Genomic DNA, 144,179 nt, shown 5'->3' with positions numbered 1-144,179 from the left:
ATCCTCACACACCACACACACACACTCACCACTGACCCTCACACTCACCACTGCCCTTACACACCACACACACGCTCACCACTGACCGTCACACACCACACACACACTCACCACTGACCTTCACACACACACACACACACACACACACACACACACACACACACACACACACACACACACACACACACACACACACACCACTGACCCTCACACACCACACACACTCACCACTGACTGTCACACACCACACACACACACACACACACACACACACACACACACACACACACACACACACACACAACACTGACCCTCACACACCACACACACTCACACACACACACACACTTACCACTGACCGTCACACACCACACACACACACTCACCACTGACCCTCACACACCACACACACACTCACCACTGACACTCACACACCACACAAACACACACATGCCACTGACCCTTACACACCACACACACACTCACCACTGACCCTCACACACAACACACACACTCACCACTGACCCTCACACATCACACACAACACTCACCACTGACCGTCACACACCACACAAACACACACACGCCACTGATCCTCACACACCACACACACACACACACTCACCACTTACCCTCACACACCGCACAAACACACGCCACTGACCCTCACACACTCACTCACCACTGACCTTCACACACCACGCACACACTCACCACTGACCCTCACACACCACACACACACTCACCACTGACCCTCACACAACACACACACACTAACCACTGACCCTCACACACCACACACACTCACCAGTGACCCTCACACACCACACACACTCACCACTGACTGTCACACACCACACACACACTCACCACTGACCGTCACACACCACACACACACTCACCACTGACCTTCACACACACACACACTCACCACTGACCCTCACACAACACACACACACTCACCACTGACCTTCACACACACACACACACACACACACACACACACACACACACACACACACACACACACACACACCACTGACCCTCACACACCACACACACACTCACCACTGACCCTCACACACCACACAAACACACACCACTGACCCTCACACACACACTCACCACTGACCCTCACACACTACACACGCACACTCACCACTGACCGTCACACACACACACACACTCACCACTGACCCACACACACACACTCAACACTGACCCTCACACACCACACACACTCACACACACACACACTTACCACTGACCGTCACACACCACACACACACACTCACCACTGACCCTCACACACCACACACACACTCACCACTGACACTCACACACCACACAAACACACACATGCCACTGACTCTTACACACCACACACACACTCACCACTGACCCTAACACACACACTCACCACTGACCCTCACACATCACACACAACACTCACCACTGACCGTCACACACCACACAAACACACACACACCACTGACCCTCACACACCACACACACACACTCACCACTGACCCTCACACACCACACACACACTCACCACTGACCCTCACACACACACACTCACCATTGACCCTCACACACCACACACACACACACCACTGACCCTCACACATCACACACACACATACTCACCACTGACCCTCACACAGCGCACACACACACTCACCACACACACACTCACCACTGGCCCTCACACACCCACTCACCACTGACCCTCACACACCACACACACACACACACTCACCACTGACCCTTACACACCCACTCACCACTGACCCCCCCCCACCCACACACACACACACACACACACACACACGCCACTGATCCTCACACACCACACACACACACACACTCACCCACCACTTACCCTCACACACCGCACAAACACACGCCACTGACCCTCACACACTCACTCACCACTGACCTTCAAACACCACGCACACACTCACCACTGACCCTCACACACCACACACACTCACCACTGACCCTCATACACCATACACACACTCACCACTGACCCTCACACACCACACACACACTCACCACTGACCCTCACACACCACACACACACACACACCACTGACCCTCACACACACCACACACACCACACACACACACACACACACACCACTGACTGTCACACACCACACACACACCCACACACACACACCACTGACCCTCACACACCACACACACACACTCACCACTGACCCTCACACTCACCACTGCCTTCACACACCACACACACGCTCACCACTGACCGTCACACACCACACACACACTCACCACTGACCTTCACACACACACACACACACACACACACACACACACACACACACACACACACACACACACACACACACACACACACACACACACACACACACACTCACCACTGACCCTCACACACCACACACACTCACCACTGACTGTCACACACCACACACACACACTCACCACTGACCCTCACACACCACACACACCACACACACACCACTGACTGTCACACACCACACACACACACTCACCACTGACCCTCACACACCACACACTCACCACTGACCCTCACACACCACACACCCACCACTGACCCTCATACACACACTCACCACTGCCCTCACACACCACACACTCACCACTGACCCTCACACACCACGCACACACTCACCACTGACCCTCACACACCACACACACACTCACCACTGACCCTCACACAACACACACACACTCACCACTGACTGTCACACACCACACACACACTCACCACTAACCGTCACACACCACACACACACTCACCACTGACCTTTACACACACACACACACTCACCACTGACCCTCACACACCACACACACACACACACACACCACTGACCCTCACACACTACACACGCACACTCACCACTGACCGTCACACACACCACACACACACACACACACACACACACACACCACTGACCCTCACACACACACACACACACACACACACACACACTCACCACTGACCCACACACACACACACTCAACACTGACCCTCACACACCACACACACTCACACACACACACTCACCACTGATCGTTACACACCACACACACACACTCACCACTGACCCTCACACACCACACAAACACACACCACTGACCCTCACACACACACTCACCACTGACCCCCACACACTACACACGCACACTCACCACTGACCGTCACACACACCACACACACACACACACACACCACTGACCCTCACACACACACACACACACACACACACACTCACCACTGACCCTCACACACCACACACACTCACCACTGACTGACACACACCACACACACACACTCACAACTGACCCTCACACACCACACACACACCACTGACTGTCACACACCACACACACACACTCACCACTGACCCTCACACACCACACACTCACCACTGACCCTCACACACCACACACCCACCACTGACCCTCATACACACACTCACCACTGCCCTCACACACTCACCACTGACCCTCACACACCACACACTCACCACTGACCCTCACACACCACGCACACACTCACCACTGACCCTCACACACCACACACACACTCACCACTGACCCTCACACAACACACACACACTAACCACTGACCCTCACACACCACACACACTCACCAGTGACCCTCACACACCACACACACTCACCACTGACTGTCACACACCACACACACACTCACCACTGACCGTCACACACCACACACACACTCACCACTGACCTTCACACACACACACACACTCACCACTGACCCTCACACACCACACACACACACACTCACCACTGACCTTCACACACCACACAAACACACACCACTGACCCTCACACACACACTCACCACTGACCCTCACACACTACACACGCACACTCACCACTGACCGTCACACACACACACACACACACACACACACACACACACACACACACACACACACACACACTCACCACTGACCCACACACACACACTCAACACTGACCCTCACACACCACACACACTCACACACACACACACTTACCACTGACCGTCACACACCACACACACACACTCACCACTGACCCTCACACACCACACAAACACACACCACTGACCCTCACACACCACACACACACTCACCACTGACACTCACACACCACACAAACACACACATGCCACTGACCCTTACACACCACACACACACTCACCACTGACCCTCACACACAACACACACACTCACCACTGACCCTCACACATCACACACAACACTCACCACTGACCGTCACACACCACACAAACACACACACACCACTGACCCTCACACACCACACACACACACTCACCACTGACCCTCACACACCACACACACACTCACCACTGACCCTCACACACACACTCATCACTGACCTTCACTCACCACTGACCCTCACACAACACACACTTACCACTGACCCTCACACACACACACTCCCCACTGACCCTCACACACCACACACACACTCTCCCCACTGACTGTCACACACCACACACACACACTCACCACGGACCTTCACACACCACACACACACACACACTCACCACTGACCCTCACACACCACACACACACACACCACTGACCCTCACACATCACACACACACATACTCACCACTGACCCTCACACAGCGCACACACACACTCACCACTGGCCCTCACACACCCACTCACCACTGACCCTCACACACCACACACACACACTCACCACTGACCCTCACACACCACACAAACACTCACACACACACTCACCACTGACCCTCACACACTACACACGCACACTCACCACTGACCGTCACACACACCACACACACACACACACACACTCACCACTGACCCACACACACACACACTCAACACTGACCCTCACACACCACACACACTCACACACACACACACACACTCACCACTGACCGTCACACACACCACACACACACACACTCACCACTGACCCACACACACACACTCAACACTGACCCTCACACACCACACACACTCACACACACACACACACACTTACCACTGACCGTCACACACCACACACACACACTCACCACTGACCCTCACACACCACACACACACTCACCACTGACACTCACACACCACACAAACACACACATGCCACTGACCCTTACACACCACACACACACTCACCACTGACCCTCACACACAACACACACACTCACCACTGACCCTCACACATCACACACAACACTCACCACTGACCGTCACACACCACACAAACACACACACGCCACTGATCCTCACACACCACACACACACACACACTCACCACTTACCCTCACACACCGCACAAACACACGCCACTGACCCTCACACACTCACTCACCACTGACCTTCACACACCACGCACACACTCACCACTGACCCTCACACACCACACACACACTCACCACTGACCCTCACACAACACACACACACGAACCACTGACCCTCACACACCACACACACTCACCAGTGACCCTCACACACCACACACACTCACCACTGACTGTCACACACCACACACACACTCACCACTGACCGTCACACACCACACACACACTCACCACTGACCTTCACACACACACACACACACACTCACCACTGACCCTCACACACCACACACACACTCACCACTGACCTTCACACACACACACACACACACACACACACACACACACACACACACACACACACACACACACACACACACACCACTGACCCTCACACACCACACACACACACTCACCACTGACCCTCACACACCACACAAACACACACCACTGACCCTCACACACACACTCACCACTGACCCTCACACACTACACACGCACACTCACCACTGACCGTCACACACACCACACACACACTCACCACTGACCCACACACACACACTCAACACTGACCCTCACACACCACACACACTCACACACACACACACACACACACTTACCACTGACCGTCACACACCACACACACACACTCACCACTGACCCTCACACACCACACACACACTCACCACTGACACTCACACACCACACAAACACACACATGCCACTGACCCTTACACACCACACACACACTCACCACTGACCCTCACACACAACACACACACTCACCACTGACCCTCACACATCACACACAACACTCACCACTGACCGTCACACACCACACAAACACACACACACCACTGACCCTCACACACCACACACACACACTCACCACTGACCCTCACACACCACACACACACTCACCACTGACCCTCACACACACACACTCATCACTGACCTTCACTCACCACTGACCCTCACACAACACACACTTACCACTGACCCTCACACACACACACTCCCCACTGACCCTCACACACCACACACACACTCTCCCCACTGACTGTCACACACCACACACACACACTCACCACGGACCTTCACACACACACTCACCACTGACCCTCACACACCACACACACACACACCACTGACCCTCACACATCACACACACACATACTCACCACTGACCCTCACACAGCGCACACACACACTCACCACACACACACTCACCACTGGCCCTCACACACCCACTCACCACTGACCCTCACACACCACACACACACACACTCACACTCACCACTGACCCTTACACACCCACTCACCACTGACCCCCCCCCCCTCCCCCCCCCACACACACACACGCCACTGATCCTCACACACCACACACACACACTCACCACTTACCCTCACACACCGCACAAACACACGCCACTGACCCTCACACACTCACTCACCACTGACCTTCAAACACCACGCACACACTCACCACTGACCCTCACACACCACACACACTCACCACTGACCCTCATACACCATACACACACTCACCACTGACCCTCACACACCACACACACACTCACCACTGACCCTCACACACCACACACACACCACTGACCCTCACACACACCACACACACACACACACACACCACTGACTGTCACACCACACACACACACACACACACACACACACACACACACACACACACACACACACACACACACACACACACCACTGATCCTCACACACCACACACACACACTCACCACTGACCCTCACACTCACCACTGCCCTCACACACCACACACACGCTCACCACTGACCGTCACACACAACACACACACTCACCACTGACCTTCACACACACACACACACACACACACACACACACACACACACACACACCACTGACCCTCACACACCACACACACTCACCACTGACTGTCACACACCACACACACACACACACACACACACACACACACACACACACACACACAACACTGACCCTCACACACCACACACACTCACACACACACACACACTTACCACTGACCGTCACACACCACACACACACACTCACCACTGACCCTCACACACCACACACGCACTCACCACTGACACTCACACACCACACAAACACACACATGCCACTGACCCTTACACACCACACACACACTCACCACTGACCCTCACACACAACACACACACTCACCACTGACCCTCACACATCACACACAACACTCACCACTGACCGTCACACACCACACAAACACACACACGCCACTGATCCTCACACACCACACACACACACACACTCACCACTTACCCTCACACACCGCACAAACACACGCCACTGACCCTCACACACTCACTCACCACTGACCTTCACACACCACGCACACACTCACCACTGACCCTCACACACCACACACACACTCACCACTGACCCTCACACAACACACACACACTAACCACTGACCCTCACACACCACACACACTCACCAGTGACCCTCACACACCACACACACTCACCACTGACTGTCACACACCACACACACACTCACCACTGACCGTCACACACCACACACACACTCACCACTGACCTTCACACACACACACACTCACCACTGACCCTCACACACCACACACACACTCACCACTGACCTTCACACACACACACACACACACACACACACACACACACACACACACACACACACACACACACACACACACACACACCACTGACCCTCACACACCACACACACACACTCACCACTGACCCTCACACACCACACAAACACACACCACTGACCCTCACACACACACTCACCACTGACCCTCACACACTACACACGCACACTCACCACTGACCGTCACACACACACCACACACACACACACACACACTCACCACTGACCCACACACACACACTCAACACTGACCCTCACACACCACACACACTCACACACACACACACTTACCACTGACCGTCACACACCACACACACACACTCACCACTGACCCTCACACACCACACACACACTCACCACTGACACTCACACACCACACAAACACACACATGCCACTGACTCTTACACACCACACACACACTCACCACTGACCCTAACACACACACTCACCACTGACCCTCACACATCACACACAACACTCACCACTGACCGTCACACACCACACAAACACACACACACCACTGACCCTCACACACCACACACACACACTCACCACTGACCCTCACACACCACACACACACTCACCACTGACCCTCACACACACACACTCATCACTGACCTTCACTCACCACTGACCCTCACACAACACACACTTACCACTGACCCTCACACACACACACTCCCCACTGACCCTCACACACCACACACACACTCTCCCCACTGACTGTCACACACCACACACACACACTCACCACGGACCTTCACACACACACTCACCACTGACCCTCACACACCACACACACACACACCACTGACCCTCACACATCACACACACACATACTCACCACTGACCCTCACACAGCGCACACACACACTCACCACACACACACTCACCACTGGCCCTCACACACCCACTCACCACTGACCCTCACACACCACACACACACACACTCACACTCACCACTGACCCTTACACACCCACTCACCACTGACCCCCCCCACACACACACACACACACACACGCCACTGATCCTCACACACCACACACACACACTCACCACTTACCCTCACACACCGCACAAACACACGCCACTGACCCTCACACACTCACTCACCACTGACCTTCAAACACCACGCACACACTCACCACTGACCCTCACACACCACACACACTCACCACTGACCCTCATACACCATACACACACTCACCACTGACCCTCACACACCACACACACACTCACCACTGACCCTCACACACCACACACACACCACTGACCCTCACACACACCACACACACACACACACACACACACCACTGACTGTCACACCACACACACACACACACACACACACACACACACACACACACACACACTGATCCTCACACACCACACACACACACTCACCACTGACCCTCACACTCACCACTGCCCTTACACACCACACACACGCTCACCACTGACCGTCACACACCACACACACACTCACCACTGACCTTCACACACACACACACACACACACACACACACACACACACACACACACACACACACACACACACACACACACACACCACTGACCCTCACACACCACACACACTCACCACTGACTGTCACACACCACACACACACACACACACACACACACACACACACACACACACACACACACACACAACACTGACCCTCACACACCACACACACTCACACACACACACACACACTTACCACTGACCGTCACACACCACACACACACACTCACCACTGACCCTCACACACCACACACACACTCACCACTGACACTCACACACCACACAAACACACACATGCCACTGACCCTTACACACCACACACACACTCACCACTGACCCTCACACACAACACACACACTCACCACTGACCCTCACACATCACACACAACACTCACCACTGACCGTCACACACCACACAAACACACACACGCCACTGATCCTCACACACCACACACACACACACACTCACCACTTACCCTCACACACCGCACAAACACACGCCACTGACCCTCACACACTCACTCACCACTGACCTTCACACACCACGCACACACTCACCACTGACCCTCACACACCACACACACACTCACCACTGACCCTCACACAACACACACACACTAACCACTGACCCTCACACACCACACACACTCACCAGTGACCCTCACACACCACACACACTCACCACTGACTGTCACACACCACACACACACTCACCACTGACCGTCACACACCACACACACACTCACCACTGACCTTCACACACACACACACTCACCACTGACCCTCACACAACACACACACACTCACCACTGACCTTCACACACACACACACACACACACACACACACACACACACACACACACACACACACACACACACCACTGACCCTCACACACCACACACACACACTCACCACTGACCCTCACACACCACACAAACACACACCACTGACCCTCACACACACACACTCACCACTGACCCTCACACACTACACACGCACACTCACCACTGACCGTCACACACACACACACACACACACTCACCACTGACCCACACACACACACTCAACACTGACCCTCACACACCACACACACTCACACACACACACACTTACCACTGACCGTCACACACCACACACACACACTCACCACTGACCCTCACACACCACACACACACTCACCACTGACACTCACACACCACACAAACACACACATGCCACTGACTCTTACACACCACACACACACTCACCACTGACCCTAACACACACACTCACCACTGACCCTCACACATCACACACAACACTCACCACTGACCGTCACACACCACACAAACACACACACACCACTGACCCTCACACACCACACACACACACTCACCACTGACCCTCACACACCACACACACACTCACCACTGACCCTCACACACACACACTCATCACTGACCTTCACTCACCACTGACCCTCACACAACACACACTTACCACTGACCCTCACACACACACACTCCCCACTGACCCTCACACACCACACACACACTCTCCCCACTGACTGTCACACACCACACACACACACTCACCACGGACCTTCACACACACACTCACCACTGACCCTCACACACCACACACACACACACCACTGACCCTCACACATCACACACACACATACTCACCACTGACCCTCACACAGCGCACACACACACTCACCACACACACTCACCACTGGCCCTCACACACCCACTCACCACTGACCCTCACACACCACACACACACACACTCACACTCACCACTGACCCTTACACACCCACTCACCACTGACCGCCCCCCCCCCCCCCCCCCCCACACACACACACACACACACACGCCACTGATCCTCACACACCACACACACACACTCACCACTTACCCTCACACACCGCACAAACACACGCCACTGACCCTCACACACTCACTCACCACTGACCTTCAAACACCACGCACACACTCACCACTGACCCTCACACACCACACACACTCACCACTGACCCTCATACACCATACACACACTCACCACTGACCCTCATACACCATACACACACTCACCACTGACCCTCACACACCACACACACACTCACCACTGACCCTCACACACCACACACACACCACTGACCCTCACACACACCACACACACACACACACCACTGACTGTCACACCACACACACACACACACACACACACACACACACACACCACTGACCCTCACACACCACACACACACACTCACCACTGACCCTCACACTCACCACTGCCCTCACACACCACACACACGCTCACCACTGACCGTCACACACCACACACACACTCACCACTGACCTTCACACACACACACACACACACACACACACACACACACACACACACACACACACACACACACACCACTGACCCTCACACACCACACACACTCACCACTGACTGTCACACACCACACACACACACTCACCACTGACCCTCACACACCACACACACACCACTAACTGTCACACACCACACACACACACTCACCACTGACCCTCACACACCACGCACTCACCACTGACCCTCACACACCACACACCCACCACTGACCCTCATACACACACTCACCACTGCCCTCACACACCACACACTCACCACTGACCCTCACACACCACGCACACACTCACCACTGACCCTCACACACCACACACACACTCACCACTGACCCTCACACAACACACACACACTAACCACTGACCCTCACACACCACACACACTCACCAGTGACCCTCACACACCACACACACTCACCACTGACTGTCACACACCACACACACACTCACCACTGACCGTCACACACCACACACACACTCACAACTGACCTTCACACACACACACACACTCACCACTGACCCTCACACACACACACACACACACACACACACACCACTGACCCTCACACACCACACACACACACTCACCACTGACCCTCACACACCACACAAACACACACCACTGACCCTCACACACACACTCACCACTGACCCTCACACACTACACACGCACACTCACCACTGACCGTCACACACACACACACACACACACACACACACACACACACACACACACACACACACACACACACACACCACTGACCCACACACACCACACACACTCACCACTGACTGTCACACACCACACACACACACTCACCACTGACCCTCACACACCACACACACCACACACACACCACTAACTGTCACACACCACACACACACACTCACCACTGACCCTCACACACCACACACTCACCACTGACCCTCACACACCACACACCCACCACTGACCCTCATACACACACTCACCACTGCCCTCACACACCACACACTCACCACTGACCCTCACACACCACGCACACACTCACCACTGACCCTCACACACCACACACACACTCACCACTGACCCTCACACAACACACACACACTAACCACTGACCCTCACACACCACACACACTCACCAGTGACCCTCACACACCACACACACTCACCACTGACTGTCACACACCACACACACACTCACCACTGACCGTCACACACCACACACACACTCACAACTGACCTTCACACACACACACACACACTCACCACTGACCCTCACACACACACACACACACACACACACACACACCACTGACCCTCACACACCACACACACACACTCACCACTGACCCTCACACACCACACAAACACACACCACTGACCCTCACACACACACTCACCACTGACCCTCACACACTACACACGCACACTCACCACTGACCGTCACACACACCACACACACACACACACCACTGACCCTCACACACACACACTCACCACTGACCCACACACACACACTCAACACTGACCCTCACACACCACACACACTCACACACACACACTCACCACTGACCGTCACACACCACACACACACACTCACCACTGACCCTCACACACCACACAAACACACACCACTGACCCTCACACACACACTCACCACTGACCCCCACACACTACACACGCACACTCACCACTGACCATCACACACACCACACACACACCACACACACACACACACACACACACACCACTGACCCTCACACACACACACACACACACACACACACACACACACACACACACACACACACACACACACTCACCACTGACTGTCACACACCACACACACACACACACTCACCACTGACCCTCACACACCACACACACCACACTGACTGTCACACACCACACACACACACTCACCACTGACCCTCACACACCACACACTCACCACTGACCCTCACACACCACACACCCACCACTGACCCTCATACACACACTCACCACTGCCCTCACACACCACACACTCACCACTGACCCTCACACACCACGCACACACTCACCACTGACCCTCACACACCACACACACACTCACCACTGACCCTCACACAACACACACACACTAACCACTGACCCTCACACACCACACACACTCACCAGTGACCCTCACACACCACACACACTCACCACTGACTGTCACACACCACACACACACTCACCACTGACCGTCACACACCACACACACACTCACCACTGACCTTCACACACACACACACTCACCACTGACCCTCACACACCACACACACACACACTCACCACTGACCTTCACACACACACACACACACACACAAACACACACACACACCACTGACCCTCACACACCACACACACACACTCACCACTGACCCTCACACACCACACAAACACACACCACTGACCCTCACACACACACTCACCACTGACCCTCACACACTACACACGCACACTCACCACTGACCACTGACCCTCACACACCACACAAACACACACCACTGACCCTCACACACACACTCACCACTGACCCTCACACACTACACACGCACACTCACCACTGACCGTCACACACACCACACACACACACACACACACACACACACACACCACTGACCCTCACACACACACACACTCACCACTGACCCTCACACACCACGCACACACTCACCACTGACCCTCACACACCACACACACACTCACCACTGACCCTCACACAACACACACACACTCACCACTGACTGTCACACACCACACACACACTCACCACTAACCGTCACACACCACACACACACTCACCACTGACCTTTACACACACACACACACTCACCACTGACCCTCACACACCACACACACACACACACACACCACTGACCCTCACACACTACACACGCACACTCACCACTGACCGTCACACACACCACACACACACACACACACACACACACACACACACCACTGACCCTCACACACACACACACACACACACACACACTCACCACTGACCCACACACACACACACACACTCAACACTGACCCTCACACACCACACACACTCACACACACACACTCACCACTGATCGTTACACACCACACACACACACTCACCACTGACCCTCACACACCACACAAACACACACCACTGACCCTCACACACACACTCACCACTGACCCCCACACACTACACACGCACACTCACCACTGACCGTCACACACACCACACACACACACACACACACCACTGACCCTCACACACACACACACACACACACACACACTCACCACTGACCCTCACACACCACACACACTCACCACTGACTGACACACACCACACACACACACTCACAACTGACCCTCACACACCACACACACACCACTGACTGTCACACACCACACACACACACTCACCACTGACCCTCACACACCACACACTCACCACTGACCCTCACACACCACACACCCACCACTGACCCTCATACACACACTCACCACTGCCCTCACACACTCACCACTGACCCTCACACACCACACACTCACCACTGACCCTCACACACCACGCACACACTCACCACTGACCCTCACACACCACACACACACTCACCACTGACCCTCACACAACACACACACACTAACCACTGACCCTCACACACCACACACACTCACCAGTGACCCTCACACACCACACACACTCACCACTGACTGTCACACACCACACACACACTCACCACTGACCGTCACACACCACACACACACTCACCACTGACCTTCACACACACACACACACTCACCACTGACCCTCACACACCACACACACACACACTCACCACTGACCTTCACACACCACACAAACACACACCACTGACCCTCACACACACACTCACCACTGACCCTCACACACTACACACGCACACTCACCACTGACCGTCACACACACACACACACACACACACACACACACACACACACACACACACACACACACACACTCACCACTGACCCACACACACACACTCAACACTGACCCTCACACACCACACACACTCACACACACACACACTTACCACTGACCGTCACACACCACACACACACACTCACCACTGACCCTCACACACCACACAAACACACACCACTGACCCTCACACACCACACACACACTCACCACTGACACTCACACACCACACAAACACACACATGCCACTGACCCTTACACACCACACACACACTCACCACTGACCCTCACACACAACACACACACTCACCACTGACCCTCACACATCACACACAACACTCACCACTGACCGTCACACACCACACAAACACACACACACCACTGACCCTCACACACCACACACACACACTCACCACTGACCCTCACACACCACACACACACTCACCACTGACCCTCACACACACACTCATCACTGACCTTCACTCACCACTGACCCTCACACAACACACACTTACCACTGACCCTCACACACACACACTCCCCACTGACCCTCACACACCACACACACACTCTCCCCACTGACTGTCACACACCACACACACACACTCACCACGGACCTTCACACACCACACACACACACACACTCACCACTGACCCTCACACACCACACACACACACACCACTGACCCTCACACATCACACACACACATACTCACCACTGACCCTCACACAGCGCACACACACACTCACCACTGGCCCTCACACACCCACTCACCACTGACCCTCACACACCACACACACACACTCACCACTGACCCTCACACACCACACAAACACTCACACACACACTCACCACTGACCCTCACACACTACACACGCACACTCACCACTGACCGTCACACACACCACACACACACACACACACACTCACCACTGACCCACACACACACACACTCAACACTGACCCTCACACACCACACACACTCACACACACACACACACACTCACCACTGACCGTCACACACACCACACACACACACACTCACCACTGACCCACACACGCACACTCAACACTGACCCTCACACACCACACACACTCACACACACACACACACACTTACCACTGACCGTCACACACCACACACACACACTCACCACTGACCCTCACACACCACACACACACTCACCACTGACACTCACACACCACACAAACACACACATGCCACTGACCCTTACACACCACACACACACTCACCACTGACCCTCACACACAACACACACACTCACCACTGACCCTCACACATCACACACAACACTCACCACTGACCGTCACACACCACACAAACACACACACGCCACTGATCCTCACACACCACACACACACACACACTCACCACTTACCCTCACACACCGCACAAACACACGCCACTGACCCTCACACACTCACTCACCACTGACCTTCACACACCACGCACACACTCACCACTGACCCTCACACACCACACACACACTCACCACTGACCCTCACACAACACACACACACGAACCACTGACCCTCACACACCACACACACTCACCAGTGACCCTCACACACCACACACACTCACCACTGACTGTCACACACCACACACACACTCACCACTGACCGTCACACACCACACACACACTCACCACTGACCTTCACACACACACACACACACACTCACCACTGACCCTCACACACCACACACACACTCACCACTGACCTTCACACACACACACACACACACACACACACACACACACACACACACACACACACACCACTGACCCTCACACACCACACACACACACTCACCACTGACCCTCACACACCACACAAACACACACCACTGACCCTCACACACACACTCACCACTGACCCTCACACACTACACACGCACACTCACCACTGACCGTCACACACACCACACACACACTCACCACTGACCCACACACACACACTCAACACTGACCCTCACACACCACACACACTCACACACACACACACACACACTTACCACTGACCGTCACACACCACACACACACACTCACCACTGACTCTCACACACCACACACACACTCACCACTGACACTCACACACCACACAAACACACACATGCCACTGACCCTTACACACCACACACACACTCACCACTGACCCTCACACACAACACACACACTCACCACTGACCCTCACACATCACACACAACACTCACCACTGACCGTCACACACCACACAAACACACACACACCACTGACCCTCACACACCACACACACACACTCACCACTGACCCTCACACACCACACACACACTCACCACTGACCCTCACACACACACACTCATCACTGACCTTCACTCACCACTGACCCTCACACAACACACACTTACCACTGACCCTCACACACACACACTCCCCACTGACCCTCACACACCACACACACACTCTCCCCACTGACTGTCACACACCACACACACACACTCACCACGGACCTTCACACACACACTCACCACTGACCCTCACACACCACACACACACACACCACTGACCCTCACACATCACACACACACATACTCACCACTGACCCTCACACAGCGCACACACACACTCACCACACACACACTCACCACTGGCCCTCACACACCCACTCACCACTGACCCTCACACACCACACACCACACACACTCACACTCACCACTGACCCTTACACACCCACTCACCACTGACCCCCCCCCCCCTTCCCCCCCCACACACACACACGCCACTGATCCTCACACACCACACACACACACTCACCACTTACCCTCACACACCGCACAAACACACGCCACTGACCCTCACACACTCACTCACCACTGACCTTCAAACACCACGCACACACTCACCACTGACCCTCACACACCACACACACTCACCACTGACCCTCATACACCATACACACACTCACCACTGACCCTCACACACCACACACACACTCACCACTGACCCTCACACACCACACACACACCACTGACCCTCACACACACCACACACACACACACACACACCACTGACTGTCACACCACACACACACACACACACACACACACACACACACACACACACACACACACACACACACACACACACACACACCACTGATCCTCACACACCACACACACACACTCACCACTGACCCTCACACTCACCACTGCCCTCACACACCACACACACGCTCACCACTGACCGTCACACACAACACACACACTCACCACTGACCTTCACACACACACACACACACACACACACACACACACACACACACACACACCACTGACCCTCACACACCACACACACTCACCACTGACTGTCACACACCACACACACACACACACACACACACACACACACACACACACAACACTGACCCTCACACACCACACACACTCACACACACACACACACTTACCACTGACCGTCACACACCACACACACACACTCACCACTGACCCTCACACACCACACACGCACTCACCACTGACACTCACACACCACACAAACACACACATGCCACTGACCCTTACACACCACACACACACTCACCACTGACCCTCACACACAACACACACACTCACCACTGACCCTCACACATCACACACAACACTCACCACTGACCGTCACACACCACACAAACACACACACGCCACTGATCCTCACACACCACACACACACACACACTCACCACTTACCCTCACACACCGCACAAACACACGCCACTGACCCTCACACACTCACTCACCACTGACCTTCACACACCACGCACACACTCACCACTGACCCTCACACACCACACACACACTCACCACTGACCCTCACACAACACACACACACTAACCACTGACCCTCACACACCACACACACTCACCAGTGACCCTCACACACCACACACACTCACCACTGACTGTCACACACCACACACACACTCACCACTGACCGTCACACACCACACACACACTCACCACTGACCTTCACACACACACACACTCACCACTGACCCTCACACACCACACACACACTCACCACTGACCTTCACACACACACACACACACACACACACACACACACACACACACACACACACACACCACTGACCCTCACACACCACACACACACACTCACCACTGACCCTCACACACCACACAAACACACACCACTGACCCTCACACACACACTCACCACTGACCCTCACACACTACACACGCACACTCACCACTGACCGTCACACACACACCACACACACACACACACACACACACTCACCACTGACCCACACACACACACTCAACACTGACCCTCACACACCACACACACTCACACACACACACACTTACCACTGACCGTCACACACCACACACACACACTCACCACTGACCCTCACACACCACACACACACTCACCACTGACACTCACACACCACACAAACACACACATGCCACTGACTCTTACACACCACACACACACTCACCACTGACCCTAACACACACACTCACCACTGACCCTCACACATCACACACAACACTCACCACTGACCGTCACACACCACACAAACACACACACACCACTGACCCTCACACACCACACACACACACTCACCACTGACCCTCACACACCACACACACACTCACCACTGACCCTCACACACACACACTCATCACTGACCTTCACTCACCACTGACCCTCACACAACACACACTTACCACTGACCCTCACACACACACACTCCCCACTGACCCTCACACACCACACACACACTCTCCCCACTGACTGTCACACACCACACACACACACTCACCACGGACCTTCACACACACACTCACCACTGACCCTCACACACCACACACACACACACCACTGACCCTCACACATCACACACACACATACTCACCACTGACCCTCACACAGCGCACACACACACTCACCACACACACACTCACCACTGGCCCTCACACACCCACTCACCACTGACCCTCACACACCACACACACACACACTCACACTCACCACTGACCCTTACACACCCACTCACCACTGACCCCCCCCCCCCACACACACACACACACACACGCCACTGATCCTCACACACCACACACACACACTCACCACTTACCCTCACACACCGCACAAACACACGCCACTGACCCTCACACACTCACTCACCACTGACCTTCAAACACCACGCACACACTCACCACTGACCCTCACACACCACACACACTCACCACTGACCCTCATACACCATACACACACTCACCACTGACCCTCACACACCACACACACACTCACCACTGACCCTCACACACCACACACACACCACTGACCCTCACACACACCACACACACACACACACACACACCACTGACTGTCACACCACACACACACACACACACACACACACACACACACACCACTGATCCTCACACACCACACACACACACTCACCACTGACCCTCACACTCACCACTGCCCTTACACACCACACACACGCTCACCACTGACCGTCACACACCACACACACACTCACCACTGACCTTCACACACACACACACACACACACACACACACACACACACACACACACACACACACACACACACCACTGACCCTCACACACCACACACACTCACCACTGACTGTCACACACCACACACACACACACACACACACACACACACACACACAACACTGACCCTCACACACCACACACACTCACACACACACACACACACTTACCACTGACCGTCACACACCACACACACACACTCACCACTGACCCTCACACACCACACACACACTCACCACTGACACTCACACACCACACAAACACACACATGCCACTGACCCTTACACACCACACACACACTCACCACTGACCCTCACACACAACACACACACTCACCACTGACCCTCACACATCACACACAACACTCACCACTGACCGTCACACACCACACAAACACACACACGCCACTGATCCTCACACACCACACACACACACACACTCACCACTTACCCTCACACACCGCACAAACACACGCCACTGACCCTCACACACTCACTCACCACTGACCTTCACACACCACGCACACACTCACCACTGACCCTCACACACCACACACACACTCACCACTGACCCTCACACAACACACACACACTAACCACTGACCCTCACACACCACACACACTCACCAGTGACCCTCACACACCACACACACTCACCACTGACTGTCACACACCACACACACACTCACCACTGACCGTCACACACCACACACACACTCACCACTGACCTTCACACACACACACACTCACCACTGACCCTCACACAACACACACACACTCACCACTGACCTTCACACACACACACACACACACACACACACACACACACACACACACACCACTGACCCTCACACACCACACACACACACTCACCACTGACCCTCACACACCACACAAACACACACCACTGACCCTCACACACACACACTCACCACTGACCCTCACACACTACACACGCACACTCACCACTGACCGTCACACACACACACACACACACACTCACCACTGACCCACACACACACACTCAACACTGACCCTCACACACCACACACACTCACACACACACACACTTACCACTGACCGTCACACACCACACACACACACTCACCACTGACCCTCACACACCACACACACACTCACCACTGACACTCACACACCACACAAACACACACATGCCACTGACTCTTACACACCACACACACACTCACCACTGACCCTAACACACACACTCACCACTGACCCTCACACATCACACACAACACTCACCACTGACCGTCACACACCACACAAACACACACACACCACTGACCCTCACACACCACACACACACACTCACCACTGACCCTCACACACCACACACACACTCACCACTGACCCTCACACACACACACTCATCACTGACCTTCACTCACCACTGACCCTCACACAACACACACTTACCACTGACCCTCACACACACACACTCCCCACTGACCCTCACACACCACACACACACTCTCCCCACTGACTGTCACACACCACACACACACACTCACCACGGACCTTCACACACACACTCACCACTGACCCTCACACACCACACACACACACACCACTGACCCTCACACATCACACACACACATACTCACCACTGACCCTCACACAGCGCACACACACACTCACCACACACACTCACCACTGGCCCTCACACACCCACTCACCACTGACCCTCACACACCACACACACACACACTCACACTCACCACTGACCCTTACACACCCACTCACCACTGACCGCCCCCCCCCCCCCCCCCCCACACACACACACACACACACACGCCACTGATCCTCACACACCACACACACACACTCACCACTTACCCTCACACACCGCACAAACACACGCCACTGACCCTCACACACTCACTCACCACTGACCTTCAAACACCACGCACACACTCACCACTGACCCTCACACACCACACACACTCACCACTGACCCTCATACACCATACACACACTCACCACTGACCCTCATACACCATACACACACTCACCACTGACCCTCACACACCACACACACACTCACCACTGACCCTCACACACCACACACACACCACTGACCCTCACACACACCACACACACACACACACACACCACTGACTGTCACACCACACACACACACACACACACACACACACACACACCACTGACCCTCACACACCACACACACACACTCACCACTGACCCTCACACTCACCACTGCCCTCACACACCACACACACGCTCACCACTGACCGTCACACACCACACACACACTCACCACTGACCTTCACACACACACACACACACACACACACACACACACACACACACACACACACACACACACACACACACACACACACACACACACACACACACACACACACACACCACTGACCCTCACACACCACACACACTCACCACTGACTGTCACACACCACACACACACACTCACCACTGACCCTCACACACCACGCACTCACCACTGACCCTCACACACCACACACCCACCACTGACCCTCATACACACACTCACCACTGCCCTCACACACCACACACTCACCACTGACCCTCACACACCACGCACACACTCACCACTGACCCTCACACACCACACACACACTCACCACTGACCCTCACACAACACACACACACTAACCACTGACCCTCACACACCACACACACTCACCAGTGACCCTCACACACCACACACACTCACCACTGACTGTCACACACCACACACACACTCACCACTGACCGTCACACACCACACACACACTCACAACTGACCTTCACACACACACACACACTCACCACTGACCCTCACACACACACACACACACACACACACACACCACTGACCCTCACACACCACACACACACACTCACCACTGACCCTCACACACCACACAAACACACACCACTGACCCTCACACACACACTCACCACTGACCCTCACACACTACACACGCACACTCACCACTGACCGTCACACACACACACACACACACACACACACACACACACACACACACACACACACACACACACACCACTGACCCTCACACACCACACACACTCACCACTGACTGTCACACACCACACACACACACTCACCACTGACCCTCACACACCACACACACCACACACACACCACTAACTGTCACACACCACACACACACACTCACCACTGACCCTCACACACCACACACTCACCACTGACCCTCACACACCACACACCCACCACTGACCCTCATACACACACTCACCACTGCCCTCACACACCACACACTCACCACTGACCCTCACACACCACGCACACACTCACCACTGACCCTCACACACCACACACACACTCACCACTGACCCTCACACAACACACACACACTAACCACTGACCCTCACACACCACACACACTCACCAGTGACCCTCACACACCACACACACTCACCACTGACTGTCACACACCACACACACACTCACCACTGACCGTCACACACCACACACACACTCACAACTGACCTTCACACACACACACACACACTCACCACTGACCCTCACACACACACACACACACACACACACACACACCACTGACCCTCACACACCACACACACACACTCACCACTGACCCTCACACACCACACAAACACACACCACTGACCCTCACACACACACTCACCACTGACCCTCACACACTACACACGCACACTCACCACTGACCGTCACACACACCACACACACACACACACCACTGACCCTCACACACACACACTCACCACTGACCCACACACACACACTCAACACTGACCCTCACACACCACACACACTCACACACACACACTCACCACTGACCGTCACACACCACACACACACACTCACCACTGACCCTCACACACCACACAAACACACACCACTGACCCTCACACACACACTCACCACTGACCCCCACACACTACACACGCACACTCACCACTGACCATCACACACACCACACACACACCACACACACACACACACACACACACACCACTGACCCTCACACACACACACACACACACACACACACACACACACACACACACACACACTCACCACTGACTGTCACACACCACACACACACACACACTCACCACTGACCCTCACACACCACACACACCACACTGACTGTCACACACCACACACACACACTCACCACTGACCCTCACACACCACACACTCACCACTGACCCTCACACACCACACACCCACCACTGACCCTCATACACACACTCACCACTGCCCTCACACACCACACACTCACCACTGACCCTCACACACCACGCACACACTCACCACTGACCCTCACACACCACACACACACTCACCACTGACCCTCACACAACACACACACACTAACCACTGACCCTCACACACCACACACACTCACCAGTGACCCTCACACACCACACACACTCACCACTGACTGTCACACACCACACACACACTCACCACTGACCGTCACACACCACACACACACTCACCACTGACCTTCACACACACACACACTCACCACTGACCCTCACACACCACACACACACACACTCACCACTGACCTTCACACACACACACACACACACACAAACACACACACACACCACTGACCCTCACACACCACACACACACACTCACCACTGACCCTCACACACCACACAAACACACACCACTGACCCTCACACACACACTCACCACTGACCCTCACACACTACACACGCACACTCACCACTGACCACTGACCCTCACACACCACACAAACACACACCACTGACCCTCACACACACACTCACCACTGACCCTCACACACTACACACGCACACTCACCACTGACCGTCACACACACCACACACACACACACACACACACACACACACCACTGACCCTCACACACACACACACTCACCACTGACCCACACACACACACTCAACACTGACCCTCACACACCACACACACTCACACACACACACACACTTACCACTGACCGTCACACACCACACACACACACTCACCACTGACCCTCACACACCACACAAACACACACCACTGACCCTCACACACACACTCACCACTGACCCCCACACACTACACACGCACACTCACCACTGACCGTCACACACACCACACACACACACTCACATACACACACACACACACACACACACACACACACACACACACACACACCACTGACCCTCACACACACACACACACACACACACACACTCACCACTGACCCACACACACACACACACACTCAACACTGACCCTCACACACCACACACACACACTCACCACTGACCGTCACACACCACACACACACACACACACACCACTGACCCTCACACACCACACATACACACACTCACCACTGACCCTCACACACACACTCACCACTGACCCTCACACACCACACACACACACTCACCACTGACCCTCACACACCACACAAACACACACCACTGACCCTCACACACCCACTCACCACTGACCATCACACACCACACACACACTCACCACTCACCCTTACACACCACACACTCACCACTGACCCTCACACACACCACGCACACACACTCACCACTGACCCTCACACATCCACTCACCACTGACCCTCACACACACCACACAAACACACACCACTGACCCTCACACACCCACTCACCACTGACCCTCACACGCCACACACACACTTATCACTGACCCTCACACACCACACACACACACACACACACACACCACTGACCCTCACACACCACACACACTCACACCACTGACCCTCACATACCACACACACACACACACACACACACACTCACCACTGACCCACACACACACACACTCAACACTGACCCTCACACACCACACACACTCACACACACACACACTTACCACTGACCGTCACACACCACACACACACACACTCACCACTGACCCTCACACACCACACAAACACACACCACTGACCCTCACACACACACTCACCACTGACCCCCACACACTACACACGCACACTCACCACTGACCGTCACACACACCACACACACACACACACACATACACACACACACACACACCACTGACCCTCACACACACACACACACACACATACACACACACACACACACCACTGACCCTCACACACACACACACACACACACTCACCACTGACCCACACACACACACACTCAACACTGACCCTCACACACCACACACACACACTCACCACTGACCGTCACACACCACACACACACACACACACCACTGACCCTCACACACCACACACACACACACTCACCACTGACCCTCACACACACACTCACCACTGACCCTCACACACCACACACACACACTCACCACTGACCCTCACACACCACACACCACTGACCCTCACACACCCACTCACCACTGACCGTCACACACCACACACACACTCACCACTCACCCTTACACACCACACACACACACACACACACACCACTGACCCTCACACACCACACACTCACCACTGACCCTCACACACACCACGCACACACACTCACCACTGACCCTCACACATCCACTCACCACTGACCCTCACACACACCACACAAACACACACCACTGACCCTCACACACCCACTCACCACTGACCCTCACACGCCACACACACACTTATCACTGACCCTCACACACCACACACACACACACACACACACACACACACACACACACACACACACACACACACACACACACACTCACACCACTGACCCTCACACACCACACACACAAACACACACACCACTGACCCTCACACACCACACACACACTCACCACTGACCCTCACACACCACTCACACACACACCACTGACCCTCACACACCACACACACACTCACCACTGACCCCCCCACACACACACACCACACACACACACACCACTGACCCTCACACACCCACTCACCACTGACCCTCACACACCACACACACACTCACCACTGACCCTCACACACCACACGCACACACACACACCACTGACCCTCACACACCACACACACAAACACACACACTCACACCACTGACCCTCACACACCACACACACACACCACTGACCCTCACACACCACACACACACTCACCACTGACCCTCACACACCACTCACACACACACACACACCACTGACCCTCACACACCACACACACACTCACCACTGACCCTCACACACCACACACACACACCACACACACACACACACACACCACTGACCCTCACACACCACACTCTCACCACTGACCCTCACACACACTACACACACACAATCACCACTGACCCTCACACACCACACACACTCACTCACCACTGACCCTCACACACAAACTCATCACTGACCCTCGCACACTATCCTTTCTGTAGTCCAGCATAGTACTGTGGGGTTCTCATGTTGCTGATATTGCAGCCGTCATTAAAGCATCACTAAAGCACAAAATAAACATTTCCAGATAAGAGCCAGACAGGTAAAGTACGCCGACACACCACATCCTGACATTCCACCTCCACTGTTTATAGATAATATATATATATTGATCCTGTGTCCTCACTGAGATGTGGTGGCGAGGGGGAGAGGGGGGGGGGAGAGAGAAAGAGAGGCTAAAGAAAGTCATGGTGACCAAGAACCACCTGGAAGGTGTAAAAGGGCAAAAAGCCTTTTTTCAAAAAGCAATGCTAGATGTAATTTTCCCTTCTTAAAACAGAAGGTATTTGAGATAATTCAGTTTTGATTTAGCATCTGTGGTTGTTTCCCATGATGCATCACTCCTGAATATGTAAATCACCTCTTTACGCTCCTGAAAGCAAGGCTGTGCATCCAGAACCACTGCTGGTGTATAGTTGCTTATTTAAACCTGAATTATCACAAATACCTTCTGTTTAAAGGGAAGGTTCAAGCAATATAAAAAAATGAGTTTCACTTACCTGGGGCTTCTACCAGCCCCATGCAGCCATCCTGTGCCCTCGTAGTCACTCACTGCTGCTCCAGTCCCCCGCTGGCAGCTTGCCGTCCTCGGAGGTCGGCGGGTCGCATTGCGTACATTTTTACGCATTCCCGCCAGTGCAGGAACATTAACAAATACATTTTTACGCGTTACTGGTTCAATGCGTAAATTTTTACGCATTGAAGCAGTAATGCGTAAAAATGTATTTGTTAATGTTCCTGCACTAGCAAGAATGCGTAAAAATGTACGCAATGCGGCCCGCCGACCTCCGAGGTCGGCAAGCTGCCAGCGGGGGACTGGAGCAGCAGTGAGTGACTACGAGGTCACAGGATGGCTGCATGGGGCTGGTAGAAGCCTCAGGTAAGTGAAACTCATTTTTTTATTTTGCTTGGACATTCCCTTTAAAGAAGGCAAAATTACATCTAGAAAGAGAGGATATTACCGTGCATCACACTAGAAGAGGGGAAAAAATGCTTTTGGTCAGTTCGTCTGATTATGGCTAATGGTACCAATAATACTTAGCAAAGGGTACAATGGTCACTAGAAGTTAGAATTCAATCAGCCCAGCACAGCCTAGTCACCGAATAACATCACAGAGGCAAAAATAATGTCTTTTTGAACATTTATTGTAGAAAATGTCATGCGTAATCTTTCTGTATGCGTCCTTGCAGAAGAGGAGTGACCTGGGGAAGCGTGGGAGGGGCAGGATGAGTGTTTCACACCAAAAGAGACAGCAGGCAGAACTCTGAATTTTTTTTTTATTTTCTTTTTAGGGAAATCTTGTCTGGGCAAGAAGATAAGGAAACCTGAATGCAGCCATACACTATGCAATAGATATCCGGTACGGCAAACAATCAATACCTCCATTATCATAAGTAATGACTGAATCAAACCACTACTGCTACTAGCTTTGTGCCAACTGATACAATACTCAGCCAGGCAGATGTTAAAAACTCCTCCCCAACCACACCTTCCAGCATGCAATGCATAAAAAAACCTTCCAAATAATGTTTTATTAATAATTCTATCAGGATCATTCCACTTACACCCATGGGCGGAGCTACATCGGGGCACGCTGGGGCGCTGGCTCCCACTGGGAATCACTGTGCCCCCCCCCCCCCCCCATAAACATTAATAGAGTCTGATGAAGGCTTGCAAGCTGAAAGCTTACTGTTTTTCTTTTAAATTAGCCAATAAGCTAGAGCTTGTATTTTACAGACAGGAAGTTTTGCAAAAGGATAATACTAATATAGTACAATACAAGCTCTAGTCTCCAGCAATGCTTAGCTACTAAGATAAGGAATTACACACACACACAGTGTTTCTCTCCCTCCTGCCTCTTCCCTCTCCCCTTGATTGTAGAGCCATCAGACACAGGCTGGGGGCTGGAATGATTTGTCTGTGATCTGTCCACACAGGAGCAGCTTGATAGCAAGTAAGGATTAACGCATGCCAGAAAACTAGCCAAGTACATGTGTAGGTAACTTTTCTTCAATAATAGCACCATCATTTGGACAATTTGCTCTGCTCAAAAATCTGTTCTGTTGTGATGCTTTAATTTTATCACTTGAATTAGGCTAAAAAAAAATTTCTAAATCTCGCCAAACAAACATAGATTTTGATCACCCAAATAAGCCCCACCAGCCAGCCATCTTTGTGCCCCCGGAAAATTTTAAGCTGGAGCCGCCACTGCTTACACCTTGGTTTTCAATGGTGTTTGTTAGATTTGATCCATATTGTACTGAAAAATATGTGTTATCAATTAAAAATATTGCACAGAGTATGGTCTGTAACCATGGTTGTAAGATATAGCCAACGATGGATGTAACTCTGGCCAGATTGGGTGACAGTCATCCTGTCTGCATCATTCATTGAGATTGTGGAAAGCACAAGATGAGCAACGACCATTTCCTCTCCAAAATTCCTGTGGTCAGTTTGTGATATGACTATTCCACTGGGCTGTAGAGGTCCCAAGCATACAGGCCATGCTGCTGTCACTGGACTGGGGTCACCAGTGAAGGGAGCAGTCCTCAGTGGCAGTCCCATCTGTGCAAATAAAATATTGGCCTTAAGGGCAATGGCCCTCTTGCCCTCCTCATCCATGCTTTTCCTGTTGAGTTCAGAGGGTAAAGGAGCAAAGAGTTCCCACATCTCAAAACCACCAAGTAATATGGCGTCCTCTTTCCTGCACAGTCACATAACAGCCAGACAGCATTATATACAGAGCAGTCAGTGTCCACTGAGAAGGAAGAATGGAAATAAATTCTCATAACTGTGATTACTGATCGCCATCCCCGGCATTGGCTGTCAGTAGCGTCAGCTTGTCACATGAGAAATTTTCAGAATTTGGATAAGGCTGTGGAATATGTCTGGCTCTCTCTAAATAGATGATAAAAATTAATAATAATGACGGGGTAGCTGGCTGTTCTCACAGTGGCAGGAGAAGAAGCAGGGGAGACGGATAATGGTTAGCAGGCCTGGAGTGGAGGAGGGGGGGGGGATTCAGGAAATCTGCACTCGCTCACTGTCAGGGGAGGATGTGCCCGCTCTCTTCTAAAGTGGGAAACAGAAGACGATTCACTGGAGTTGGGGGTCTCTGGCTGAGCAGATCACAGCTCTGAATTATGGCCGTACAGTAGAATCCCTTTATAGTAAACCCCAAGGGATTGGGAAAAGTAGTTTACTGTAGCAGAAGTTTACTAATTCAGAAATTGTCATACTCAAGCACTTAAAGTATACTGTAGTACTGTATCTTAAAGAGGAACTGTAACGACAAAACGGCCCCTGGGGGGTACTCACCTCGGGTGGGGGAAGCCTCCGGATCCTAATGAGGCTTCCCACGCCATCCTCCAATCCGTCAGGGGTCTCGCTGCAGCCCTCCGTGCAGCGGTGACGTAATATTTACCTTCCTGGCTCCTGCGCAGGCGCTCTGACGGCTGTCGGCGCCGAAGTAGGCGGAAATACCCGATCGCCGTCGGGTCTGCTCTACTGCGCAGGCGCAAGTTTCCGGCGCCTGCGCAGTAGAGCGGACCCGACGGAGATCGGGTATTTCCGTCTATTTCCGTGCCGAAAGTCGCCACAGCGCCCCCGCTGGAGCCAGCAAAGGTAAATATTGAACTGACAGTCGGCACAGTCGCCAGCTGTTCGGAGGGCTGCGGCGAGACCCCCGTGGGACAGAGGACGGCGTGGGAAGCCTCATTAGGATCCGGAGGCTTCCCCCACCCGAGGTGAGTACCCCCAGGGGATCTTTTTAATGTTACAGAGTCTCTTTAAAGCAGATAGTTATATGGAGTGATTTTTTTTTCTTTTCAACGCTTCACCAAGCAATTAAAAATAGCATCTACAGTGGCTTGCAAAAGTATTTAGCGCCCTTGAAGTTTTCCACATTTTGTCACATTACTGCCACAAACATGAATCAATTTTATTGGAATTCCACGTGAAAGACCAATACAAAGTGGTGTACACGTGAGAAGTGGAACAAAAATCATACATGATTCCAAACATTTTTTACAAATAAATAACTGCAAAGTGGGGTGTGCGTAATTATTCAGCCCCCTTTGGTTTGAGTGCAGTCAGTTGCCCATAGACATTGTCTGATGAGTGCTAATGACTTAATAGAGTGCACCTGTGTTTAATCTAATGTCAGTACAGCTGCTCTGTGACAGCTGTCTAAGAGAATATTGGGAGCAAAACACCATGAAGTCCAAAGAACACAATAGACAGGTCAGGGATAAAGTTATTGAGAAATTTAAAGCAGGCTTAGGCTACAAAAAGATTTCCAAAGCCTTGAACATCCCACGTAGCACTGTTCAAGCGATCATTCAGAAATGGAAGGAGTATGGCACAACTGTAAACCTACCAAGACAAGGCCGTCCACCTAAACTCACAGGCCAAACAAGGAGAGCGCTGATCAGAAATGCAGCCAAGAGGCCCATGGTGACTCTGGACGAGCAGCAGAGATCTACAGCTCAGGTGGGGGAATCTGTTCATAGGACAACTGTGACGGACATTACGGAAAGTTGTGCGCAAAATCGCCATCGACTTTCGCATGGTCGTGCACATTTCCTGTCAGTCTTGGGTAAATGCACAATAGGTGTCAATTTCCCTCTCTCTTACTGAGTACAGTAACCTCTCCCACATCCTGTTGAGGTCAGGAAAGAATTCACAAGTGGCCAGACCACCTGTAGAGCAGCATTTGGTCACATAGCTCATGTTCCACCAAACCTCCTCAAACTGGTTGAGATTCAAATTTCCCTCCAAAAACTCATAGCTTCACACAATGGGAACATTTACTTTATTAATAATTCAAAATAGGTTTGGCACAGCAAGACCAAAATTACATTTTCTGATACCTAGGAAACAGTTCTATCGTTCACCTAAAGTGCACGTTTCTAGCTATCAGGGATCCATATAGAAACCACTTTATCCGGCCTGCGTAGAGCAAATTCGACAGACTAGGCGTGTATAGACTCATTTAATACAGAGTCGCATGCTGCTTATGAATATGGTCGCGCATTTGCGATGCACCCATCTGGAGCGGAATTACACAAATTATTAATAAGTGGTACATTCCTTGCTCCAAGTCTGTGGGTGGTAACCTCCCTGCCAGGAGGTAACCCTGCCTCAAACACACCTACTTTCCAGGTAGTGACCGCCCCAAAACTCTGGTCAGTAAAAAGCGTTTGCAAGGAACTCCACCCAGTTCTTCAATTTACATCGACTAGGGAAGTCCAGACATGTGCTCACGGAAGAACCGGGCGCATGTTGTGTACAAAGGACTTTTAAGCTGAATGCCTACGTTTAAACTGGACTATTTTCTTCATGCTTTAAATGGACTGCTCATCTAACTAAGTAAGAACTTTCTGTTTTATTCCTTTTATTTTTAAGCTCTGTGGTTTTATATGTTAATAGGTGTATATAACTGTATGTAATGCATTTGTGTTATTAAACGTTTAAAAATCGTTTAGCGGTTATGACCTGTTGCTGAACATACACAATCGTACCTATTCTCCTGAACTCGCTACCCTGTGTTTAATAGAAGTACACATTTATAACCCGTATGCGAGAACCCGGCCCAGACATAACGATCTGGCCCAGATTCTTGCATACTGCTAGGGGTTACTAAAGTGTTCTCGAAGTCCTAGTAAAATTACAGTAGCGGGCTGTGTAACTCGCTTGGTGGCAGATCTTTGAATTGTATATGTGTGTGGAGTGATTCGGTTGGTATCAGAACGCTCCCTTCGCGAGTCAGTTCATCAAATTGCGAATGCGGGTTACCCTTCGTGATGAACAAATTACCGTGTAAGAGGATTTCTGACGCTGATCGATTTACCCCACCCGCAGACCGGCTCGCGGTCTGTGACAACAACTATTAGTCGTGCACTGCACAAAGTTGGCCTTTATGGAAGAGTGGCAAGAAGAAAGCCATTGTTAACAGAAAAGCATAAGAAGTCCCGCTTGCAGTTTGCCACAAGCCATGTGGGGGACACAGCAAACATGTGGAAGAAGGTGCTCTGGTCAGATGAGACCAAAATTGAACTTTTTGGCCAAAATGCAAAACGCTATGTGTGGCAGAAAACTAACACTGCACATGACTCTGAACACACCATCCCCACTGTCAAATATGGTGGTGGCAGCATCATGCTCTGGGGGTGCATCTCTTCAGCAGGAACAGGGAAGCTGGCCAGAGTTGATGGGAAGATGGATGGAGCCAAATACAGGGCAAACTTGGAAGAAAACCTCTTGGAGACTGCAAAAGACTTGAGACTGGGGCGGAGGTTCACCTTCCAGCAGGACAATGACCCTAAACATAAAGCCAGGGCAACAATGAAATGGTTTAAAACAAAACATATCTATGTGTTAGAATGGCCCAGTCAAAGTCCAGATCTAAATCCAATCGAGAATCTGTGACAAGATCTGAAAACTGCTGTTTACAAACGCTGTCCATCTAATCTGACTGAGCTGGAACTGTTTTGCAAAGAATGGGCAAGGATTTCAGTCTCTAGATGTGCAAAGCTGGTAGAGACATACCCTAAAAGACTGGCAGCTGTAATTGCAGCAAAAGGTGGTTCTACAAAGTATTGACTCAGGGGGCTGAATAATTATGCACACCCCACTTTGCAATTATTTATTTGTAAAAAAATGTTGGGAATCATGTAGGATTTTCATTCCACTTCTCACGTGTACACTACTTTGTATTGGTATTTTACATGGAATTCCAATAAAATAAATTCATGTTTGTGGCAGTAATGTAAAAAAATATGGAAAACTTCAAGGGGGCCGAATACTTTTGCAAGCCACTGTATTACAGTACAATCCCTTTCTAGTAAACTCCAAGGGACCAGGAAGATTAGCTTACTGTATCAGAAGTTTACTGTGTCAGAATTGGTCATACATTGTGTATTTATACAGATGCATTCGCTGGGACCTGAGGACTGAGTTTACTATTTCCAAATGTTTACTATATCAGAGTTTACTTCAACAAGATTCTATGTGTAATATAGCATATAAAACACTAAATTCATCTATAAAAGAAGCAACATCATCGAAAAGGCAAATTCATGATTTCTTCTAGCAATCTTGGACTTGCTAGCAAAAGAAAAGTTGCTATACAGAAGTCATTGTAAACGTCCGACGAACAACACATTTCGCCTCAACGACAACAATGGCCTCAATTCACTAAGCAGTTTAGACTAGTCTACTGATGGTTTGGTCAGTTGCATCAAAGGGGAATTCACTATCACCAAATGTTTAGACCTGTTTTTAGACCTGGTCTAAACCATTTGGTAATTAAGTGGGTAAAGCTGGGGAATTGATCAAAAGATGCAATTCACAAACAAGTAGCTGTAGACTAGTCTAAACTGCTTAGTAAATTGAGGCCAATGAGTGACCGATATCAGAAATGTTGCCCAATCTAACCAGCAGATCAACTCATGTGACTTTTGGGCAGATATTGTGCAGTTGGCCAGATGTGTACAATGTCATTCATGCTCCCATGTCGTGCAGATTATGGCCTCTATTGTTTCGGAATATCAGTGTGTGGACAAGGTCGTTTGAAAGACTTGTTTCTCTTTGTCCAGGATTAAAGTCATTTGTACGACGTTGCTAGTTTGATCACACCTGAATATGCAAATAATCTCTTCATGCCATAGAAAGTCAGGCACACATTCTGAACCGCTGTTGTCTCGCAAGCCTATAGCATATATAATTTACAAAGCCACCTAAATCCAAAATGCAGACAGCCTGTTTCAAACTTTCTGGCCCTCATCAGTGCATGGTATGGCTGATATTACTCTATGAGACAGGGCTTGGACCAGTACTACAGAATACGCAGAGAGATCATGGTGATCCAGGAACACTAGGAAAGTATAAGGGGTTAAAAGAGACTGAAAAAAACAAAGCAAGCCCTATCCCAGAACGCCCTATCAAACCCTGCCATGCATGGAGGATCAGAGAGTCGGAAACAGGCTGTATGTATGGTGGATTGATGAGGCTTTGTAAAATGTATAAGCTAAAGGCTCCCTATACACCAGCAGTTCTGTGTCTGGCTCCCAGGGTCATTTGGGAGTGATGCATCTTGGGAAATCACAGTTGCTCACTTAAAACTGAATTCTCGCAAATACCTTCTGTTTTCAGAAGGCAAAATTATATTCAGAGTTGCTTTTCAGTCTTTTTAAGCCCCTTATACAGGATCTTCTCAAAAAATTAGCATATTGTGATAAAGTTCATTATTTTCTGTAATGTACTGATAAACATTAGACTTTCATATATTTTAGATTCATTACACTACAACTGAAGTAGTTCAAGCCTTTTATTGTTTTAATATTGATGATTTTGGCATACAGCTCATGAAAACTCAAAATTCCTATCTCAAAAAATTAGCATATTTCATCCGACCAATAAAAGAAAAGTGTTTTTAAAACAAAAAAAGTCAACCTTCAAATAATTATGTTCAGTTATGCACTCAATACTTGGTTAGGAATCCTTTTGCAGAAATGACTGCTTCAATGCGGCGTGGCATGGAGGCAATCAGCCTGTGGCACTGCTCAGGTGTTATGGAGGCCCAGGATGCTTCGATAGCGGCCTTAAGCTCATCCAGAGTGTTGGGTCTTGCGTCTCTCAACTTTCTCTTCACAATACCCCACAGATTCTCTATGGGGTTCAGGTCAGGAGAGTTGGCAGGCCAATTGAGCACAGTAATACCATTGTCAGTAAACCATTTACCAGTGGTTTTGGCACTGTGAGCAGGTGCCAGGTCGTGCTGAAAAATGAAATCTTCATCTCCATAAAGCTTTTCAGCAGATGGAAGCATGAACCCACTTTTGAACCAGAAACAGCGATAGAGTCGCCTGACCTGGGCTACAGAGAAGCAACTGGACTGTTGCTCAGTGGTCCAGTACTTTTTTCAGATGAAAGCAACTTTTACATGTCATTTGGAAATCAAGGTGCCAGAGTCTGGAGGGAGACTGGGAAAAGGGAAATGCCAAAATGCCTGAAGTCCAGTGTCAAGTACCCACAGTCAGTGATGGTCTGGGGTGCCATGTCAGCTGCTGGTGTTGGTCCACTGTGTTTTATCAAGTGCAGGGTCAATGCAGCTAGCTATCAGGAGATTTTGGAGCACTTCATGCTTCCATCTGCTGAAAAGCTTTATGGAGATGAAGATTTCATTTTTCAGCACGACCTGGCACCTGCTCACAGTGCCAAAACCACTGGTAAATGGTTTACTGACCATGGTATTACTGTGCTCAATTGGCCTGCCAACTCTCCTGACCTGAACCCCATAGAGAATCTGTGGGGTATTGTGAAGAGAAAGTTGAGAGACGCAAGACCCAACACTCTGGATGAGCTTAAGGCCGATATCGAAGCATCCTGGGCCTCCATAACACCTGAGCAGTGCCACAGGCTGATTGCCTCCATGCCACGCCACATTGAAGCAGTCATTTCTGCAAAAGGATTCCCGACCAAGTATTGAGTGCATAACTGAACATAATTATTTGAAGGTTGACTTTTTTTGTTTTAAAAACACTTTTCTTTTATTGGTCAGATGAAATATGCTAATTTTTTAAGATAGGAATTTTGGGTTTTCATGAGCTGTATGCCAAAATCATCAATATTAAAACAATAAAAGGCTTGGACTACTTCAGTTGTAGTGTAATGAATCTAAAATATATGAAAGTCTAATGTTTATCAGTACACTACAGAAAATAATGAACTTTATCACAATATGCTAATTTTTTGAGAAGATCCTGTACTTTCCTGGTGGTTCCGGGGTATCTGGGTATTCTATAAATCAATGATTGTGGCTGAAATGAAGAAAAAGGTCATCAATGATTTCTAGGGAAATACTTTATGAAATAAATGTCCATAATGATGCTGAGTGGGTTGCACTTTATACATTCACAATCGATCTGTTACATTACTTCCTGCAGTACAGAGGAAAGCAGACCACTTGCTTCACATATTTTCAGTCATTGGACAGAAAGCATGTGGTGCTTGGAAGAAAGCATTACACAAAAAAAACAAAAACAAAAAAAACAAGCTAAACGCTAAGAAAATGTAAAAAAAAAAAATTAAACTCAATTCAAAGCAATCATAAGTGGGCCAATCAGCATGAAGAGATGAATTGGAAGTCTGGGCACTCAAGGCACCATTATAAAAACCATTGCAATTGTTTGGCGGAAAACAGAGGTCAACTATCTGCCAGTCACACTGAGAGTGGCAATCTTGGGCTCTAAATCTTTTTCCCCCAAGCTGTGCTCGCCCTTAACTAGCGCCTCCACACTCAGCACGCCCTCCGGGCAGGGCCTCACGGACACCGCGCTCTACAGCTTAATGCTATATAGACCCCTGTACTATGCCCTATACTGTGCACGTGTGCTTCTATATTGTCTGTGTTTTTTGTATTTCTGCACTATGACTGTTTTTTGTATTTCTGCACTATGACCGTTTCCCTCGCTTTATGTTTTCTTTTGCTATGTCCAATGCCAATGTGAACCAAAAATAATTCTGAGTGCGGCATCCGTCACACTTAGCGAAATAAATCTGATTCTGATTCTGATTCTCTACAGATAGAAAGTGGTAAAATTGGTCTGGATTGACGGAAAGGGACAATCTTGGGAACTTGGGAAGCCATGTGGAAAAGAGTAATTGTGGGGCCAGTCTTGGGGTGCGTACCGGGTGACGTACAGTCTTGGGGTGCACACAGGGAGAGGTGCAGGCTTGGGGTGCTCACAGGGAGAGGTGCAGGCTTGGGGTGCACACAGGGAGACGTACAGTCTTGGGGTGCACACAGGGAGAGGTGCAGGCTTGGGGTGCACACAGGGAGAGGTGCAGGCTTGGGGTGCACACAGGGAGAGGTGCAGGCTTGGGGTGCACACTGGGAGAGGTGCAGGCTTGGGGTGCACACTGGGAGAGGTGCAGGCTTGGGGTGCTCACAGGGAGAGGTGCAGGCTTGGGGTGCGCAGTGGGAGACGTACAGTCTTGGGGTGCACACAGGAAGAGGTGCAGGCTTGGGGTGCACACAGGGAGAGGGGCAGGCTTGGGGTGCACACTGGGAGAGGTGCAGGCTTGGGGTGCTCACAGGGAGAGGTGCAGGCTTGGGGTGCACACTGGGAGAGGTGCAGGCTTGGGGTGCACACAGGGAGAGGTGCATGCTTGGGGTGCACACAGGGAGAGGTGCAGGCTTGGGGTGCACACAGGGTGATGTACAGTCTTGGGGTTGCTCACAGGGAGAGGTGCAAGCTTGGGGTGCTCACAGGGAGAGGTGCAGGCTTGGGGTGCACACAGGGAGAGGTGCAGGCTTGGGGTTCACGCAGGGAGAGGTGCAGGCTTGGTGTGCGCACTGGGAGGCGTACAGTCTTGGGGTGCACACATGGAGAGGTGCAGGCTTGGGGTGCACACAGGGAGAGGTGCAGGCTTGGGGTGCACACAGGGAGAGGTGCAAGCTTGGGGTGCACACAGGGAGAGGTGCAGGCTTGGGGTGCACACAGGGAGAGGTGCAGGCTTGGGGTGCACACTGGGAGAGGTGCAGGCTTGGGGTGCACACAGGGAGAGGTGCAGGCTTGGGGTGCTCACAGGGAGAGGTGCAGGCTTGGGGTGCACACTGGGAGAGGTGCAGGCTTGGGGTGCACACTGGGAGAGGTGCAGGCTTGGGGTGCACACAGGGAGAGGTGCAGGCTTGGGGTGCACACAGGGTGATGTACAGTCTTGGGGTTGCTCACAGGGAGAGGTGCAAGCTTGGGGTGCTCACAGGGAGAGGTGCAGGCTTGCGGTGCACACAGGGAGAGGTGCAGGCTTGGGGTGCTCACAGGGAGAGGTGCAGGCTTGGGGTGCACACTGGGAGAGGTGCAGGCTTGGGGTGCACACAGGGAGAGGTGCAGGCTTGGGGTGCACACAGGGAGAGGTGCAGGCTTGGGGTGCACACAGGGTGATGTACAGTCTTGGGGTTGCTCACAGGGAGAGGTGCAAGCTTGGGGTGCTCACAGGGAGAGGTGCAGGCTTGGGGTGCACACAGGGAGAGGTGCAGGCTTGGGGTGCACGCAGGGAGAGGTGCAGGCTTGGGGTGCGCACTGGGAGGCGTACAGTCTTGGGGTGCACACAGGGAGAGGTGCAGGCTTGGGGTGCACACAGGGTGATGTACAGTCTTGGGGTGCACACAGGGAGAGGTGCAGGCTTGGGGTTCTCACTGGAAGCTATACAATCTTGGGGTGCACACAGGGAGCGGTGCAGGCTTGGGGTGCACACAGGGAGAGGTGCAGGCTTGGGGTGCATACAGTGAGAGGTGCAGGCTTGGGGTGCACACAGGGAGAGGTGCAGGCTTGGGGTGCACACAGGGAGAGGTGCAGGATTGGGGTGCATACAGTGAGAGGTGCAGGCATGGGGTGCACACAGGGAGAGGTGCAGGCTTGGGGTGCACACAGGGAGAGGTGCAGGCTTGGGGTGCATACAGTGAGAGGTGCAGGCTTGGGGTGCACACAGGGAGAGGTGCAGGCTTGGGGTGCACACTGGGAGATGTATAGTCTTGGGGTGCACACAGGGAGATGTATAGTCTTGGGGTTCACACAGGGAGAGGTGCAGGTTTGAGGTGCACACAGGGAGAGGTGCAGGCTTGGGGTGCACACAGGGAGAGGTGCAGGCTCGGGGTGCACACTGGGAGATGTATAGTCTTGGGGTACACACAGGGAGAGGTGCAGGTATGGGGTGCACACAGGGAGAGGTGCAGGCTTGAGGTGCACACAGGGAGAGGTGCAGGCTTGGGGTGCACACTGGGAGATGTATAGTCTTGGGGTGCACACAGGGAGATGTATAGTCTTGGGGTTCACACAGGGAGAGGTGCAGGTTTGGGGTGCACACAGGGAGAGGTGCAGGCTTGGGGTGCACACAGGGAGATGTATAGTCTTGGGGTACACACGGAGAGGTGCAGGTATGGGGTGCACACAGGGAGAGGTGCAGGCTTGGGGTGCACACAGGGAGAGGTGCAGGCTTGGGGTGCACACACGGAGAGGTGCAGGCTTGGGGTGCACACAGGGAGAGGTGCAGGCTTGGGGTGCACACAGGGAGAGATTCAGGCTTGGGGTGCACACAGGGAGAGGTGCAGGCTTGGGGTGCACACAGGGAGAGGTGCAGGCTTGGGGTGCACACAGGGAGAGGTGCAGGCTTGGGGTGCACACAGGGAGAGGTGCAGGCTTGGGGTGCACACTGGGAAAGGTGCAGGCTTGGGGTGCACACATGGAGAGGTGCAGGCTTGGGGTGCACACAGGGAGAGGTGCAGGCTTGGGGTGCACACAGGGAGAGGTGCAGGCTTGGGGTGCACACAGGGAGAGGTGCAGGCTTGGGGTGCACACAGGGAGAGGTGCAGGCTTGGGGTGCACACAGGGAGAGATTCAGGCTTGGGGTGCACACAGGGAGAGGTGCAGGCTTTGGGGTGCACACAGGGAGAGATTCAGGCTTGGGGTGAACACAGGGAGAGGTGCAGGCTTGGGGTGCACACAGGGAGAGGTGCAGGCTTGGGGTGCACACAGGGAGATATTCAGGCTTGGGGTGCACACAGGGAGAGGTGCAGGCTATGGTGTGCACACAGGGAGAGGTGCAGTTTTGGTGTGCACACAGGGAGAGGTGCAGGCTATGGGGTGAACACTGGTAGAGATGCAGGCTTGGGGTGCACACAGGGAGAGGTGCAGGCTTTGGGGTGCACACAGGGAGAGGTGCAGGCTTGGGGTGCACACTGGGAGATGTATAGTCTTGGGGTGCACACAGGGAGAGGTGCAGGCTTTGGGGTGCACACAGGGAGAGGTGCAGGCTTGGGGTGCACACTGGGAGATGAATAGTCTTGGGGTACACACAGGGAGAGGTGCAGGCTTGGGGTGCACACAGGAAGAGGTGCAGGCTTGGGGTGCACACAGGGAGAGTTGCAAGTTTGGTGTGCACACAGGGAGAGGTGCAGGCTTGGGGTGCACACAGGGAGAGGTGCAGGCTTGGGGTGCACACAGGAAGAGGTGCAGGCTTGGGGTGCACACAGGGAGAGGTGCACGCTTGGGGTGCACACAGGGTGAGGTGCAGGTTTGTTGTGCACACTGGGAAATATACAGTCTTGGGGTGCACAATGGAAAAGGTGCACAATTTGGAGGTAGCCTTGCTCCTCTCCAGACACATATGGGATTAATAGAGAATTTCCATTCCTTCAATGTGTTTATAGCATGGAGAGCAGTGCTGTATTGCCAGCCATGTGGGAATAATCAGGAAGTGAGTGTTTAGAAGAACAGACAGATTGCAGAACTTATAAGGGACCATTCAGCCAGAAAAAATCCTTGACACCTGGCTTTTATTTCCCGGGCGGAGGGGGAGGGGACAGACGCCAGGTGAGGGAGTCTTGGAAAAGGTTCAGAACAACAGAGCGGATCATGTTTACCCTGTCCCTGCTGGCTGGGGTCACATTCAGCGTCCCCATTCTATAGTGTGCAGCCTGTCTTGTGTCCTCAGCGGATCTGAGATTCCGCCTTTCATCTCTTATCCCAGAGGAGAGGCCAGAATCACAGCACACAAGTTTGGTATCAAATGCAGCTTTCTGATCCACAAAATGCCCTCCTAGAGGACAACTAGCTGTCACATACCAGCTGAGAGGCAGAGCATGCTGCTTATAATTTATCTACATTGGCAAACAATACACAGCAGTCCTGAAGAAAATACAGTATAAGCAGCCCTTTTACCAGGCTGATCAACTCCTCTCATCACAGTGCCTCTACAACTCCCTTCTGTAAAGCCCTCCACTGGCTCCCCATCTGCTCCAGAATCAACTTCAAAATTCAGTGCTTTGCCTACAAAACAGTGCACAGGACCTGCCCGATCTACATCTCCGATCTTGTCCACAAGCAAATACCAGCCCACCCCCTCTGATCCTCCAGCAAACTGTGCCTGTTTGCACCGCGCATATCTCACTCCCATGCATGACTGCAGGACTTCACTAGGGCTGCCCCCACTCTCTGGAACTTTCTCCCACCAGCCATCAAACTCACCCCCACCTTTAACACCTTCAAACGAGCCCTCGCCTAACCCCCTGCGTCAGTACCATAATACATACTGCTGGGCACCCTCTCAACAGAACCACCTATTGCCTCTACAACCACTCTTTAGATTATAAGCCTCTGGCAGGGCCCTCCTCCCTAGTGTTTCCAACTTGATTATGCAGTCTTAGGCCCCGTTCACACTTGCGTTTTTGAAAAAAACGGACCAGATACCCGGATCGGATCCGATCCGTTTGCATACGTATCATCAGATATGAATACGGCTGCGATCCGGATCCGTTTTTTTTTAAGAGATAACACACTATAAATTCCTTGGGTCTGGGAGGTCAGCAGAAGCTGCACCTGTAGAATCAGGTCCTCCGCTGTGTAGGGCCTCACCTCCACGTCCCACATACTGCCAAACAGCTCCAACACAAAGTCACTGCTGCTCCACTCCAGAAATGCTGGGCCCATGTGTCCCCATCCAAAATGGCCTCTAGAAAACGCATAGGAAGTGGGGTAGAACGTCCGGTTTTTATAGCCAGTGTGTTCTGTGCTTTCAGTTTCCCATTGGTTTCTATTGCCGGATGGTGCAGTCAGGGTCCGGTCCGGGTGCGTCGGCCGGATGATCCGGATCCAAAAAATAGAGCATGTTGGAAAAGTTTCCGGAGTCCGGATCCAATCCGGCTCCGTTCCGTACCGAACGGACGCGTGTGAACGGCTGCATAGACTTTGCATTGCTATGCGGAACGTCCGTTCCGTTTGTACAGTATATGGTCCGGATCCGACCCGGCGAATCCGGACAGCGAACGCTAATGTGAACCGGGCCGTACTGTCTGACACCCCTCTTGCGGACTAGAACAGCCTCTATTTTGATCAAAGACACTGAACTACTGTTATCAAACATGTTTGCATGATCTTCTTTTGTTGTGAGTTCCATGTATGTCCTACCTTGTATGTTAACCCATTTATCTATTGTGCAACACTGTGTTGCTCTGCGCTTTATAAATAATAAATGTTGGCGCTTTATAAATACAATAAATATTAATGATTTGCAGCAGTTAAAGGACAACTGAAGTGATATTTATTCCCTCTTAAAGTGTAACTGTCGGGCATAAAATAAAAAATCAATTCTTTATTTTTATCTGGTAAACAAGTAATAAGGATGCTAATCAGGCAATCCAACAGTTAAAAAAAAAAATCACTATTAAGGTGCCCATACACTCGTCAGATTGGCAGCAGATAGATAAGAAATGCATCTGATGATCTATCTGATGTGTTTTTAGAACATTTTTTACCAGGATAGAATTCCAATAGATTTCAGTTTGAAATCTATTGAAATTCGATCTGATGGCATTTTTTTGCCATCAGATTTCCATTAAGGCCAATGCAAACTGATAAGCAATCTCATCAGATCGACCTAAATTTTCCACCCTGCCAGTTCGATGGAAATCCATCGAAATCGATCGAAATCGGCCATCGATCGGTCGATTGGCCAACCGATTTGCAATCGATTGATCGATCGGTCGGCCAGAAAATCGGCTGAGTGTATGGGCCCCTTTACTTTTCCTGTTGATAAATGATCATTCCCCAATTTACTTGACTCTTATTTGGTACACACAAAATATGGTACACAAAGAGGGAAGTTGCAGGGCATGCTGGGTTGTCCTTTTTTGCTTCTCTTTTTCCTCTAAGACTTAACTAATGCAGCCTAATTGGCTGAAAGAGAACCCGGGGTGGGTTTTAAGAATGCTATTAGGACACAGAGGCTGGTTCTGCATACTATCACCAGCCTCTGTGTCTGTACAGTGTCCCCCCAGTACCCCTCCCCCCCCGGCGCTCTGCTGTCCCCCATAAATAAAACCGCTGTGCTAGCGACATGCACCTTGTCGCTAGCAGGCCGTTTATCTTTGTGCTGACCATCACAGCCCTCCCCCGCCTCCTCTAAATTGCGGCTCCCCTTCTCTGGAATACCCTTCCACAAAACATCAGTCACTCTCCAACCTCTGAAATCTTTAACCACACCCCTCAAACTAACCTTTTCCGACAAGCATACGCTCTAACTTAAGACATTCCCCCTTTGACCTCTGGCCAAGTAGTACTCCTTACTAGATAACCTACAAATACACCGCCACTCATATTGTATACTACCCCACCTGTTGTGTCCCCCCCCCCCCCTCCCCATTAGACTGTAAGCTTTCAAGGGCAGGGCTCAATTATCCTTTTGTCTTAGAATTTGTTATTCATGTTGCAGTGTTATAGATTGTACTCATCATGTTACATTTGTCACTGTAATGACCAATTCTGTATTTTGTACCGCTGTCTTTATTTGGTGTATACCATTATTTGTGTTATTATGTACCCCATGTTTGTTACTTACTTTGTACAGCACCATGGAATATGTTGGCGCTTCATAAATCGGTAAGAATAATTATATGTGACAGATCTGAATAAAGCAAATTTAGAGCTATAAATACATGGATGGCGTCGGCTGCTTCTTTCTGTTGCGTTTGGATTGGTGATCCACATCGTCATTCAACTGACGGGGTGCATCTCAACAAGCTCTACAATACTAATAGTAACAACCCTGCAATACAAACAACTGACCTGAAGGAAACTTGTTCTTCCCCCGCAACAAAACTGAAATTCTGCTTTGAATTTCCCAGAAGAGGTTGCAGAGCATAGGAATCTATACTGTACATGCGTACAGCTTTTCCATCCTCCGTGCACAGAGTTCACTAGTCTCAGGCACTGGTGAGCTTTCTATGTGACGTCAGTTGGTCAGACAGACATCTGGGCTGAAATTATCGCAGGTGACGGACTGAGCGTCTGTCAGCGGCAGCCCTGTGATGTCACAGCTGCCCTTTGAAGTCCTTGTAGAGAAATATACTGACACAAGTTACTCAGGTAATCTGCTGAGTGGAGGATGATGCAGCCCCTTGCTACAAATAACCCACACAGCTACAGACAATGCCCTGCCTGAACTACAGCTTTTCCTGTGACACAATCCCACCGAGGCCTGTCAACACTTCACATGCTTTACAATACATGACTTCAGGGGTGGTTTCTCTTTAGAATGTGCAGCAGTTTTGAACTTCTACAATTTAACCTCTAATCTATTTATGTAGGAAAGATTTAGGAAAGTCTAAGAAACTCTACAGAAAGCAGCAGAGGCCTATGTTTCACTGAGGGCCGGTTTACTGTATGCCAGTGAAAGGCAGCACCGGGAGCAGAGAGGGATTCAGGTCAAATGGGACCCTAGGCAAGATAGCAGATTTAGACCCCCTTGCTGGCCACCTGGCTTATTCAGCAGGTTAAGATAGGGACTAGGGATCAGAAAAGTGCCAGCCAGGGCCCTGGACATCCACCAGACCCTAGGCACCAGCGTAAGTTGCCAAGTGGATGATCCGGCTCTGACAGAGCATTTCCATACAACATCGGCAAGCTGTACCATTCCTGCAGTACATAGCAGTGTCTGATATATCTACTACACTGAGGAGAAAGTTGTACAGATCAGATTTGTGTTTTTGGAAACGCAACAGGCAAACCCAGACATGGTGAAGAGGGATGTGTGTGAATGGATCCCTGATTTCCCAGAATAGGGACCATTCTGCATGTGCGTTTGTCCTCTCTGGGAAGCAGTCTGGCAACAGACTGGAATTAGGTAATTAGGCAGTGCAGGTAAAGGTAGGTAGTGTCAAGCTGCTGTAGTGGATTTTTGACACGATGGGTCATTTTAAGCTCTAATTCTCTAGCACAAGATATATAACAAAAACCCTGCACTAGAGAAAGGCTGGATATAATTCATATAGGGATGTATGAAGAAGCAGTAGCCACAGCAACTGCAATGGGGAACTAGGAGCAGATGGGGTTTACTCTGTACCTCTAGCCATTTTATGTTGAAATAAGATGAATAATTACAGTGGCGTAGCTAAGGAGCTGTGGGCCCAATGCAAGCTTTACAATGGGCCCCCCCCCAAGCACTCTATACATAACAATTAATGCGGAGCACCAAAACCTGCCAATGGCAACTACAGTGTCAGAGGTGCAAGAAGGGGACGGTGAACAGCTTGTTAATGATTACCACTATTCAAAGCATCTATAGAAGGGATTATTATGAGCACAGGACCAATAGAGAGCTAATACTACAGTACTACAAGGGCCCTGATGCGATTGCTACCTCTGCACCCTCATTGCTACGCCCCTGAATAATTACACATCTGTGTCCATGTACTGTATGCATTATGCTGCATGTAACTGTACATTACCAGGTGTACTCATATACATTGGGAAGGCTCAGCTTTATCTAGGTTTGGTGGTCCTCTGTTGCTGGGAGGTCTCATGGTTTTTGATTATACCTCAGTAAATAAATGGATAGAACCATGACAAAGTAGTTATGTAATTATTATATTAATGTCAGAAAGGTTTAGCCTACCAAAATATATTGCAGTCCAGTTTTCAGCCAGAGCCCAGCATCCACTGTAACAACCAGGGGAGGACCATCGATAGCACCACCATATACTACTGTTAAACTCAAAGCAATCCAACTGCTATAGGATGCCATATGGCTTTGCAAACAAGAGTAATGTCCTCACAATAGGTGTGTAGTGCATTAGAGATCACTCTTGTTTACAAAGCTAGGATGGAAAGCAACTAACAACGCTCTCTGCTCATATTTTGCATGGGTTTTGTCTCTAGCCCATCCCAAAACCTAATTTAAACACACACCAGATCTAGTGTGCTGGCTACTTCAGCATTGCTCTGCATTGCTCGTTGCTCCCCAACACCATTATCCATAGATAGTGTGGTGTGTGGCCTCCTCCCCCTGTGTACACAGTGTTCTCCCAATAATTTTTTTCCAGCCGGGTGGTACAAAAAAGTAGCCGGGTGGGGCGCAAGGGGCGGGAGAATACAGGGCCTGGTGCTTTTCTGCTTATCTGTTTACCGCATAGGAGGATTATGAGGAGGTGAGCCAATGACAGCCGGGTGCTCACCAAAATTAGCCAGGTGGAGGACCCAGCTAAAAGATCCTGGGGAGAACACTGGTACATATTTCTTCCAAATAGTTCTGCTACGTAATCCATGAGCAAAGTATTTGACTTTTGCCCCGAGGGGGCTTAGAGGTTTGGAATCGATAGAGAGAGGGAGCACTGTGATTTTTTGAGAGAGCTCTATGTTTGCCTCCACCCCCTTCTCCAGTAACCTGAACAGGATAAAGAGGAGGAGCTAAGCAGCTATAGAAATCCCACCCACAGAGCCTGCTGTTAACTTTGTCCTCTGGGCTCTTTCAGATCACGTCATCAAAAAAAGCTTGGTATTGTGTGTGACACTCGCCGGGCATTCCAAATGTGCTAGGCTAATTAAAGTGAATGGAGTGGAGCCCACAGAGCGACTGCGATTTGCCAAAATAGCAATTGCAAGTCCTGCGTGATTGGAGCGATCTAATAGAGGAAATTGATGGTTCAAAATAACTTTCCTCTAAATCACTTCAGAATCGCTCACTTTTAAGTTGCAAAATCACTCTCAGCATTTTTGTGGATGACTTTTCAAATGCAATTGGGCATCCAGCCTTACAGATCGTCAGACGGCTTACTGATACTAACGCTAGCAGGATATAATGGCCGCTGCTGGCAATTCATTACTCTATTCAAGTAAATGGGGCTGGGGATTAGCGGTTTCCGTGAATTATGGTACTAGCGATCAGGACACTGAACATCAAGGAAACTCTTATAACTGCCCTTTTATAAAAATAGCATAATTATAGTGTATTATATGGCGTATTATCAAAACACAAGAACTGGAAAGAGGCAGCTGGTATACAGGGCTGTGGAGTCGGTTCAAAAATCATCCGATTCCGACTCCTCAGTTTAAGAAACTCCAGGTACCCAAAATTGCTCCAACTCCTAGACTCCGACTCCTTAGGGCCCATTCACACTAGAAAATCGCAAACGCTAGCATTTTGCGCAGGTGATTTTTCCGTGATTTAAAACGGAATAAAATCAGTGGACAAATACATATTTTTGGAATGATTGCAATTAGCGGTTCTATATATGCTAATCGTGATCGCTCCAGAATTGCCGGAAAAATGCTGCAGGTAACGCGCTTGCGATTAGCAATAATCGCGAAACGCCCACAGTCATCGCAAATCGAGGGCAGTCAGAACACCAGCCATAGGCTAGAATAGCACTAGCGTTTTAAAAAAATTATAGCGCTTTAGCAATTGGCGGGAATCGCGCGTTCCCCAAGTGTGAATGGGCCCTTAGTCTAATACTTACCAGGGCTGTTGAGTTACTACAAAAATCTTCCGACTCCTCAGCTTATGAAACCACTGATTCCGACTCCAGGTACCCAAACTTTCTAAGACTCCACAGCCCTGTTATATGCCACTTTTTAAAGCAAATCTGTAGCCACATTAAATAAGAAGTTAGATACTTACCTATAGAGAGGGAAGGCTCTGGATTCTATAGAGCCTTCCCTGTCCTCTCTGTCTAATCGTTCCAGCTCTGTCCCCCGCTCAAATGTGCCGCCTTCAGGAGGCCTTGGAAGCACTCATGTGCCACAGTGCTTCCAAAGACAGCCACTTCTTGGCTCTGGCGCATACGAACCATAGAGCCGCCTGTCTTTAGAAACACTATAGCTTCCGAGGGCTCCCAAAGGCATAATCAACCTGTTGGTCGAATACCTGGAATGGGAGTGACAGCGCTGAAACGAAGGGACCGAGAAAGGAGAGGGAATGCTTTATAGGATACAGAGCCTTCCCTCTCCATAGGCGAGTATCTGATTTCATTTTAAATGCTTCAGTTTTACTTTAATAACTAGGCCCCTAGGCTTTCATATGGTGTTTAGAGCAGTTCCCAGGGTTAAGCCTTGAGTTAGTGATTGCTTTCAGATGCTGCAGTAAAGAAAGTTAATTTATCAGGATTACTGACAGATGTCAGGTAAAATGTGACAGGCGGCTGCATGTTTTACAGTCAGAGATATGGAGCTGCGTGTCTTCTGTTATAGGTGATAGATATCCCTGTGTTTTCCTATCAGTGATAAATTGCTGCATCATGTAGACAGTGACGAATGGTTTTATTACATAAAAGGCTCATCATTTTCCTTCCTCAAAGCCATCTCCCTGATGCAACCCATTAGCCACTTAACAAAAAGACCCCTGTGAGCAGACATTTCCCTGAAACATGAAAGTGAAGCCCCCATCAGGCGCACTCTCTGACCTCTAGGGGTTTGAATTAGGACCAGATTTGGCCTTGGGGCAAAAACATATGTGCTGATAAGATACATTACAGGCTGGCTCTGCAGAGCGCTAACAGCGAGTGATACACTGACATCTTGTGGTACATTATGGGTACTACCGATCCAAGCACAACTCAAAGACAATGGACTGAATGTATGCTCTTCAGTCCAGTAGACCATTATTATAATCTAAAAATCGCTTGAATTAAATCATACGATTGTAATTCATAAACCACTGTGTCCATATGAGGCCCAGTGCTGTCTGCCCCAACTCCTGTATAAATGCTCGCTGAATGGAACAAACCAAAATCATCCCCTTTGGATGCACCTTTGAGTGTGTTATGTTTTATATGTGTGGAATCTCCTCTGTGTGCGTTTAAATGACTAGGCTGTGAACAGAGTTAACCATTTGAGGACCAGAGGTTTATAACCCCCAGTGACCATTTTTTACAATTTGGCACTTTACAACTTTAACGGTTTGTTGCTCGGTCATACAGCTTGGCACCCAAATGAATTTTACCTCCTTTCCTTCTCACAAATAAAACTTTATTTTGGCGCCATTTGATTGCTGCTGCTAATTGTAATTTTTTTTTTATTTAAAAGAGAGCAATTTTTTTGCATTTTATTTATCCCCCTTCCCCCCCCCCCCCCCCCCTAAATTGGCCCTACACTACAATACATATACTACACATTACATACATAGGCATATGACTATGGCAGGGATTAGATCATGAGTCCCTCCGAGGGACAGCCAAGTGACAAGGCTATACTCTGAACAGTGGCATAGCTAAGGAGCTGTGGGCCCCGATGCAAGTTTTACAATGGGGCCCCCAAGCACTCTATACATAACAATTGATACGGCGCACCAAAACCTGCCAATGGCAACTACAGTGTCAGAGGTGCAAGAAGGGGATGGGGACAGTGTGTTAATGATTACCACTATTCAAAGTATCTATAGAAGTGATTATTATGAGCACAGGACCAATAGAAAGCTAATACTGTAGTTGAGGGAGGGCCCTTTGGGGCCCCTCTGGTCCAAGGGCCCCGATGCGGTCGCTACCTCTGCACCCCCTATTGCTACGCCCCTGACTCTGAACAGTGCTGCGTAAGATGTCAGCTCTATATAAATACATTTATTATTATAAATACTAAAACCAACCTGCATGCACTGATCAGCCGCTGGCAGGCTGATTGCTGCGACCGGAGTTCGCAATCACGCTTCTCACGAGCTGAGGAACAAAAGAGCCACTCTGCCGTCGCCAATCTGCGTTAGGCGGTCAGCAAGTTGTTGAATGAAGATGGCAGCAATAAATAGTATATGTGGAATCTTGAGCACTGGAGAGTAAAGGTGCGTACACACATGCGCCTATAGTCGTTTGTAACGATCGTTCCCCGATCTTTACCAACGACGATCGTTACAAAAAACGAACCACCGACTATTAAGGCAAACGACGAACGAGCCAAATCGCTACAAAAGAAAGTTCTGTCTCGGCGGATTTTAACCAACGACGATCGTTTGCAAAAGTAGTACATCGTTGGAAACGATCTTTCGTACTAGGCTTGACATGCGCATTTCACTATTTCTCCATGGAACTTCTCATTTTTATGCGCAGGCGCAATAGTTGCTTTCTGTGATGTAACGTTCGTTCTAACGATGTGATCGTTACACACATTTTAAAACTACCTTTACTTAGGTCGTTCTTTCATCAATTAAAAGTTTGTTCGTCGTTCTTAACGAACGATCGTTGTCGCATGTGTGTACGTAGCATTAGACTCGGTTCCCACTTGCTCCGGATCTTGTGCGGCCAGCAGGAGCAGACAGTGTACAAAACACATCCTTAACTTAGAAGAGGGAAGCCTCTGGATCCTGTAGAGCACCAGCCTCCAACTCTCTGTTGCCGCTTGCAGACACTCTGAAGAAATCTGTAAAGAGCTTACTAAGGATTAAAGATCTGCGCCGCATTCCTCTTCAGGCACAAGCGCAACTGTACTGAGTGAACGAGTGGCTTCGTGCTTCTGGGCAGGCGTGGCCGTGCTGGCACGTGTGCTGCATAACTGCACTAGTACCTGAAGAGGAGGGGCGGCCCGGAATCTTCCAGAGGGTCCTGGTGAGCGGCAGCAGAGAGGAGGACATGGGAAGCCACTACAGCATCCAGAGGCTGCCCTCTTCTTCGGTAAGTATCTGTTTTTCTTATGGTTCAAGATCTCAGTAGCAGAGCTTTTTGTTTATACACTGGTCAGTTTTTCTCTTCAAAAAGTATTATTGAGTTTTCAACAGATAATAGAATAACGAATTACAAAACAAAGAGAACAAAGCAGTACAAGGTTTTCTCACATTCAGTATTCAAGGACACTGGCAGCTCATGACATCATATACCAGTACCCTACATGAGGAAATGCCCATGTTAAACGATAAACTTCAGAGGAGGATCAAGTTCCACCAACCAGGACAGGTGGACTTTCAAAATAGGGCAAGACATACCAAGTATATCAAGTACTTGCAATGAAAACAAAAACACAAAAACAAACACCTAAACAGTAATCAAAGAATAATCAAAACATCTAAGCATATACACTGGTAAATTTTTAATAACACTCTTGACCTTAAAGAGAACCTGAACTGAGTAAAAATATTTAAAATAAACACATGAGGTAACTTCAAATTAACATTACAGTTACCTTGCCATCAGTTCCTCTCAGAAGCTCACCATTTTCTTCTGCCAATAATCCCTTCCAGTTCTGACAACATTTTGTCAGATCTGAAATATATCAGTTGCTGTCAGTAAAATATCAGTTGCTGTCAGTTATAGCTGAGAGGAAAACTGATGTACCAGGTAATGTCCATGTTTCCCTATGGCTCAAGTGGGCGATGTTACAGTTTAACTGTGTGCTGACCAGAAAGCTGTTATGGGTAGAGGCCATTTTCAAAATGGAGGACAGAAAATTCCCCTGATCACAGTGAACAAACAGGACGCTGGACAGGAGAAAGACACTGAGGAGTAGACTACATTGGAGGCAAGTATGACTTGTGTATGCTTATTTTGACTTTTAATTTTCAGTTCAGGTTTTCTTTAAGTCCTGAACGTTATTATGGTTTATTAGGGTGTTTTGTTCTGATGTGAAATATGTTGAGATATAGATATATATATATATATATATATATATATATATATATACAGTGGGTTGCAAAAGTATTCGGCCCTCTTGAAGTTTTCCACATTTTGTCACATTACTGCCACAAACATGCATCAATTTTATTGGAATTCCACATGGAAGACCAATACAAAGTGGTGTACATGTGAGAAGTGGATCGAAAATCATACATCATTCCAAACATTTTTTACAAATCAATAACTGCAAAGTGGGGTGTGCGTAATTATTCGGCCCCCTGAGTCAATACTTTGTAGAACCACCTTTTGCTGCAATTACAGCTGCCAGTCTTTTAGGGTATGTCTCTACCAGCTTTGCACATCTAGAGACTGAAATCCTTGCCCATTCTTCTTTGCAAAACAGCTCCAGCTCAATCAGATTAGATGGACAGGGTTTGTGAACAGCAGTTTTCAGATCTTGCCACAGATTCTCGATTGGATTTAGATCTGGATTTTGACTGGGCCATTCTAACACTAAGGCCTCGTTTCCACTATCGCGAATCCGCATGCGTCTTGCGTATGCGGATTCGAATAGACAATATAAGTGAATGGGCCTGTTTCCACTTATGCGTCTGCGGGAGCGTTTTATTGTGCGGAAAAAAATCTGCATGGAACACCCTGCAGAATTGGCCTGCGTGTGGAATGCAGGCGAATTGCACACAGTGTATTTAATAGGGAAATCGCATGCGTTTTCCCCATGTGTTTTTTGCCGCGAATTCGCATAGGTACCAATGTAAATTCACACAGGCAGTGACATGGTTAAAATCGCATATACCCTCACCTATGCGAATTCGCATGCGAATTTGCGGCAAAAAACGCTTGCGGAATCGCATCTGCATGCGATTTCATCAGCGGTGGAATCCAGGCGATTCCGCACCGCAATAGTGGAAACGAGCCCATAGATATGTTTTGTTTTTTAAACCATTCCATTGTTGCCCTGGCTTTATGTTTAGGGTCGTTGTCCTGCTGGAAGGTGAACCTCCGCCCCAGTCTCAAGTCTTTTGCAGACTCCAAGAGGTTTTCTTCCAAGTTTGCCCTGTATTTGGCTCCATCCATCTTCCCATCAACTCTGACCAGCTTCCCTGTCCCTGCTGAAGAGATGCACCCCCCGAGCATGATGCTGCCACCACATTTGACAGTGGGGATGGTGTGTTCAGAATGATGTGCAGTGTTAGTTTTCTGCCACACATAGCGTTTTGCATTTTGGCCAAAAAGTTCCATTTTGGTATCATCTGACCAGAGCACCTTCTTCTACATGGTTGCTGTGTCCCCCACATGGCTTGTGGCAAACTGCAAACGGGACTTCTTATGCTTTCTGTTAACAATGCCTTTCTTCTTGCCACTCTTCCATAAAGGCCAACTTTGTACAGTGCATGACTAATAGTTGTCCTATGGACAGAGTCTCCCACCTGAGCTGTAGATCTCTGCAGCTCGTCCAGAGTCACCATGGGCCTCTTGACTGCATTTCTGATCAGCGCTCTCCTTGTTCGGCCTGTGAGTTTAGGTGGATTGCCTTGTCTTGGTAGGTTTACAGTTGTACCATACTCCTTCCATTTCTGAATGATCGCTTGAACAGTGCTCCTTGGGATGTTCAAGGCTTTGGAAATCTTTTTGTAGCCTAAAGCTGAGTACACACGTACGATAACGATCGTTCAAAAACGAACGATAACGACAATCGGAACGATAATCGTGCGTTCAAAAAGTGTGAACGATCGTTTTTGTGAACGATAACGATCGTTATCGTTCAATCGGACCGATCCAACCCGGCGGATTTTTTCGAAAGATAATCGTTCAATCGTTGCAGTGTGTACAAAGATCGTCCGATAACGCATGTTCTTATTGCCTGTCATAACGTCACTTCCGTTTGCGCACGCATTTTTTTATCGTTCGTCGTTCAGTACTTTATACTTATATCGTTCACGTGTGTACACAATCGTTCATTACGAACGATCTTTTCAGTCTAATTTGAATATCGTGTAAACGTCACGAATCGTTCGTAACGAACGATCTTTATCGGACGTGTATACGAACCTTTAGCCTGCTTTAAATTTCTCAATAACTTGGTCCCTGACCTGTCTTGGACCTGTCTTGTGTGTTCTTTGGACTTCACGGTGTTGTTGCTCCCAATATTCTCTTAGACAACCTCCAAGGCCCTCACAGAGCAGCTGTATTTGTACTGACATTAGATTACACACAGGTGCACTCTATTTAGTCATTAGCACTCATCAGGCAATGTCTATAGGCAACTGACTGCACTCAGATCAAAGGGGGCCGAATAATTATGCACACACCACTTTGCAGTTATTTATTTGTAAAAAATGTTTGGAATCATGTATGATTTTTGTTCCACTTCTCACGTGTACACCACTTTGTGTTGTATTGTAAACTGAACAGAGGCGCCAAAAGGATAAAAACAGTATTTAAAATACTTAAAATTTGCTTAGGAGGCAGTGGTGGACTTACCTTTTTCAAGCAGACACAAAAAACTGTGTAGTTCGACAACAATAAATTTATTAGTACACTCCAAGGTTTTTATACAACGCGTTTCGCAGGTCTATACCCGCTTCATCAGGCAATGGAGATAGGAGTACACTATTAAGAACAAAAAGGCACGTATTGGTATGTGATCAGACAAACATCATAAATATTCAAACAATTTTTACGTTGTGGTGTGTTTTTTTAGGTGTGAAAAATTGAGACGGGTGTTGTTATTACAAGAATTGGGGGGAGGGATAGCAGGGCAAGATTCAATTTAACTGACAGAAAGAATGAGTGCAAAGTGATTTAGTAAACATGATAGGGAGGAGGGGAGGGGTAACAGGGGGGAGGTGGTGCTGGCTGATGTGGGCTGAAGCTGCTTAGTGTTATGGTGAGAATTGTATATACTTATAGTGAAAACAATATATAATGTGCAAGTATATGTTGTATGGAGATATAAGTAGTTAGGTAAAGTGAGCAGATTCAGCTGAATCTGCTCACTTTACCTAACTACTTATATCTCCATACAACATATAGAGCCCCTGTCCCTGTTTTCCTGTTGTGTGCTGCAGCCCCTCTGTATTTGTATATTTCTTATGGAGTCTGGGGACCTCCAGTGCTGCGTGCATGCTTTGCATAGAATTGCATAAAATTTGGTTTGTGCTGCTCACCCCGTATTTATTTATAATTTTCCCCTGTGTGCCTGCATAACCACGCCCACCTCTAGCACAGTTAAAGAGAATCTGTGCTCTAAAATTTTTACAGCAAAAAGCATACCATTCTATTCAATATGTTCTCCTGGGCCCCTCTGTGCTGTTTCTGCCACTCTCTGCTGCAAACCTGGCTTGTAATTGCCAGTTTTAGGCAGTGTTTACAAACAAACTAACCAGCTTGTGATAGGCTCACATAAGCAGAGTGTGTGAGTCATACAGAGCCTGCAGGGGGCCTGGAGGGGGTGTGTATAGCTTCTACCAATCACAAGCAGCCCTGCACATTCCACACATTCCAGCCTTAAAGAGAATCTGTATTGTTAAAATCGCACAAAAGTAAACATACCAGTGTGTTAGGGGACATCTCCTATTACCCTCTGTCACAATTTCACCGCTCCCCGCCGCATTAAAAGTAGTCAAAAACAGTTTTTAAAAGTTTGTTTATAAACAAACAAAATGGCCACCAAAACAGGAAGTAGGTTGATGTACAGTATGTCCACACATAGAAAATACATCCATACACAAGCAGGCTGTATACAGCCTTACTTCTGAATCTCAAGAGATCACTTGTGTGTGTTTACCTTCTGTCCCCAGCTTCTCTCATGCACTGAACATTACAGGCTTCCTGCAGACAGCTCTGCCTGTGCCTGTATTTGTAATCCCTCAGTATGTGTCAGCCAGCTACTTTCACAGCCTAATTACAGAGGAGGATTTTTATCCAGCTCTCTTCTATCACTGATAAGATAGCAGAGAAGCTGCTGGCTTATGTAAATAAAACACACACTGGAGTGTGCATAGAGGAACAGACCAGCACGGAAGAGTTGGCAGCCTTCCAGACACAGGCCGACAAGTCTGACAGGGGAAAGATACATTGATTTATTACAGAGATGGTTATAGTAGAAAGAGCTACAGTAAGCCAGAACACATAAGAATAGGTTTAGGAACTTGTGGGATGGTAGAAAAAACGTTGTAATTTTTGTTACAGAGTCACTTTCAAGAGACTCTGTAACAACAAAAACCTCCCATGGGGGGTACTCACCTCGGGTGGGGGAAGCCTCCGGATCCTAATGAGGCTTCCCACGCCGTCCTCTGTCCCACGGGGGTCTCGCCACAGCCCTCCGAACAGCCGGCGACTGTGCCGACTGTCAGTTCAATATTTACCTTTGCTGGCTCCAGCGGGGGCGCTGTGGCGACTTTCGGCACGGAAATAGACGGAAATACCCGATCTCCGTCGGGTCCGCTCTACTGCGCAGGCGCCGGAAACTTGCGCCTGCGCAGTAGAGCAGACCCGACGGCGATCGGGTATTTCCGCCTACTTCGGCGCCGACAGCCATCAGAGCGGCTGCGCAGGAGCCAGGAAGGTAAATATTGCGTCACGGCTGTACGGAGGGCTACAGCGAGACCCCCGAGGAACGCAGGACGGCGTGGGAAGCCTCATTAGGATCCTGAGGCTTCCCCCACCCGAGGTGAGTACCCCCCAGGGGCCGTTTTGTCGTTACAGTTCCTCTTTAAGGTGCGTACACACATGCGACTATAGTCGTTTGAAACGATCGTTCCCCGATCATTTCAAACGACGACCATGAAGTCTAACGACGGACGAGCTAGATCGTTTAAAACGAATGATCTAGCTTGGGGGATTTTTCCCAACGACGATCGTTTGCAAAAGTAGTACATCGTTGGAAACGATCGTTCGTACTAGGCTTGACATGCGCATTTCACTATTTCTCCATGGAACTTTTCATTTTTATGCGCAAGCGCAATCTTTGCTTTATTTGTTGTAACGTTCGTTTTAACGATCAGATCGTTACACACCTTTTACAACTAATTTTACTTAGGTCGTTCTTTCTTCAATTAAAAGTTCGTTCGTCGTTCATAACGAACGATCGTTGTCGCATGTGTGTACGTAGCATTAGCCAGACTGTGCCGACAGAAGAAAACAGATTAGATCATATAACAGAGATAACACAGCCACTGTGCAATTAGGAAAAGCTGCAGTAAGCCAGAGCACATTAGAACAGGCAAAGGAACGTATAGGATACAAGAACTAAGGCTGAAAATTTTGTTACAGAGTCTCCTTAAGCATATAAATGAGTGGATTGCTCAGAGATTTTCATTTGGAAGCTAGTGAAAGGTGAGGTGTTTTTAATTTCCTTTTCTCCCATTTAGTTGACTCTTGGGTTTTTGGATTAGTTCCCACTAGACTGCTTATAAAAACTGGCATTTTGCATGGGGACACTTTGGCGCAGTTGGTAATCTTAAAGAGACTCCGTAACAAAAATTGCATCCTGTTTTTTAGCATCCTACAAGTTCCAAAAGCTATTCTAATGTGTTCTGGCTTACTGCAGCATGTTCTACTATCACCATCTCTGTAATAAATCAACTTATCTCTCTCTTGTCAGACTTGTCAGCCTGTGTCTGGAAGGCTGCCAAGTTCTTCAGTGTTGTGGTTCTGTGATGCATCTCCCCCCTCCAGGCCCCTCTGTGCACACTGCCTGTGTATTATTTAGGATTAGAGCAGCTTCTCTCTTCTCTTTTACAAGCTGGATAAATCGTCCTCTGAGCTGGCTGGGCTTTCACATAGTGAGGAATTACAGACAAGGGCAAAGCTGTTTGCAGGAAGAAAAGAGCAGCCTGAAACTTCAGTGCATGAGAGATGCAGGGGGAAAGAAACACACAAATGATCTCTTGAGATTCAAAAGGAAGGCTGTATACAGCCTGCTTGTGTATGGATGTATTTTCTATGTGTGGACATACTGTACATCAACCTACTTCCTGTTTTGGTGGCCATTTTGTTTGTTTATAAACAAACTTTTTAAAACAGTTTTTAACCACTTTTAATGCGGCGGGGAGCGGCGAAATTGTGACAGAGGGTAATAGGAGATGTCCCCTAACGCACTGGTATGTTTACTTTTGTGTGATTTTAACAATACAGATTCTCTTTAAAGCCAGTGGTTACCAATCTAAAAATAAAAAAGTCAGATACTCACCTAAGGAGAGGGAAGGCTCGGTCCTAATGAGCCTTCCCTCTCCTCTCCCGATGCCCTCGGTGCTGTGCCGGCTCCCCCGTTCGCGTTCGCCGCGGCAGGGACTTCGGAGGTCTTCGGAAGCACTCGGGCTTCCGAAGACGGGCCGCTCCATACTACGCACGCGCGAGTGCGTCATAGAGGGCGCTCGCGCATGCGTAGTATGGAGCGGCCCGTCTTCAGGAGCCCAAGTGCTCCCGAAGGCTTCCGGAAGCTCCCTTCTGCTGCGGAAGGAGAGGGAAGGCTCATTAGGACCGAGCCTTCCCTCTCCTTAGGTGAGTATCTGACTTTTTTATTTTTAAAGAGGTAAACATTCACTTTAAGCGCGTTAAAGCGTAACCAAGAGCCCCTGTCACTGTTTTCCTGTTGTGTGCTGCAGCCCCTCTTTATTTGTGTGTATGTATGTATGTATGTATGTATGTATGTATGTATGTATGTATGTATGTATGTATGTATGTATGTATATATATATATATATATATATATATATATATATATATATATATATATATATATATATATATATATATATATATTCATATTCAAGGGATCAGCAGCTCCCCAGAATAACCCCGATAATGTGGGGAAGGTGTGCAAGCAAACAGAGGATTCCCCACGTCCTCAATGATACAACAAAAAGTCCAGCAGGGTTTGCAGCACACAAACGCTCTTTATTTGAGCCAAACAGCAAACAATGTAGCAACAGTTTCGGGTGTCCCCACCCATCATCGATCATGTTCCTAAACCACGGAGAGGTGGAGACAGGATCAGAAAATTGAAACAACGTGAATTTTTTTGGATTAATAAATTAGGGACTTTATCCCCTTCAGGTTTAAATAGGGATTTTGATTTGCATTTGTTTTTGTGATTTATAGGTCTCCACTGGTATCGCACCGACATGGATCTGCAAGATATGATTGGAATTGACTGTTTGCATACACACACAGATAAGTGTGATTCATTGCAACTGCATTTGTGCACTGGATATGTGCTTGTTTTTTTTGTTTAGCCTGTTGCTCAGGCGACCGTGAGGACATTTCCTGTAGGGGTGGCTATATATACTCCTGTATTTCCTGTCATGTGTTAGCTTGACAAAGGGTGGGGACACCCGAAACTGTTGCTACATTGTTTGCTGTTTGGCTCAAATAAAGAGCGTTTGTGTGCTGCAAACCCTGTTTTTTTTTTTTTTTAAAGATTTGAGTGTCAGAAACAAAGCATAGAAATCAATACACAATAGTTCCCCATGTGTATAGACATAATTACAACAAAGTTGGCTGTAAATATGAAAGCAATTAGTTTATTCCTAGCTAATTTATAAAATTAACCTCAAGTGAAAACTACAATAGTACAGACACAGTGCAAACAGAAATGTGCAGCAATGTTACTAATTGGACATTGATCTAAGAACAGGTATTAGGCCAGACGCCCACTATGGCCTCAATTCACTAAGCTTTATCAAACACTTTATCGAACGTTTGATAATTTACCTCATGGGTAAAATCTAATTTTGAATTCACTAAGGTGTTATATATTTATCGAATGTTTTATCTTAAAATGTTCAATAAGTCTATAACACCTTAGTGAATTCAAATTTAGATTTTACCCATGAGGTAAATTATCAAACGTTTGATAAAGTGTTTGTTAAAGCTTAGTGAATTGAGGCCTATGAGTGATTTCTAATCGCTAGTGATTTGAAAAAGCTCTTGCTAATGCAATGCTATGGGGGATTTTTATAAAACCACATTGCTCAATTGGGATTACGTGTGGCAAAAAGGCGTACAAGGACTGGCACTACGGCAGCGTGCAATCAATATTATATCATGAATCAGTGGATAATGCAATTCCTGGGTATGTCGCACATACCAACACAGCGTGCTCAGGATCCAGATAGAAAAACAAGCATCAAGATCATTCAATGGGTAGAAATACATAGGTCCGGCACAGCATCACTGGTGTAAAAAGAGCTTTATTTCTAATGGCTCTTTCAATAGGTAAAAGTACATTACGTTCCATCAGATGTTTAGGACAAACACGTGGTGGTCAGATGAGGTTGTGGGGCATGGTGGTGGTGGTAACGGCCCGCCTAACGTCCGTTTCGCTTTACAGCGTCTTCAGAGGCAGTGTGGCAAACGCGGCTATCCGTTTCCGGGTCTTATAGCAGGGGAAGAAACACTTCCGGTTCACTGCGCCGCATAACGCGTACGTAATTACGCATGCCGTCACTGACGTACGCATGCAAGCGCACTGGCGTCAGTGGCGGACACACCCTTGACAGGAATAAAAAGCGTCGTATCGCGTACGTAACTACGCATACCGCCACTGACGTACGCATGGAGGCGCAATGCGTCAATGGAAGTTGCGTACCATGTATTGGGTTGCTTTCCCAGATCTTGGTTCAGAAGTAAAGGACCTACTCTAAATTTATAACACTAACTATGTTTTAAGGGTCTAAGAAGCATGCCATCTCTATACTCTCATTCAAGCCTAGAGGGCCTATAGCATCTGTCCTTATGATCCATATGACTTTAGACGTGCCCCTACTATAGGTAATCAAGTTACCTCTAGCGAATTTATAATGCCGAGAGAATTGAATTGGCTAGAGAGGAGTCAAACAAAAGGAAACTTTAGATGTGGACACTGCTCTATCTGCATGCAACTAGGTAGAGGAAGGAATATACGAGTGGGTCCTGTGGACACAAAAGTGCAATATTTTTTCACATGCCAGACAAAATTTGTTGTTTACATTATATGGTGCCCATGTCACCATTTCTATATAGGCATGACTACAAGAGAGATGAAAACGAGAGTATTAGAGCACTTTAGGTCTATCGAATCAGGAAAAGGATGCCCAAGACTCATAGAGCATGTAAGAACAAGCCATGGAAGTAACCCAAACTGCTTGACTTTTGCTGGCCTAGACCATATGCCAGTACCACGTAGAGGAGGGGATAGAGAGCGATTACTCCTAAGGAAAGAATCATCCTGGATCATAAGGACAGATGCTATGGGCCCTCTAGGCTTGAATGAGAGTATAGAGATGGCATGCTTCTTAGACCCTTAAAACATAGTTAGTGTTATAAATTTAATGAGTATAGAGTAGGTCCTTTACTTCTTGTTATGTTTTTAAAGTTGTGGGGTAATACGTCTGCATTTTTGGGACGTGGTTAATGGAGCTGAAGGAAGCGGTATTTTTCTACTACCTATCTATAATAATTGTTGAATATTATTCACTATTAAACTTAAAAATTCTTTAAACTCTGATTTTCCGCCCATTTATAGCTCCATTAGGCTTCCTAGCACTGTTAGCTAGGTTGAAATATGTCCCCTTATGCTACACGTTTATTCCCTATTTTTTATGCTGTACATTAGCACACACCCGTTTGGTATGCCACCTGGTGGCCATGTAGTGGGAGTGCTGAACCAAGATCTGGGAAAGCAACCCAATACATGGTACGCAACTTCCATTGATGCATTGCGCCTCCATGCGTACATCAGTGGCGGTATGCGTAATTACGTACGCGATACGACGCTTTTTATTCCTGTCAAGGGTGTGTCCGCCACTGACGCCAATGCGCTTGCATGCGTACGTCAGTGACGGCATGCGTAATTACGTACGCGTTATGCAGCGCAGTGAACCGGAAGTGTTTCTTCCCCTGCTATAAGACCCGGAAACGGATAGCCGCGTTTGACACACTGCCTCTGAAGACGCTGTAAAGCGAAACGGATGTTAGGCGGGCCGTTACCACCACCACCATGCCCCACAACCTCATCTGACCACCACGGGTATGTGCTAAACATCTGATGGAACGTAATGTACTTTTACCTATTGAAAGAGCCATTAGAAATAAAGCTCTTTTTACACCAGTGATGCTGTGCCGGACCTATGTATTTCTACCTATTGAAGGAAACTCAATTGGGATTACACCCATAGCATTACATTAGCAAGAGTTTTCAAATCGCAAAGCGCTCGGAAAATCGCTCCTAGTGGGTTTCTGGCCTTAAAGTGATTCAAATGGTAATCATTACAAGAAATCAAAATAAAGTGTTATCAAAAATGACATTTTGTAACCAGAAAATAAGGATGCATTTGATACTCAGTTCAAGGAAGATATGCATTTCTAAAAACTTACCAGTACTGCATATGCATTGTGATAGCTTCCATAAGTTTCTAGCTGCGATGAAACTCCAGGTAAAACTGCATGGTACTATGCATGGAGCTGCAAAGTAAACATACAACAGCAAATAACTAATGGAGACCAATGTTATCTTTAAAAGTGCAGCGAAAAAAAGTACTAGCACTATATATACTTCCAGTATAAAATAGAGAACCCGCAATGTAAGGCTCTCCATTATTGCTGCCAGGATTGGTGTTTGGTAGGGTAAATTACTCACCCGCTGGCCTGGAATTCATTAATGACAGAAACTCTGCCCCCTCCTCAGCAAAGCCACCATGGGAAGGGGGGGGGGGGGGGTCGTCTAACATCTTCTGAAGCTCTGTGGACACCCCCACCTGCTTGCGGTGGGTGAGACAGCTAATTTCGGCACAGCGCCGATGATTTGGGTGCCCCCATAGGCTACAATGTGAATTACGGCTCTCAGTGACTAATTTGGGTGGAGCTGTAATTAACCCCCCATAAATATGAAAAGGGTAATTTGGCCGCCGGCAATAGCCAGTGCCTAAATTACGTGTCACCCCGAGTTGCTACAACACAGACAGGGAATAGCGTTAATGCCACCCGGGAGTTTCAATGGGTGCAGGGTGAGACCTCTTTCGGCTTCACCCTCTGCCGAATTTGGCTGTGGCTCTTTTCAATGTATGCTGCCATGGGGGCCTAATTGATGGCTGCTGAGCTGGGGGAGGGCCACGGCAAGCAGGTGGGAGTGGCCACAGAGCTTCGGGAAACATGGCTGCTGCAGTCTTACAACTGGAGGGGGTGGAGTTTCTGTCATGAATGAATTGCATGTGAGGGGGTGAGTAATTAACCCTACCACCTGACGATCAGTGCAGCCATAATAGAAAACCTTACATTGCAGGCTCTTTATTATGGCTGGATAGTGGCTGGATAGTGTAGTGACTTGGCCTCTGGGTTCAAATCTCGGCTCTTCCTGTTCAATAAGCTGCACCTATTCGGTGAGGAGACCTTGGGCAAGACCCTGCTACTGACTATAGAGCATGCACTAGTGGCTTCAGCTCTGGTGCTTTGAGTCCATCAGGAGAAGAGCGTAATATAAATGTTATTTGTCTTGTCTATTATAAATTGGAAGTCGTCTTTAAAGACCATGTCCAGTCAAACTTTTTATAATACGTACGACTTAAAGAGAATCCGAGGTGTTTTTAAAGAATGTTATCTGCATACAGAGGCTGGATCTGCCTATACAGCCCAGCCTCTGTTGCTATCCCAAACCCCACTAAGGTCCCCCAGCACTCTGCAATCCCTCATAAATTACAGCCATGCTGTGAGGCTGTGTTTACATCTGTAGTGTCAGTCTCAGCTGCTCCCCCGCCTCCTGCATAGCTCCAGTCCCTGCCCCCGTCCCTTCCCTCCAATCAGCAGGAAGGGAAGGGATGCAGGCGGGGACTGGAGTTCTGCAGGAGGCGGGGAGAGCAGCAGACTGACACTATAGAGATAAACACAGCCAGCTCTGACAAGCTGTTTGTCAGCAGCGTGGCTGTGATTTATGAGGGATTGCAGGGTGCAGGAGGACCTTAGGGGGGTTTGGGATAGCAACAGAGGCTGGGCTGAATAGGCAGATCCAGCATCTGTATGCAGATAATATTCTTTAAACCCACCTCGGGTTCTCTTTAAAATGGAAATGATGATTTTCCCACTCTTTCAATCTCTCTATGGGAAATATCAATAAATATTTATTATATACACATTACTTCAGCTCACCAAATACGCTGCTAATGGCTTATGTTTGACTTTTCTCTCCAAGTTAAACTGCACTTTCAGTCACTATTCACATCTAGCTATCTTCAACCTAAAAGCATTTCCTACATTTGTCCATTCTTCGTATGTGACAACCAAAATGCTAGTCCATTGTTATATACCATTATATGGGGGTAGCACGGTAGCGTAGTGGTTAGCATTCTCACCTTACAGCGCTGGAGCTATCTGAAAGGTGTTTGTATGTTCTCCCTGTGTCTGCGTGGCACTTCGGTTTCCTCCCACATCCCAAAAACATACAGATAAGTTAATTGGCTTCTCCCTAAATTAGCCCCAGAGTACGATACATACTGTATATGCTAGAGTATAAGTCTAGAAATGTAGGTCTGATTTACTTCATAAAAGTATAGGGGTCGACTTCTACATGGGTCACAGGCAACACTGAGCACACTGAGCTATGTGTGTACTAATAGCGACATTCCCATTTGCAGCAATTTATCTAGTGGTAAGTGATATGTTGAGGAGAGGAAATGCCAGGAAACACAGGTCTGAAAGTCCTGGCCACGACAATTAACAAAGAAAGGGTTGAGGGGGGGGGGGGGGGCAATACTTGGCTACATAAAAGGGAGTGAATAATGGCAGCACTTGGGGGCTTGGAGGAGTTATTGGCTGCACTTAAGGTAGAGGAGGGGTTAATGGCTGCAATACTGTATGCAGTGCAGTCATTAACCCCTCCTGGGCCCCAAGTGCAGCCATTAACTTTGCTGTATAGACTTATACTTAGAGTTCATAAAAAAAAGTGGGTTGAATATTGGAGTCGACTTATACACGAGGTCAACTTGTATTCGAGTATATACGGTACATAGACATATGACTATGGTAGGGAATAGATTGTGAGCCCCTCTGAGGGACAGTTACAGTAAGTGACAAGACAATATACTCTGTACAGTGCTGCAGAAGATGTTGGCGCTATATAAATACCAAATACCAAATACTCATACCACCTTGATTACAGTCAACTTCTGCTTTGTGGCCTTCCTCCTCGGAGAATTGCACAACTTTAGTCCATACTGAAACTGACTGCACTACTCATCCACCTCTCCTCTCACTCCTCAAGTTCTGCTCCGCACTGTCGAGCTCACCACTGGCTATGATTTGCCTAACAGATCAAGTTCACACTTCCAACTCTAACCTACAAAGCTCTTCATGACCTTTCTCCTGCATATATCTATTCACTAATTTCCAGGGCCGGACTTGTACTCTTTACCGCCCAAGGCCGCTGTCATCAGCCGCCCCCCTTCTGTATAGGTAGCCAGATGACCCCTCCCCCTTCCCTCCAGTATAGGTAGCCAGATGACTTCCTTAATACCCCCCGACCCCCCCCCCCCCCCCCCCTTCAGTATAGGTAGCCAGCTTTCCTTCACACCGCAGCAGCCATCAGTGTCACTCATTTCTCCGCTCGTCTCCAGTGCAGAAGCTTCCTCTTTCTTTCCGTCTCCAATGCTGCCCAAGTCCATCGCCGCTGGCCACAATGCAAACATGCACAGAGAGCAAGGAGGCTGCTGCACAGGCCGCTGGCAGCAGAGTACTGATATCCCTGCATTGCAGAATTTGCAAGCTTGCATGAGTTTAGCCTGCTGCTTTGGTGCCCTTACTCCTGTGGTGCCCTAGGCCATGGCCTAGGTGGCCTTGCCCTAAATCCGGCCCTGCTAATTTCCAAGTATGACCACCATCCAAAACATACGTTGTGAAATATCAGGGCTCCCTTTACAATTGTTTCTTACAGCTGCTGTATATTTATAGGGCACTAGTCTGTAGTAATCTTCTGAGGTAGGCATCCCACTTGAGTACACGGAAAACTGCTGCTCTTTTCTACAGATGATCATTTGCAGTCTCAGCACACTTGGCCGACAGCCAGCTGACTTCTGGTAATAGGGAATCGAACACAGTGTTCGAAAAAATAAAAAGCACCCAGGTCAGCAAAATGCACACGATTACTCCCCAATTTACTTTAAATCTCCGTAGGGAAGCATTAGGCCTGGAAGCCACTAATAATCGCTGCAGTACTTTAAAATCTCTCTAAGCGCTGTGAACAGCAATTCCTAGGGCGATTGTGCGTGCGATTCCCAGGCGCTTGGAAGCGCTGTATAGTAAAGTGTATTTGTTTTGTTTCGTTTTTTAATAAAAAAAACTTTACTATACTTACTAGTCGTCCTTCTTCCATCCGTAGCCCTGCCCCCTAAAGGAAGAAGTCATATTCTCTAGGTCCAATCAGAGAAGCGCCTGTAACCTTTCTTTTCCTTTAGGGGGCGGAGCTACGGACAGAAGAAGGAAATCAAGACACCGGGTAAGTATTTAAAGTTTTATTCAAAGCACGATCGCTCGGCCCCCAAAGCGCTGCATAATCACTTTGATAAGCGATTTATGCAGCGCTTGAATTCTTTGCATTGAGCGCTAACGCACTCTAAATGCTGCATGTCCTGCAATTGTGATTACCCCAATCGCAATCACGCTAATGGGTTCCCCCCTAACTCACTTACATTGGCAAAGTGTTTTGGGGAATTGCCAGCAATCGTTGACAATCCCAAAACGCTGCCAAAAACGCCCTAGTGGGTTTCACGCCTCTAGTAATTTTTGCATGCGTTATTACATTGTTGAAAAATGCATGCAAGTATGATCCCTGCCTGAATTACGTTGTACTAGCTTTGGGCTGGTACACACCAAGAGTGCTTCTGGGGGCTTTTAAAATCGCAAGCACTTCGAAAAGCACTAGGCTAATGTGTTTGTATGGGATTGATCACACCAGAGCGTTATGATTTGTTTTCCCAAACGCGGGCCCTACAGCATTTTGGAGGCGATCATGCCTCAATGTCTAGTATCAAGTATAGGAAAAGTGGAAAATCGCTCTGAAAAGCGCTGAAGAGCATTTTCAAAAAGTTTTTTTGCAAAAAGCTGTTCACTTTCAGAACAAAGTTTACAAGAACTAGAAAATCACTACAACACAACGCTCCAAAATCGCTAAGTATAAATAAGAAATCGTTAGGCACATGCCCAGAATCACTACTGCAAATCGCTACCAAAATCACTAAGCTTTTGCGATTACACCTAACGATTTTTGGTGCGTCTTGCTTTAGGCACCCCTTGTTTTGTAATTATTTACTGCAGTGCTATGAAAGAGGATAGTACTATATAAATAAATAATAATAATGTATCTGCCTCCTGCTCCTTCCACTAGGTGTGGCTAGGTGTGGCTGGATAGTGTAATGGCTGGTTTGAACCTCGGCTCTGCCTGTTCAGTAATCCAGCACCTATTCAGCAGGAGAACTTAGGCAAGTCTCCCTAACACTGCTACTGCCTATAGAGTGTGTCCTAGTGGCTGCAGCTCTGGCGCTTTGAGTCCGCCAGGAGAAAAGCGCTATATAAGTGTTTGTCTTTGTCTTCTTTAGAAGTATAAAATTTGAATGGAATGTTAAAGGACACCCGAGGTGAAAATAAACTAATGAAATAAACAACTGTATCTATCCTCCTCCTAAAAACGACTATTTAAGATATTCCACAGTTTTAATTTTTACTTTTAAGTTTTTACTGTTATATTGTTTTGCTCGATGACACATTCATTGAAGTATGCCAGAGCTAAAATCTATGAACTACTGACCCTTTTTATCTCTTACCTGCTCTCAGAAGCCATTTTCTGCTAGGAAAGTGTTTTATAGTTTTAATTTCTTATCAGTGAGGGTCACACTGTAGTCTGACCCAGTCCTGATTCAGACAGGAACTGCCACTTAAAGGAATACTATCGATTCACATATTTTTTTCAATTGACACAGGAATTGTTTGGGAAGTGCTGCTAAGTACTGGTGTATACATTTTAGTAGCACTTTCTTTGTTTACTGTTAGCAAAATACTTTCAAAGTTTACTGACGCCAAAACTGACGGCTGACTGAGCCATGAGGAGAGGGGAAATTCCCCTCACACTTGATCAGTTAACTCTATGTGTAGCTCTGTGTGTGACAGAGAAGAGAGCTCCCAACAGCTGCAGCTCCTGTGTCTTGTGTTTCTGACTGACGTGTCTGAAGAGAGCAGAGGAAATGTAACTAATTGTTACACCATTTCATACTGTTTTTGCTTTCAGAGTTTGATATGTTTGATATTTGCTTTCTGTAGTCTGATATGTCTGATATGCAACTCTGGCTGCGCATTGAAGCAATACAATACAATACAATAACATTTCTATAGCGCTTTTCTCCCATAGGACTCAGCGCTTAGGCTCTCTCAGATTCAGTAATTAGTAGGATGAAGTATTCACACAACAAAAGTTATATTTCTGCAAATGCCAGACTGAACAGGTGGGTTTTCAGTCTGGATTTAAACACGTCCAGGGATGGGGCTGTCCTGATCTGTTGAGGTAAGGAGTTCCAAAACGTAGGGGCAGCATGACAGAAGGCTCTGGGACCAAAAGTTTCTAAGTGGACTCTGGGTATGACTAGATTATTAGAACCTGTGGATCTGAGAATGCGGGGATTGCTACGCAGCTGTAACATATCTTTCATGTATCCAGGGCCTAGATTATTCAGGGATTTAAATGTCAGTAGGCCGATCTTGAATAGGACCCTCCATTCTATAGGTAGCCAGTGAAGGGAATGCAGGACTGGCGTTATGTGGCAGTGACGGGGTTGGTTGGTTAGCAGTCTGGCAGCAGTATTCTGTATCAGCTGTAGGCGGTACAAGGCCTTTTTTGGAAGGCCAGTGTAGAGAGCATTGCAGTAGTCCAGTCAGGATGTGATGAAGGCGTGGACTAAGGTTGGCAGATCTTCTGGGGGTATGAGGTGCTTGATTTTTGCAATGTTCTTCAGGTGAAAATAGGATGATTTCACCACAGCAGAGATTTGAGTTCTGAAGTTTAAATCCCCATCAATTAGAACTTCCAGGCTACGCACATGATCAGAGCTGCGTAGATCCGTGCCTCCTATTCCCAGTGGTGAAGACTGCAAGTTAAGTTGTTTTGTTATCATGCTCTGCCCTCCAATCAGAAGGACTTCAGTTTTGTCTGCATTTAGTTTCAGCCAGTTGTCATTCATCCATTACTGTAGTTCACGTAAGCAGGCGTTTATAGTTAGAGTTGGGTCTGTCACACCAGGCTTGAAGCAGACACCCCTTCTGCAATTGATTTGTCCCAATATAGCTAAATCCTACCCTCAATAAATTACAGCTTTTGCCTCTGATATTTAACATGAAAAGTAGGTAAATGTTTACACAGCTACTTAAGACATTATTTGCACACTGTCATTTTAGAACACTTGGGTATCGATAGTATTCCTTTAAAGAGAACCCGAGGTTCCCTCCCGCTGATTGGAGAGAAGTGACGCAGGCGGGTAGCGCCGATACAGAGGAGGCGGGGGAGCGGCGCTAACAGACAGGCTTAGGTAAACATTGTGCTGGCGACACGCTGCGTGTCGCCAGCACTGCGGGGGGTACAGCGGCACGCAGGGGGGGTCTTGGAGGCACACCATGGGGCAACAGAGGCTGGTGTTAGTGTGCACAACCAGCCTCTGTGCCCCACTAGCATAATTAAATCCCACCTCGGGTTCTCTTTAACTTAACTCTTTCAGGCAGAGAAAGAGAAAGGAAAAAAAAAAAAGAACACAGCATAGTTATTTATGTGCTAGGCACTGTAACTAGACATGTCTACCTCATCATGTCATGTCACCTTGGGTATCCTTTAACCACTTGAGGACCACAGTCTTTTCGCCCCTTAAGGACCAGAGCCTTTTTTTCCATTCAGACCACTGCAGCTTTCACGGTTTATCGCTCGGTCATACAACCTACCACCTAAATGAATTTTACCTCCTTTTCTTGTCACTAATACAGCTTTCTTTTAGTGCTATTTGATTGCTGCTGCGAGTTTTAGTTTTTATTATATTCATCAAAAAAGACATGAATTTTGTCAAAAAAAATGACCTTTTTAACTTTCTGTGCTGACATTTTTCAAATAAAGTACAATTTCCTATACATTTGAGCGCGAAAGTTATTCTGCTACATGGCTTTGATAAAAAAAAAAAACATTCAGTGAATATTTATTGGATTGGGTAAAAGTTATAGCGTTTACAAACTATGGTGCCAAAAGTGAATTTTCCTATTTTCAAGCATCTCTGACTATTCTGACCCCCTGTCATGTTTCATGAGGTGCTAAAATTCCAGGATAGTATAAATACTCCCCAAATGACCCCATTTTGGAAAGAAGACATCCCAAAGTATTCAGTGAGAGGCATGGTGATTTCATAGAAGATTTTATTTTTTGTCACAAGTTAGCGGAAAATGACACTTTGTGACAAAAAAAAAAAGTTTCCATTTCTTCTAACTTGCGACAAAAAAAAAAATGAAATCTGCCACGGACTCACTATGCTCCTCTCTGAATACCTTGAAGTGTCTACTTTCCAAAATGGGGTAATTTGTGGGGTGTGTTCACTGTCCTGGCATTTTGGGGGGTGCCTAATTGTAAGCACCCCTGTAAAGCCTAAAGATGTTCATTGGACTTTGGGCCCCTTAGCGCAGTTAGGCTGCAAAAAAGTGCCACACATGTGGTATTGCCGTACTCAAGAGAAGTAGTACAATGTGTTTTGGGGTGTATTTTTACACATACCCATGCTGGGTGGGAGAAATATCTCCGTAAATGACAATTTTTTGATTTCTTTTACACACAATTGTCTATTTACAGAGATATTTCTCCCACTCAGCATGGGTACGTGTAAAAATACACCCCAAAACACATTATACTACTTCTCCTGTCACATGACCCCACAAATGACCCCATTTTAGAAAGAAGACACGCCAAGGAATTCCGTTAGGAGTATGGTGAGTTCATAGAAGATTTTTTTTTTTTTGTCACAAGTTAGCGGATATTGATTTTAATTGTGTTTTTTCACAAAGTGTCATTTTCCGCTAACTTGTGACAAAAAATAAAATCTTCTATGAACTCACCATACTCCTAACGGAATACCTTGGGGTGTCTTCTTTCTAAAATGGGGTCATTTGTGGGGTTCCTATACTGCCCTGGCATTCTATACTGCCCTGGTTTCAAGACTACTCCTCACGGTTTAGGGCCCCTAAAATGCCAGGGCAGTATAGGAACCCCACAAATGACCCCATTTTAGAAAGAAGACACCCCAAGGTATTCCGAGTATGGGTATGTATAAAAATACACCCCAAAACACATTATACTACTTCTTCTGAGTACGGCGATACCACGTGTGACACTTTTTTGCAACCTAGGTGCGCTAAGGGGCCTAACGAAATATTCTGGTCGAAACTACGGGACCCGGTACCGGCGGATACAGGAAGCGGAGGAGGGCGGCGTGGGAGCGATCCGCAAAACACATTATACTACTTCTCCTGAGTACGGCGGTACCACATGTGTGGCATTTTTTTGCACCTTAAGTGCGCTAAGGGGCCCAAAGTCCAATGAGTACCTTTAGGATTTCACAGGTCATTTTGCGACATTTGGTTTCAAGACTACTCCTCACGGTTTAGGGCCCCTAAAATGCCAGGGCAGTATAGGAACCCTACAAGTGACCCCATTTTAGAAAGAAGACACCCCAAGGCAGAAAGAAGACAAAAAATAAAATCTTCTATGAACTCATCATACACCTAACAGAATACCTTGGGGTGTCTTCTTTCTAAAATGGGGTCACTTGTGGGGTTCCTATACTGCCCTGGCATTTTAGGGGCCCTAAACCGTGAGGAGTAGTCTTGAAACCAAATGTCGCAAAATGACCTGTGAAATCCTAAAGGTACTCATTGGACTTTGGGCCCCTTAGCGCACTTAAGGTGCAAAAAAATGCCACACATGTGGTACCGCCGTACTCAGGAGAAGTAGTATAATGTGTTTTGCGGATCGCTCCCACGCCGCCCTCCTCCGCTTCCTGTATCCGGCGGTACCGGGTCCCGTAGTTTCGACCAGTCGGCGGCAGCATGCGGACAATTGTTCGCATCACAGGGGCTCCCGGCATACCCGTACGCGTGCCGCTGCATACTGCGCAGCCGCACGCGTAAGGGTATGGAGGGAGCCCCTGCTCATGCGGACATTTGGCCGCGTCCGCCGGAAGTGACGGGATCCAGGAAGCGGAGGATGGCGGCGTGGGAGCGATGCAGGCTTATGGGGCTGGAAGAAGCCCCAGGTATGTATAAAATCTTTTTTTCTTTTTAGGATTCCGGCGTCTCTGGTTCCCTTTAATATACAAGCAAGAAAAAAAGTATAAATGCGTCACGTCAGCACAACTGAGCTGATAGTTCTTCTCCCTTTGGCGCTGCAGGATTATACTTAAAGGACACCCCGAGGCGAAAATAAATGAATGAAATAAACAATTATATCTATCGTTCTTCTCCTAAAAATGACTTAAGATATTCCACAGTTTTATTTTATGTTTAAATCTACTTTTGAAGTTTTAACTGTTTTATAGTTTTTGCTCAATGACACATTCATTGAAGTATGCCACAGCTAAAATCTATGAACTATTGACCCTTTTTATCTCTTTCCTGCTCTCATAAGCTATTTTCTGCTAGGAAAATGTTTTATAGATGGAATTTCTTATCAGTGAGGGTCACACTGTAGTCACTTCCTGTCTGAGTCAGGACTGAGTCAGCCACTTACATACCTGATATTTAACTCTTTTAGGCACAGAAAGAAAAAAATGAACACAACATAGTTATTTGTGTGCTAGCCCTGTACATACCCATGTCCATCTCATCATGTCACATGTCACCTCGGGTATCCTTTAAAGTCAATGGGAACAGTGTGTAAAAAAAAAAAAAAAGAAAAGCCAGGTCCTCTCCTGGTGACCTCGGTGTAGTGCTGTCCCTGGAAGCAGTATTTGACCAATTTGGTCAAATACTGCTCTCTCCGTTGCCGATGGGGGCTTCGGAAAGTCTTCGGGAGCCCGAGTGCTCCCGAAGACGGGCCACACCATATTGCGCATGTGCGAGCGCCCACTCACGCGTGCGCAGAATGGAAGCGCCTATGTTCAGGAGGGCTCGGCTCCCGAAGACTTCCAAAGTCCCCCGTGGCGGGGGATTTAACCACAGGAGCCAGCGCTGCACCGAGGGCACCAGGAGAGGAGAGGCAAGGCTCTACAGGACCCAGAGCCTTCCCTCTCCTTAGGTAAGTATCAGTTTTTGTTTTTTTGTTTTGTGTAGATGGTTCCGATTCACTTTATTTGTACTGTTTCCGTAACAAATTATGCTTGCAATTATGCATTCGTTTATTGAGGAACATCAGCAGACATGTATGTAGTGTCTGGAAAACCGCCACCAGGCCCTAAATGGAAATTCAGCTGTACTGTAAACTAACAAAGAATATCAAATTCTTCCCATCCAAGCAGAATCTCTTGTTCTTCAATGTGATACTTCACTTTAGATCTGTTAGTCAAGCAAAGACTAAAGTTGGCCACACATCAGGCGACTTGGCAGCCGATCGATCAACCGGTTCCGCCAAGTGCATGCCCAACCGAAAAAGCAACCAACTTCGGAACGAATTTTGGTTCGCATTGTCGATCACACATGCTGCAAGATGTCGGGCCAAAGTTGGTTGGTAGGGTTTGCGGTGGTACGGCAGCCGATTCGGAACAAGCGACGAAAACCCCAGCGCTGCCACTGTATTGTATAAATGTGCCCTCCCAGTGTATGCATTTTTTACATTACTTGTCCTGTAGCAGCCTCTGCACTGTCTGTCTGGGTTCTGCATCCACGCTGGCAGCGCATTTTGTCTGACATCAGACGCTATGCGCCAACGTCTACGAAATGTATGCAGCTGTTCGAACCCGGAGATATGGACGGACACCACTTGGAGGCTACTACAGGACAGGTAATGTATAAATGCACACACTGGGGGGCAGCGGCGGGGTGTACGGGGCAGGCTCAGCCGATTCCCTGAAGATTTCATGCTGAAATAGGATGGGAATCGGCCTGTAGTAAATGGGCAGCTTTGACAAAGAGACAAATTTATCTCTTATCAGATTTGATTAGAGATGAATTTGTCTCTTTGTCGAATCTGTCCATAATCGTCAGGTGTATTACTACGTTAAAGCCTGGTACACACTTTCAATTATAATTATGACAGTTTACCTACACAATCTACTTACTGCTGACCCTCAAACGCATTGAGGTGGTAAAATTGGTCAGTGACTGGTAGGGCTGATCGGAACAGCTGAATTCCAATTTTGTCGAAATTTCGTGTACCGCATGCGAAAACCGAATTTCGTGTTCCGAATTTTCGTGTTCCAAGTGCATTTCTATTGAAGTCAATAGTGCCAACTTCTGCGGTTAATTGTCAAGCCCCCTTACATGCTATCATCACCAAATTTGGCATGTATATTAAGCAGGTGAGTAGGAACATGGTAAAAAAATATTTTGTGAAAACATCTTATCGTTTTTGAGGAAATAGATTTCAAAGTTTCATAGGAAAAATGGTTTTTAAACTGTGTAAAATGACACTGCTGCAGAACAGGTTACTGCATTCTGAGTTCTGTATACATATTGTATACATTTCATGAAAACAGACAGCATGGGGTCCCCCCCCTTCCAAGCCTCCTTAACTCCTTGTCTCCCATGCAGGCTGGGATAGCCAGAATGCGGAGTCCCGGCCACGTGGGGCTTCGCACCATGAGCTGGTCCATGGTATGGGGGGGCTCTGGAGGAGAGGGGTGGTCAACCTCCCCTTCTCCCCCAGAGCCCTTGTCCAATCCATGGACAAGGGGCTCTTCCCCACCTCCGGTGCCCCAGGAGGAGGTGGGGGCCGCCGACTTCGTGAGGGGTTCATGGTGCCATTCGGGGTTCCCCTTTAACAAGCGGACCCTGGAGGCCGCCCCCCCCCCCCCCAGGAGAAATTAGTATAGGGGTAATTTCAGCAAACAGTGATGCGACCAAAATGGCCACTGGGAAATCCCGGAACACTGGAGGCCACACTAGAGTGGCGAAACCAGCCATTTTTCACATAGATGGTGGGTCCAGGTGACCAGAGCAGGAGGTGCCCTGATCCCCTGGACCCACCTATTTATGTGAAATAACGCTCAGTCTGACACTCTGAGGTGGCCTCCGGGGAACGGGAATTCCCCAGCAGCCATTTTGTTTATGACACTGTTTGCCGAAAATTCTTGTTTTAGCAAACAATTTTCGTGTTTCTAGCTTATACAATACAGATTGCAGAGGCTGTCTATAGCCATTCAGCCCCGGGAGTTGGGCGGGTGCCTGGGACCACTCCTGAGGATACTGGCGTGGGACCACTCCTGAGGATACTGGCGTGGGACCACTCCTGAGGATACTGGCGTGGGACCACTCCTGAGGATACTGGCGTGGGATCAGTGGCGGCTCCAGGAATTTTTTTTAGTGGGAGCTATGCAGGTGCTGGACCAATTTCTGGGGGAGCTGACGACCTGTGGCGCGCAAAGTGCGCCGCGGCAAAAAATGGGTGAGGCTACAACCTGCGGCGCGCAAAGTGCGCCGCGGTGAAAAATGGGCGTGGTCATGACCGGATGAGGGCGGGGCTAACTGTACTTTAAAGTGAGCCCAGGGTGAGAGTGATATGATGGATGCCATATTTATTTCCTTTTAAACGATTCTAGTTGCCTGGCAGCCCTGCTGATCTATTTGGCTGCAGTAGTGAACTGAATTACACCAGAAACAAGCATGCAGCTAATCTTGTCAGTTCTGACAATATTGTCAGAAACCCCTGACCTGCTGCATGCTTGTTCAGGGTCTATGGTTGAAAGAATTAGAGGCAGAGGATCAACACGGCAGCCAGGCAGCTGGTATTGCTTAAAAGGAGATAACTATGGCAGTCTCAATATTATTCTCACCTCGGGTTCCCTTTAAAAGTGCAACGCAAAGACAGAGGGCCCAAGATTTGGTGACCCTTTCCCCAGAAAATTCACATAATTGTGCAGGTTTTCTCAAGAAAATACACGAAATGTGAGCAGATTTGAACAAAAAACACATTCAATAACCCAAATATGCACAATCGTTATCAGATATGACCCCAATATGCACAAACGTTATCAGATATGACCCCAATATGCACAAACGTTATCAGATATGACCCCAATATGCACATCCGTTATCAGATATGACCCCAATATGCACATCCGTTATAAGATATGACCCCAATATGCACAACCGTTATCAGATATGACCCCAATATGCACAACCGTTATCAGATATGACCCCAATATGCACAACCGTTATCAGATATGACCCCAATATGCACAATCGTTATCGGATATGACCCCAATATGTACAATCCTCAGCAGATCTGACCCCAATATGCACAATGCTCAGCAGTTCTGACCCCAATATGCACAATGCTCAGCAGTTCTGACCCCAATATACACAATGCTCAGCAGATTTGACCCCAATATGCACAATGCTCAGCAGTTCTGACCCCAATATGCACAATGCTCAGCAGTTCTGACCCCAATATACACAATGCTCAGCAGTTCTGACCCCAATATGCACAATGCTCAGCAGATTTGACCCCAATATGCACAATGCTCAGCAGTTCTGACCACAATCAGCAGCACCACCTGAAAAAGAAAAGAAAAACCCATTTACTCACCTAGTCAGAAGACCTCCTGTTCCGACTTCCTCCTCTCCCGACCTCCTTGTGGCGCGCAGCTCCCACGATCCTCTTCCTTCACCTGACTTCCTGCCTGCAGCCTGCATTACCCGGCGAGCAGGGCTACGGGAAAATGGCCGCCCGAAGCCCTGCACTGCAGACTCCAAGTCTGCAGAGCAGGGCTTCGGGCGGCCATCTTACCGTAGCCCTGCTCTGCTGCTTCGGAGCTGCCGCTGTGAACTGACTCGGCGTCTCTTAGACGCCTGAAGTCAGTTCACGCCAGGTTGTGCTTTGGGGGTGCTTGGACAAATTTAGGGGGTGCAAGCACCCCCCTGGCGCCGCACTGCGTAAAGGACTTTTTTCGTTGTCGTGTTTTTATTTCTTTTTTTAACTCTGCTGAAATTTCTCCTGGGGAGGGGGCGGCTTCCGGAGTCTGCTTGTTAAAGGGGAACCCTGGATGGCACCATGAACCCCCCAGGACGTCGGCGGCCCCCACCTACTCCTGGGGCACCGGAGGTGGGGAAGAGCCCCTTATCCATGGATTGGACAAGGGCTCTGGGGGAGAGGGGGCGGTTGGCCGCCCCTCTCCTCCAGAGCCCCCCCATACCTAGGACCATGCGGGCTGGTATAGCTCAGGGTGCGAAGTCCCATGTGGCCGGGACTCCGCATTCTGGCTATCCCAGCCTGCATGGGGGACAAGGGGTTAAGGAGGCTTGGGAGGGGGGACCCCACACTGTCTATTTTCATGAAATGTATACAATATGTATACAGAACTCGGAATGCAGTAACCTGTACTGCAGCAGTGTCATTTTACACAGTTCAAAAACCATTTTTCCTATGAAACTTTAAAATCGTTTATTTCAAAAACTATAAGGTCTTTTCACAAATTTTTTTTTACCATGTTCCTACTCATCTGCTTAATATACATGCCAAATTTGGTGATGATAGCATGTAAGGGGGCTTGACAATTAACCTCGGAATTTAGCACTATTGACTTCAATGTAAACGCGAATTCGGTACTCGGAATTGCCGAATTTTCGAGTTTTGAGTGCTTACTCAGAACTGCCAAATTCTGATGGCAAACTTGAAATTCGGAATCCGAGAGCTCAGCCCTAATCGCTTCGGCCATAGGAAGTGAGTGTCATTTCCTGCTTTGCCGGCTGCCAGATAGGAGTTACTGCGTACTGACACAGTAATCCCCGAAGTATGCTGGCGGCAGTGCGGCCGCCAGGCTTCCGCCAACATTCAGAGTGAAACCGGCCTGAATTTGCCAGAGACTAATACTGCACTTTGGAAGCCCGATTGATTTACGTTCAGACTGGCATCAATCTGGCATGCTCGAAAAGGCTCGGTTAGATGTGTGGCAGTAGCGGCTTCCTGACTCCCTGTGTGTAATGCGTACCCACAAAACGCACAAAATTAAAGTCAATGGGAACGCAATGGTATGCGTTTTTTCCCCAAAATATTTTATTTTGCTGTATTTTGGTTTCTTGCTGTCTTCCAAGTGATTTGCATGAATGGAAATCTAAAAACGCATGAAAAACGCATATGCGTTTTGTATATGCAAACGCATTAAAACACATGGAAAATGCATTGCAAACGCACCACAAACACCGCACACAACATTAACTTACAACATGACATAAAACGCAGTGTTTCACGCTATGTCCTATGTGAACCCAGCCTTACATGTGCTGTCAGTGCAGATTAAGGATTAGTGCATTAGGGCCTGTACAAACAGACTGCGTTGCGCTGTGTTCTTATAACATCATGCATTTTTTTTCAATTGCAAAGCCTTTTTAACCACCCTGGCGTTCTGATTAAATCGCCAGGGTGGCTGTGGGAGGGTTTTTTTTAAATAAAAAAAAAACTATTTCATGCAGCCAACTGAAAGTTGGCTGCATGAAAGCCCACTAGAGGGCGCTCCGGAGGCATTCTTCCGATCGCCTCCGGCGCCCAGAATAAACAAGGAAGGCCGCAATGAGCGGCCTTCCTTGTTTTGCTTACATCGTCGCCATAGCGACGAGCGGAGTGACGTCATCGACGTCAGCCGCCTCCGATCCAGCCCTTAGCGCTGGCCGGAACTTTTTGTTCTGGCTACGCTGGGCTCAGGCGGCTGGGGGGACCCTCTTTCGCCGCTGCTCGCGGCGGATCGCCGCAAAGCGGCGGCGATCAGGCAGCACACGCGGCTGGCAAAGTGCTTTTTATTTGATGAAAATCGGCCCAGCAGGGCCTGAGCGGCAGCCTCCGGCGGTGTTGGACGAGCTGAGCTCGTCCAGACCGCTCAGGTGGTTAAAAATAATGAAAATTGTGATGAATTGTACACAGTAGTATGATGCGATTTTAGAAACTTGCAATCGTAGTGACTGCATTAGAAAATCGCATACAAAAAAAGGCAAGGAGATCGCATTTTTTCGAGGTCAAATCCCAGGAGACCTTGCAACTTCCTGTCGAAGGACTTTAAAGAGACTCAGAGACGAACAATACTAAAACTCTGATAGTTACCCGGGGCTTTCTCCCACCCCATAAACACGTCTAAGTCCCACGCCGTCCTTCCGCAGTCAGCCGTTCAGCTGCGGTGAGCCCCGGTAACAGGCTCAGTTACATCAGCCGCTCTGCTGGACGCGTAATACAAAAGTACCTTCTCCATCATTATTTCATTCATACATAGATTATATACACCATGGGTTTGAATTACAAAAGAGTGCTAACTGTTAGCACGGCCGTTTTCGCACAAATTTTCGCGCTTGCGCGCAATCGCGAATTTTCACGTGCAATTAAATGTTTTCACGCGCAAGCGCGAATTTTCGCGTGAAATCGCTATTGTTTTCACGCGCAAATTCGAGTTTGCGCACAAAAACGATAACGATTTTGATGCGCGCAAAAACATTTAATTGCGCAAAAATGCGCACACACGTGAAAATTTGCGCGAAAACGGCTGTGCTAACAGTTAGCACTCTTTTGTGAATCAAGCCCCCGGTATTTGTCCAGATCCTGACAAGCAACGCAACATGTGAAAACAAACATGATGTATTGATATAGATCCACAGGGTAGCATCAGGAGGAGGCGGGGTTATGCAAATTAGTCACAGGTACATTGCTCTGGCCTGTTTTGCCTGTTAAGGGCCATCGTTTCTAATTTTCATTAGATTTAGGCTACATATTCAGGATCAAGACTTCTTTAATGAATCTGTGTAGCCTGGGGGTTGTAAAACTACGTGTGGGTTGTAAAACTAAATATCTCGCCATAAGGTGAAAACTACAGACATATGGGGGTATAAATAGCAATTGACTCGTCATAAAAAGTAGATATGTGGGTGTGATGGGAGAGGTGCGCGTCACTGGCAACAGGGATGTCTCCCATCCAATGGGTCCCAAAAAAAAAAAAAAAAAAAAAAAAAAAGGGACTACATCCACATACGTTTTTTTTATACTGACGCAGTGCGACTTTATGTGACGGAAGTGACGTTTTTGCTGCAGCCCTCACTTGACTGCATACGTTTGTCACCACGCGGTTCCTGCGGAGGACCGGAAGCCACGCAAGTCACGTTAGCCACGCAAGTTTTATGCATTGCGCGGAAGCGTATTTTTGAATACGCTTCTGAGCAGGTGATCGCTTGACTGGCCAATTATAATTGAAAGTGTGTAGCAGGCAAATTCAAGTTTGGTGGGCCAGTTACTATTCCTCCATGTTAGAGTACGGCCACACTGCGGAGGCGCCAGTCATTTTTGCACATGCACAGTAGCAGAGGAAAAAGCCATGCACAAGTGGTTCCGTGCTACTGCGCAGACGGCACCTTGTTCGCCACGCTTACTCATAAAGGTGAAACACGGCTGCCAGCAATATTCAACATTGATGTAGAAGAGGCAGGGAACACACTTGCAGGGCCGTTTTCCCCTGCGTTTCTGGGTTTTGCGGTCGCATCTAACGCGTGCGTTTTTCCGCGTGCGTTTCCGCTAATGCATGGCATGTACTGCCATGCAACGTGCGGGAAAAATCAGAAAACTGTGTTTTGAAAACGCAAACGCAAACGCGCAAACGCGCAAACGCATGCGCACAAACGCATGCGCCACAGCGTTTCCTGCGCTAGGCTATTAATTTCAATAGCCTCTAAAATCGTGCGTGTTATGCCGTTCGCGGCAAAACGCGCAAAAACGCATGTAGTGTGTTCCCTGCCTCAGAAGGTCCCAGCGCAGGGTCAGAGGGGCGTAAGGAGATCTGAGAAGCCTCTGAACTATCCACTGAGCTATCTATCCTTTTTTTTATGCACTTCCGATACACTTTCAGTCAGTCTGAACACTATTCAGAAGTTCTTGTGCTGACATCGGACAAAACCAAAAGGCACACGTGACAAACGGTATCTGATGTAATTCCCAGTGCAGTGACACGTTTCATACTACCTCCGTCACATAACGAAATGGAATATAGGATAGTCAATCTGGAGGTGACACAACAAAGTTGCACCATGAAGACAGTCCCTTCTGCGTGAGGTAATACTGTACTCGCCGTGGTAACAAATGTGCGCCTGCGCTGCGCGCCTTTCAGCCTGTCAATACACGCTCAGCGCGTAACGCTCCCATTCACCAGCCTCATAACTCCGCCTCCCTATGCAATGAGAACTACTGTCGTCTGTCAGTCGCTGCTGCGCTTGCGTACGGGACATAGACGACTCTTTTTGACCAATAGCTTGAGACGTTCTGTGCCGTCCTGACGTAATGACTCCTATGGATGGTTGTACATCGCGGTAAATACAAACGGGAAAGTCGCGATTGTGGAGGCTGAAGTTGCTGGAGGGCGGCGCTATGCCGATCCGGGCCCTCTGCACCATCTGTTCCGATTACTTTGATCACCAACATGATGTGGCGGCCATTCACTGCGGGCACACCTTCCACTACCAGTGGTATATATATAGATCTCTTCCATTGTTTGCAAAGCATTGCTTTCTGTTTTATTTTCATTCATGTTGTGTCCCAGTTTCCGTGTGTAAGAGAAGGTGTGTATATACATTATTGTTATATGCTATCCCTTATTCGCTGAGGGTAACTGGTATAAATTGTATTCCAATGCATATATGCTATAACCTTTTGGCATCACTACCTGTAGCTCTATCAGTGCCAATGCACACTTTTCCTTAAAGTGGACCTGAACTCAGAACGTCCTCTGCTCTAAAAGATACACAATAGCATACGTTCTTTAAAGGGAGTGGCCAGGCAAAAAATAAAATAAACAAAAATCAACTTACCGTGCGCTTACTCCAGCCCCTGGCAACCGTCATGTGCCCTCGCCGCAGCTCCGGTGGCTCCCAGTCTCCTCTGATGTAGATGTCGACCTCGCCGGGTCCGCATCTACTTGCGCTTTAATGTGCGGCGCATTGACGTCATCCAGATTGTACTGCGTATGCGTAGAACTACTGTGCCTGTACAGTCCGGATGATGTGAGACACACAGTGGAACGCAGCATGGCCTGTGATACCAGAGGGGAGCCTGGGCCACTGGTGGGAAGCGGAGCTGCGGCGAGGACACGGTACGGGTGCTGGCAGGGGCTGGAGGAAGCCCGAGGTAAGTTGATTATTGTATATTTTTTAGCCTGGATGTTTCCTTTAAACAAAATGCTGCGGACAACGCCACGTTGATTGACACTGGCGCTTCACGGTTGTCCTCTGCACCGTGCGGGGAGCCTGGGACGGTGGTGCAGAGTGGAGCGGTCAGTGTGGGACAGTCTGCTGCAAGGGGCTGGAGAAAGCCCCAGGTGAGTAAAGCTGATTATTTTTAGCCTGATGATTCCTTTAAAGGTTATTATGCTGTTGTGTATCTTTTAAAGCAGAGAGGACATTCTGAGTTCAGGTCCGCTTTAACATCTAGTGCTTTCAAATGAGCTTATCTGCTGTGGCAGTCATGTCGTTAGAAGCCCCAGATAAGTGACCCTTTTTGTTTTTATAAACCGCAATAGAACTCCTTTAACACTGAATTAAATTATGTATCCTTCTGTACAGTGGGGTAGCTAGAGATCATGGGGCCCCATAGCAAAACTTTCATGGTGCCCTCAGATGGAGGCACTCTCAAGAAATGCCACCTGCCCCTACCCTATGGGTATGAGTTAATTGGGCAATTTATAATCAACTGAGAAAAAGTTGGGGGGTGGAAGAACGCAAAGGTAATGGTGAATACATTAAAGCATACATCTCAAACTCCAGTCCCTCAGAGCCAGGGCTGTGGAGTCGGAGTCGTGGAGTCGGGCAATTTTGGGTGCCTGGAGTCGGAGTCGGGAAAAAATGCACCGACTCCTAATGAATTTGTAACTGTAATTAAAATAGAAAATATGATAAAACGTTCTATTTCTCAGATAATAGTCATTAAAAATAATGTATATATACAGTATATATACAGTAATAACTGTGCTTAGTCCACAAAAATGAAATAAACCAATCAAAATTAGTTACTTGTGCTGCTTCAATAAAGCAGTCCCCGTATTTTTAAGGTCAGATATACATATCTGATTGTGACTGTATATATGATGTGTACACAGGAATCTCTTATATATACTAAATGACATCTATGCTGTAAGAATAAAGCCTGATGTGTAGCTGTGTCACTAATAGAGATGGTCAACAAGATGGAAATAATTCTGCATTGATGCTGAATTATGCAAATGTATGCACTAACTTTGCTGATGAAATCAAATAATTTGATATGTTATTAAAATTTGGTTTGGTGACTACAAATTAAAGGGTAACTGAGACGGATGAAAAGTAAAGTTTTATACATACCTGGGGCTTCCTCCAGCCCCCTTCAGGCTAATCAGTCCCTCGCTGTCCTCCACCACCTGGATCTTCTGCTATGAGTCCTGGTAATTCAGCCAGTCAGCGCTGTCCGGCCGCATGCCGCTCCCACAGCCAGGAACATTCTGCACCTGCGCAATAGTGCTGCACAGGTGTAGTATGCTCCTGGCGGCGGAGTGTGCGCATGCGCACTACGCCTGACTGGCTCAAGTACCTGGACTCATAGCAGAAGATCCAGGTGGTGGAGGAGGACAACGAGGGACTGATTATCCTGAAGGCGGCTGGAGGAAGCCCCATGTATGTATAAAACTTTAATCTCATCTGTCTCAGGTTTACTTTGTTACACAGTAGTACTATACTCTACATATGCACTCCCCACAGAGCTGCAGGGAATCCACTGAGAATGCTGTGCACATTGAACACAGAGGTGTTGTCTGTTTACAATCTCCTCATTCCCCTGCAGAGTACCTGCACATCATTCTTACATGTACCTACACTTACATTGCCTAGGGCCTGATAGATGTTCTTTGTTCCGGTTTGTACATTTTACAAGTACTCTTACCAAGGACTAGTTTTAGTCTAAAGGGAATAAATATAGTAGTCTACATATCCTTCTCACTTCAGTTGTTTTGTAAAATTCCTAAGCGTTGGCAGTTAAGAGACGAATTTCATGTTACATACTTTTAATCAACAAAATTGTAATATGCAAATTAGAGGAGTCAGAGTCGTGGAATCCTAAACTGAGGAGTCGGAGTCGGTGGATTTTTGGACCGACTCCACAGCCCTGCTCAGAGCTAGAGGTGGGCGAACAGTTTGGCTGTGTTAGCCGAACTGTTCGGGCTGCCCAATCTGTCATTTATCTATGCCTCTTACTACTTCCGGGTCGCAATGACCCGGAGTAGTACGTCTGCGCTGCCCGGCGGAGCGCGTCCTAGCGACGCGCTCCCGTTGCCGGGCACTTTCTGCGCATGTGCGTGACGTCACTCATGACGTCACGCATATGCGCAGAAAGTGCCCGGCAACGGGAGCGCGTCGCTAGGACGCGCTCCGCCGGGCAGCGCAGACGTACTACTCCGGGTCATTGCGACCCGGAAGTAGTAAGAGGCATAGATAAATGACAGATTGGGCAGCCCGAACAGTTCGGCTAACACAGCCAAACTGTTCGCCCATCTCTACTCAGAGCCATGACATTTGGCCCTCAAGTGGTTTCCCCACTTTGCATTATGCTTGGCCCGCTCTACATAACCAGGGAAACTATATTGGAGGTGAAGCACTAGAACACTAGGAAGCCATATGAGGAGGTTAGGGAAAAGCACTAAACCTTAGGAAACTGTAAAGGGGAGGGTGGGGGTCTCTAGACACCAGGGAACTGTATAGGGGAGGGAGGACTACTAGACACCAGAGAACTTTATAAGGGAGAAAGGTGGCCAGTAGACCTTGAAGTTAGCCCACGACTAGGTCCCAGTGTACAAATACGTCTCACAGCTAGGTCCCTTTGTACAATTTGGCCCTCTTTGTATGAGTCTGAAGCGGAATTCAAAAAAAAGATATGCCTAAAGAGAGGTAAGGAGTCCTATAGAACCTTCCCGGGCTCCTGACAGTGTCCTCGTTCCCCCGATGCCCCCCCCCCATTTGAATCTCCTGCCACGGGAGACTTCGGCAGTCTTTGGAACACTCGAGCCCCTGAAGCCTGGTGGCTCGGTACTGCACGTGTGAGCGAGAGAGTGCGTTTGTGTGTGCGCAGTACAGAGTGGCCTGTCTTCGAAATCTCAAGTGCTTCCGAAGACTGCCGAAGCCCAGGGGAAGCAGAAAAGGGCAGTCTACAATGGACTGGCTGCAGACTGCTAACGGGGGAGCCTGCGGGAGAACGCAGAGAACGGGAAGGCTCTATAGGACCCAGAGCCTTCCCTTTCCTTAGGTGAGTATCTGTTCTTTATTTTTCGCTTCAGGCTCGCTTTAAGTACCACCTGGCCCCCTATGCTCCAGGGACCCATAGCAGTTGCTATGGCTATTGCTATGCCTCTGCTTCCATATACACTATGAATTTTATTCATTGTGAGCACGTCTGCCATTACTAGTATAGGTACTTGCGTAATATGCCGTCCATGCAGTTAGGGCCTGTTTCCATTAGCGCGGTTTCCGCTGCAAATCCGTAATTTCAGGCGGGGAAACTGCCATAGGAAACGATGGCACCTCTGCGATTCGGCCGACATTGGCATCCGTTTCCATGCTGGAGGCTGGAATCCCATAACAAATTACATGGCATGGCTGATGGGATTCATCTGCCTACCCGCAGACCAGGAGGAGCCGCCTCACGCAGCACAAGTGGAAACGGGCCCTTACACACTCAGGAAAAGCGTATACAATGTTTCAATCCCTTCGGCGTCAATGTCTGATTATAGCCTGGAATCTTTCTTTTCTTGCTGTGGCTGTGCACAGTGAACACATTTACTTACATAATAAATTACAGTACATAACTAAAGTATCAGGGGAAAAAAAGTTTACGTAAAATTAGTAACCATTAACCCCTAACCTTAACCCTTCACATTCCCCCTCCTCAACTCCTAACCTTAGCCCTTAACCCCCCATCCCCTCCTTAACTCCTAACTTTAACCTTCCCCTTAACTTTCCCCACCTTAACCCCTAACCCTTCACCTCCCCTCTCAGCACCTAACCTTCCCCACTCCTTAACCACTAACTTTAGCCCTGACCCTTTACTTCCCCCTCAACTCCTAACCTTAACCTCCTTGCCTCCCCTCCTTAACACTTAACCCTAACCCTTAAGCTCTCCTCCTTAAAGGGACACTTAAGCCAGGAATAAAAAAATCAGTTTTACTTGCCTGGGGCTTCTACCAGCCCCTGCAGCCATCCTGTGCCCTCGCAGTCACCCATGGAGCCTCCGGTCCCCTGCCCGCCAGCTAGTTTTGTTTTCCCTGACAGGCCTTGACAGGGAGTCAGCGGGCTTTCTGCGCCTGCGCAGACCTGGCCACGCATATCCTTCTTCATGTTCCCATCCTCAATCACATCCTGCACAGGCGCAGGACGCTGTTGCGGACAGGAATGCGAAGAAAATTACGCGTGGCCAGGCCTGTCGGGCTTGTCAGCGAAAACGAAACTAGCTGGGGACCGGAGGCTCTGTGAGTGACTGTGAAGGCACGGGATGGCTGGAGGGGGTAATAGAAGCCCCAGGCAAGTAAAACTGATTTATTTTTTTATTTCTGGCTTAAAGAGAACCCGAGGTGTGTTTAAAGAATGTTATCTGCATACAGAGGCTGTATCTGCCTATACAGCCCAGCCTCTGTTGCTATCCCAAACCCCACTAAGGTCCCTCTGCACTCTGCAATCCCTCATAAATCACAGCCATGCTGTGAGGCTGTGTTTACATCTGTAGTGTCAGTCTCAGCTGCTCCCCCGCCTCCTGCATAGCTCCGGTCCCTGCCCCCGTCCCTTCCCTCCAATCAGCAGGGAGGGAAGGGATGCAGGCGGGGACTGGAGTTCTGCAGGAGGCGGGGAGAGCAGCAGACTGACACTATAGAGATAAACACAGCCAGCTCTGACAAGCTGTTTGTCAGCAGCGTGGCTGTGATTTATGAGGGATTGCAGAGTGCAGGGGGACCTTAGGGGGGTTTGGGATAGCAACAGAGGCTGGGCTGTATAGGCAGATCCAGCCTCTGTATGCAGATAATATTCTTCAAACCCACCTCGGGTTCTCTTTAAGTGTCCCTTTAACTCCTAACCCTTAACTTATCCCCCTTAACTCCTAACCTTATCCTCTCTGTCCCTCTCCTTAATCCTAACCCTAATACCACCTCCTTAACTCCTAAACTTAACCCTAACCTCCTCCCCAAGGTTAGGAGCAGTGGAGGGAGGGAAAGTTAAGGTTAGGCGTTAAAGGACAACTGAAGCAAGATGAATATGGAGGCTGCCATATTTATTTCTCTCTAGACAATACTAGTTCCCTGGCTGTCCTGCCGATCCTTTGCCTCTAATACTTTTAGCCATAGACTTTTTATATACAAGTTACCACATGCGCTATTTTATTTGCTGCACTTCTTGGTTTGCTTTGTTTCATAGCCATTATAACTGCTGAAATTGTGTGTATTGCATTTGGACATCCAGTGTAACATTTATTTCCTCTTCAGTCTGCAGCAATGGTTCAGCTCTGCTCCAAACCGCACATGTCCACAGTGTCGCATCCAGGTAAATAAATTATGATTCACACATAGCTTCTTTTATTTCAGTTCTTGGCTTACACTTTAGTTCAGCTTTCCCAACTGCAGATCAGAATCAGAATTTATTTCGCCAAGTACAATGGTGGGTTGTACCCGGAATTGGTTTTGGCGAATACAGGGTCGTTGATGAAAACCAAGAAAGAGCACGGTTAAGCATGGTACATACGTAGACATGGGACAGGCATACATAAGACAACATTGCAGCTTGTGCGTACAATTAAGCAGATCGACGTATAAAGTTAAGCATGGTACATACATATAAGCAATAGAAGCAAAATAAAAAGCAAAAACAGAGAGCATTTCAGCATACACAAACAGTTAACGTAATACAAACATAGCAAAAAACATACACTGATAGCAGGAACAGAAAAGAGTGGGACTGGAGGAGCAGCCTGAGAGCTGATATGAGCGCTGCCATTTTCGGCACTGGACGCTACACAGCGACACGCTCCCAACAAGACAGGTGCTACCAATTGTCCACGAAAGTAGAGAGAAAGCTGAGGGGGATCATGATGGAGGCGGACAGCAGAGTTCACTTGAGCCAGGTTGCTTGAGGAGAAGCGCTCCTAATTCCAAAAGTCCGCACGGCTGAGTAGTGACGGTGAGTAGTGAGGGTGCAGACGCAGTGGGGGGGCCCTTTGGTGCCAGTGGGCACCTATGCTGGGCAGCAGTGATGGACGTGGGGCCACCGGGCTGGGCAGCAGTGGTGGGCATGGGGCCTCGGCTGGGCAGCATTGGTGGACATAGGGCCGGGGGCACCCTGGCTGGGCAGCAGTAGTGGACAGGCCAGGGGCAGCATACCTCCTCTGTGTCTGCGATGGGGCAGCAACAGGCCCTCCATTTGTGTGGTGGCAGCGTGGTCATTTCCATGGAGACCGGGGAAGCTGCTGCAGTTAGGCCTCCTCCGCACGTGGAGTGTGTCCCACGTGTCCTTGCTGGCATCATGGTCACGGCTGCTGGTCTGGCGTTCGTCCCTGTCCCTGTGTAGCTGCTTGTGCCGGTGCACGTCTGCCAAAGGAGGCCGGCAGCCTCACGTGCAGTGGAGGGATGATACAAGCCGGAGCGGGCTGCTTCCACAGAGCCGGAGAACAAAGGGCAGAGGGGACAGCTGGTGGGTGGATGAGCAGGCAGCTGGAGCTGTAGCCCTGGCCGGGATGAGCAGGGGCCAGGGGAGAGAGGCCGAGGGGGCAATCTGGTGGACCATCCACATCTGCAGTAAGCGGGCGCATCCCCAAGCTGCAAGGTGTCCCCAGGCAGCAGCGGAGAACAGGGCAGCGGTGGAGGCGAACAGTTGGAACGGCGGTGCCGGCAGAAACGATGGCAGACCTGGAACCTTGTGGGCCATCAGCTGAGCCGACCACGTGTTGAGCCTCCTATTCCGGAGAGCACGCGGGTCCCCGTGCGCCGATGTCCCGATCAGCTGGAGCCGATGGCTGGTGAAGAGAAGACGAGCATGCCTGTGATCCCCGCATCTCACCCTGGTGGCAGATGGGCTCAGAAGTGAGCAAAGGTGAGAGTTTACTAGAAAAAAAAGGGAAGAAGCCGGAGCCCTGTGGCCGTGGCGTCCGGATCCGGCGCCATCTTAGATGAAGAAGGAATACCGCTTCTCCCCAAACAATCCTAGGGCAATGCTTGAACAGGTCAGCAAAACCTATGCAATGTACAAAAGAGAGGATGGTCTGCACATAACCACAAGGGCTGCTTTATTTCTGGACGTATCCAGGTTCCACACAAATCAGACAGATGACCTGTTTCGGACAATCTAGTTCATAATCGTAGTTCCTGATTAAGGACCAGATTGTCCGAATCATGTGAGCTGTCTGATTTGTGGGGATCCTGGATGTGTCCAGAAATAAAGCAGCCCTTGTGGTTATGTGCTGACCATCCTCTTTCTCAACTGCGCCTTGCAGAGAACATTGAGGCTAGACTCACAGTGGGATGATATGGTCCAGCGCTATACAGTCTTATAACGTTGCTTACCGCACTTTACGGTGTAATGTGTTGCGTTATGGTAACGCACTGTTTATCACTTCAGGTTACCATTAAAAGCCCATATTCCCTCATTCAGATTCACTATGGATCTTTAGTTGGAGCCTGGATATGATTCCTGTGTTACAAATACAAGTGCCAGGGAGTACACAAAGATTCCACCCCCCAAAAAAAATAAGTGTTCTCGCTAGGCTCTTTTAGCCGGGTGCTCCACCTGACTATGGTGAGCACCCGGCAGTTGTCAGCTCTCCTCCTCTTCTGTTGTAACCCGAGTTGTGCAGAAAAGCACCAGCTTTTGAGTGACTATGCTTCCTCCTTCAACCCTCCTTCAAATCTCAGCTAAGACTCTCTAAAGCTACCTTCACACTAGATCTGTTGCAGAAAATTAGGATTGCAGCTATTCTGTAACGTTGCATCACACAACTTCAGTGCGATGTGACACAGTGCAGCATACAGTCCATAGACTTATGCTTGCACCGCACCCAGAATCGGGTGCTTCGCCTGGTAACGCAGTGCAACCACTGCATTATCCTGACAGAATGCACCACACCACAAGCATTACAGCGTGAAAGTGACATTGTAATGTAATTGCATCGCGTTTTGATGTGATATTTTCATTGTCTGCACTGCTCAGAGGGAATCTGGCATCTTGTTACTTGGGGGTATTTATACTTACCTGGAGCTTTCTCCAGCCCCATGAGATGCGTCCTCCCCGGCGGCTCCATTACCTTGTAATCTCCTCTGGAAATCATTCCAGCTCTTCTGCGCTTACACCCACTGTTGCGTTCTGTGCTTGCATGGCCACACATGCGCAGAATCGCACAACTAGCCAGATTACCGGAGGAGATTACGAGGCAAAGGAGCGGCCACAGAGGACGCACCTCATGGGGCTGGAGGAAACCCCAGGTAAGTATAAATACTCCCAGTAACGAGATCTCATGTACACTTTAAAGAGACTCTGTAAATAAATTTTAAAAAAAAACCTCTGGGGGATACTTACCTGTGGAGGAGGATGCCTCGGGGTCTCACTGAGGCTTCCCCCTCCCCTGTACAGTCAGGGAATCCAGCGATGACTTCCTGCAATCCTCCCCCAACAAGCTTGACAAGGAATGATTTATTTACCTCTCTGGGATCCAGTGCAGTAGCAGCTCTTTGTTCGGGCTAGGCGGAAACAGCCGAGCCCGATCGTATCCTCTCTACTGCGCAGACGCAAAAGGACTTGCACCTGTGTAGTAGAGCGGATCAATCGGGTTCAGCTATTTCCGCCTTAACCCAAATGAAGAGCGGCTAGTGCGCCTGGGCAGGACCACGGTGGGTAAATATTTACCTCACCGCACTTTGGGGGACCTGGGCACTTGAACGGAGGGACGGGGGAAGCCTCTTTAGGATCCAGAGGCTTCCCCCTCCAGAGGTAACTATCCCCCAGAGTGATTTTTTTTTTTTTTTTTTTTTTTAATTGCAGATTCTCGTTAAGTGTCTTCTACCACTACAAAGAATATATAAAGTATCCCTTTATTTTATTTTGAACGTAATAGTAAAAGGGGTACAACAATTGTTTGCAACCCTGCTATGCAAGGAGAAAGGTGGAGGTTTTTATTCAATGGTGTTTCTAGTGAAAAACTAAACATAAAAACATACCTATTCACTCACGGAGCCACAGTTCTAACTGGAAATGGAGCAATTTCTGTCTACTGGTCTGTTATTGGACTTTCTTCGGCTCCCAGGATTTTTACAAATCTGTGGTATTGACTCCATTCCGAGACCAAGCAATTCAGGTAATTCCATACCCAGAAGACTTATGCTACATACACATTTGAAAGATTAATGAAAGATCTTAGACCAATTTTACCCCCTTCCATGTAGTATGAGAGCCATACTCTACACAGTCTATTCTATGGAGCTGAACTCCCCATCAGATAAAAATATTTGCAAAAAGCTGCACACAAAGATGCTGTACACATGCAACAGATCAGTATCTGCAAAAGAACAGTTCCTGCAAAATGCATTCATAGTCTTTGAGATCTGCAGATCCTCATACACACCTTGTTTAACAGATATTCATCTGCAGATCTGACAATCATCTGCAGATCTGAAGATCCATCCTGGTGGATCTGATCTGCAGGTAATCTGCAGATGAATGTCTGTTAAACAAGGTGTGTATGAGGATCTGCAGATCTCATAGACTATGAATGCATTTTGCAGGAACGGATCTTTTACAGGATCAGATCTTTTTCAGATACTGATCTGTTGCATGTGTACAGCATCTTTTTGTGCAGCATTTTGCAAAGAATTTTATCTGATGTGGAGTTCAGCTCCATAGAATAGACTGTGTAGAGTATGGCTCTCATACTACATGAAAGGGGGTAAAATTGGTCTAAGATCTTTCATTAATCTTTCAAGTGTGTGCATACCATTATTTCTGGCCGAGCTTTAGGAAACGCATAGAGTTCACCTGGCTGTGGAAATAAATCCTCTAAAATCTCTGGTCTGAATTTCTCAAAATCCAGTTTATCCCCCTCCCAGAGAGTATGTTATGTGGGGATAGAGGTGGTCAGTGAGATGCAGATAATTCCAGCTTGCATGCAGAGTTAATGTAAATTGTATTTTGCAATTGGGCCAATCTAAAATGTTTGTTTTTATTGCCCTACAACCAAGCTGCTTACAAATTACATCAGGGGTCTCAAACTCAATTTACCTGGGGGCCGCAGGAGGCAAAGTCAGGATGAGGCTGGGCCGCATAAGGAATTTCACAATCGCGGCGCATCGCCGCCTCTGCCCGCCCCTCTCACTCTTCCTTCACAGAGAGGGGCGGGGAGAGGCGGCGATTGATGTCAGGAGGGGCAGAGCTGAAGCTGAAAGCTCTGCCCCTTACAGGAAATGCCAGCGGATTGCCCCCGGGCGATTTGGGGGCTCTGCAGCCCTCGTTTAGCGGCGGGGATGCGGCGGATTACTTGGGAGCACTGAAGAGAACTATAAGGAGGCTTTTGCCAGCGAGGGCCACAAAATATTGTATTGATGGCCGCAAATGGCCCGCAGGCCGGGAGTTTGAGACCCCTGATTTACATGAAATATGCATGTAAGCCAAAATTATGAGCATTTCATTGATGATGGTAGATGTGGAAACTGCAATTTTCCTGTAAAAGGAACAATGTAAAGAGAAGCTGAGGCTTTTAGGCAGCAGTCACTAAAAGATCTTTTTGGAAACCTAACATATTTGGTCAGTCCTTCAGTTATGCTTTTGTCCTCCCACAATGCACTGAGAAAATAAAAATGGGGCTTCTAATTCACCAGCCGTAACATTTTTAACAAATGTTGTTTGATTATTGTAGGTGAGCAACCGGCAAATTATCAACAAACTATTCTTTGACGTTGGCTTAGAGGAGGAGACAACGCTAGATGCGGAATCGCTGAAGGTAATGGTTCTTATTGTAGTTTGTTTTTGTGTCAGTGTTCCCCCTGCTTCCCATCATGAAAGGTATGGGTCGGTCCACACTAGACCCGGTTGCAGAACGCAATCCGTGGTCCGGGCTCCTGTTTTCAGAAACCGGAACGCAACCGGATCTGTGTTGCCCTTTTCCAGCTAAGTAAGGTGCTTCCCTGCTCGCTTATTTTACTTTTTCCGCACATAGCTGGAGGGGGAGCGGGGATGGGTGGGCACAGTTGGGGGCGGGGGGGTGACCCCCTCCCCGCCGCTGTGCCAGCAGCCCCCCCCCCATCCTGGCTGCTACCCCCTCAGGCTACCTGGGGGGGGCACTTATAGGGGGAAGGGGCAGGCAGTAAGCAATGTGGATCTCCCTCCGTTTTGTGTGCAAAGTTCTCTGTGTACAGGGAGATCCGTTTTTGCATTGCCCGTCGCTACTTCTCCGTGTATCAGGGATCGACCCAGGTCCACACGAGTTGGGGACACTCCGTTCAGGTTTTGTATCCGGATCCGTTTTTGAAGTAAGTAAAGACTGCTGCTATTTTTAACATAGGTATCCGTGTCTCCGGTTTTGATCCGGGCCCAAAGACAGAGACACGGATATGTTTTTAAAACAATTGTGAACTGTCACTAAGGCTGTACATTGAACCTGTCGCTATTCAAAATATGTTCCTAATCACCAACAATGTGAGGAGCACATATACTGAAATTTCTCACTACAAACTAGTGGTAAGCACTGACTACCAAGCAGCACCTAGCTTATACATTGCTGTCGGGAACAGCCTCCTGGCAAATTTAAAGGCACGGAACGTGCAACAGCGGATGCGTGGCCCACAGAAGCCTGTGGTAGAAACGCATCTGCTCTTGAATGCAAGCCGTTGCACAATGTCATTGGAGCAGACACTGCACTGTCCGCTCCGAACATGCTGTTTGTGTTCCAGCTCAATGTGAACTGAGCCTAACTACAATGAAGAAGGTGGTATATTCTATTGTGCTTTTAGATTTCCTTGGAGTCATGGTCTGCTGTCTTCTCTTGCTGCAGAATGAAGTGGACAGAGTGAAAGCCAGTCTTCACATAAAAGGTGAGTAACATTTTTTTTTTTTTTTTTTTTTATGGTTTCAACATTCAGGCTCTAGCATGGAAATCTCACCGTGTGGGCGGGGAAAATACCCATACTAGTGCAGGGATATTTCATTATTCCCCAAGCCAGGGATGTCAAACTTCAGTCCACAAGGGCACAACTCAAATTGATGGGACTGAATCAGGAAAGTTGCGGTTCATGAAGTAGAACATGTCTCCATTTCTCGTTCCATCCTAAACACTGGCATGGCTGTGACCCTTGAGTACTAGGTTTGACACTTGTGGCCCAAGGTGTGAAGGTATACGTTACTGCAGGAAAACTTTACCAGTGTGGGATGGGAGGAGACTCAAAATACTGCAGAGTAATCTCTTCATTGAGGAAGTGGAGGGGACTCAAACTAGTGCAGGGAATTCTCACCAGTGCGGTTAGGAATGAGACTACTGGGATATCTTATTGCAGTAGAGGTAAAGATTCAAGTAACTTCAGGACAACTTCATCTCCGGGATGTGAGGAGACACAAATAACTGCAAGGATATATCATTATGGGGGGGGGAGGAGACACAAAGCCAGCATTCACAAAGCTTTACTGCTTGCAGGAATGCAGAAAACAGCTGATTTCACAGATCAGTCAGTAAATTCATTCACTAAGGCTGTTACTGCATGGCAGGCTGAAATCTCCCACCAGTGAGGTAAATTACCGACTTGTGCGGTGAATACCTCAACACGTCAGTAAATGTCAATTCATAAAGATTAGAACATGCGGTAAAGCCAGGAGAGATGTTCGGTAATTACCTCAAGCTCTGAACTATCGAAAAATAGCAAGTACCATTGGCTAGCACATGATGGACAACAGAGAGCCAATAGGAAGAGCCTCCCCCCACATCCTCCTTACCCTATTTGCTCCAACACACACAAGACAAAGGTGCCTGGCTCTTCTACTGACCAAATATGCTATTGCTCCGTTGTTATTGCCTGATGAAGTGGGATCAAACCTGCGAAATGCGTTGCATTGTCCTCCGGTGTATGTAAATAAACTTGTTGTATTTGACAAACACATTGGCAATTTTTTTGTCTGCTTGGAGGGGGTAGGTCCACCACTCCCTCCTTATGTTTTAAACTTTTTAGATTCTTTAAGGCTGCTTCCACACAGGGACGTTACAGGCGCACGTTAGAGCAGCCTGTAACGCTCCCCAACTCACAGCAATACAAAGTCAATGGGGCTGTTCACACTGCCCACGTTGCGTTACATGTAACGCTGCACGTTCTTCAGAGCGTGCAGCATACTATAGCGTTCAGCGGCTTAAGCCGCGTTAGACTGTTTGCGCATGCTCAGTGTTGGGGCGGAGAGGAGACGGGGAGAGGCCGCTACGTAGCCGCACACATGGCTACTCAGTATGCACTGCCCTGGTGGCCGCTGATTGGCTGGCGGTACCACGTGATCACATGGTCCCGCCGGCCAATCAGCGCCACTCTCACTGCCCTAATGCGGAAAGAGCCGCTTATCGCGGCTCACTCAACGTCCTCTACCAACACCGGCAGGCGTTGCGTTAGGGGACGTTATGCGACCATAACGTCCACTATAATGCAACGTCCCGGTGCGTAACTAGCCTTATCCTTTTGGCACCTCTGTATCCATACTACACTATATTAAGTCCACCCCTGGTGGAGGGGTGTTACCCCCTTTTTTCCTTATCTACCGAGAGCGACTTCTTAATCCTGAGTGAGGTCAGGTCTAATCTCCCCACCTGCTATTACAGTGGTTGCCTTGGAGGTAATGCTGCTTTGTGAGTATAGCTTATTACTCTATCATTACTACTGTTTGCCGATTTTTATTCATTGGGAGGGAAGTTGTCCTTCCCAACGGTCATCACTGGCGTCTACAACATTTTGTGAATTGCAATACCAAATTTGTGGTCTACCTTTTATTGTGTCCTTGTGGCGCTTTTTATATAGGTAAGACCGGACGTGATTTTAAATCTAGAATTGGCGAACACATCGCCAATATTAAAAGCATTACATCCACCACACCGGTTGCGAGGCACTTTATATCCGAGCACGGTGGTAATGCCTCAGGTATACGATTTGTCGGTCTCGACCGTATACATACCACGATTAGAGGGGGCAACTTTGATCGTTTATTGTTACAAAAAGAGTCTAGATAGATCTATGAGTTGGAGGCCACTGAATACCCTGGCCTCAATGAAACGGTCGGTTTTGCGGCCTTTCTGCCTAACTGATGCTTCCCGCTTTTTCCCACTTGTCCTGCTGTCTCCTTTCTTGCCCCCCTCCGTTGGTCTGCTCCTCCATTGCCCCCTGTGTCTGCGGGCCTGTATACGCTCTGAGCTTTTGTCTCCATGTGCCTTCCCCTGTGGCATCTGCCGTTATAGCTGGCATACGTTGTTGCTCAGTTTTTGTTTTTTGCCTTTTTTGAGTGCGCCGATTTTTCGCACTGTCTGGACTGTGGTACTGCGTTATCGCAGTCCCCTTGGGTCCAACTTCTATAGTAAAGATGATTGTATGATAATATTTGCTGACTCTGAGTTATGAATATATAGATTTCTTTTTGCTTGTCTGTGTATGTTGCGTTTGCATGGTTTTGATTCACTTTATTTGCATATATGTTTTTGCTGTTATATTTTTTTATGTACTCATGTGCTGCCCCACAGCCCCTTTTTCTCTGCCCCCACCTTGCCCTCTCACCTGTGATTGCCACCATCACGCATCAGGCCGACTTATTTTGTCTGGCCTGTTGATTGGGCCTTTGGTGGGGGCGAGGCTGAGCTGCGTGTCCGTTGCGGCGTTAGTGCGCATGCGTACGCATGCGCGTTGGTTGACGCGTACGTAATTACGCGTGCGTGCGCGCGCGTGACTGATGACGCTGCCCTATAAGGAGCCTCAGGCAGCACATGATTCCAGCCACGCCTCCCTTCGAAAAAGCCGGTAGACCCGGCGAAACATGTCAGGGCTGCCGGCGTGGTGCTAGCACCTGACTGCCTTTTGCCCCGCCGCCCGTTCACCCTCCGCATCCACCCTCTGCTGGCCTGAGGCATCTCCCCGATCTCCACTTGGAAGGCCACTAGCTCTCTGCCTACATGAGACTCTGCTCTGACCATCATAGCCTGCCACACTAGCACATTGGACCTGATTCCTCTACCGGATCAAAAGTCACTCCCCCAGCCTTGGGCTTCTACACATGGGGTTGAGAGACCAGACAGCCTTCAGGAGCTAACTGGACTCCGTACTGCTGTACCAGGATTGGGTATAGTATGGCTTATGCTTCATGCCATTTTCCTGATTTGTGCTTGCTGCAACCTGCATTCCATCTGTCCATGCTGGCTATGCTGTTTCATTGAACTGTTTGTCTGCAGATGCTATATTGGCTTCCTGGCCTTTGCTGTATATATTGACTGACTTTGCCTCTGTCATCTGTACCGGCCTGCTAAAACTGCTACTTTCCCATTGTCCCCATTTTTTGATGCACTATACTTGTCTAGGCCTATTTTTTATACGACATTTGGGATCCCTGATCACATTAGGTGGTCTTAGGCAGTGGTGTGTTTGATGTTTGATTGGTTGCTGAGCGTGGTCTCTTGGCAGTTTACACTGGTGCTTTTTAATATGTTCAATCATAATATTAATAAATTTTGTAATTTTTCACTCATTTTTTAAATTTTTGTGATTTGTGACATATGCTCCCCAGCCCCCCTTTTTTCCTTTACATTTACGTTCTCTATCATTACTTCATTTCAACTACCAGTACATACTACACTATATTTGGCTCTTGGTGTCCCTACTCTCTGTTGTATTTGCTCCAACACTCTGGAAGGCGTGTTCTTCCGAGCGGCAGAGGAGAAGGAGACGGGCTTTTCTGCATCACTTTAGATGGGCAGATATATGTAGGATTATAGTGAATGGGTAATAGTGAGGGCACAGAGCTGGCACTGCAGGAGGCACAGAAAAACAAACAACATGGATTAAATGGGGGTAGTAAACAAACTGGCAGTGCTTCTACTCCTGTGAGTCGATGATTGTGCTCAGGATCTCAGTAGCAAGTAAGCAACATTTACCAATCCAAGAAGAGAAAGCTGTCCGGCACTATTCCAAATCTCATAAAACTGCTTTATTACAAAATCTGCTTAGTGCTGATAATTCAGTACAAAAAGTCCATAAAAGCGGATACATACCAGTTGTGGTGATGAGACTGCGGGGCAGTGTGACAGTAGAGCCCGCCTAAAAAAATGTTTTGTGTATCCTGCGTGCGGGCGCGTCCGCACATGGTTGCTTAGTAGCTCTCTGTCAAAACCGCTGCTCAAAAACAAAAGTATTTAAAACTGTATGTTTCTGGTGGCTAAAAAAGTATTTATATAAAACCGATTGCACACAATATGTTCCAAATCTTTGGGAAAAAGATAACTGTGGGCAAATAAGGGAAGAACATGTTAAATATGAACCTGGATGGAATCCATTGCAAAATCCACCCATCCATTCACCACATATTGGGTGGGGGGATGGAGAGGATAAAGTTTTTAAGTACAAACATTTGAACTACTTCAGTATGTTAATAGCATCAAAGGGCACTACCACACTACTCCTCCTAAGATAACATGAAACTAACTACTCCTTAAATGCAATGAACAATATTTTCCAAGGTGTAGGACCTCATCCCTTCTCATAAATTGACTAATTAACCATATCATAGCATTAAAGGATCCAGCACATACTTGTGAATACATCCAATACCTATATCCACATAATTTCACAAATTCTATGTATTTATGCATGGCATATATTCGCTAAAGATTCTGTTAAGACTGCACGCTAACTTAAAGAGACTCAGTAACAAAAATTGCATCCTGTTTTTTATCATCCTACAAGTTCCAAAAGCTATTCTAATGTGTTCTGGCTTACTGCAGCACGTTCTACTATCACCATCTCTGTAATAAATCAACTTATCTATCTCTTGTCAGACTTGTCAGCCTGTGTCTGGAAGGCTGCCAAGTTCTTCAGTGTTGTGGTTCTGCTATGAACTCCCTCTTCCAGTCCCCCCTATGCACACTGCCTGTGTATTATTTAGATAAGGGCAGCTTCTCTCTTCTCTCTTACAATCTGGATAAATCGTCCTCTGAGCTGGCTGGGCTTTCACATACTGAGGAAATTTAGACAAGGGCAAAGCTGTTTGCAGGAAGAAAAGAGCAGCCTGAAACTTCATGCATGAGAGATGCAGGGGGAAAGAAACACACAAATGATCTCTTGAGATTCAAAAGGAAGGCTGTATACAGCCTGCTTGTGTATGGATGTATTTTCTATGTGTGGACATACTGTACATCAACCTACTTCCTGTTTAGGTGGCCATTTTGTTTGTTTATAAACACACTTTTTAAAACTGTTTTTAACCACTTTTAATGCGGCGGGGAGCGTATAAATTGTGACAGAGGGGAATAGGAGATGTCCCCTAACGCACTGGTAGGTTTACTTTTGTGTGATTTTAACAATACAGATTCTCTTTAAAGCAGAACTGTAGATATAAAATAAACACTTTGGCCTCAATTCACTAAGCTTATCTCCTGCCTTTAATAACGTTTCTAGAGTTGTTACCATGGTGATAAGGCATGTAGTATTCAGGAAACATTTTACATCAGGCAAGCCTAAAGTTAACTATTCTGTCTTTAAGTTAACTCTCCAATCCTTAAAATAACTCCAGAGTTAAAGACAGGCTGTTAATTAACTGCGTGTGAAAATAACTACAGAGGAGGTAACATAAGGAATGAAGAGATAACATAACTCTCTCTCACTGTGTGGAGGTAAGTTTTCACTTGCCTTATTATCTTCAGCATGATCTTAGTGAATTGAGGCCATTGTTTCACTTACCGCCGCTCGGTCCCGTACCTCGACTTGTAAGTCGAGGCCAGCGCAGCCCTGCCAAGCGTATCCTTTCTTCGCGTTCCCCTCTGCAATAGCGGGGAACGCGAAGAAAGGATGCGCGTGGCCAGAGCCGCTCAGGCGCAGTGGCCCGGAGGCGAAACCGAAAGCAGCTGGCCGTGGGAGAACGGAGGCTCACTGAGGAGCGGCACAGGACGGCTGCTGGGGGCTTGGGGAAGCCCCAAGTAAGTGAAACAATGGCCTCAATTCACTAAGATCATGCTGGAGATAATAAAGCAAGGGAAAACGTACCACCACACAGTAAGAGTTATCTTATCTCTTCATTCCTTAAAGGGGAACTTCAGCCTAAACAAACATACTGTCATTAAGTTACATTAGTTATGTTAATTAGAATAGATAGGTAATATGATCTCTTACCCACCCTGTTTTAAAAGAACAGGCAAATGTTTGTGATTCATGGGGGCTGCCATCTTTGTCATGGGGGCAGCCATCTTTTTGGTTGAAAGGAGGTGACAGGGAGCATAAGACACAATTCCAACTGTCCTGTGTCCTGATAACCCCTCCCAGCTGCGTGCTAGGCTTCAAATGTCAAATTCAAAATGTCAAAAAAAAAATTGCACCAAAACAGCAGAACGAGAACAAAAACATCAGAAATCCCATCATGCTTTGCACAGCATTAGGGGAAAAATGCCCGGGCAGTTTTTTTCTGTGCAGCTAAAAATGAGGCTTGTATAAGAAAAAAAAAGTTCTGATGCTGTGAAACAGTTAAAGAAACACCAGGCCTTTCCAGTGCTGCTGAGTCAATTTTTAGTCTGGAGGTTCACTTTAAGTTACCTCCTCTGTAGTTTCACATGCAGTTAATAAACAGCCTGTCTTTAACTCTGGAGTTATTTTAAGGATTGAAGAGTTAACTTAAAGACAGAAGAGTTAACTTTAGGTTTGCCTGAGGTAAAATGTTTCCTGAATACTACATGCCTCATCACCATGGTGACCACTCTAGAAACGTTATTAAAGACAGGAGATAAGCTTGGTAAATTGAGGCCAATGTGTTTATTTTATATCTACAGTTCCGCTTTAAGGAAGTTCACAGATCTAGGAAACCGGACATAATCCACAGTCATCTAGGCCTCAGGAACCCATAGCATCGGCCTTTATGATCCATTCTGTTTCTCTTCCTACTAACCAATGCTCTGCCTCCCCCTCTTTTCTTTCTCACTTAAAAGAGCGGTATGTGGTGGATGGCTGGGTGGATTTTGCAATGGATTTCATCCAGGTTTATATTTAACATATTCTTCCCTTTATTTGCCCACAAGATGGCCACAGTTAGCTTTTTCCCAAAGATTTGGGACATATTGTGTACAATCGTTTTTTTTATTAATACTTTTTTAAGCCTCCTGAAGCATATGGTTTTAAATACTTTTGTTTTTGAGCAGCGGTTTTGACAGATTAGTTGCTAAGCAACCATGTGTGGACGGGCCCATTAGTATGCGTACCCTATAGCGATGCATCTCGTGGCTTTGTTGATACGCATCGCTAGGGGGAGCCAGCGTGGACGTGCGCGTAATGACGTAATTAAATGAGCAAATCTGCTATTGGTTAGAGACGTGATCTAACCAGGAAGTCTCTTGCAGTGCAGTTAAGTCAGCGACGGTGTGTGGCGCATGATGTTGGAGGGAGTCCAAAGTGTAAATGCACCCATTAGGGATGGCGTCCCCCACCGCAAAGCCTCTGAAGACGCAGGATACACAAAACATTTGTTAGACGGGCTCTACTGCCACACTGCCCCGCAGTCTCATCACAACTGGTATATCTCTCCGCTTTTATGGACTTTTTGTAATGAAGTATCTGCACTAAGTAGATGTTGTAATACAGCGGTTTTATTAGATTTGTAATAGTGCCGGACAGCTTTCTCTTCTTGGATTGGCTATATAGGTTTATGCAGAAAAGTGGCTTCTAGTGTCATGTAAGCCAGTGTTGCTCGGATACCTCATTATCCTATTCGAGTTTGGTCGAATTCGGATAGTAAACTATCCGAATTCACTCGAAGTTCAATATCCGATGTAATCGAATATCCGATTCGACCTCGGATATCCGACGTCACTATCAGAGTCTGTACTTCTTCTATATCTCCTTCTTCTTCTATATCTTCTTCATCTTCTTCTTCCTCTATATCTTCTTCTTCTATATCGTCTTCTTCTTCTTCTATATCGTCTTCATCTTCTTCTCTATCATTATATTATGTGTCTTGGTTTTCCTTTCTTTTGTAATATTTTTTTTTTAATTCATTTGTGGAAATATTTTATTTTAATAACACCATAGTTATATTTGTGTTGATGGCATAATGGGTAGGTAGTGGCACATTGCAAGCCACAGCGCCTTTTTCTGTGTACTCTGGCGGTGGTAAAACACAGACAGCAGGAGGAGGAGGAAGTAGTTGCAGCTATTGTAGTGTGGTGGTAATAGCTGGTAGGAGAGTGGGTGGCAGCAGAAAATAGTTATTCTGTTCTCCCTGGCAGTGGTAGCAGCACACAGACAGCAGAAACTCAATGCAGCTACAGGAGGAGGAGGAGTAATGTGTGTCAGGCAGTGTGATGTGACTGGCATAATAGGCCCTAGCGGTGGTACCAGGGCCGTAAATAAACATCATGAGGTTCCAGACAGCGGTCGTGAAGCCCACATTGTGTCCAATACACAATTGGGACAGCACAGTTTTCAACCCGGACACCTCTAAAATTACAATTATTTTTTTTTGTTGTTTTTTTTTTCAAATTAATGCAGCTATTGTTGAGCGTAATAGCTGGTGGCGCTTGGGCAGCAGCACCTTGTAATGTGTTCCCTGGCAGTGGAGACACAGACAGCAGGATGAAATATAACAACAGCAGCAGCAGCAGGTGTATGTGGGTGTGCCAGTCGTCACTTCATGTACCCCTCTCGCCGACAACGGGCCATGAATTCGCCTTCCACCCAAGCCTGGTTCATTTTGAGAAACGTCAGTCTGTCCACAGACTTGTGAGACAGACGAGATCGCTTCTCAGTGACGACTCCACCGGCTGCACTGAAGCAACGCTCTGACAGTATGCTGGAAGGGGGGCAGGAGAGCACTTACAGGGCGTACTGCGCAAGCTCGCTCCAGATCGGCAGGTGCTGGACCCAATACTCCATGGGATCAACAGGGGCCACGCTGTCAAGCCCGCTGAAGGACCCCATGTAGTCAGCCACCATGCGGGTCAAGCGCTGCCTGTGACTGGAGAAGGATGCTGCTGCAGGCACCTCCTCTCTAGTCCTTGGCAGCTCTACAATCATGTAGAGCTCTTGGGTCAGAGATAGCAGGTCTGTGGTGCGCGAGCGCTTGCTGCTGGTGGATGCAGGCACCTGCTGCTGCCTCTGTGCTGGCTGGACAGTGGGGGTGGATGTCTGAGGGAAGGCTTCCTCCAAGCGCTCAACAAGGGACAGCTGCAAATCCCTCATTTGTTGCGCACGGTCTCCTCCTGCAGGCAGGAACTGGCTGAGCTTCCCCTTCAGACGTGGGTCCAGCATCATGCAGATCCAGATGTCCTCCCTCTGCTTCATCTGGATCACCCTTGGGTCCTTGCGCAGGCACCTCAGCATGTGCGCTGCCATTGGGAACAGTCTGGCCACGTCTGTTGGCACATCATCGGCAGCCCCAGAGCCGACATTGCTGTCCTCCTCTGCCTCCTCCACCTCATCCTCTCTCCACCCCCGCACTAGTCCAGCTGCGCTCTGCTGCTCCCCCTCATCAGCAGCAAGGTCAGGGACCTCCACCAACTCCGAGCCCCCCTCCTCAGAGGTGGCCTGTGAAGCTGCCTGCAGCTCCTGCTGGTCCAAGGCTGCCGCTCCCTCTTCCACCAGTGCTTACAGGGCCCTGTCCAGCACACACACCAAGGGGACCCACTCGCACACCATTGCATGGTCCCTGCTCACCATGTTTGTGGCCTGCAGGAAGGGTGCCAGGACTGAGCACACCTGCTGCATGTGCCCCCAGTCCTCCGTGGAGATGATGGACGGGAGGTTGGTGGTGGCACGCCCAGTTGCAGTGAGGGAGGCAACTGTTGCTCGTGCAACGTACTGGCTGACAGCCTGCCTCTGTTCAACCAGACGCTCCAACATCGCCAGGGTGGAGTTCCAGCGAGTTGGAACATCAAGCATGAGCCGGTGCTGTGGCAGGTGCAGCTCCTTCTGCACCTCTTCCAGGCTCGCCACGGCTGCAGGCGAGTGCCGGAAGTGACGCACAACCTTCCTTGCCGCCTCAAGGAGTCGGTCCATCCCCTGGTAGGTCCGCAGGAACTTTTGGACTACCAGGTTCAGGACGTGCGCCAGGCAGGGGATGTGGGCCAGGTCTCCCCTGCTGATGGCAGCAACCAGGTTTGCCCCATTGTCGGACACCACCTCTCCGACTCTGAGGCCTCTGGGGGTCAGCCAATTCCTCTCCTGCTCTCGGAGTTTGGCCAGGACGTGGTTCGCCGTCAGTTTGGTCTTCCCCAGGCTGACCAATTCCAGCAGCGCTTGGCAGTGGCGGGGCTTCACGCTGCTGCTGAGGCGGGGGGTTTGGGCTGGTGTGGCGGAGGATGGAAGCGGATCAGAGCAACCTGCTGCTGTTCCGCTGACCCTGCATGGTGGCACCACCCACTGCGTTGTTGGTGCTGCTGCTGCTCTGACAGTGCCCGATGCTGCTCCCCCCTCCTCACCCCCTTCCACCAAGCTGACCCAATGCGCGGTGAAGGACAGATAGCGGCCTGTCCCAAACCGGCTGCTCCACGAGTCAATGGTGACGTGGACCCGTTGACCCACCGCGTGCTCCAGCCCTCTCCCGACATTGGCCATCACAGAGCGGTGAAGTGCAGGGATGGCCGTGCGTGCAAAATAATGTCGGCTGGGGATTGGCCAATCGGGGGCTGCACACATCAGGAGCGCACGCATGTCGCTCCCCTCCTGCACAAGGGAATAAGGCAGGAGTTGGGAGCACATGGCCTGTGCCAGCAAGCCGTTCAGCTGACGCACGCGACGGCTGCTGGGAAGCAGAACCCTGACCACCCCCTGGAAGGTGTCGCTGAGCAGGGTCTGGCGAGGTCTTTTGCTGGCACGGGAAGCAGTGGAGGGAGCAGAGGCGGCCACTGAGGACTGGCTGCCAGAACAGGCCTCAGTGTCGGCGGCAGGAGTTGCAGAGGGAGGAGGAGCAGTGCGTTGCTGACGCACTCCTGCTGCCGACTGCACTCCAAATATGGAAGGGTGAAAAAATTCCATATTGGGGAGGTGAAGTTGCCCCTTCGGCTGGAAGGTGCTGCTGCCGCTGGTCTCCTTGTGGTGGTTGGGGGGGGGGGGGGGGGGGTTCTTGGTGCGGCTGGTGGTGGCACTGGCAGAACTCGTCTCCTGATCAGCACGCTGTGTGGCCTGCATACCACGCCCACTTGTGATCCTGCCCATGCCTGCGATGCTGATCCTTCTAGCAAGGCCCGCAGATGCATCCTCCTCCTCCTCCTCAGAGCTGATGACATCCCCACTCCTAGGACCTGGCAACCAGTCTTTGTCCTTCACAATGTCATCATCATCCTCCCCCCCCCCCCCCCCCCCTCCACTTACATGTCCTACTGGGATCCCCCAAACTCCCCTTCTGCATGCATGGGCGGATGGACAGTCACCACTGTCTGACTGTCCAAAACATCATCCCATAAAGTGCCCATCAGCATTTCTTCCTCCTCCATTGCCAATTCTGCCGCAACAGCACTCCATAGCCCCGCTGTGCTTGGGGATAAGAAGGTGCTGAGTGACAGGGTGCTGGTGTCGCCCGCTGGGGCTGGAGAACTGCACTCCTCCTCCTGCTCCCCAGGCAGTGCTGGGCGGCTGCTGATGCTCTTGCGAACAGGAGTGGTGGCGGGGGTGGAGGACTCGGTTCCAGAGCTAATGGTGGCCTGCTCATCCACCATCAGTTCCACCACAGCGTCTGCGTCCTTCTCCTCAATAGGACGGCTACGACCTGGCGGTGGGAGGAACATCTGGGCCACACGCTGCTGCTGCTGCTGTGTCTCTGCAGCGTGACTCCCAGCTATTGGGCGGCCAAGGCGTCCACGGCCAGTGGCTAATGGCGGAATAGCCACTGGTGCAGACGCAGAACTGCGCATGGTGGTGGTGGCGCGGCTGCCACGCCCACGACCTCCTCTCTTGGCGATGCCCTTGCTGCCCCTGCCCAGACCGCGGCTGCCAGTGCCAGACATTGTATATTGTTAATATTATACAAATGAAAAAAAAAACGTATGTATGTAAAGGCGGGTGGAACAAGTGGGGTACTTTAATGGGGTGGGACTGGTGGTGGTGGGTGTGTGAGGTGACGGACAGGTGTACTCTACAGCAGAGATCGGTGTAGCGCTAACGAGAGAGTGCGCACTGCGCACACAAAGACTCTAGCTGACGGTGTCCCTATACACAGACTACAGTACAAACTACAGTATAAACAATAGGACGGGTGTAGCACTAACGAGAGGGTGCGGACAGCGCAGACGTGCACTGCGCACACAAAGACCCTAGGTAACGCGGTGACGGACTGTACCTATACACAGACTAGAGTACACTACACAGTACTAACTAAACAATAAAATAATCTAGCTAAACAATACAACAGGTGTGACTAGATTACAGAGAGCAGATACAGCAGGACAGGTATAGCAGTAAAGCTGGGCCTTGCTAACTATAAAATAGTACAATATCTATCTAACACAGAAGTAGTACAGTAAGGACAGGTGAGAGCACAGGTGAGGTGAGGTAATTTTAGAGACTAGAGCAAGAGCACAGAGCAGGGCAGGCACAGGGCCTAGCTGCTGGCTGCAGGCCTGCAGCAGCAGCACCAGTGACAGACTCTCCCTCCGTAGTCCCTAATCACACAACCTAAACTGCCTAAAATACAATCTATCTACAATACAAAGCAATACAGTTGAAGATCAAGTGTTGGAGTGTAAAAACGCTAGGTTTAGAACAATAGCAATGCACTTGCACACAGACGAAAAGCACTGGAGCAGTCTCTCAGTACAATCAGTCAGTAAGTCGCAAGCAGGACGAGTGAGGCAAGATGGCGTCCGCTATTTCTTCCTTCTTCCATCTAAGAAATATAGCGAAAATAAAACACCTTATCCCAGCTGAAGACCTACCTGCCCTGGTTCACGCATTTGTATCCTCCCGCCTAGACTACTGCAACGCCCTGTTAATCGGATCTACAGATAAGGTTCTGCGCCCCTTACAGCTAGTACAGAATGCTGCAGCCAGACTCCTAGCCAATGCCCCCCGCAGCTCACACATCACCCCAGTACTGCAAACTCTTCACTGGTTGCCAGTAAAATGGAGAATCAATTTTAAGATCTGCCTGCTGACATTCAAGGCTCTACACCACATGGGACCCAAATACATAGCGGATCTATTGGAACTTTATGCCCCTCCACGCACCCTCCGCTCTGCCAACAAGATGAAGCTGGTTATTCCCAGGATACACTTAACATTTGGTGCTCGGGCCTTTTCCTATGCAGCCCCTACTCTATGGAACTCACTTCCACAATCAGTACGAGAGGCTCCTTCTCTGGACAGCTTTAAAAAAAGGCTAAAAACTCACCTCTTTTCCCTAGCCTTTGAGACTGCATAATGCAGGGTCACAGCGCTTTGAGTCCCCAGGGAGAAAAGCGCTATATAAATATTATTGTTATTGTTATTATTTATAGAGGGGGGCTTGGCCAGGCTCCCCCTCTGTGATTGGCTACAGTCAGAGGGCTTGGAGCCCTCTGATTCGCTTGTGAGGACTCGAGGTGACGTCTGTCGTGACGCTATCCGAGCTCGTGACGCTATCCGAGCTCGGATAGCTAGGATATCTCCGGATAGCTGCTTGCTATCCGAGTGCGCTCGGATAGCACAGCCCGGATAGTTAATACTATTCGAGCTCGAATAGTGAAAAAAGAGCTAGGATATCTGAGTAACTCGGATATCCTAGCTCAGATGAGCATCACTAATGTAAGCACATCTAAAGGAGTCCAGGAAGCCCTTTTCCTCTCTTATAAACTGTCACAGACAGAGGAATTTCTGCAAAGCTTGCTGCAGGGACTTCTGTACTACGGAGCAGGGTTTGGTAAATGCTGATAAAAGGGAAAAATACCGGATCCCGCTACACTGTGGGGTCAAGTGAAAGTCCAATTTTTATTGTGACATCTCTGGATACACAAAAAAACTTGCGCGTATCGGAGCAGACATGGCTCCTTAAAGCAGGGGTCCCCAACCACCGGTCCGCAGCCCACTGCTGGTCCGTGGGACGTTTGCAGCTGGGCCCCGGGACTGTCCTCGTGTGGCGCGCTGCTGTGAATCAGTTTCACGGGCAGTAGAAGAGAATATAGAGAAAGTGGCCACTGGCTAAGGTAACAGCAGGGGGGGGGGGGGGTTAGCTATACTTGGGCACTACCTGCCTATACTAGCTATACTGGGCACTATACTAGCTATACTGGGCACTATACTAGCTATACTGGGCACTATAATAGCTATACTAGGCACTATACTAGCTATACTGGGCACTATACTGGGCACTATACTGGCTATACTGGGGCACTACCTACCCATACTTGGACTATACTAGCTATACTGGGGTAACTAAACTCCCTATACTGGGGCAACTATGCTAGCTATGCCGCCGCACCCCAGCCGCCCCCCCCCCCCCACCCCCGTAACCCGCTGCGCATGACACTATCCACTAGGACGCACCCCCGCGCAGTCCACAGAGAAAAATTTGGTCAGAAAGTGGTCCCCGGGCCGGAAAAGGTTGGGGACCCCTGCCTTAAAGGAATCATCAGGCATTAATAACCTCCCCCCGATCTGCATACCAGTGCCTTCCTCCATCTCCTTCATGACGACATGTCCCACGACGCAGCTCCACTCGCAGCCCACGGCTCGGTATCCCTGCTGGTACTGAGGCCAACCTCAGGGTCAGCCTCGTACTGCGCCTGCACGAGCGGCGCTGTCAATTATTAATGCCTGATGATTCCTTTAATTATAGCTTAAGGAGCCATGTCTGCTCTGATACACTTGATCTTTTTTTCTGTGTCCATAAATGTCACAATAAAAATTGGACTTTTACTCGACCCCAGAGTGTAGCGGGATATCCTTTTTCTAGACAAAAAATGGCAGGTGATTTTTATGATTGTGGGCAGGGCAGACACACAAACTTCTCCGGGGAAGTGTCATCAAAGTGGGTGGAGAAGTTTAATTTCACTAAAAGGGAACCTGAAGTGAGAGGAATACAGAGGCTGCCATCTTCATCCTCTAATAAACAATGCCGGTTGCCTTCTGTGCTGATGCTCGGCCTCTAATACATAACCTCCCCGGCGTTCAGTTTCTGCTGGATTTCTGTGCAAAAAGTGATCCAATTAATTTTCATAACCCTTTTTCTTGTAACTTACCAAAATGTCAAGCAGGGGTCTCGTGTACATTTTGAGTTTAATAAAAGCTCGAAACACAAAATCTAAACTAAATTTCAAAATGACTCCCCAAAAGCTCTGATTATTTATACTTCCAAGCTGCAGCTGCTCAACCTGCACTAATCCAAATGTAAAGGTGACCATACATCTAGCAATGATGGGCAGATTCGACCTAGAGACAAATCTCTCTAATCGAATCTGATTAGAGAGAGAGATCAGTCAGCTGCCCATATACCGCAGGCTGATTCCCAATCGATTTAAACTTAGTACCGATCCTCCCTATAAATCATACTGGAGTTGTGTGGGTGGGGAGTCTGCGGCGATCACTAGATGGAGGCTTGGTGAGTAGTGGCTGGATCAGGGGTGGGGGGCACCTATACTAGCTAGCCTATTACTAGCTAACCTCTACTGCAGCCCCTACAATGAAGAAACTTTTACTGGGGAACACTTGTGCATCGCAAAACTTCCTGAGCGGCATGCCCGACACTGTCGGGGATATCAATTTTTGCATTTTCTTGCCCGACAGGGTCTGGCATACCGCTGAGGAGGTTGGAAGCAAATCTGAAGTGAATATAAACTTGAGATTAATTGTATGTGTAGTACGTATAATAAATAGAACATAAGTAGCATAGAAAAGTCTCGTATTTTCAGTTCTATAGCTTTATTCATAACGTTGTATCAGACTGTTACAGTTGCAGCGTAGAATCCACACTCTGTCTTTTTAAGCTGTAAAACAAAGCAGAAATAATTGACCCTTTGAACTTTCCTGCAGAACAACCTTATCTCGAGGTCTCTCATGCCTGATACACACCATGCAACCATCAGGTAGAAGGGTGAATCGATCATTTTCAACAGGTCTGATCATTTTTCTCATTGGTTTTTGTATAGAACTGAACGGAAAAGTGATCAGACCTGTCGGAAATTATCGATGCGACACATCTACCTGACGGTAAATTGCATGGTTTCTTGGCTGTTTAAGCTCTTCGGAAAATGGGACGAAGTTAACCAAGTTGGTCGACAAATCATAGAAGTTTTTTCCATAGATAACCGCTCCAATTTTTATTTTTAACTCTCCCTATACTGGCAAACAGAAAGGGACTTCACATCATTTCTTAGTAGGGCTAGTATCATGTCAGTATGTTTATGTCATCATGTCACATGTTGCTTCACATTCACTTTATGTTCTTGGTCCAGAATAGGCATGCAGATCAAATGCAACTAAAGCCGAAATCTCAGCATGACAGCCAGGCAGCTGGCGTTGTTTATAAGGGAATGAGGATGGCAGTCTCCATATTCCTCTCACTTTAACCCTTTGGGGATAGGCTGCCTAATTTCCCTTAAAAACTAGGCCTTTTTATGTGCCGGTGGAGGGGTTCATTTGGGTGGGGGTGGGGGGGGGGGTAGTCAGGCAGCTGGATCCCTAGTATGGCTAGTTAGGCATGGTTTCCCCAGTGTGGCCGAGTGTCCCCCGTATTGCCAGCAGCCTTTACTTACCTCCCAGGCTTCAGCAATGAGCAGCTCTAGCCCCATTCGCTCTGGCAGGCATTCTCGCTCGCACCGCTGTTAAGTTCCGGGTCGCAGCTTGATGACGTCATCAAGCCGGGACCCGACACTTAATGCAGAGCGAACGGGGATGCTGGCCAGAGCGGAGTGATCACGAGCCAATCGCGATGGCTCCTGATCACTAAGGGGAGATGTCAGCTGTCATATGAGAGTTTAATCTCCCCTCTTGGGTGCGCACGATCACGTCGGGAGTGGAAATGGCAGGTGGCATAAATCCTAAGTGCGGCGTAGGATTTACGATCAGCTGTCCCCAAAAGGTTAAAGTGAGAACTCATGTGAGCCGATTGGCGTGAACGCAGCCCCAGGACCACTCCATGCCGATTTGGCGTGAATAGCTGTTTATAGGGCTTGCAGCGCGCATCTCCGCTTCGAAAGCGGAGCGATCTCCGCTCAGACTGGTAGATGACAAAACCGCCGTCTAATAACCCGTCTAATAACCCTGTACAGCGCTGCACTCTGTAGATATAAAATATCTATCCCTCCCCCCCGCCAGCCAATTGGCATGCCTATGACAGTCAATCACGCTGATTGGCTGGCGGGGGGAGGGAGGGTGGGATATAAAATAAATGAAAAAGGTTACATTTATTAAAAAAATTCATCAGATATTTATAAATAATAAAAAAAAAAAAAAAACAGGGAGCGATCAGACACCACCAACAGAGAGCTCTGTTGGTGGGGAGAAAAGAAGGGAGGGGGTGAATCACTTGTGTGCTGAGTTGTGCAGCCCTGCAGCGAGCCCTTGAAGCTGCAGTGGCCCAATTAGTAAAAAAATGGCCTGGTCACTAGGGGGGGTTTAACACCGCGGTCCTCAAGTGGTTAAACCAGCCAGCCATTACATAAGCCATAAAGTTACTTAATTTAGACACAAGATGTAAGAAATAAATGCATCTTTCCATTTCCTGGCAGAAAAGGAGAAGCGAGAATGCCAGACATTGGTGGACTCCCTTCGGGACATGCTGGATGTCAGAAACGTCACCATAGAATGTCTGGAGAAGAAGATTGGGGACTTGGAAATGCTGTGCACATCGCTGAAGGTTTGTTGCTTGGAGATAGAGAGGGCTGCTTTTATTATTTCCTTCCTGACTGACCTTTTCATATGATCCATTCACTTTTAGAAACAAATGAAATTCTTCGATCTGCAGCAGATAGAGGCCGAAACTGCCAAAGAAGAGGCCCGGAAACTGCGAAATAAACTGCGGTCCCTCGAGAGGTCAGTGTGATAGAGCAACTGGTAGGATGGGGGGGTTATGATCTGAGCTGTAACTTGTACTTTCTTTATTTTATTTCAGCGTTGAGGTTCTGCTTCAGTCTCGGCGGCAGGAAGTGGAAGAGATGATTAGGAATATGGGGTCCGGACAAGCTGCGGTGGAGCAACTAGCCATATATTGCGTGTCTTTAAAGAAGTAAGCTATGGTTGTTCCCATCCTGGCTGGAGAGGGCAGCTTTCTATAGTCAGATATAAATCAGTAATGTCTGCATTTTATGAAAGTGCATAAGATAGCCATTCAAGGGTCACTCCACACAGAATTCGTTTAGAGTTTGCCTAGGCAAGCCAATGAGGAATGGGGGGGAGGGGTTATGGGTGTGTGTAGTTTTGATCATTGTAGAATAGGTTAAAACCTTTTTAGGGGGATTTATTGCAATCTCTGACCAGGACTCCTGACCGGGTACTTTAAAAAGTGAATTATTTGATGGCTTATTGCAGAACATCTACACTAGCGCTGGGCAAATTATGGCCCACGGGCCGATGGGGTTAAAACCCCTGGTGCACTATCTTTTCCTCCCTCCCTGCAGAGTTGCGAGCGGGCGATGAGTGGGTTAAAACTCACCTGATTGCCGATTCCAGCATCTACATAGCATCACGTGAACTGCTGTCAGCGTATTACACGCTGGCACGTCCTGACGGCATGTCATATCACGCTGGTACGACCTGACGGCATGTCATATCACGCTGGTATGACCTGACGGCATGTCATATCACACATGCCATATTTCTTTCATTCAAACAATACCAACTGCCTGGTGAGCTTTCTGGCATCTCACACCTGGAGCAAGCATGCAGCTAATCCAGTCAGAAAGATCTGAACTGCATGCTTGTTCAGGGTCATTGGCTAAAAGGATTAGAGGCAGAGGATCAGCAGAACAACGATCTTCATTGTCTAAAGGGAAATAAACACCTCAGCCTCCATATTCCTCTCACTTTAGGAGTTCTGTGGATTTCCACAAAACATGCTTTGCATGTGGGCCTTGAGGAGAGGGTTGGTGAACACTAAGCTAGAGCTATGATGATGACTTTAGGTAAAGCTCTAGAAAACGCTGTGAATGTTCCTTTGCACTTTCGCGAGTTTCATCTTTGGTGAGTGATTGTGAGGATAACATAGGAGGCCACACATGTGTGCCAGCGCCCGTGTCTGTGTAATATAATAACCAAGAAATATACTCTACCAGGTTTATATGCTGCTGGTCTCTGCTGTGTGTTCAGCATACAGGTGGCGAGACTGCACTCTATAAACAGTTTATGTTCTTTCCTCGCCGCTGACACCCGATAAAACACTTGTGTCTGACACTTGTGGGGTTGCTGGGGTCACCAGAACCTCGTTTAAGTAAATAATTTATATTAGAGCGCTAAGCTCACATCCCATCCACATATACTCTGTGAGAGAGAGCGGAAGCAAGGTGTGTAGGATGGAACGCAGCCGGGGCCAGGAGGATGTAACTGCTATTAACCCCGTCTGAACCTTCTCTCCCCAGAGAGTATGAGAACCTGAAAGAGGCACGCAGATCCACCACAGAAATGACAGAGAAGCTGAAGAAGGAATTATTCTCCTCCACCCACAAGGTCGGCACAATCATTTTCGTTTTTGGTTTAGGTGATATATATTTTTTTTTTTTTTTAATCGCATAGCTGTCCTGATTCTAGATTAAAGGACCACTGTCGCAAAAAAGTTGAAAATGTAAAATGCTTGTTATACATATGTGTAATATATACATTTTTGCATGCACTATTAATTACTTTTCACCTTTGTCGCTGTCACTTACAGTAATTAGTAAAATGCTGACAGATCTGACAGGGTTTGGACTTATCCATCTCCTCATGGGGGATCTTTAGGATTTCCTTTATTTTCAAACTGAACAGCAGTTGTTCAGTCTAACTGCCATAATAATGTGCAAATATGTTGGGAGGCTGGCTGGCTGGCTGACTGACTGACGAATAAACGGGACAATGGGAAAATCGTGATCAAGCATGATGTTAGCACATTCATTTGATTGGACAGTACTTAAAGAGACACTGAAGCGAAAAAAAATATGATATAATCATTGGTTGTGTACTATGAATAATTACTAGAAGATTAGCAGCAAAGAAAATATTCTCATATTTTTATTTTCAGGTATATCGTGTTTTTTCTAACATTGCATCACTCTATAATATGTCCAGATTACACAACACTCAGCATTCAAAATGAGTCTTTCAGAGCAGTCTGTGAAGTAATAAACTCTTCTCTGCTAGAGGAAAAGTAAACAGTTCAATTACAGTTCAGATAATAAAAGTCAGATAACAGCCCTCTCCAAGACCAAGTTGGTCGGAGAGCTTAATAGCTTTTTTGCATAGAGATAACAACTGGAGTTTCTCAACTCTTCCTGCACTGGAAACAATTAGACTGATGTATCTGATCTTAATGTTTTTTTTCTTAGCTGTACTACACATACAAATCATAATATCATCATTTTTCTCTAACCGTCATCCGGGACAACAGGAGATCCGGTCCCTCCTCCGGATCTGGGAAACGATCAATCAAGAAGCATTAAAAGCCCCCGCCCACCCTCATTCCTCAGTTCATCTGTGTTTCCCTCCAGGAAACACCTTCAAGAAGCAGCTCCCGTTTATTATTTTTATTACCTTACCGGAGGGTGAGGTGGTTTTCCGAGGGACAGGCCTGGTCGATTTTCCGGAGGGGATTCCTGTGGGGCCTGTCTTTCTTTTGGGAGAAATGCGCTTTGGTGAAGGTGAACAGCGCTTTTTCCCCCTCCTGCCTTTTAGACGCCGGCTCACGGCTATAGCTCTAGCATCTATCACCGCCGCAGTAGTTCCGGGTTTCTGACGTCAGCCGCAGGAGGAGGGACGGGCGCACTGACGTCATCCGTGGCGCGGCGGAAAGGGGAGGATAAAACGGAGGACCAGGAAGGAGGAAGTGAGTCCTGGCGTCCTCCGCACACACACACAGACCGGCATGGAAGGCCAAGCAGCGGCAAAGCCTTCTGGACAGACCCAGACCCAAGCGGCAGCTTCCGGTGGGGTGAGTCCTCCGTTCTGGAGGTGGTTTGTCTTCATTTTCGGTCTGAGTAAGTGCTCTTACAATTGCCTTTTATATATTTTATTATAGGCAAAAGCTGAGCCCAAAACTTCTGCTACAGCCCCAGAGAGGAAATATAAGAAATGTGGTTTTTGTAGCATTAAGATTCCATTGGAAGCTCCTAAAAATGCCTGTCAGGCTTGTATAGATACATTAGTGGCTTCAGAAACTTCTAATATTTTGAAAGGGGTTATGGAATCTGTAAATGTTAGAATGCAGGAAACATTGGGTAAGTTTAAAGAATCTTTTGTTCCTCCTACCCCTGAACCTTTACCTGGTTCTTCCTCGACTTTTTTCCCGGGCCCTTTTGGGGGTTCTTCTCAGCAGTCTTCCTTATTGGATATTTTAGGAGCTGAGGAGGGGGAAGAAATTGAAGAGGGGGAAGAAGAGGGGGAGGGGCAGTCAGAGGTGATATCCCTTGAAGAGGGGGAACACCCAGAGTCTGATTCTGAGTCTGAACATTTACTTAAAACTCCGAGATTTCTGTTTTCACCTGATGAATCTTCTGAGTTACTTAAAGCAGTTTATGCTACGGAGCAAATTAAAGAGACAGTGGCTGAACTAACTCCGCAAGATCGGGTTTATTCGGGTTTAGCTAGGCCCGCAGGGAGGGTGTTCCCTATTCACAAATCATTACAGGAAATCATTTCCTCTCAATGGGAAAACCCGGAGAAAAGATTGTTTATTCCCAAGTCTTCTAAAAGGAAATATCCTTTCTCTCAATCGGACATTGATAAGTGGATCAAATGTCCCAAATTAGATGCTGCATTGGCAAAATATTCAAAAGATTCAGATTTGTCATTTGAGGATGCAGGGACCCTAAAGGACCCTATGGATAAAAGGGTGGAGGGTCTTCTTAAAAAGGCTTGGGAGTCAGCAGCCTTCGGTTTCCTTCCTGGGATTTCAGCCACGTGTATTTCTCGTAATTTAAGAATCTGGATGGATAATTTGATTTCTCAGATTGAGAAAGGGGCCCGCCTAAGGATTATGCGGCCTCTTTGCCGGTTGTTCTCAGGGCAGTTGCTTTTTTGGCGGACGCAATTACTGAGATGGTTCGTATCACAGCTCGCACGACGGCTCTTATTAATTCTGCTAGAAGAGCGATATGGCTGAAAACCTGGGAGGGGGACTTGACTTCCAAGAATAGACTATGTTCTATTCCCTTTGAGGGTAATCTTCTGTTTGGAGCGGAATTAGATAATGTTTTATCTCGTTCTGCAGAGAAGGGGAAACAATTCCCTAATAAAAAGAAGGTCTTTAAGGGTAAAAGACCCTTTGTAGCCAAAAAGACAGCCAGCGATTCAAGTTCAGGGCCTAATAAAAATCGGACGGTGCAGCGTAAATGGTCCTTTCCTAGGGGTAAAGGGAAAGGCACCTTTACACTTGGAAATTCCAACCCTACTAAACAGAACAAATGACGTTCTGCCAGTGGGGAGCAGGTTAAAGTTTTTTCTGACAGAATGGGAGAGATTATCTCCCGATCCCTTTGTTTTGCAAATCATCAAGCGGGGTTACCGTCTTCAATTTTCAGTTCCCCCCCCCCCCCCCCCCCCCCCCACAGAAAATTTGTGAACCAGATTCCAAGAGACCCTGGAAAGGCTCTGGGTCTAGATTCAGAAATTTCAAGTTTTTTGTTGAAGAAAGTAATAATTCAGGTTCCTCAGATAGAGGAGTTCCAGGGTTATTATTCACACGTTTTTTTAGTAAAGAAAGCAAACGGAAATTTTCGTTTCATTCTGAATCTAAAATCTCTCAATCCGTTCTTAGTGTACAAAAGGTTCAGGATGGAGAGCATTTACTCTGTGAGGGCTCTCCTCCAGGGCAACGAATTTTTTATTTCAATAGATCTTCAGGACGCATACCTGCACATACCGATTTTTTTCAGGCCATCAGAAATATTTAAGGTTTGCAATCCGAGACCAATTTCGGATTCGACACTTTCAGTTTCAAGCTCTACCTTTCGGCATTGCATCAGCCCCTCGAATTTTCACCAAGGTACTTGCCGAGGTGATGAAGGAGCTAAGACTGCAGGGTATTTCAGTAGTCCCTTATTTGGACGATCTCCTGGTGTTTGCACAGACAGAAGACTTGATTCTGGCACACAGGGAAATCGTTTTATCCACTCTGACGCGTGTGGGTTGGATAATAAATTATGCCAAGTCAGCTTTGACCCCTGTTCAAAGGATTACCTTTTTAGGATACCAGATAGACTCCAAATTACAAAAGATTTTTTTGCCTCAGGAGAAAGTGCTGAAGATCCAGTCACAGGTAGAACAGATGTTGGGGCTGGAGGAGTGCTCTCTGCGTCTCATTATGAGACTTCTGGGTCTGTTCACAGCCACAATTCCGGCTGTTGTTTGGGCTCAGTTTCACGGCAGGCTGTTACAGGAGGTTCTTTTGACAAATTGGGACAAGTCCCAGGATTCTCTGGATCTGCGGATTTCCATTCCAGATCCAGTGAAGACCAGTCTGGAATGGTGGTTACAGCAGGAAAATCTGCAAAGGGGGAGATGGTGGAGACAAAGAAATCCAATAAAGATTTTCACAGATGCGAGTTCTTGGGGCTGGGGTGCAACAGCTCTGGGACAACATGCACAAGGCTCCTGGCCTCAGGACATAAGAGTAAAATCGTCCAATTTCAGAGAACTCAGGGCGGCCTGGGAAGCACTTCTAGCATTTCGAGAAATGATAGAAGGGAACCATGTGTTAATTTTTTCCGACAATATTACGACGGTGGCCTTTTTGGCAAAACAGGGAGGAACCAGGTCCAGGGACCTGATGTTTCTTTCCTCACAAATCTTCGGCTGGGTAGAACACAGGATACTATCTTTGTCTGCAGTCCATATAAAGGGTACGTTGAATCTGGAAGCAGATTTTTTGAGTCGGCAACAGATAATCCAGTCAGAATGGAGTCTCCATCCGGAGGTGTTTCATTCGATCTCGGAGTTATTCGGCACGCCAGAAATAGATCTCTTTGCGACTTCAGAGAATGCAAAGGTGGATCAGTTTTTCTCCCTGCACAGGAGCCCAGGATCTCTGGGATTGGACGCACTCAGTCTCCCATGGCAATACAATCTATGTTATGCCTTCCCTCCACTAGTTCTAATACCTCAGGTTTTGGTAAAACTACAAAAAGAAAAGGTGAGATTGGTCTTAGTGGCCCCAAGATGGCCAAAAAGACCCTGGTATGCGACCCTGTTGAGGTTGTCGGAGAGAGATCCTTTTCCTCTTCCAGATCGACAGGACCTGTTGAGGCAGGGTCCTCTGTATCATCCCAAGCCCCAGTTATTCAAACTGGCAGCCTGGATCCTGAGAGGGTAATTCTGAGAAAGAAGGGTATTTCAGAGAAGGTTATTGAAATTCTCATGAAGTGTAGGAAGCCAGTAACTCAGAAGATTTATCGGAAGGTCTGGAAAGTTTTTTTATCATGGTGTACTTCTAAAGACAAGGATTGTAGTCTGACTAGTTCAGTTCTAGATTTCCTTCATGATGGGTTCGAGATGAAGCTGGCACCCAGTACCCTGAAGGTCCAATGCTCAGCGCTGTCTATCTTATTAGACAGGCATCTAGCTCAGGAGGAGTTAGTAAAAAAAAATTTTTAAAGCGATTCAAAGATCGACTCCGGTTAGACAAAAGATTTTTCCTCAATGGGATTTGCCCTTAGTTCTCAATCATCTCGTTAGGCCTCCTTTTGAGCCTATCGACAAAATTGACATTAAGCTCCTTTCCTTTAAATTAGCTTTTTTGATAGCTATAACATCGGCAAGGAGACTAGGGGACCTACAAACATTGTCAATTAAAGATCCCTTTTTGGTAATATGTCCAGATTGTGTTCGGTTAAGATTAGACCCATCTTATATTCCGAAGGTTTCTTCGGAGTTTCATCGTACTCAGGAGATTGTTTTGCCCTCTTTTTGTGATAGACCTTCCAACGACAGGGAAAGGGAGTTTCATTGTTTGGATGCGAAACGCACTCTTGTAGCATACCTGACTAGGACCAGGGAGTTCAGGAAGTCGAATAATTTATTTATACTATATACAGGTAAAAAGGGGCAGCAAGCATCAAAACAAACTATAGCTAGATGGATTAGGCAGACTATAATCTTGGCCTATCAGACTAGTAACTGTCCAGTACCTACCAATGTCAAAGCCCATTCCACACGTTCCTTATCCACATCTTGGGCTGAAAGAGCAGGGGCAACTATACAGCAGATCTGTCAAGCAGCAACCTGGTCGACGACATCCACATTCATCAAGCATTATAGAGTGGATGTGCTATCTCAGCAAGACCAGTCGTTTGGCAGAAAGGTGCTCCAAGCAGTTGTCCCTCCCCAGGTGAGAGTTTTTGTCTTTTAAAAAAGACTTCTTGTCTATCTCTCCTGTTGTCCCGGATGACGGTTAGAGAAATACTCCTATTAGACCTACCGGTAATGGAGTTTCTAAGCGTCTTCCGGGACAACGCCTATAACCCGGCCCGTGCTGGGTACACCTTTCTATTTTTCGCCCTATGCTAGTTGGAGGAATCACTGTTGGGTGTATATATTTTTCTGCTATCTTCATTTCTGGTGGTTTCTAGTAGGTTTTACTTATGGATGCACTGAGGAATGAGGGTGGGCGGGGGCTTTTAATGCTTCTTGATTGATCGTTTCCCAGATCCGGAGGAGGGACCGGATCTCCTGTTGTCCCGGAAGACGCTTAGAAACTCCATTACCGGTAGGTCTAATAGGAGTATTTTTTTCGCTTCAGTGTCTCTTTAAAGTGGATCCGAGATGAACTTTTACTCATTGCATACTTGTGTTCCTTTTCTATAGTTTATAGGGCATTCCTCAAGCCAAATACTTTTTTGTTTTAATACTCTAATTCCCTATAAACTAAAGAAGCCACGCCCACAGGTTTTCAGAGAGCCAAGGCACTTTCAGACAGTAGCAAGGGCTCATGGGAGCTCAGTCTGGGCAGGAGGTGGGGGAGGAATTACTAGACAGAGATTTCAGAGGCAGAGGGGAGGAGGGGGGATTAGGTTTTTTTTGCTCAAGATGCAGATAAGCCTGCCTCTGTGTAATGTTTACAAACATGGCTTCTGTCATTGTATCACAGGAAGAAATAATCATATTCTATTTAAGCCGTTTACAGCTAGATTTGCTGAGTAAACTATCTAAACTTTAGATAAGATATATAGACAAGTTACTTGTTATAGTTAGTTTTTCATCTCTGATCCGCTTTAAGCAACAAGCTCTTCAGCTGTCGTTTAGCGCCCGTGTGAACTGGGCTTACTTCCCATCTGCTGAAAGCTACCATTTTCTAATTCTTAACCACCCTGGCGTTCTATTAAGATCGCCAGGGCGGCTGCGGCAGGGTTTTTTTTAAATAAAAAAAAAAACTATTTCATGCAAAGCCTACTAGAGGGCGCTCCGGAGGCGTTCTTCTGAACGCCTCCGGCGGCCAAAAGTAACACGGAAGGCCGCAATGAGCGGCCTTCCGTGTTTTGCTTACTTCGTCGCCATGGCGACGAGCGGAGTGACGTCATGGACGTCAGCCGACGTCCTGACGTCAGCCGCCTCCGATCCAGCCCTTAGCGCTGGCCCGGAACTATTTGTTTCCGGCTGCGCAGGGCTCAGGCGGCTAGGGGGACCCTCTTTCGCCGCTGCTCGCGGCGGATCACCGCAGAGCGGCGGCGATCAGGCAGCACACGCGGCTGGCAAAGTGCCGGCTGCGTGTGCTGCACTTTATTTGATCCAAATCGGCCCAGCAGGGCCTGAGCGGCACCCTCTGGCGGTAATGGACGAGCTGAGCTCGTCCATACCGTTAAGGTGGTTAAGCTGCATGCTCGCTCCAAGGCAATTGTCCAAGTAATGCAGACAGCTATTCGTGCCATTGCAGCTTGGAATACAGACTTCTGCTGTTTGTCCTTTAAAGTGATACGGTAGTAGACAGGTACTCATCATTTCTAGCATTTCCAACCTGGCATCCTTGCCCTCTGTTACCAGCGAGGGTTTTCTGAGCCCCAGTAGCTCACTGAGGGTGGAAGATTTAACAGCAGACCGGATATCCAAATACCCCAGTGTGACCACTTTCTGGCCTTTGTATTACAAGAGATAACTTTAGTTATATTCATACTCCGTTCATGCGGTCTAAACATTTCCCTTTCATTCTCAGGCCCAGAAAACTGAGCTGGAACTGCAGAAGGTGAGAGAAGAGCTGAACGCCTCCCAGAAGGAGCTGCACAACGCTGACAAGGAAATAATGGTGAGGACCAGTGCTGCCCCCTGGTGTCTGATAACACCGTATGTAAAGGCGGCCGCACATGATACAATAAAATCATTAGATTTTACGGTAACTCGATAAAATTGATCAGATTTCCCCCAAAAAATCAAAAGCTTTTTTTAAAAAATCGAGCAAGAAATTCAAGCGGATCGTTTTTATTCGATAAGATCTGGAGTGGTGAATTTTTCTGATCAATTTTTTTTTTTTATGAAAGTTGAATGGTGTGTGTGGTAGATTGTCAATTTGTTACTTTATACACCTAAGCAGTTTTCTCAGTTTTCAATTATATATAATTTTTTTTCATAATTGGGAAAAAATTGAACGTGTGTGTGGTACATTGGTCATATTTTTGAAATGTTGCCGTCAAAAAATTTATTGTAATTCTTGAATTGGAAAGATATTTCAAAAATTGTGTGGTGTGTGTGTGGCCACCTTAAAGGAGTAATGTAATCCCCTTACAGTAGGGGTAAGGGGGGGGGGGGGGGGAATAGTTGAATTTACCTGGGGCTTCTAATGGTCCCCCGCAGCCACTCGCCAATGCTCTGGTCCCCACCTCCAGTTCACTTCCAGAATTTGGGACTTTAGTGTCGCAAACCACTGCGCATATGCGGCCACTTCCTCGCTCCTGCTGACGTCACCGTCCGTGCATGTCAAAAACAGTGACCATTCTCTATTGGTGCCACCGCGCTTCCTCCTGCTCTCTCGTTCTGCTGCTCCCGCTGCCGATCCTTAAATCAATGAATGGGAACACTTGTTCCCATTCATTCATCTCCCCTCTAGGCCACCGTGACCGCAGGGATCAATGAAATGCCTGCATCGCTTCCGAGTAACACAGCTATGCATTACTTCCTATTAAGCATACTTCTTGTACGCTTATAGGAAATAATGCGCGAGGACATCTTGTGGACAAATAATACTTTTCAATATGTATGTCAAGAAGGTATATTATTATTACATTTTTGGGCTTGTGATTAGTAATGGATGTAAAACTGAAAAAATGCAGCTTTTTTTTCAAATAACATATTGTTGCCATACATTGTAGTAGGGATATACGGTAATTTAAACATTGCAATAACCGGGACAAATGGGCAAATAAAACGTGGCTTTTATCCTCAGTGGAGCAGTTTATTTTAAAACTATAATGGCCAAAAACAGAGAAATAATGAGGCCATCAGTCTGTGAAAGTGCTGTACAGTACCTACAGGACAGAGGTCATCCGTCTGTGAAAGTGCTATACAGCTGTTCTCGATGTGCTGTTGTGGATAAATTCATTTCGTTCTGAACTGGCACAGTTGTTGCTCTAAACCTAGTTTGTTCTTTTATAATCAGTAGCACACTTTGTTTTTCAGAGTCTGAAGAAGAAAGTGGAATTCTTGCAGAAGACTCTGAGCACTCCAAATGCAACAAATGAAGCCATCAGCCGCCTAATATTTGAGAGGTTTGTTCCCATGATGCTTGATCCCTCCATATAAGGAATTCATTACATTACGACATAATACTCCGTGTTGCAGTTTGGTTGTGTATTCATGAATTAGTTGATTTCTGATACATCTTTTCATTTTTTTTCCCGGTTAGCCCAGCCCCTCTTGGTATGGAAAGACCAAAACTCCGCCCGCCAATGTTGGGTAATGATGTTAATCTGGACATCACCTTTGATATTGACACACCTGAACCAAACTTGCCTAAAAGTGTTACCGCTCCCTTTAAGAGATTGAAGCTTGATCAGAGCGTGTAAGTAATAATGGTCTGTCTAACAGGTCTTTATCTGTGTCTGATGCTGTTTCTTCATCTTCTTTCTTTTTTATAATTTGTGCTCACAGTTCCCCGGTGAAAAGTCAGGCTAAGAACACATTACTGGAATCCAAAGGGTTAAAGGTGAGTTGAGTTTCCCATAAATTTAGAAATGTACCGTAATCTTTGTTTTGTCAGCTCTGTTGAAAAAGCCCAATTATTGCTGCTGCCTCCAGATCATGTAGCGCCACATTCTGAAATTTATCACAGGTGGTGACCTCTTTATTCCTGTCAGGTGCAGCTCTGTGGAATGTTTGTATACTCTGTTTTCCGAAAGCCAGTACAAATAATTCCTGGTCTCCCAGAATGTTCTGAGGGGGATAATTACGCATAACTAAACAGCCTAGACTAATGCTGCATACACACTTGAGATAAGTCTTTGGAAAAGGCAAGATCAGACCAATTTTACCCCATTCAAAGAAGAAATTAACCTGCGCTGCCCTGATGCTGGAATGAGTTGCAGGTGCTGCTCCTTTAGCTGGGTGGCGCCAGCAATCCTGAGTGAAAGGATAGAAGAGACAATGGAGCGCTCCTTGGTGTATTAACTTTTTAATCTCATTAGACACGCAACATAGATACACTTACAGTGTGTTGGTGGAAAAAGCGCTTGTCAGGCCTGCTGGCGGTCCTCTCCACGCTCCTGTGCCTGGCTAGGGCTACGGGAGCAATGTTGTCAGCGTGAGTGACATTCATCTGCAGATCAGATCCACCAGGATGGATTTTCAGATCTACAGATGATTGCCAGATATGCAGATGAAGTCTGTTAAACAAGGTGCGTTTCAGGATCTGCAGATCTTAGACTATGAATGCATTTTGCAGGAACGGATCTTTTGCAGGAAGAGATCTTTTGCAGATAATAATATTTTGAATGTGTACAGCATGTTTGTGTGCAGCATCTTGCAAAGATTTTATCTGATGGGGAGTTCAGCTCCATAGAATAGACTGTGTAGGTATGGCTCTCATACTACATGGAAGGTGGTAAGATTGGTCTGTGATCTTTCATTTTCCAAAGACTTTTATCTCAAGTGTGTATGTAGCATAAGCATCACTGGGAGGGTGGGATTTCATACAATATACAGTAATACATAGATGTAGGAAGTATTTCTGATCTTAAAACCAGGATAAGTAATGTAAAATTGTGTATCCTGAATAATTTGCTACATTCTACTATTTATCACTATGCTGCCTCTTTAACTACTTTAAGGACAAGAGCCTTTTTTTAATTCTCTACTTCCTGGTCATTGTGATTGGCTTACAGTGATTAGGGGGTCAGGAGCCAATGAAAACTGACGGATGTATGGAACTCAGTTGAGATGCGGTATTGCATCCCGTGCATGGGAGCAACCAGCATTAAATCTACGCCGCACAAGCAGCCACAAATGCAGCGTAGTTTTAACTAGAGGTGGTCCTGAAGTATGAAATGTGCTTGTAGGCAATTAAGCGGTGCGGTATTGCATGTGCAACAGCTCAAATGTAGCCCTTTCTCCTGTGAGAACTGTGTGTACATCAGTGCCAGTGCATGCAGAGTAGTGTACGGTGTGATTGTGTGCAGAGGATTATGGGAGCCAGAGACACTGGGAGTCGCAGTGGGCACCTAATTGCATAGGTCACACAGGGAGAGCCATTCACATTGTCCAAGTACTGGTGAGGCGCTAAGAAAAATTGCTTTAAATCCAGGGAGCATTTTAATCACTTCTCACCAAGAAATCAGATAGAATGGATGTTTGGCTGAGAAGTTTTAAACTTAATTTTATCTGAATTTCAAGAAGAGCTAGTGATACATGGCTGCCTTTTACTGCCAGAGAAGGCTAAAAAAAAGAGCCCCAACCTCAACCCTTTTCCTTCAGACAGGATTTCTTGTGTTATGTGTTTAGTACAGCTGTAGTACCACTATGTTGTCTATTTGACTTTCTCTTTATCTGTCATGTGTTGCCAGACATATGAGGAAGATGAGCCAGTCTTGCCATCATTTATAAAGAACTCGCTCCTGCGCAAGAAGCCCATCGGAAGCATGTTATCAGCTCATCACAACACTGGGGTAGTGAGTATCTCCTTGTAATCTGCTGCGTTTTATGCTGATCTCTCCGCCCACTCCACCCCCATCACCAGATCCCAAATCACTACAGCTGGTGATACATGCTACATTTATTATTATTATGATTACTTTTTATTGTGATTTCAAAAAGAGAAAATTTAGTATAACATATTAATACATCATACAAGGGCAAACAAAACAGGTGCTACAACATTTAAAACAATTGATTTAGCAATTCAATCAGTAAATAGTGATTAGTGAGGTATCTGCAAGCAATAGTAATTTTCTAGCAGTTTAGACCTGTTTGCTGGAGAGGCAAGGGTGATCGAAAGATCGTTCGCCACCAAAGGTATTCGCTTTAAAGCGGACCTGAACTCAGAACGTCATCTCTGCTATAAAAGATATGCAACAGCATAAAAACCTTTAAAGAAAAACATTTGTTACAGCTGATATAAATCCTGCAATAAATCTGCACTGTTTCTACTTACTGCTTTCATGGAAGCAGACATATTATTAACATCCTGTGCTTTCAAAAGAGCCTGTCTGCCATGGCAGTCAGGTGACACAGGGGAGAGATCAAATTACAACTTGTGATTAGTCACAGATGAGGGGGAATCAGGCTAAACTCACTAAATACATACAGGGTGCAATTCTCTGTTTTCCTTGTGCAAGAGTTCAGGTCCACTTTAATATTGAGCCAATGGAAATATTTAATGGAAATGTATTCTTGTCAGTTTTTGAAAACTGGGTCAATAGACAGCACTGGTTAAGTTGAGGAACATGGATAAGAAGTGGATGGAGATTCAATGTGAGCAGAGCTTAAAGTACTCCTGAATTGAAGAAATAAAAACGACCAAACACCTACAACGAATACTTGCCTTCCGTAGATTCAAACCGCACATTTTCTTTGTCCTTTGGTGTCCCGATTGTCCGCTGTTCGTCAGAAAAAGAAAATTGGCATTTTATACTGGATCTGCCCAGCCACTTGCTCTTTTGTGCAGACTTTCATGAACTTGTTCTGGGCTTAGAGCACTCCAGTGAGCTGACATAGTGTATCCTGTGCACAGCTTCTCTGCTTTACTAAGGATTTAAACTGCCTCTTCCTTTTCGCTCATATTCAAGGGAGGAGCCAGTCGAATACTTAAAGGAGTCATCAGGCAAACAAAATATTCCCCCACTCTACTTACTGGAGGCTTCCTCCAGTCCCTTGCAGCTGACATGTCCCACGCCGCAGCTCTGCGCTGAGCTGCCGTCCCGGGAGAGGTCGTCTCTACTACACCTGCATGAGCGCTGCTGTCAATCAAGTCCACGGTGTACTGCGCCTGCCTGCAAACAACATTAACTTGATTGACAGCGGTGCTCGCACAGGCGCACTAGAGGTCGGGCTCTGCACCAGCGGGGACCCCGGGCCGACAGCTGAGCGCAGAGCTGCAGCAAGGGAAATGTCAGCTGCAAGAGGCTTGGGGAAGCCCTGAGTAAGTAGAGCCGGGATTTGCCTGATGACTCCTTTAATGTGCCGATTGTGTGGGGGGGCACATGCTGAAGAGGAGAGGTCACAGGAGCATAAAAGGGGTGTGTAATGCATCAGAAAGGGGTGTGTTATGGGCAGAACGGGGTGTCAACAGACTGCGGGGGGGGGGAAGGGGGTTGGCTTCGGGAGGGAACTGTCAGTTCAGGACACATACCTGTATGCTGAAATTGTATTGTGAGACCTTGGCTCAGGGGTACTTTATCTGGTTCTGGACCACCTGTACTTAACACTACACTGCACTTCTCCCTGCTTAAAGGGATCCTTAACTGAGAGGGGATATGGATGTTTCTTCTTAAAGGATACCACAACTGACATGTGGCCTAATGAGATAGACATGGGTATGTACAGTGCCAAGCACACAAATAACTGTGCTGTGTTCCTTTTTTTCTTTCTCTGCCTGAAAGAGGTAAATATCAGGTATGTAAGTGGCTGACTCAGTCCTGACTCAGACAGGAAGTGACTACAGTGTGACCTTCACTGATAAGAAATTCCAACGATAAAACACTTTCCTAGAAGAAAATGGCTTCTGAGAGCAAGAAAGAGATAAAAACGGGGGAAATTCTTATCAGTGAGAGTCACACTGTAGTCACTTCCTGTCTGAGTCAGGACTGAGTCAGCCACTTACATACCTGATTTTTACCTCTTTCAGGCAGAGAAAGAAAAAAAGGAACACAGCATAGTTATTTGTGTGCTTGGCACTGTACGTACACATGTCTATCTCATTATGCCACATGTCAGTTGTGGTATCCTTTAAACAATACCAGTTGCCTGGCAGCCCTGCTGGTCTATTTGGCTGCAGTAGTGGCTGAATCTCACACCCGAAACAAGCATGCAGCTAATCCAGTCTGACTTCAGTCAGAGCACCCCATCCCCCCCAAAACGCTGACATTACTTGTCGCCGTCTTGGAGGTAGACACAGGGGAGAGGGAATCCCTGTTCAACAGGCCCGCCAGGGGTGTTCCTACAGGGTTTCACAGTTCTCTCCCTGGCTGCGCCCCCTGCCACTCCCCCGCCTCCCTGCACGCTGTGAAGAAGAGACGGTCTCTCATTCCAGCGTCATGATCCAGAGGTCACGAAAGTGAAAGTGGGCCATTGCAGCCTACAGGAGCTGTGGATAGCTGCAGCTTTTGCTGCTACCTGACCCGCTCAGCCCCCCTTAGCCTACTTTTTTTCTTTCTTTCTTCTTTTTTTTTTTTTTTTTTTTTTTTTTTTTTAATGAGCCCTCCTCGGGCTCTCTTTAATGAAGGGGGGAGCATCTGTTTCTTAAAAAAATTGGGGTATTATCACCAATTCCATGTTTGTTTTTTTTCTTTTTCTTTTTCCAGGTGAGGACTGGATTTGATGGTTTAGGTGGGCGAACAAAGTTTATTCAGCCTGTATCCTTTATATTGCTGAGCAATCTGTAACTCTCTAGGTGTTTAATGTCCTACCCCATAAAGACATATTAATCCATGCCATGCACTGATGATCAACCAGTCCGAAGCAGTCTGTATGCATGTTGGATTAGTTTGGCTCTGTAATATTAACAAGCTGACACATCGTTGCATTTCTGCGGTCATGGAGGTGTAGTCAGCTATCCGAGACAACAAAGATGATTTGCATATTCAGCAGTGATGCATTGTGGGAGGTCTCATAACTCACTTCAACCTGAATAATCGCAAATACCTTCTGTTTTAACCACTTCCCGACCGCCGTATGTACAATTGGCGGCCGGGAAGTGCACCCCGCAAGGACCGCCGTATTGACAATTGGCGGCGGTCCTTGTAGGGGCATGGGCGGAGCGATCGCGTCATCAGTGACGCGATCCTCCGCCTCCGCCTGGCGCCGCTCACCCGCCGCAACATCCCGCCGGCCATACGGAAGCGCCGGCGGGATGTTAACCTCGCGATCGCCGCATACAAAGTGTATAATACACTTTGTAATGTTTACAAAGTGTATTATACAGGCTGCCTCCTGCCCTGGTGGTCCCAGTGTCCGAGGGACCACCAGGGCAGGCTGCAGCCACCCTAGTCTGCACCAAGCACACTGATTTTCCCCCCCCCCCCTGCCCCAGATCGCCCACAGCACCCATCAGACCCCCCCCTGCCCACCCCCCAGACCCCTGTTTGCACCCAATCACCCCCCTAATCACCCATCAATCACTCCCTGTCACTATCTGTCAACGCTATTTTTTTTTTTATCCCCCACCCTGCTCCCTGCCCCCTCCTGATCACCCCCCACCCCTCAGATTCTCCCCAGACCCCCCCCCCAGACCACCCCCCCTGTTTACTGTATGCATCTATCCCCCTGATCACCTGTCAATCACCTGTCAATCACCTGTCAATCACCTGTCAATCACCCGTCAATCACCCGTCAATCACCCCCTGTCACTGCCACCCATCAGCCAGCCCCTAACCTGCCCCTTGCGGGCAATCTGATCACCCCCCCACACCAATAGATCGCCCGCAGATCCGACATCAGATCACCTCCCAAATCCATTGTTTACATCTATTCTCTCCTCTAAACACACACTAATTACCCATCAATCACCAATCAATCACCCCCTATCACCACCTGTCACTTTTACCTATCAGATCAGACCCTAATCTGCCCCTTGCGGGCACCCAATCACCCGCCCACACGCTCAGATTGCCCTCTGACCCCCCCTTATCAATTCACCAGTGCATTAATTACATCTGTTCTTCCCTGTAATAACCCACTGATCACCTGTCAATCACCTGCCAATCACCTATCACCCATCAATCACCCCCTGTCACTGCCACCCATCAATCAGCCCCTAACCTGCCCCTTGCGGGCAATCTGATCACCCACCCACACCATTAGATCGCCCGCAAACCCGCCGTCAGATTACCTCCCAAATGTATTGTTTACATCTGTTATCTTCTCTAAACACCCACTAATTACCCATCAATCACCCATCAATCACCCCCTATCACCACCTGTCACTGTTACCTATCAGATCAGACCCTAATCTGCCCCTTGCGGGCACCCAATCACCCGCCCACACGCTCAGATTGCCCTCAGACCCCCCCCTTATCAATTCGCCAGTGCATTAATTACATCTGTCCTTCCCTGTAATAACCCACTGACCACCTGTCAATCACCTGCCAATCACCTATCACCCATCAATCACCCCGTCACTGCCACCCAACAATCAGCCCCTAACCTGCCCCTTGCGGGCAATCTGATCACCCACCCACACCAATAGATCGCCCGCAGATCCGACATCAGATCACCACCAAAGCGCAGCGTTTACATCTATTCTCTCCTCTAAACACCCACTAATTACCCATCAATCACCCCCTATCACCACCTGTCACTGTTACCCATCAGATCAGACCCTAATCTGCCCCTTGCGGGCACCCAATCGCCCGCCTACACGCTCAGATTGCCCTCAGACCCCCCCTTATCAATTCGCCAGTGCAATATTTACATCTGTTCTCCCCTGTAATAACCCACTGATTACCTGTCAATCACCTATCAATCACCCATCAATCACCCCCTGTCACTGCCACCCATCAATCACCCGCTGTCACTGCCACCCATCAATCAGCCCCTAACCTGCCCCTTGCGGGCAATCTGATCACCCACCCACACCAATAGATCGCCCGCAGATCCGACGTCCGATCACCTCCCAAGTGCAGTGTTCACATCTGTTCTCTACCCTAAACACCCACTAATTACCCATCAATCACCCCCTGTCACTGCTACCTATCAGATTAGACCCCTATCTGCCCCTAGGGCACTCAATCACCCGCCCACACCCTCAGAATGCCCTCAGACCCCAGCCCTGATCACCTCGCCAGTGCATTGCTTGCATCTATTCCCCCCTCTAATCACACCTTGAGACACCCATCAATCACCTCCTGTCACCCCCTAGCACACCTACCCATCAGATCAGGCCCCAATTTGCCCCGTGTGGGCTCCTGATCACTCGGCCAATCCCTCAGATCCCCCTCAGACCCCCTTCCGATCACCTCCCCAGTGCATTGATTGCATCTATTTTCCCCTCTAACCACCCCCTGAGACACCCATCAATCACCTCCTGTCACCCCCCTAGCACTCCTATCCATCAGATCAGGCCCAATACAACCTGTCATCTAAAAGGCCACCCTGCTTATGACCGGTTCCACAAAATTCGCCCCCTCATAGACCACCTGTCATCAAAATTTGCAGATGCTTATACCCCTGAACAGTCATTTTGAGACATTTGGTTTCCAGACTACTCACGGTTTTGGGCCTGTAAAATGCCAGGGCGGTATAGGAACCCCACAAGTGACCCCATTTTAGAAAAAAAGACACCCCAAGGTATTCTGTTAGGTGTATGACGAGTTCATAGAAGATTTTATTTTTTGTCAAAAGTTAGCGGAAATTAATTTTTATTGTTTTTTTTTCACAAAGTGTCATTTTTCACTAACTTGTGACAAAAAATAAAATCTTCTATGAACTCGCCATACACCTAACGGAATACCTTGGGGTGTCTTCTTTCTAAAATGGGGTCACTTGTGGGGTTCCTATACTGCCCTGGCATTTTAGGGGCCCTAAACCGCGAGGAGTAGTCTAGAAAACAAATGCTTCAAAATGACCTGTGAATAGGACGTTGGGCCCCTTAGCGCACCTAGGCTGCAAAAAATTGTCACACATGTGGTACCGCTGTACTCAGGAAAAGTAGTATAATGTGTTTTGGGGTGTATTTTTACACATACCCATGCTGGATGGGAGAAATTTCTATGTAAATGGACAATTGTGTGTAAAAAAATCAAACAATTGTCATTTACAGAGATATTTCTCCCACTTAGCATGGGTATGTGTAAAAATACACCCCAAAACGCATTATACTACTTCTCCTGAGTACGGCGGTACCACATGTGTGACACTTTTTTACACCCTAAGTACGCTAAGGGGCCCAAAGTCCAATGAGTACCTTTAGGATTTCACAGGTCATTTTGCGACATTTGGTTTCAAGACTACTCCTCACGGTTTAGGGCCCCTAAAATGCCACGGCAGTATAGGAACCCCACAAATGACCCCATTCTAGAAAGAAGACACCCAAAGGTATTCCGTACGGAGTATGGTGAGTTCATAGAAGATTTTATTTTTTGTCACAAGTTAGCGGAAAATGACACTTTGTGAAAAAAAACTATTAAAATCAATTTCCGCTAACTTTTGACAAAAAAATAAAATCTTCTATGAACTCACTATACTCCTAACGGAATACCTTGGGGTGTCTTCTTTCTAAAATGGGGTCATTTGTGGGGTTCCTATACTGCCCTGGCATTTTAGGGGCCCTAAACCGTGAGGAGTAGTCTTGAAACGAAAATGACCTGTGAAATCCTAAAGGTACTCATTGCACTTTGGGCCCCTTAGTGCAGTTAGGGTGCAAAAAAGTGCCACACATGTGGTATCGCCGTACTCAGGAGAAGTAGTATAATGTGTTTTGGGGTGTATTTTTACACATACCCATGCTGGGTGGGAGAAATACCTCTGTAAATGACAATCTTTTGATTTTTTTACACACAATTGTCCATTTACAGAGGTATTTCTCCCACCCAGCATGGGTATGTGTAAAAATACACCCCAAAACACATTGTACTACTTCTCCCGAGTACGGCGATACCACATGTGTGGCACTTTTTTGCACCCTAACTGCGCTAAAGGGCCCAAAGTCCAATGAGTACCTTTAGAATTTCACAGGTCATTTTGAGAAATTTCGTTTCAAGACTACTCCTCACGGTTTAGGGCCCCTAAAATGCCAGGGCAGTATAGGAACCCCACAAATGACCCCATTTTAGAAAGAAGACACCCCAAGGTATTCCGTTAGGAGTATGGTGAGTTCATAGAAGATTTTATTTTTTGTCAAAAGTTAGCGGAAAATGACACTTTGTGAAAAAACACAATTAAAATCAATTTCCGCTAACTTTTGACAAAAAAATAAAATCTTCTATGAACTCACTATACTCCTAACGGAATACCTTGGGGTGTCTTCTTTCTAAAATGGGGTCATTTGTGGGGTTCCTATACTGCCCTGGCATTTTAGGGGCCCTAAACCGTGAGGAGTAGTCTTGAAACGAAATTTCTCAAAATGACCTGTGAAATTCTAAAGGTACTCATTGGACTTTGGGCCCTTTAGCGCAGTTAGGGTGCAAAAAAGTGCCACACATGTGGTATCGCCGTACTCAGGAGAAGTAGTATAATGTGTTTTGTGGTGTATTTTTACACATACCCATGCTGAGTGGGAGAAAGATCTCTGTAAATGGACAATTGTGTGTAAAAAAAATTAACAAATTGTCATTTACAGAGATATTTCTCCCACCCAGCATGGGTATGTGTAAAAATACACCCCAAAACACATTATACTACTTCTCCTGAGTACGGCAATACCACATGTGTGGCACTTTTTTGCACCCTAACTGCGCTAAGGGGTCCAAAGTCCAATGAGCACCTTCAGGCTTTACAGGGGTGCTTACAATTTAGCACCCCCCAAAATGTCAGGACAGTAAACACACCCCACAAATGACCTCATTTTGGAAAGTAGACACTTCAAGGTATTCAGAGAGGAGCATGGTGAGTCCGTGGCAGATTTCATTTTTTTTTGTCGCAAGTTAGAAGAAATGGAAACTTTTTTTTTTTTTTTTTTCTTTTCACAAAGTGTCATTTTCCGCTTACTTGTGACAAAAAATAATATCTTCTATGAACTCACTATGCCTCTCAGTGAATACTTTGGGATGTCTTCTTTCCAAAATGGGGTCATTTGGGGGGTATTTATACTATCCTGGAATTCTAGCCCCTCATGAAACATGACAGAGGGTCAGAAAAGTCAGAGATGCTTGAAAATGGGAAAATTCACTTTTTGCACCATAGTTTGTAAACGCTATAACTTTTACCCAAACCAATAAATATACACTGAATGGGTTTTTTTTTATCAAAAACATGTTTGTCCACATTTTTCGCGCTGCATGTATACAGAAATTTTACTTTATTTGAAAACTGTCAGCACAGAAAGTTAAAAAAATCATTTTTTTGCCAAAATTCATGTCTTTTTTGCTGAATATAATAAAAAGTAAAAATCGCAGGAGCAATCAAATAGCACTAAAAGAAAGCTTTATTAGTGACAAGAAAAGGAGCCAAAATTCATTTAGGTGGTAGGTTGTATGAGCGAGCAATAAACCGTGAAAGCTGCAGTGGTCTGAATGGAAAAAAAGTGGCCGGTCCTTAAGGGGTAGAAAGCCCTAGGTCCTCAAGTGGTTAAGAAGGCAAACTTCTGTTTTGCTTAGTATTTTAGTAAGGACGCTTTTTGGTCTCTTTCAGCCCTTCACAAACTCCTGGGAGTTCTGGTTCACCATGAGGTTGCTGGGCAATCTGTAACTCCTTTTCTCGCTAGAATAGAGATGAGCCATAAAAATGCAAATTTTATCAAGTTGATGCAAATCTGGTTGCAATTTATGTATGCTGAATGCAATGGCGGACTATTTTCATCGGTACAATTTCAACCTGTATATAAATTGCAGCATCATTTGCATGAACTCTGAAAAACTAGCATCTCATGAATCATCTCTAGAGATGGTCAATGCCATGCTCACTAACCACTTGGGGACCGGCCAATTTATCCCCCTTCGGGACCAGAGCCATTTGCCTGGCTCAGGTCCCTCTGGTTTAGATAGCCAGGGATAGGTATTCCCTGTATAGATAGTCAGGCAAGGTTGTCCCCCGGTTAGGTATGTGTCCCCAGCGCAGGCAGCCTCCATCACTGGAGGTTGTGGGTTTTGCTGCCCGGGAGAGGCATGGCTTTGCGCTGTAGCTCTGCCTCCAGTTCTCCAGTCAATCTCTGCGGATTTCCGCCTCTCCCTGCCCCTCTCAGTGAAAGAAGACTGAGATGGGCGGGAGGAGGCGGAGATTGACATGACTGCAAGCAGAGCTACTGCACAAACCTCTGCCTCTACCAAATTTTGCCCCGGGGATTTCGGGAGTATTTGATCATTCTGTCGCGTCAATGCAGTGTTTCAGCTATGACCTTATTGTTGAACAGGACTGCCTAGTAAAAGGTGGTATTTTTTTGTAGGCTTCAGACTCTTCCTGTAGTTGTGCCTGAGGAAGCAGGTGACAGACCTGCAAAACGCAGATAACGGTGTAAGAGACACTCACACACACTGTCACTACTTTATGCGCCTCTGGAATTTTTAGTCCCAAAGAGGTTAATTTTGGCCTACCTACAAATGTAATGTAACGTGTATCTGCTTAGAATATCTCATTTACCATCCTAACCTTCTGTGCTGGAGAATTGCCCCCCCCCCCCCCCCCCCCCGGTCACATTTCAGATGCTGTATGTACAGCTTGTATTTGCACACTTTGCTTTCCATAACTCCCCTCCACAGAGTTCTATGTCTGACATCCGGCCTTTACCTCCAAAGCTGAAGAGGAAGAAGGTTTCCAGACCACCCGCTACATCTACCAGCACTTTAAACCAGCCCCGGCTGGAGGACTTCCTGAAGTGACAAATCATTCTACTCCTCCCCAGAACTGAGACACACGGGCCGCTGTTACAGCCGACGATGAATTACACGTCTTTTTATTGAAATGCCATTATGTTCCTTTTGCTTCCATTCTATGGGGGTGACTTTTGAAACCTTTAACCTCTCTCAGTATTGGTGAAGAGTGTGATACTCACAAGGAGCTTTTACCCTGTGGTAATTCTTGGCAATGAGGAGCCTGTAGGTGTCGCTCTACATTTTCTGTGCACCTACACTATGACTGCCGGAGGTCTCCCCGCTATGACAGAGTACAGTGGTGACTTGTGATATTGTGACTGGCAAGCAACATGAGAGCCATGCATGCTCTCGCCTTTCTTTTTTTGTGGCTCTCGGACAGTGACAGGATATCTTTTTGTTCTTTTTAACACAACACCATAATTCATATTTAATTTTATCTTTCAGCTTTTTCTGTATAGGAAGAAATGATGAGTTTTGTGTATTGGTGACCTTCACTGTGTGTGATTTTTGTGCCAATAAATGTATGTATATGTGGGATGTGTGCACCTACCACCTGCTGTCGCTCACTGGGGGATGTTTAAGGGCTTCTGGAGACCTTTGTTCAGCTCCAGGATTAGCTGGGGTGCTTCATCTGACTGACTCAGGAAATTGATCAGGTCAATTGGGCACTACAATTGGCAGGTGTCTAGCCTAGGTAGTAGTCGATCGCCTACTACAAAGTATTTAATGGTTGTACATTGTCGGCTACAACTGTCTATCGTTTGGGTGACTGGTTTTAGGTTAGTGTTGCTCACCGGGGGGATTAAGGATAGGCAGGGGGGGGTTAATTCTAGGCTCTTACAGAAGAGGGAGAGGCATTAGGTAGGGGGCCTTCTTTTTAGGCACTTACAGGGGAGGCTAGGGTTACGTATTAGGTGGGCACATTAGGGTTAGGCACCTAGAGGTGGGGTTAGGGTTAGGTATTAGGTGGAAGGGTTATGCACTTAGAGCAGAGGCTTGAGGTTAGAATAGGTGCTGGGTAGTGCACAGTAAAATATCTGTTTTTGTCATTTAAAATCTGTAATTTATATTACCAATATTTTACTACTGGTGGCGCCCAACTATTGTGGCAGCGCCACAATGTTTTACTTGAGGAACTGATTGACGGTCTTGTTTAGTTCCAGCCAAGTCCTTTCAGCAAGCTATAGTTCAGTGTGTCAGGGCAGCCTCAGGTATGTTTTTTTTGCCTCTCGCTTTGCCTCCGCCGGAGAAGTGGGGGAGGAGACAGCGCGGGAACACATGGAGCTGGTGAGTGAGCCGCCACCAGCACATGCTTGTGGGGGGCACCTATAGCTGGCTGCCTATACTGAGGGCACCTACGTCTGGCTACCTATACTGGGGTCACCTATAACTGGCTACCTATACTGGGATCACCTATGCTTGGATTTTTATACTATGGACACCTACACCTGACTTCCTATACCTGGATACCTACCCACCTTTACTGAGTCTCTAAAGCCGTTTTTTGGGGGAGAGGTGCAAATTGTCTGCTGTGCAATCATTCCAAATTGGGGGGGGGCAGCTAACTGTCCCGCTGATTGTAGGCTGCTTTTATTTTTTTACAGTATAACCGGCTTCTTTTTAACTATATTGATAATGCACTATTTCCATTCATTGCGTGGTTATTATTAGTATTTTCTATTATACATATGTGATGTATCACGGAGATATGAGCGTTTCTTGTGATGTCTCATGGTTTCAAAAAGGTTGGAAACCACTGCTATAGTCTAGACCTCTTAATACTTTTAGCCATAGCCCCTGAACAAGCATGATCAAATGTTTGAGTGAAGTGTGACACGGTTTTCCACGTGCTTGTTTGTGATTCAGACACTTCGAACCAGAAAAATCAAGGGAATGCCAGGTAACTGGTATTGTTTAAAAGGAAACAAATATGGCCGCCGCCATATCCCTCACACTTCAGGTGGCTAAGATTTTATTTATTTTTTAAATTTCCAGCCCCCCAAACTCTGAATATACATTTACCTTTTGATGTCATGTAGCCTGATCTGGCCTTGGTCTTTATCATCTGGAGAATAGCTGTAGTGCATGCTGGGAGGTGAGACTGATGCATACTCACCCTCCCAACTGCAGTTATTTTAAGGGAGAGGGCTGGATAGTCATAACCTCACTTCCCATTTCTGGTTATGGGAGGAGGTGTGACTGAGAGCCTCCAAAGAAGACCCTGGGATGTGTCACAGGAACTTGTGGACAAGTTCGCAAGTACACACACACACACACACACACACACACACACACACACACACACACACACACCACACACACACCCCACACACACACCCCACACACACACCACACACGCACCCACACACACACACGCACCCACACACACACACGCACCCACACACACACGCACACACACACACACCACACACACACCCCACACACACACCCCACACACACACCCCACACACACACGCACCCACACACACACACGCACCCACACACACACACGCACACACACACACACACACACACACACACACCAGGGCTGTGGAGTCGGTACAAAAATCTTCCGACTCCTCAGTTTATGAAACCACGACTCTGACTCCGGGTACCTAAAATGGCCCTGACTCAGACTCCTCGACTTCGACTCCTTAGTCTAATACTTAACAGGGCTCTGGATTTTGTACAAAAATCATCCGACTCCTCCGTTTATGAAATCAACGACTCCAACTCCGGGTGCCCAAAATTACTTCGACTCCTCAACTTCGACTCCACAATGTAAATACACACAAACACACACTCGGTCACACTCTCTCTCTCTCTCTCTAAAAAAAAAAAAACGAAAGCTAATATGAGTTGTCAGTGCTGCCAAAGTTCACAACCAGTTCAGTTTGCAGCCAGCTATCAGGCTAGGATGAATACATAAATATATGGATGAGTAAATGCAGTTGTAAATCTTAGTGTATTAATACATTTTTAGAAGATACAGTATTCCTATTTACAATATGTATTATTGGTCCCAGATGTCTATTGCCATCTAGTGGTAAAAAACAAGATTGCACAATATTGTTACTGCGCCATATAAATATACTGTATGAATGAAATTTGGCACACACATAGTACATTACCTGGAATAACATATAGGATACTTTTTATTCCCATAACCAAAATGTGAGCAGAGACAAATACAAATTTCACTGTAAAATGTTAACTGCAGCCATTCTTACACTGTTAATGGCAGGGTTCTCAAACTTTGCACAGTTGGTCACTGGGTGACTGGGATTAATAATCAGAAAAGTGGGTGGAGCCTACAAAAGCCAATCAAAATTCACCTATTGATTTTCAAGAGGAATCTTTCATTGCTGCCATTCTTGCACCGTTAATGGCCTGAAACCTGGTACAGTTGGTCATAGGGTGACTAGGGTTCAAATTCAGAAAAGGGGGTGGAGCCACAGCCAATTAGATTTGTTTCATTTCAATGCAAATTCTTGATGCCAAAGACCGCAAAGCTCACAAACTTGGTTGAGTAACTGTGTGTTAGGGTTAGAAAACTGGCCAAATACATACCCGGCCAACGCCAGGTCATCAGTAATAATAATAATAATCCGAACATTTGTATAGCGCTTTTCTCCTGTCGGACTCAAAGCGCTCAAGAGCTGCAGCCACTGGGACGCGCTCAAGAGGCCACCCTGCAGTGTTAGGGAGTCTTGCCTTGAACTCCTTACTGAATAGGTACTTGACCTAGCCAGGATTCGAACCCTGGTCTCCCATGTCAAAGGCAGAGCCCTTAACCAGTACACTATCCAGCCACTCAGTGGGTGGAGAGAAATACAAATTTCACTGGGAATATGTAAACTGCAGCCAGTATTACACTGTTAATGGCAGGATCTCAAACTTTGCTCAGTTGGTTACTGGGTGACTGGGATTAATATTCAGAAAAGTGGCTGGAGCCTGCAAAAGATAATCAGAATTCACCTATTGATTTTCAAAGGGAATATTTAATTGCTGCCGTTCTTGCACTGTTAATGGCACAAGCCTCAAACCTGGTACAGTTGCTTGTTGGGTGACTGGGGTTCAAATTCAGAAAAGGGGGTGGAGCCACAGCCAATTAGATTTGTTTCATTTCGATGCAAAGTATTGATGCCTAAGACTGCAAAGCTCACAAACTATGTCATTGAGTAATTGTGTGTTGGGGTTAAAAAAAATGGGTGGAGCCAACACCAGCAAAATACATGCCCGGGCAATGCTGGGCCATCCGCTAATAAATATAAAAAAAACCTTTCAGATAAGATATGGGAGGGGTATTACCTGATTAAATACAAACATGTTTGAAAAAATACAAAACTTTATTAAACACTTGCAAAGTTATACATAAAAACATCCATGGTAGCGGCCTGCCCACATCCCCACCATCCCAGCTAAATATATTTATCTATCTATGGCCTGGTGCGCACCAAAAACCGCTAGCAGATCCGCAAAATGCTAGCAGGTTTTTAAATGCTTTTTCTTCTTTTTCTGTAGCGTTTCAGCTAGCATTTTGCGGTTTTGTGAAGCATTTTTGGTGTAGTAGATTTCATGTATTGTTACAGTAAAGCTGTTACTGAACAGCTACTGTAACAAAAAACGCCTGGCAAACCGCTCTGAAGTGCCGTTTTTCAGAGCGGTTTGCGTTTTTCCTATATTTAACATTGAGGCAGAAACGCATCCGCAATCCAAAATCTGCAGCAGCCCGGGAGTATGCGTTTCTGCAAAACGCCTCCCGCTCTGGCAGGGCCGAGGCATAGGCTGGAGAGGCTCCAGCCTCAGGGCGCATTGTAGGAGGGGGCGCAGAATTCTTTCAGCTGTCATTCCTAATTGTGTTTGAAGCAGAAAGAAATAAGAAAAGGGCATACATGGCAGTGACTGCAAGCCAGATAACTAAATATTAAGGTGTTGGGGAGGTTGTGGGCCCTGTGGCGCCTCTTAGTAATAGCAATCAGTGTGTGACAGCTGGGGTGGCAGGGATGGAGGGGCGCACTTTGGTGTCTCAGCCTTGGGTGCTGGAGGACCTTGTCCCGGCTCTGCGCTCTGGTGTGCACCAGCCCATTGAAATACATTACCCTAGCGGGTCCGCACCCGCAAGCTGATCGCAAACCGCAGCAGAACCGCTCTGGTGTGCACTAGGCCTATCTGTATATATTCTATATATTTATATCAAAATAAAAGGCCCACAGTATTAAGAGTATGATCAATACAAAATAAAACTTAATAGACATATAATATAAACAAAATAGGCATAAAAAGTAATGGTAATATTCAAAGCTAATTAAAGAGAGGACTAAATAAAAATGTTTATATAAAAGAATGGGCTAGTGAATTTTTGCAGCATGTTTTTTTCTTTTATAACCATTTAAAGGGAAGGTTCAAGCAAAAAAAAAAAATGAGATTCACTTACCTGGGGCTTCTACCAGCCCCATGTAGCCATCCTGTGCCCTTGTAGTCACTCACTGCTGCTCCAGTCCCCCGCTGGCAGCTTTCTGACCTCGGAGGTCAGGGCCACATTGCATACATTTTTACGCATTCCAGCTAGTGCAGGAACAAAAATTTACGCGTTTCACCACTAACGCGTAAAAATGTATGTGTTAATGTTCCTGCACTAGCGGGAATGTGTAAAAATGTACGCAATTTGGCCCTGACCTCCGAGGTCAGAAAGCTGCCAGCGGAGGACTGGAGCAGCAGTGAGTGACTACGAGGGCACAGGATGGCTGCAGGTAAGTGAATCTCATTTTTTTTTTTTGCTTGGACCTTCCCTTTAAGCATGTTTGCAAGTATAAAAAACTGACTTTTCCTTGTTAATTCTTAGTAGTCTTCATAATTGGAGAGTTTACAGGGTTCCTTGCCTCTTTGTATTTTTGCACAAAAGGGTGTCATCCTTTCACAATGCAGAATATTGGAAGGTTTGGATACTTTTGTAAATTTGTAAACCCTGAATTTTCCACTGCCCCATAAATGTTACCATCCATTTGATTTTGCTCATCTAAAGGGAGGTTATGTCCTCATTTCACTGGACCAGGTCCATGACCAAGACTTATCCCTCACATGCAAGACCATTAGGAAAGGCTGCTGTTGGGT

General features: G+C 47.9%; 1 protein-coding gene across 3 annotated transcripts; it reads left to right on the top strand.

The window, feature by feature from the left end:
• Positions 1-83,822: 83,822 nt before the first annotated feature.
• LOC137532443 (E3 ubiquitin-protein ligase TRAIP-like) lies at positions 83,823-138,159 on the top strand. 3 transcript variants are annotated; one of them, XM_068252929.1, is made up of 15 exons: positions 83,824-84,109; positions 90,130-90,187; positions 95,538-95,621; positions 96,672-96,711; positions 114,516-114,643; positions 114,725-114,819; positions 114,899-115,012; positions 116,361-116,448; positions 124,115-124,204; positions 125,572-125,660; positions 125,798-125,953; positions 126,043-126,097; positions 127,950-128,054; positions 130,905-130,955; positions 137,952-138,159. In XM_068252929.1, exons 1-15 carry the CDS (start codon positions 84,012-84,014, stop codon positions 138,069-138,071), a joined length of 1,371 nt encoding a protein of 456 aa, XP_068109030.1. In that variant the 5' UTR covers positions 83,824-84,011; the 3' UTR covers positions 138,072-138,159. The 3 variants fall into 3 exon arrangements, with proteins under 3 accessions (XP_068109031.1, XP_068109030.1, XP_068109032.1); XM_068252930.1 differs by lacking the exon at positions 114,899-115,012 and having other exon boundaries at positions 83,823-84,109; XM_068252931.1 differs by lacking the exons at positions 83,824-84,109; positions 90,130-90,187 and having other exon boundaries at positions 95,536-95,621; positions 96,631-96,711.
• The last annotated feature ends 6,020 nt before the right edge of the window (positions 138,160-144,179 follow it).

This window comes from Hyperolius riggenbachi, chromosome 9 (assembly GCF_040937935.1).
Source record: "Hyperolius riggenbachi isolate aHypRig1 chromosome 9, aHypRig1.pri, whole genome shotgun sequence".
NCBI classification, from domain to species: Eukaryota; Metazoa; Chordata; class Amphibia; order Anura; family Hyperoliidae; genus Hyperolius; species Hyperolius riggenbachi.
This window is presented reverse-complemented; position numbering and strand designations above follow the sequence as displayed.

Coding starts and splice junctions, on each gene's coding strand:
- LOC137532443 (XM_068252929.1), top strand. CDS start 84,012: ATGCCGATCCGGGCCCTCTGCACCATCTGTTCCGATTACTTTGATCAC. Junction 115,013..116,360: donor TATTGCGTGTCTTTAAAGAA/GTAAGCTATGGT, acceptor TTCTCTCCCCAG/AGAGTATGAGAACCTGAAAG. Junction 128,055..130,904: donor CTCATCACAACACTGGGGTA/GTGAGTATCTCC, acceptor TTCTTTTTCCAG/GTGAGGACTGGATTTGATGG.